The sequence below is a fragment of the Anabrus simplex genome, chromosome 1 (genome assembly GCF_040414725.1).
Source record: "Anabrus simplex isolate iqAnaSimp1 chromosome 1, ASM4041472v1, whole genome shotgun sequence".
NCBI classification, from domain to species: domain Eukaryota; kingdom Metazoa; phylum Arthropoda; class Insecta; order Orthoptera; family Tettigoniidae; genus Anabrus; species Anabrus simplex.
The window spans coordinates 1447638569-1447782747 of record NC_090265.1 but is presented as its reverse complement, the minus strand read 5'-3'; positions in this window follow the sequence as shown (position 1 = coordinate 1447782747).

Below are 144179 nucleotides of genomic sequence, written 5' to 3'. Positions count from 1 at the left end.
TTTTTTAAACTACAATTGCATAACTGTGATAGACTGGACTTCTAAAAGGTAATCCAAATGATTAGGCCAAGTGCCTCATGTTTACATTTCAAATGACAGCGATCCTTGTACATTAATATTTTACTGAATTTGCCGCTAACTGCATTTCATTATCAACTCATTATTTGTGGTATCAACACTAGATGGAGGCAGATGCCATCTTATTTACCTCATTCATTGCGGCAGTTTTTATACAATTGGTTTATTAAAGATCGCTTCATTTCTTAAATAAAATGTAGTGGATTTTAAAAGGTTTGGTAATTACTGAATGTCTGGTATGAGCATACCACTACTATGGTTTTGACTGTGACCTAATCGATGATCCTTTAACCTAACATCTGAAATCTTATTTACATAAATAACTCTGTTAACGGAGAACACTGCTCCAACAAAGAAAAATACAGAAATCAAAACTAGCCTATCTACACCTATCTATTTACATCAAATCAAATATAAATAATTCACATACGATCACATCCTACAAATAAGCGGTAATAAAGGTACGCTCAAAAAAAATAACAAATAAACAACACTAGATCCCAACATCGCGGCCTACTGTAAATTAATAAGGATGGAATGCGCAAAATAAAATCGGAGTCTCCAGAAAATATACCCCGCTGCGAGTAGCAAAATACTGCGAATTTGACGGCAATCTCTAACCTCAGACGACAAATGTTTGGCCATGATACTACTCAACCTTTATGGACAATAATTACTGTTATTTCATGTCATCCATGACTTTACATGACTATCAAAATACACATTGACTCGTCGCTCTGCTCACATTTACAATGGCTAGCATATTTTACCGAGCATCTACTTTCCCTGGAATTATTTAAAAACAAATACCGGCTTCTGCCTACACTCATAACCCATGTCGTAACGTATTTAACACTCTTGGTTAAATTATTCTTCTCTCAATTCTATTTTACTCATCATTAATCTTGACGTAGTACTTCATAATACGGCCTCGCTCGTATCCGGCGGGCGAAATATCTGTCGTGCACATCACTATTTCTTACGACAGTTCATGACATGGTCCAAATATCACATTTCCATTATCAACGTAGATCATCAGGGATATTACTCATTTAGCTCGATCTCTCGATCATTCTCTGCTTCACATATCGCAAAAATACCAGAGCTGACTCATCAATGGCTTCCTGGCACTCACTGTTTCAAAAAAAACGAGATTGCCTCTCAAATCACAGATATAGAAAGATGTGTACCGCAACTACACAGAAATAAATACTCGCGTCTACCAAAAAAATCGTCGCAAAAATACACGGGATAAGAACTACCAGAAACGGTCATCTGAAGGATGATTCCACAACATCAAACAAGCTGAATGCGCAAAATAGCAAAATAAACATAAAAATCAACAAGGCGGCGCCCACAAAATCACAACTCCAACAGAAAAATGACTCAAAACCAAAGTTAAAATAACATGATGATCATTATAATTATTACAAATCGGCATTACACTCATTGAGATCAAATAATATAGCTTCCTAAACTGTCAAAGTGACATACTACAGAATAAACCATAACAAATACGCAAACACATCTACATAAAGGAAGTGCGGAAATAACCCTAGCTGAAAGTGCAACATTATTATTATTATTATTATTATTATTATTATTATTATTATTATTATTATTATTATTATTATTATTATTATTATTATTATTATAGTTATCAGAACGTGAATTATTTACAATCCTACCTAACAGTCTAAGCTACATTTGAACATCGATTAGTCACGGTCCTACATATTTATTTACATTATTCTATTGATGCTCATACCTGGGTGATGGAGGCATGCTGGCTCAACCTCCGGGCTCGGTCATGGTGAATTAGAATTCCATCTTGAAGCTGATGTGGTATTCCAAATTTTCACACACGCAAACTTGATACATTTTAATTATGCCGTTACACACGCTTACATTAACATAAAACACTCGCATTTTCTCGCACTCCAGTGATGGTTAGACGATAGCACTGCAGACTCCCGTCGTGAAGTTGGAAGTTCCTCTCCGCTACCTGCCTGAAAAATCACCTGCTGATCTGCACACCGCTCTCTCAGCTTTTGTTTACATACAGCTTACCGATCATTCACCCCTACGGACCATAACAGTTTGCTCAAGGTCTACCACTGCGGCCTTCATTAAAGAAAAGTCATTCTCCTCCCTGTCTGCCTTTGCTAGTTTCTCCCAGCAAACATTTCGCTTGCCCAAAATAGTTTGTTAAGTGGTAAAAGCAAGCTAAAATACAGTTTCCAATGTTGTGGAGAAATTTTATGCTGATCGTCCTCCAAAATGAAGCATAAAATAGCTTTCCAACAAATGTCTAAACTACCCGTGGACTAGAGAGGTTTTATGCAGCTATGCTGAAAACATGGACTTGTCCCTCTCGACTCGTAATGTGAGTTCATTTAAGCCAAATGTTGAAAGTGTAGCTCTTGCCTGTTATCTCTGCATAAATAGTAAAAGTTTGTTAAAGTGTTCATTACTGAAATGTTACTCTCCCAAGTAAAATAATACATGGCTCTCTCAAATGCCAACAAGTGTGTCTAATCGCTTTCTTACCAGCCAAAAGTAAAGTTTAAGCTGACTAACTGAATTAGCTGACACACTCTAAAACACACTGAAGATTCAACTAACCCACGAACACAGAATACAGTGAAATACACAGTCACACCGTCACACTGTACCGCTGTCACTCTATCACTCCGTCACTCTGACAATCCAGATTCACTGAGGATTCAACACCCTGGTCGCTGGGGTTTTGTAATGAGTTCTCCCCCACCTTGAAAATAGTTCTGTGGAAGGGATGTGGCGTAGTGATCTATCCCTCGGGAGCGCTTTATCGTACATCCGTAGGTTAAAGTTTCAAAATTTATGTACAAAAACTTCCTAATTTCGGTCTGACTTACTTGTTATATCGCGCCGTGGGAAACGATCACAGGATAATCCACACGACGGCGCGCGTCACCGGCGTTATTTTCTTCCAGCGAATGGCTCCTTCCCGCCATGACAGTTCATCTCTTGGGCAATCCTACTATTCCGTGTAGAGTTAAAATTCTATTAATTAGGCACTAATTAACCACAGATTTGCACTGATAAATTTCCAAATATTATAAAGAAGTCAGGACACCGTTTTTCACCACTACACCGGGCTTCAGATAGCGAAATACTGACTGTAGATTCCCGCTATGACAGTTCATTCAAATTTAGAATTTTGTGATTGGCTGAGACTTTCGCGCTCTTCGTAGCGTGGATGCTTGCATTTCCTCCCAAGGGTTGGTGGGTATTGTCGTTGTCTCTTTGTCCTTGCTAAGTAGGTCAGGCCTCAACGCGTGATTTTCTCGTGAGAACCAAATAGAAAGTTGTCACTCCTAGGCGGTACCATAAAATGTATTGGATGGAGTACTTAGGGCGGTTTACAAGTTGGTCGTGCTCTAAGAAGAGTTTCGTGGATTTTACTTGCCGTCAGACTGGCGCCAGAAAGTTCCTTTGTGACTGCTAGATTCACAGCCTACTGTAGTATCCCATATGCGAAATATTCAAGTTTTAATTTGTAAATTAATTACGTAAATTCGCTTATGGGTGCATTATGTTAAATATTTCAATATTGTGATATACAGGGACAGATTACATACATTATTTTCGAAAACTCATGCTATTAAAACCTGAATTATGAAACTATGTTTGTTATTTTAATGTTTATCAACGCAATGAATGAAGTGTACTGCACAAATCAATGTGAATCATAACCTCTTACACCGAACGCAACGCACGGCTCAAAGATAACGTGGTGAAGTCTCCTCTGCATGACAGATGATAACATTCGTCAGTAATTGGTAAACGTTGCAATTTAAGCGACTCTGACTGGGCAGATAATGTGGTACCAGTGTCTTGACAGTATCCACAGTATCGAGAGTATAGGAATCGTGGACAGACGTCCAGCCAGTGGTGACTGATATGCGAGGCGCACGTCGGCTGTCACAACTGATATCACAGCACAGACGTTCAAGAGTAAAAACATTTGTTCCACCAGTGCAACAGCGGGCAGGTACGTCCGGTTTCCGCAATGACCATCTGACGTACCTTACGTAGACTCGGGTTCTGGAGCTGTTCTGTAGCCCAAGAAGGACACCCCGGTTGACCGTACATCATTCTCAAGAACGCCTCGCGTAGGCCCAAGAAAGGTGTCAGTGGTCCTTGGATGCATGGAAGGGGGTATTCTGGAGTGACGAGTCCCATGACAGCATGAGGCGTCCTTTCCCGCCTGTACTGTGGACGCCCAACAGACCAGTATGCAAATGTCATGCTCTGGGAAGTATTCTCCTGGAATTATTCAGGGTCATTGGTCATATCACCACACACTTTGAGTAGTAAAGACTACAGTCTCGGCGCACTGAAAAACCTAACAGTTACAAATTCCGTGTGTTAGTGACATCGTAAATGAGTGGTATGCAACGATGAATATGTTCTGCTAGTTTTCAATAATAATGATGTTATTGGCTTTAGGTCCCACTTAGTACAGTATTTATTTACGGTTTTCGGAGACGCCGAGGTGCCGGGATTTAGTCCCACAGGAGTTACTTTATATGCCATTAAATCTACTGACACGAGGCTGACGTATTTGAGCACCTTCAAATACTACCGGACTGAACCAGGATCGAACCTGCCAAGTTGGGCTCAGAGGGTCAGCTCCTAAACCGCCTGAGCCACTTGGCCCGGCTGTTAGTTTTTCTGTAAGGTTATAACTGCTGGCTAAATCATTTCGCCCAGAGCATTTAATTCAACATCTCTACGTAATTGAAGTTGATCTTAATACTAGTTATTCTTACAGTAAACTAACAGTATTCAAGCCTGAGTTTTAGAATTGTATTCATCCTTTTTCCCACACTGAACTCTCTGCCGTACAACAGATTGATGCATTCCAGGTTAAATAAAACAATAAAGGAAGATAAGTGTTAGTTACTATCAAAATATCATATTTTTAAAGTAGGGTGGGAGTTAACAAACTGATCAATAAATCATCAACCAGTTGGCAGAGGTTTTCGACTTGGCATAATCAAAACACTCTCACCTTGAGTACGTGTAAATGTTATGGGTTCAAATAATAAACAAGTTCTTGTAGTGGCTCTGTACCTGCTGCCGGCCTGCCGACAGCTTATGAGTCGGTAACGCTGCGAGGCCAAGTTCTTAATAATAATTTCTTCAATTGCTAAGGATCTTAATAGATGCCCAGCGTTTGGAATTGTGTCTCCCAGAATTTATTTATTATTTATTTATGCCAACGACATTCAGTAGTCGCATGTAAATACTGACAAGTATCACCTACCTTACCCCAGCCACGATCGAACCCAGTATCTGGAGAATACGAAGATAACGACTAAGCGACTGCGCCACTCGGATGGCAGCATCTTGAGTATCTCTTGACTCTTCGCCTTACAGTATACGCCATTACATCCCGTGTTCTCTTAACATATGCGTCACCGAGCTCGATAGCTGCAGTCGCGTAAGTGCGACCAGTATCCGGGAGATAGTGGGTTCGAGTCCCACTGTCGGCAGCGCTGGAGATGGTTTTACGTCGTTTCCCATTTTCACACCAGGCAAATATTTACTTAACCTTACTTAAGCCCACGGGCGCTTCCTTCCCACTCCTAGCCCTTTCCTGTCCCATCGTCGCCGTAAGACCTATCTGTGTCGGTCCCATGTAAAAAAAAATTGCGTCTTTGAAAACTTTATATGAAAATACCATACGGTTTTTGCGTCAATTAGTCATTAAGTTACTTATATTACTTTGTATCAGGATGCAAATTTAAATCGTACTGATTTTCAACATTTGAATTATATCTCATTCCAATTAAGTTTGTCCGTGCCGATTCACTTCCGTATCATTCTTCGGAACGAACATTTCACATGTTTTCCGCTAGATGACACTAGTTTTCAACATTTTTCATCACTGATGAATTTCCGACACCGGTAGTACTTTGTGTTGTCCCAAACCACTAACAATTATTTATATTTGTAACGATATGAATCTTCAATTCATTCGCTGATTCTAAGGAGTTTATGGGGGCTGCCCGACAAACGAGTAAGTGCTCCGTTCGCCCGGAAGGACGTGGGTCCGATACTCCGTAAGGATGTCGAAAAGTTAGAAATGTGAATTTCATTTCCATTATTCCCCTGTAATATTTATTCCTCCATTCCCCTCACATGACTCCACCACCAAAGGTGGTTCAAACGCTCGGCTCCAACCATTGAGTAAATTCGTAACTTAGCCTTTATTTCCACATTGTATGTTACTAAATAAATAAATAAATAAATAAATAAATAAATAAATAAATAAATAAATAAATAAATAAATAAGAAACCAAGTGCAAACCTTTCTTCCTGGATAATCTCTGTCTAGTCGGTAGTACGGAGTGATATGCTTTGATGTGCATTAAATGGCAAGTTAAAGAACCAAATTCTGATATCTCATAAGATCATCTGTTGTTAAAGAAATATTAGAGCACAGCATCAATATGATTCTCATTGTAATTGATTATTACATAACTATCACTGTTTTTTATCTCCAAATACTTCAAGAAAATGGTACTAAAAGGACTTCTAGCGTATTGAGATAGTGACACTGAAAATATACAGCAAACGAGAGAGAAGAAAAACGAAAAAATGCGTGTTCCAAAGTAGTCAGATTCACGCTAATGTTAGCATTGGAGCTTCCCACCCCGTTGATCCGTGTTTCGATTCCCAACTATGTTACGAATTTGTTTAATGGACAGGGACGATGTAGGTCTACACGTACCTTCAGATAAAACAGCAGAGGTCTGACACCATGCTCGAATGGTCAAAGTAGTCTTTAGACCGAGATTTTCGGAGTTCGATTCATAGCCTACTGAAGGGATTCTAACCACGTGTGATACATATGGCTTTGGAACTGGGGTTTTATTCTGTTCGTAAGACTACCGTGACTTCGATACCATATTCTTCATAACATAACAATGAAATACAGTTCACTGCGTGCAATATAAGCCCCATTTTCGTCGTAGAGTCAGCCCTGCAAGAGATGTGACCGGCTGTAATAGCTTCAGTAAATAATAAGAAGAAAAATAAAAGTATTAAACTCTTTCTCTCTTTTTTTTTCCTGTGAATTTTCACTTCAACTCCACCCGAATATCGCCTTGATACCTACCAGGATACTCGCTTCTCAAACGTACGTTAGTCTCAATTTATAACATATACGAAAACTACTTAAGAGTCCAAAGTTACACAGATTAGAGAGATTACACAATCACACGAGTCTAATAATTGCGATATTCAAACAACTGCCACTACCTCGGTCACCAGTGTTGCCAGCTGGTAATTTGTTTCCCCATTTATCTAAAGCTTTTGATAGTGTAGATAATGTGAGATTACTGATGAAAATGAGGGCTACTGGACTAGACAAAAGAGTGGTTGAATGGGAGGCTACATTTCCAGAAAATAGCACTCAGAGAATTAGAGTAGGTGAAGTGTTATTGATCCTGTAATGGTTAAGAGGGGGATCCCGCAGGACAATATTATAGGATCTTTATGTTTTATTATATATTTGAAAATGATATGAGTAAATATCTAGAAACAGACAGAAGGCTATTTGCGGGTGATGATATACTGTATACCAGGGCCTCTCAGGGTGCATGCACCTGTTGCATGCACTGTGCACGTTGCAAAAGACGACTTCGCTTGATTGACCAGAGAGCAGATCCCCCACTCCTCGATTTGGAACAATAGAGCTCTCTCTCTCTCTTTCGCCACGATTGTCTCACTCGCTCCCCCCTGTCTCCCTCTTCCACACTTGCTCCGAGCTGAGTTGAGCCGAGTAGAGCCGAGTTGAACCGAGCTTAGCCGAGTAGCCCAGAGACGAAGCGTTGGTCCGAACCGAGCCGAGCAGTACCGATGCACAGTGCACAGGAACTCTGTACTACTGTTTGCGCGCGAGCGATTTTGGGCGTATAAGAGGCTCTGCTGTATAGAGCAGTAAGTGAGTTGCAGGATTTTAAGCGACTGCAAAGGGACCTAGACAATATTATAAGATGGACAGCAGACAATGGTATGATGTTAAATGGGACGAAAAGTCAAGTTGTAAGTTTCACCAAGGGGGAAGTTCTTTCAGTTTTAATTACTTTGCTGATGGGGTGACAGTACCTCATGGGGAACACTGTAAGTACCAAGGTGTTAATATAACGAATTTTCTTTTTTTCTTTGGGGGGGGGGGGGAGTAATCATATTAATGAGGTTGTTAAGAAAAATTACAGATCTCTTCGCATGGTTATGAGAGTATTTAGAGGTTGTGGTAAAGATGTAAAGGTTACGGCGTATAGGTCACTAGAGTATGATTCCAGTGTATGGGACACACACTAGCACTATTTGATACGAGAATTAGAAGAGATCCAGAGGAGAGCAGCACCATTTGTTCTGGGTGATTTCCGACAAAGGAGTAGTGTTACGAAAATGTTGCAAAGTTTGGGCTGGGAAGACTTTTTTTTTTTTTTTTTTTTTTTTTTTGCTATTTGTTTTACGTCGCACCGACACAGATAGGTCTTATGGCGACGGTGGTATAGGAAAGGCCTAGGAATATGAAGGAAGTGGTCGTGGCCTTAATTAAGGCACAGTCCCAGCTTTTGCCTGGTGTGAAAATGGGAAACCACGGAAAACCATCTTTAGGGCTGCCAACAGTCGGGTTTGAACCCACTACCTCCCGAATACTGGATACTGGCCGCACTTAAGCGACTGCAGCTATCGAGCTCGGTCTGGGAAGACTTGGAGGTAAGGAGGCGAGATGGTCGACTATGTGAAATGTTCGGAGCTGTCAGCATGGAATGACATAAGTAGAAGGATAAGCTTGACCGGAGCTTTTGAAAGTAGGACAAATCATAATATGAAGATAAAGTCGGAATTCAAGAGGACAGATTGGGGCAAATATTAATTTATAGGACGAGGAGCAAGGGAATGGAATAAATTATCAAGGGAGATGTTCGATCAGTTTTCGCTTGAGGAAAAGGTAATCAATTGATAGGGAATCTGCCATCTGGGCGACGGGCCTAAATGCAGATCATGATTGATTGATTGATTGATTGATTGATTGATTGATTGATTGATTGATTGATTGATTGATTGATTGATCATAACAATAGCCAACAATTTGTAACAATGATAAATCCTGCCCTACCCGGCATTTCTACATGAAAAGGAGATGTAAAACATTACTACTTATCGATGTCCACTAAATCATCATCATCTGCCTTTAGTTCCAGAGTGCAGGTGATGGGTGCGCTGCCGTCGTGCCAATTAGCTTGAGAACATTTTCTGGCAGTGTAAAATCATGGCTACTCAATGTTCTCGCTCCATTCCAGAAGGGGGCTGCGGGCCTGCTAGACGATAACGCCGTCCCTCAGGCCAGGGAGACTTCATTTCGGTAAACAAAAAGAAGATGTTGAAGGGGATGGTGGCCGTGGCCTGTACTAGGAACTGTCGCAGCATTCGATTTTGTGCAGGAGAATGGAAAACCACGTGAAGGCCATTCTCAGGACAGCCGAATATAGAGACGTAGAGCTACGGTAGAGCGTTAGCCACCCCTCCTCTGTTCGGTTCGTGGGACAGAATGCAGAGCTGTCGGACCACAGCCTCGGCCACTTGTCGGACAAAACCTACTCTGCATCCACCGACGAATATTTCCTCACTCGGCTAAGACCTCGCAGAGTAAAGACTGAATACACCATGTTGGTTTTAAGTCTATTTCTGGCGGAGGTTGTCACATCGTTGAGCATACTAAGGGCGATGTAACTGGTAATCATTTTCGCCAGAAAACCCGTCATCCGCTACGTTGAAATATCGTCTATTTTGACGAAAATTCTGTCAATTTGGCAATGCTGTATCCCGCCCTAATGTTAAACGTCGAGCTTCCCCTGTGTGCCAACAGATGGCAAGGGTGGCTGGCTGGTGGGTGCTCGCAGTGATGAAGGTCTTCTACCAGAGACATCTTTTGGGGAGCGTAATAACTACGCACTACACACGACAATGTATGTACTATGAACTGGAGTTAATATTCGACTGAATCCAACCACCTAATTTAAGTAGTTTCCCTTTGTAGTTACGAGCTGCTTACTTGCTTCTCCACAGCAAGAAAAATTACTGATACAAGAAAGACTAGATACAAACTGAATATGCTGAATAGAGTACGTACGCCATGTCTTAACATCGCGTATACCAGTGATTCTTTTAGAAACTGCGACTCGGTAAATGCTTTTTCTGTAAGTCGAGAGCGCGGTCTCCACAAACTGACATAAATGCAGTATGGTCCCAGTTTGTTTAAAATTTATACATTTAACTTTTTTTTTTGCTGGGGGCTTTACATCGCACCGACACAGATAGGTCTTATGGCGACGATGGGACAAGAAAAGCCTAGGAGTTGGAAGTTGGCCTTAATTAAGGTACAGCCCCAGCATTTGCCTGGTGTGAAAATGGGAAACCAAGGAAAACCATATTCAGGGCTGCCGACAGTGGGATTCGAACCCACGATCTCCCGGACGCAAGCTCACAGCCGCGCGCCTTTCCGCGCACGGCCAGATACATTTAACTAATGTGAGACACACTTAGAGCGCACTATGTTTTCTGGTATGGGCTATTTCAAATTTCTTACTTTCGCTGATCTGTTTGTTTCACCCTTGGCTTAAAAAATCAAACTAAAATTACTGATGTATGAGTGGTGCTAGTAATACATTTTCAACTAGCCTCCGCATTGAGTATGAATGGCCTGAAAATATCGCTTATTCAATAATAATAATAATAATAATAATAATAATAATAATAATAATAATAATAATAATAATAATAATAATAATAATAATATTTTAGGCTCTTGCCTCTACATGTACATGTGCTAGATCTGCTGTTCTGTCCTCAATGAAAACGCTAGTGGGTGTATACCAATGGGCTGAGTAGACTGATATGCCTAACGACTTCTTGCTCGATAAGGAAGGGAACGGAGAGCTACCTCACTCCTCATTTCTGTTGCATGCCTCTTCAGTGACGTCTAAGCCAAGTACGACAGCCGATCGGGAATCCAACTAGCCTCCACGCTGAGTATATACATACATACAAGATTCCTCACAAGGGAAGTGGTAGTACTCGTCGATCAGCTGGAATAACCTACGTATATCGGCACTCATGGCATTATCACAGTAATTCCACATGAGATTATATTAATTACGAGTAAATGGATCAGATGAATATGATGATATGGCGCCTACTGTACTGTAGCTCTACAAGTGAGAAAAAAAGTTATTTTGTCTTGAAAGACTTCCAATTATTTTTTTAAATAAATTAAAAAGAATGAATAAAAGGTGTGAAGAGCAACGAATCTCGTAATACAATAGTAACAAAGGGATTTTTCGTTACCTAAGATTGCATTGCTGATTGGTCCTTACATCTCATCAACAATGGACAAATTCTTTTGGCTATATAACAATAGCATTAGCACTCTCAGCAAGGTACCTTGCATTCCACAACGGTTATGGCTTAATATCATCATTGGCTGACGGACTTAAAAATGAACACCGCATCTGTTCCGCAAATATGGTAAGAAAACAAGTACATAAATATAACGTCGCGGATAAAACCCTCGCAGAAATCAACATACACATCAACAGAGACACGTCATAATATTCCTCACATTTAGTCACAACAAATGAATAACCTTGGAAAAATTTAAATTTACATATTCATAACCTCACACGTAGTGAAATTGTCCTTATTTTCTTATTATAATTCAGATATTGAATATATTTGCGTATTCACGGTCTTGAAGTATAAAGAAATTAAATAGTAAGAATCTAGTTTTAATTTGAAGGAAAAATACCAACCAAAATATAAATAACGATGCCGGTGAGCTGTAACATAAAACAACACCGCTAAAAAAACACAACAAGCAAAAGGCAAAGTTGTTGCAGCCATCAGGAACTCACTTAGAAAAGGCCTAGGAGTTAGAAGGAAACGACCGTGGCCTTTATTGTGGTACATCACCAGCATTTGCCTGGTGTGAAAATGGGAAACCACGGAAAACCATGTTCAGGGCTGCCGACAGTGGGATTCGAACCCACTATCTCCCGGATGCAAGCTCACAGCCACGCGCCCCTAACCGCTGAGCTGAAAACAAGCATGCAAAGAACAGAATATTGATATTAATAAAATATAGAATAGTGGAAAAGAAAATATGGATACCAGAGTATAGCTCCTGATAACACCGGGCATGTTGGCCGTGCGGTTAGGGACGCGCAGCTGTGGAGATATTGGGTTCGAATCCCAGTGTTGGCATCTCTGAAGATGGCTTCTCATTTTTACATCAGTTAAGTGCTGGGGCAGTACCTTAATTAAGGCCACGGCAGCTTCCATCCCATTCCTAGGCCTTTCCCAACCCGTTGTCACCATAAGGCTGATCTGTACCGGTGCGCCGTAAAGTAAAATGTAAAAGAAAAGGAAGAGAAATACATAAAACCATATGCTATCACTCGACATCCAGTAATTCTGCACTTCATGATGATCATCATCCCATTAATATCCTCAGGTTGTGGCTAAAGGAAGAATGAATAACAATTCTATGGCCATTTATAACGATGATCCCTGTCAATGAATTCTCAAGTCACGTAGTTGTGTTCAATATACGAAGATTTTACGCTCTTTTCTCTGCATGTATGCATGCTAAATGTAAATATTCTCCTTCGAAGACTTGCTCGTACTGTTCCATCCTCAAGCATCCAAAATGCATACAAGACAATCATGCCGAACTGAATGTAGTGTAACATATCAACGTGAGGTAGGCTGAGAATGTGGGGTGCTCAAAAATATTCGCAAATACACCCACGCAAATATGGTAAGAAAACAAGTACAGATATATAACGTCGCGGATAAAACCCTCGTAGAAATCAACATACATATCAACAGAGACACGTCATAATATACCACACATTTAGTTATATTTAAGATGTTAAACTTCATCCTATTATACATATACCGTATCATTCTATCCTTCCTAGTCTCATCGATTAACCTAATTTTAATCCATTCGAAAACATTAATGGGAGTTTGAAAGTCCTATTCGGTCGATATTAAATACGCGAAGTTTATGTTCCTTTGTCTTTAGGACCAATGAAGATAAGACTCCGACATTTTTACAGCTGACTTTTGCATATTATGTATGTGTGATGAAGCAGAATTAAGAAATAAGGCACAAAAGAACCAAACATATTTTTAAGATGCAACTTTTTTACACAGCACATTTGTAAAGTCAAACCCCTATCTTAATGTATATACAAATATGTGCTATAATTATGCTTAATTATGGGTAGTAAGATACAATAAAGCAGCTCACAATGTTTCATGTAGCTATCACAAGCAGTTTTTCAGTTACAGGGACATTAAGTGTTAAAAAAATGGTCACTTAGAGAAAATCAAGTTTAAAATTTAAAATGACAATAATTCACTCATACTTTATATAAAGACTCAAAATCACCGAGCAGCACAGACGGGATCCTCACTCTTGTATTCCTCCTTCTCCAAAATCATTATCCTCCGGGGCGACCTTGCATCTTTGGTGTTTAATTTAGTTGCACTATGTGCTTTGGCAATTCTTAATTTGTCTGAATACTGCAGTTCCTTAACGATATGACAGCCAGGGTTGATGATGAAATACATTGTAATTCTTATTCCCATATTCCCATTATAAAATGTAAACACAGCGTCATTGACTCCCCATTTGAAAGCTTCAAGCCACACAAATAAATCTTCAGGCACTCGAGTCCAGATAATATTGTTAGACTCATTACGATTTTGAGTATTGCGCCCATGTAGACTAATTCTGAGGTCTGGATGAGCAAAATCCATGTACAGTGGCTTTATGGCCTCTATAACAGCTTCAATAATATAATTCTTATGTTCAAAATGCTCTACTCTATTCATAGTCTAAAACTAGTGACTTCCCACGCGGAGTTGTTACAGAGATATCCATATACAGCGAAGGTATGTCCAAAATTATGTAGCTTGACAGATACGCAAGTAACGTTATAAAATTAAATACTCCTAAATATCTCACAGAGATAAATGATATACCATTTTACTCAGGAAATACTTAATAATATACTAAGACATATTTTGTAAAATGTCAAAAAATTCACATTTTTGCCTTTCAAACTCCCCTTTAATTCATGATAACAACTGCAACATATATAGGCCTCCAATCCCATAACGTAAACCTATTATAATCATAGTCGCACACGAGAACCTATGATCTGAAGAATCCACATCTTGTCCCATATGTCATTCATTCACACACATAAAACCTACCATAGCCTGAGTATTAATTATCGGTATGCTTTTCGGAGAATCTTATAAGTACAACAGCTTCTTTGGTAATAAAAGATCTCTGGTACAATCATCTAACCCGTATAACCTTGAAAAATACACGCACAATATAACACATTAAATATAAATAAAGGATTGTTATTTAAAACACGGGCTTTCATATTCAAATGCAGCTATAATGTGACAGAATTTAGCTTCATAATCGCTTTACGAAGATTCTAATTTATTTCCATTCCCATGAGTAATTGGGTACTATAGTGCAAGCTCGTCACAACATACACGAAATATATCACGTTAACACCTTTTGATGAACTTACTGAGGCCTTCAAATAAGTTCATGCAGCGATAGTTCTGCCTATCTTAATGCATGAACAGAAATTTAACTAAGCATAATATTAACGATATTACAACTTATCCTAACGCATCACAGACTTTACAAAATCATATTTAAGGAAAGTATTAATAATCCATTTGTCTTGTGTCGTCTTGATCTGGCCTTCGGATGCTGAAGATGTGGCTCAGCCTCCGTCCATTGTTACCTTATGCCCCAATGGCATGCTTAGCTACACATCGTAGACGTCATATTAATATCCTTGTCGTTTACACATTTCATCACTCCGGAATTCAACCGATACTTACAAAAAGAGTCAGAAATATAACACACGTGGATTAAATACACTTACGTCTAATATTCACGACACTCGCCTTAATAACACGCGTCACCAACGCCGTTGCGCGCAATAAATTTCTTTTGAGAATAACATAAAAGTTCCATAATCATTGCACCAAGTTTATACATATTCAGATATACTTCTACTAGGAATTATGCTGACAACGCTTTCATTTCTGCAAGCCAATACATTATTTTCTCGCCGTAGCAACGTAGGGTGTGGTAATAATAGTAGTAGAAAAAATGCTTCCATTCGGGTCCTCATATCGAAAGCTGTCCTCAATTCCATAACGCCATAGGAGCCTTTGTGTTTAGAGACTTCACTTATAAACCAAGACACGCCATATGTACACTGATAGTATTGCACTGGTTTAGACAGAACTTATAAACGTTCAATTCACAGACTAGCACTTTTGAAACAGTTCATTTTCAGTGAAATGGAGCTTCCTATTTGGTATATCCTAAGGCCTCTGGACGGATACCGCTGAATCATTTCACATTTTTGTTAAAACTAAACCCCATGGCGCAACAGCCCCGAAGGGCCATGGCCTACCAAGTGACCGCTGCTCAGCCCGAAGGCCTGCAGATTACAATTTGTGGTGTAGTCAGCACGACGAATCCTCTCGGCCGTTATTCTTGGCTTCTTAGACCGGGGCCGCCAACTCTCCCTCAGATGGCTCCTCAATTGTAACCACGTATGCTGAGTGGACCTCAAACCAGCCCTCAGACCCAGGTAAAAATCCTTGACCTGGCTGGGAATGGAAACCGGAGTCTCCGGGTAAGAGGCAGGCACGTTACCCCTACACCATGGGGCCGACTTATCATTTCACATTATTACACAATAATATTGATATAAGGGGCGATCAAAAAGTTTCCATTCGACAGCCGTCCAGTCCTAAATCGGGATGCCAATCAGGCAAAATCACCGTGAGCATTGAGGTAGTCATGCCACCGACGCACCAGTTTGAAAATCCCCGTGTGGTAAAACACCGTGTCCTGCTGCGCGAAGAAGTCCGTAACAGCCTGCTGCACATTCTCGTCCGGTAGGAAGCGTCGATTCTTCAAGGCCTTTTTGAGGGGAGCGAAGACATGATAGTGGCATGGGGAGAGATTAGGACTATAGGGTGGGTGCTCGAGTGTCTCCCACATGAGTTGGCGTACATTCGGCGCGCCTTCCGGATCGACCGGCGTCTTGTATCGAAACGTGAAGCGCATGGAACTTGGTGCACCATTCCACAATGGTGGTTTTCAACAGACATGCTGCCCCATACACAGTCTTTAGACTCCCATTGATGTCCACCGGCGTTTGTCCTTCGGCAGCCAAGAAAAGAATAAGAGCACGTTGGTCCTGTTTGGACGCATTCGATAATAACATGATCATGCTTATACACCCACATCGAAGTCGCGCTACGTTTGTATATCCGCTGCAGAAACGCTCTCAAACCGAAACGTTTTGATCACGCCATAGTTTCCACAAGTAATAACATGCGTTTGACATATATTAAAAGTTATGTCGTTAACTATGCACTTGGTTGAATGTTACAATTCTCCTCTCCATTCCAGTAGATTTGCAAGCTTGCATATCAATTAACGTGGATTTGATTTGAATATTCTTGCAAGATGTGGGGTCTCAGAATAATTGAGACTTTATTATTTAACTCTTTGACAAATTCTCCCTCCCATGCAGTGTAATCTATACTAATATAATGAAGAGAGAGTGCGAATTTTTTGAGTTTGTATATATCTCGAGAGTAAATCTCAGAAACTGCAGGACCGATCCTAAAAATTATTTCACTAATAGAAAGATACATTATCCCTGAGTGCTATAGGCTATATTTTATTTTCAAAAAAATTCGAGGGTGGTGGGGGAGATATAAAAATAATAGGCTGATATAAGCGAAATATCGAATTTGTCCTATAAGGATGAGACGAAGTTCATTTTAAGCCGCTTGACGCAAAGAACTCAACTCGGTACTCCATACGGTCCCAAAAACCCTATCTTAAGGCCCTAGAACCAACCGTTGTGGAGATATTGGCACCACACTAGCCCTGCTCTAGGAATCGGATATAGAAATGTACTTGCTTAACCATGGCAACGTCAGCTCCAGGATTACAGCAGCGAGTTTATGCATGTACATTTGGGCATAGCTACCAACCAAAATTGGTACGCATAATCTCTGAGCATGTATACAGTATATCTCGAAAACTTAACAGGTTACAGACGTGAAGTGGTATTTATAATCTCTTTTAAAAATAAAGAAAATGTATTATTTCGTTTTCGAAAAAATACAATTTGGGGGGTGGGGGGGTGGGGGCATGAAAAGGTCTGAAAAGTGGGTTGGCGTGAATTTGTAAGATGAGCATGTCTAGAGTATATCTCAAAACTTAACATTTTACAGATGTGAAAATTGGTATTTTAATACTTTACAAATAAAAAAGAGGTATTGTTTGTTTTTGGAGGAAACACAACGTGGCAGTAAAAGGGACTGAAATGAGGGTTGAATTATTTTTATTAGGACACTGATATCTCAAAAACTGAAGATGTTACATACATAAAAATTGGTATTTGGAGTCTCCCTTAAAAAAAAGAAGGAAATACTCATTCTTTTGTTCTCAGGAAATCCACATAAGGGGGATGAAAGGATTGAAACATTATTTGAATTATTTGTATGAGGATAGTTATATCTAAAATAGTAAAGATGTTTCAGACGTAAAAATAGGTATTAGGAATCTCCTTTAAAATTAAAAATACGCGTTCTTTGGGGGGAAAATCAATTTGGAGGGTGGGGGTGAGAAATAGGCGTTGAATTATTTTCATGAGGATACAAATATCTCATAAACTGAAGATGTTACAGCCGTGATAATTGGTATTTGGAAGCTTCTTTATAAATAAACACGTATTTTTTGTTTACGGAACATTTACTTAAGGTGGAGGGGGTGGAGAGAAGTGACGAAGAACTTGAACTTTTTATGAGCATACTTATATCTCAAAAACTGATGATGTTACAGAAGTGAAAACTGGTATTTTAAATCTCCTTTAACAGTAAAGAAACGCGTATTTTTTTTTCATAAAACCACTTAAGGGGCTGAAAAGAATTGAAAATGCGGGTGAATTTTTAAAATGAGTATCGGAATATCTACAGTGTATGTCAAAAGCTTAACATGTTACATGCATGAAACTTGGTACGTGGATAGTCCTTTAATAATAAAGAAATATGTCTTTTTTTGTTTTCGGAAAATCCACACAGGTGAGGGCGGAGGAAGGGCTGATGAAGGGGTTGGATTCTTTTTATGGGGTTACTTGTATATCAAGACCTGTAGATGTTACAGATGGAGAAATAGGTTTTTGGAATCTCCTTTAAAAATAAAAAACTTTTTTTACTTGAGTAAAGACGTTCTCACGTGTACAGTTCTATGTCGCCTGGTCATCTTAGCCCCAAAAGGCAATACCACAAACGTGGTTTACGAAGTGTTTCTGGGGTGAATGAAACTGAATTTTTCGGTGAGTTTTTATACTTTAGGGATTTGCAAATAATTCTCAGTACAATGCCGAGGAACGATTACTTTTATCAAATTACGAAGTCCACGCAGGAGAAGCCGCGGGTAACTGCTAGTCCATTAATAAAATAACGTGCGCCATTTCTAATCTAATCAAGTGAAAGGGTGCAATACATGCTTAGAAATATCAGTTCTTTCTTATGGCGTAATCTTTACCAGTGATGTGACGTTGAAGAATAATCTACCAATCACTGGATTAATGAAATTATGCAGCATGTTGTAGTTTCCTAAAGCCAACATCATTCATTAAGTTATGCTGATATGCATTAAGGTATTATCATATTCTGACCAACAAAACCTAGAAGTGAAACATTAAAGGATCCTTATGGCTAAATCAAAAAATGTTTTGTTCTGAGATGTCGAAACATTCGCGTTGGCTTCATATCTTAATCACCATCAACAGTGGCACAAGTACGAGTCAACGCAGATATTTCTTCTGTGTGCTGGCACTTTTCCCTACTCCTGCTTCTCCTGGAGATCGCTCTGTGGACTTGAGGTGGTTGCATCACTAGCTTATGCATCAAAAACACATCTGGTACGAAATTTCTTAAACGGAAAATGATGCAAAGCCCAATTTCTTGTATTCATATTAACAGTTATATCTGTACGTTCTTTAAAAAAATCACGACAGTCGAGTTTCAAAACAAATAAGCACACATTACAATGAGAACAGACGGTAATTTCTATGTCAATTGAGTGTCGAGAACAGGATACAGACTGCCTTAGTATTCAATTCAACTGAAAATATTTTGTTTATATTTCCCAGGTAATCGGTCACTGTTCTCTGCAATACGAGGGCTATTTACTTCTGGTATGAAAATAGAGGATGTACCACCCGTCGCTATAATCGGCTTGCAGACCATTTGTATGGCCCGTATAAACAGCAGTACGCTTGTTCGCTTTCCTGAACGTTGAAAGGTTTCTGTGTCTGAAAATTCCCCGTCGTCGACAATAGGTGGCTTTGTCACTGACATTTTTATACAGGCGCAATTTAGATTTTAGAGTTTATAGAGTCGACTCTGTACTTTTTGACATAATCGCGAAAAAATAATTACCCTAAGAATACTTCCATCTTAAAATAGTAATCCTTCACTGCGAACCATGTGACTTTGCCGTGATGGGGAGGCTTGCGTGTCCCAATGAAGCAGACAGCCGAGCCGAAGGTGCAACCATATCGGATCCGTATCTGTCGAAAGACGAGACCTGGGGCCTGTTCCACGAACGAACTTTGCAACTTTTCAACTTTGCACTTTTCACTTTTCACTTTTCAATTCTTGCAAAGTGCAAAGTCTTTCTGTTCCACCATGATCTAGGTTGTACTTTTCAATTTCTTCGCAAAGTGAAAAGTCTTTGCGAATGAGTGATCCGATCGAGTTTATTCCATGAGCAAACTGTATAGGCCCAATACTCTATGATTTTAATGCTTTACTTTTCGCGGCGAACTTGACGGTATAATTGTGGTACCGTTAAAGTTTTTATAATGGAAAGAAAGGTTTTTACAAGAAGCTGGCTGTGCTGGAAGTTGTCGTGGTGACATCCTTTTTGACAACTTTAAAGATAACCTCTCAAATTATGACACACATCAATGTTAACGAGAGTACCATCAAAACATCCACACACAGAAGGGAATTCACCCTTCATTAGAAATCCCGTCGCTATATTATGTGGATTATCAGGCCAACGTACTGTTAGGAATATTACATTTACTATAACATCTACGACTTTGGTACAGTTCTGCAAATAATTGATTTTGATGTCCCATGCATTGGTGCTACACCGTGCAGCTGGGCACCATTTATTGACCAATGCATATAAGCATATATGGAATTGTTCTTTTTGGGAAAGGAATTGCCTTCTTTCTGTTGCATGTTTCGTTAAATGACCGATCATTTCAAGAATATAGTCAGCCTGTGTTGGGTTAGTACAGAATCACTTGCGAAAGTCCGACGAAGTGAGGTTATGAAAATTAATCTCGACTTGGTACGTTCTCTTATTGGATTTTTCATCACTGTCCTCACTTGATGCTAACAAAAGTTCATGTCGTAACGTGTTTATATCACTAAATACAATTCTACGCCGAGAAACTAGTGTACATACTTGTTAATTAACAGATGAAAAGGGAATCATCTCTTTGCAAGATTTATGAAAACTTTTCATTTCATTTCTTTTCACTTTGCATTTCTGTACCAATGAAGGAACATAACAGGCTTGACAAGTGAAAAGATTCCTAACTTTTCATTTTTCACTTTGCAAGCTAAATCTGAAAAGTCATGGTGGAACAAAATCTGAACTGAAAAGTGCAAAGTGCAAAGTGAAAAGTGAAAAGTTGCAAAGTTCATTCGTGGTACAGGCCCCTGGATGATTGATTGTTATGGCCTTGTAATAATGCTCAAAATGGCTTAGCTGTGTTGATACTGCTACGTGGCTGAAAGCAACGGGAAAATACGGCTGTAACTAACTCTCGAGAACATGTAGCTCACTCCGTATGAATGATGTACTGATGATGGACTTCTCCCGGGTAAAATATTCCGGCGGTAAACTAGCCCCCATTCGGATCACCGAGTGGGGACTACACGAAAGGGGGCAATCATCACGAATATGTATACAGTATTGACATTTTGTGATTCGAAGCGTGGAATGTTAGAAGTTTGAATCGTTGTGGTAGGTTAGAGAATCTGAAAAGGGAGATGGATAGACAAAAGTTAGATGTAGTTGGTATAAATGAAGTACGTTGGCAGGAAGAGCAGGGTTTTTGGTCAGGCGACTACAGATTTATCAACGCAAAATCAAACGGGGGACACTCTGGATTTGGTTTAATAATGAATAAGAAAATAGGGCAGCGGATAAGTTACTATGAACAGCATAGTGAAGGAATTGTTGTTGTCAAGATTGACACCGTACCAATGCCCACTACAATAGTGCAGGTCTATGTGCCTACTAGTTCAGCTGATGATGAAAAAGCGAATGAATATATGAATAATTGGAAGATTTAATGCAACATGTAAATGGTGCCGACAATCTAATTGTGTAGGAGAATTCGGATTGGACCAAAGGAATGAAGGAGGAAGTCGTCTGGTTTAATTCAGCATCGATCATCATTTAGTCTTTGCTAATACTTGGCTTTGTTAGGCCCTTTTAATCGACAATCATCATCATCATCATCAACACTTGGTCGAAACACCACAAAATACGGCTGTATACGTGGACGAGACCTGGAGACACTGGAAGGTATCAAACAGACTTAATTATGACTAGCAAATGTACCCGTGCTTCGCTACGTATTCTACATTATATACGGATATCGAAGTAAATATTGTACGTGCAGTAAATAAGATTGTTTACAAATTGCTTGTCTCATAGCGTTATCCGAGAAATGGCATGGGGAGGTCCCCATACGTTGTTTTCAATGTAAAGTGTGGGTTGCGGTGTTGTGATGATAACGTCAAGCTCACTTGCCTACTGCCATTCACAATCGAGTTGGGACGTTTACATTATCATTGCAGGCCCCATTGCCTACTGCGCGGTCACAATCGATTTGGGGAGTTTTCGTTACAATGGCAGGTCCCCTTTCATACTACCAGACAGATTACAGTTGAGGAGTTTTTATCATAATGGCAGCAACTTCTTTACTACCATTCAAAATTGAGTTGCGCAGTTATCATTATAATGACAGGCCCTTTTTACTTCTGCCAGCCAGCTTACTACCAGTCAAACAAAGTTGGTGAGTTTCCATTAAAATAGCAGTCCATTATGCCTAGTGCTAGTCACATTTTAGATGAGTACATTTGTTTATAATGGCGGGCACCCTGGTCTATAGCCAAACACAATCGGGTAAGGGAGTTTTGAACAAAATTGCATGCTCCCTTGCCTTCTGCAAGTCAAATCGAGAAGTGAATTATTCATTACAATGGTACGCCCTCCTTACTAATGCCAGTTACACAGGAGTTGGAGAAGGACCCCATTCCTACTGCCAGTTAAAATCGGTGTGGGGAGTACTGTTTACAATAAGAGACACGCCATTTCTCGATAGCTACAAATCGACATCAATGAATATATATAGATCGACATACGAAAGAAGAATATATCTGATGAGAGGCTGAACAGACTCTCAGTTGAACAAAGTTTGTTACTACCGATTTGTCATGCCAACGGCAGACTGCAATATCGAAAGTGCTATAGAATTTCACGTCAAATGAACCTCTGTTTTTTTCTTTAGATTTTGGATACTTTTCAAGGAATAATCCTCTATATGTTTGTTGCGCATTTATATATTATAATATAGTGGATGTGTAAAATTTCTTACCACCACTTTTTTGACATCCCTCAACAGTTGCTTTAAACTCATATCATAGGCTGTTCACACTTTTATTTACCATCTTCCACCCATCATAATTACTATTTAAAAACTCCCTAATGCCTCTCTTTATATGAACCAAGTTAATCTATTTCGCTTTCTGTCTTTCTTCTTAATTGTTTATGGATCGGATTTTACAATATGCTCTGTACAAGCAATCTTTGAATGTTCATGGAGACACGTGTGACAGCAAGCCTCCACTCACTAGTCTCACTACGATAACCTGCGCAACTGCTTCGAGCATCTTCAAGAAAATTCAAGAAGTCTCCTTTCTCCGATGCGCATCTCCGCCCTAGGACATATTACGTCACCATCCGCGTGACGTTACGCCGCTCTCCACGTTGTCTAGTTCTATGGAGTATCCGACGGAGAGACGCAAATACTTTGGACGCTCTCGTAACCGGCTGACCAGGTAGAAATGCAGAATTGGTGTCCCACGGTCGCAAGCGTTAAGTTCTGCCTCTAACCCCGCCTCGGAGCATGTTTCACATTGCTTATTACTTGGCTTATGGCTAAATGGTTAGCGTGCTGGCCTTTGGTAACAGGGGACCCGAGTTCTATTCCCGGCAGGGTCGGGAATTTTAACCATAATTGGTTAATTTCGCTAGCACGGGGGCTGGGTGTATGTGTCGTCTTCGTCATCATTTCATCCTCATCACGACGCGCATGTCGCCTACGGGAGTCAAATCAAGAGACCTGCACCTGGCGAGCCGAACTTGTCCTCGGACACTCCGGGCACTAAAAGCCATACGCCATTTCATTTCACTGACAATAGTGATTGTCTTTTTTTAAACCAGTTTGCTGATATACTCAGTGCCGTAAGCAAGTGCACTGTTTTGTGAAATGAGTGTCAGGAAAATGGACCTCTTTTAACAACCCACACGAAGCTTAGTGTGTTAGACTGTTGAATCAATGCAGTTAATTTGTAATGAATTAGGAGCATAGAAAAGTATGTTATTAGTACGATAAATTGCTGTACACTACCTTTATTATAATATTGCCATTCTAACCTGCCATTTCGTTACCCGAACAAGGGTCTGGTCTGAGTAGGCCGGTTAAAAGGGTATCCACACCTCGTATCCTCGGGACTAAGTAGGATAGAGCTAAGTAAGTTCGTTCATTGCCCCCAAAACCTGATTTTATTTTTATTGTAGGCTCAATGAATGCCAGGGCCATGTGCCTCTCCAGAAGTGGTAGTCATATTTCTAAATGTTTTTCGACTTCCTAACAAGCAATCGAACCTATGTTTCCTGGATTGACTAAGCGTACGCCTGCTCAGATCCACATAAAATCCACATATTCAATTTAGGACAGTTTAAAAAGAATAAGTTTCAGTCACTTCATTGTGATACGGACACCTAACCTTGGAGCTAACGTGTTTCCTTTTGCTGTACAAGCAGGTGCATGGTGCACTTTAGAAACTATTGCTTTGATGCTGGCATACATTGAAAAGCGAATTTCAGGTTCCTTAACCTTAACATTATTTTAAGTATACCATTAAAAATAACTGTATAAAATAGATTAGGATTATCTGTTCAAAAGGCGCTATCTCCACCCTAAGAAAGTTGCGGAAAAACGCAATAAAACATATAACAAAAGGAACATGGAACGTACCCATGATCGGGTATGGCACTACTTTTAAGGAATTATATCTTTTTGATCTAGATTACCCATAGCATTCGATGGCCGTGTCCTTAATTAAGGTACATCCCCAGCATTTGCCAGGTGTGAATATGGGAATCCACATAAAACCATCCTCTGGGCTGCCGACAGTGGGGTTTAAACCCATTATTTCCCGAATGCAAGCTCACAGCTGCGTGACCCTAACCGCATGGCCAACTCGCTCGTCCAGATGAGATAATCAGACGTGATTAAAATCCTCGCCCCTGACGGGAATCAAACCCGGGGCAGTCTGAGCCGAAGGCCTCAACGCTGACCATTCAGCCAAGGAGTCGGGCCGTGATGAAAATTAAAGCAAAAATTATAAATATACAATAGTTTGATGCACGTTACTCTCCACTGTCCCCACTGAAAGGTTCAGTGGAGGAAACTCGTCGAACAAACGCAATATTACCGTAATTAGGGCACCAGATGCCTTTGCTGGCAGGACCTACTGTTTACAGTGCACTATGTCTTTTGGTATGGGCTAGAGAAATTTTGTTACTTTCATTGATCTGTCTCTGTCTTATCCTTGGCTTTGACAATATGAAAGTGACTGAGGTATGAACGATGCTAGTAATGCCATTCCTTATGCAGCCAGTCCCTGCTATGAATGGTATGAAAATGTTACTCATAGGGTCGGTCGGTGCAGGCATTTCAGTGGGCTTGGCAGACTGATATGTAATAGCAACTTCTGGCTCGGTGAGGAAAGCAACGGGAACTACCTCACTCCTCATTTCCCTAGTACGCCTCTTCAGTGATGCCTAGGCCATCTATGACAGCTGATGGCAGAGCTGTTGAGGATCCAACCAGCCTTAGGGCTGAAGACTGAACATACATACATAGGGCACCAGAGGTGTGAAATGGAGTTGTTACGATTAAGAGTGAAGGGTAGGAATGCACGTATTAACAAGAGCTACTCAGTGTAATTACTAAACCCGTGCGTTTTTTAAGCTCTGAAGGTCAGTGAGCATAAGTGGAGTTGAAAATTAGGTATCATTAGCCCGAGGTAGGGAGATTATGAACCCTCCCACAATAAGTTACTGAACACTATGCTAATATTTAAATGGTATGCAGAGAACAATTATAATTGCCCTATCGAATCGCAGATTTTTAAACTGGGCCCATTATTTTCTGGAAAGTACAACGGAGATACACGTATTATATAGATTGGAACTTACGAGTAAAAGCACAATGGGACTTTTAGCGCCGATTACCATTGTTTCGAGGCGACCTAATGAATAGCCAAGCTAAAAGCGAGAATACAGATAGAGAGATAACCTCGCCTTGAGATTATTCTGTTTGTTTTTCCTACATTTATTTTCAATCTAATTTTGCAAACCTGATCAGCAAGATAGATGGAAGAAATTTAACTCCTCGTTCTTTACTGCGCACGAAAAATGTGACCTTCGATTACTGATAGATTTGGCTTTATTTTTTTGCTACAAAAATGTGTTACAGCACTTTCAGCGTGGGAATTACAGTCTATCCTGTAGATCAGTAAAACTGATGTCCCTCCTGGTGAGCAGCGACGTGCACCAACGGTCAGATATCCCATTTCTGATCCAAGGGACTCACAACTGTTGACGATTGGCCGATATCTGATCTCATCGCTGTTAGCCTTCTCCTCTTAATCCTCTTCAGTTCGGGCTTCCTGGATGAATTATCTTCAACATCACCACCATCATGAGCCGATACATACAGCGTTAAGCGTGGGGCCTCATTTCTTTGCTCGTTTAATATCGCATTCCAGACGAGATGTCACCACCAAGAGCGGTCTTCAGCAGGTAATGTTTGCTTAATATCCACCTCCGTAACTGTTAGCGCTATTAGCTGACATACTCGGAGTCCCAGGTTCTATTCCTGGTATTACCAGACATTTAAGATTAGCAGAAGGGCTGGTAAGCACATGCAGCTCACTTCCATTTAGGGTGAGCCTAAATAATTCTGCACTATTTCGATGACAGAACGGGTTAGCTCAGGGCATTGCGGCATGGCCATTTATGGTTGATAGTTCTGTACTCGTGAGACATGTGAGTTCAAATCCCACGACGGCCAACTTTGAAAAGGTTTTCCGTGGTTTCCCGTTTCAAATCTATGCAAATGCCAAGACGGTACCACAACCAAATCTACGGCCGTTTTCTTCGCATTTCTTTCCCGTACAATAACACCTACACCCACAGACAGAACCCTGACACAGTGGTACGTCCCACGGGGTGTACTGGGAAGATCAGAAAATTCTGGGACACTCCCTGCACTAAAAGCCATACACTAAAAAATCTTCTTCGAGGAATACGAGGACACAAGTTTACTTCTTTTCCTTGATCGAACCATCTACTTTCTGTTCCTTCTCGACGTTTTCCGCCTTCCACGTAGTTTGCCCAATAAAACAGTCTCCTAAATTCTGCCCTTCCCTTCTTAAAATATGCACGAGGAAATGAAGCTAGTTCCAATCACAGTGGAAGATACCCGTTTCGTCTTATTTAATTCTTCTACAACGGGTACTTTCGCTTTTCCCTCCGTCCTCCACCAATATCACATCGCGACGTGACTTATGTTTTAAGTCTCAGCGGTTCAGTTCGTACAGCTGTACTCAGAGATTTTTCATTCATTTCTTTAATTTTTCTTTTGTTGCGACATCCTCATTCTTGCACAGAACCCATTTACGTGGTGAAGCGTATTAACTCACGTTCCAAGTCAGAGCTAGGAAGGAGCACCAGACTGAGAACCGACATTCGAGTTCAACGACTTGCATTGTCCTGTGAATAGTCTTTTTGAGTCTTCAATCCACAGGTTGGTTTTATCCTCAAAAATCGCCACGAAAGGTTATGCGGTTATAGCGAAACTGAAAAAGCCTGTGATGGTGCCGAAATAAGGCGTACAAGGCACGATGAGAAGTAAGGTAGTTAGTCATTTCTTTCCTCACTATAATTGAAAGTGCCATTTCAGCGTGACCAACCATATGAATAGCACCTTTCATACCATCCAGATGCTGTATTCATGGTCCGAATGTCATTACTCAGCACCATGACCCATGCCTGAACAACGTTCATACAGTCGCAGTCATATATGAGATTTCGGTGTCCGCCTCCGTAGTGTAACGATTAGTGTTATTAGCTGCTGTCCTCGGGGCCCCGGATTCGATTCCCGGTACTGCCAGATATTTAAGAATGGCAGGAGGGCTGGTATGTGGTTGAAATGGTACATGCAGCTTATCTCCATCGGAGGCGTGCCCGAAAATATCTGCACCACCTCGGGATGAGGACACGAGTTTCTTTTATGAGATTTCGATGGAAATTATTTATGTTCTGGGCTATGCCAAGGGACAGATGTAAAAGTATTGCATCCATAGGAAGGCTACGAGTAGATTTCCACACTCACTAAAATAAGAGATCGAAGTTTAAAATAATAACTTGAGATTTCAGTCGCACAACACATATTTGCTAGATAGAAAAGAAAGCAAATCATAACAAAATTAATCATTTAAGTACAGTCCGCCTCTGTGGTGTAGTGGTTAGTGTGATTAGCTGCCATCCCCGAAGGTCCGGGTTCGATTCCCGGCCCTGCCACGAAATTTGAAAAGTGGTACGAGGGCTGGAACGGGGTCCACTTCTCCTCCAGGCGATTGCCAGGATGGTACCTAACTTAAGGCCACGGCCGCTTCCTTCCCTCTTCCTTGTCTATCCCTTCCAATCTTTCCATCCTTCCACAAGGCCCCTGTTCAGCATAGCAGGTGAGGCCGCCTGGGCGAGGTACTGGTCATTCCCCCAGTCGTATCCCCGACCAAGAGTCTGAAGCTCCAGGACACTGCTCTTGAGGAGGCAGAGGTGGGATCCCTCGCTGAGTCCGAGGGAAAAGCCGAACCTGGAGGGTAAACAGATGATGATGATGATGATGATGATGATGATGATGATGATGAATCATTTAAGTAACTAAGAGTAAAGTTACAAGACAGTGTACAAAAATAAAATAATGACACAACAGTTGATCGTTCAGGCGATAACATATTCCGACTGTCATCTTCAGACCTGAGGAATTTAATTTTAACATTAGCTACAAAATAGCATACCAGACTATTATTTACAACTGTATACGGTGTATTTAGGAAAGCAAAGATGTCTCTGAACATGTCATGAAGGCCCTTGGAAGAGTGGAAGTTAGACTTCCAGTATCAGTAACCTCAGCGTGGAACACCCACGTGGGAAGCGTAATTACTAAAGCGTACAAGTCTTTACACTTCGTGATGAGGATGCTAAAGAGCAGTAGCTCCCAGGTGAACGCGCAGGGATATATATCACTCGTTAGGCCTGTCCTGGAATATGGAGCAGCCGTATGGGGTCCATACCAAACAGGAATCGTTAAGGAACTTGACACGGTACTGCGAAATTCTGCAAGATTCGTGCTTAACGATTTCAATCCTAGAAGCAGCGTGACAACTGCGATAGAAAAACTTGGGTAGGAGATACTTGCGACTAAAAGGAGAGGAACACGGTTATGTGCCATGTATAACGCTTGCACGAATAAGCCAGCTCGGGGAGAGTTCAACAGTTGACCAGAAAAGCCCTGTTACATAAACAGGACAGATGATCCGCATAAAGTAAAAGGTATATTGCAGAAAACTAACTATGGTAAATATTCGTTTGTAAATCGGGGAATTGATTATTAGAATGCATTGCCTGCATCTGTCTTAGAGCCTTTTACAAAAATGTACGATGCTTCAAGAATATACTCCAGCATTCTGTAAGAAAATCCACAGCCTGTTTCCAGTCATTCGACCAGGTCAGGAATGGAATGGATGAAGCTCCCATCTAGCGGCGAGGATAGGAATTTATTGTGCCGCCTGCCGAAGCCTGTCGCACTCCTCTGGGGCAATGATTAGTGAATGACAGATGAAATTAAATGATATTGGAGAGTGTTTCTGGAATGAAAGATGACAGGAAAAACCGGTGTACCCGGAGAAAAACCTGCCCAGCCTCCGCTTTGTCTAGCACAAATCTCACATGGAGTGCCCGGGATTTGAACTACGGAACCCAGCGGTGAGTGGCCGGCGCGCTGCCACCTCAGCCACGGAGGCAACCACCGCATTCTGTAAATAGTCCGTAAATTTCTATGTGATGGGTCATATTTAATGCAGTGCTCAACCTACTGTAAATTGTAGTATTAAGACATATGAATGATTTAACGTATGTGTGAATCTGTGTATGACGGTTTTGTGATGTTAAGTTAGTAGTAAGCTCAACCTATATTGTTGTAAGCCGTAGTGATAAGCATTGGAAATATTTAGGCTAAGTTGTGTGTGAATTTGTATATGGTGATGCTGGATTTAGAATGTTAAACAAGTAGTGAAAATGAAAACCTACAACCTGTTTTCCAGCCATTGACCGGGTCAGGGATGTAATGAATGAAGCATATATAGGCTATTAGTACGATGGGGTCGCCACTCCCAAAGTGATATATTAATGACTGATAGATGCTATGAAATGAGAATGGAGAGTGTTGCTGGAATGAAAGATGACAGGGAAAACCGGAGTACCCGGAGAAAAACCTGTCCTGCCTCCACTTTGTCCAGCACAAATCTCACATGGAGTGACCGGGATTTGAACGACGGTATCCAGCGGTGAGAGGCCAACGCGCTGTCGTCTGAGTCACGGAGGCTCAGTTAAACAAGTAGTACCTCTTGTAATATTTTCTTTCCATGGAATTGCTTGTTGTACTTTTGTTGTAAATGTAGTTGTTGTTGCTGTTGTTGATGGGCAATTATGTCTTAACTTCACTTTATTATTATCACACAACTGTAAGAGTTCATTGCCACCGGGATATTTCTCAATCGCGATGTATTTGTTAACAGAAATAATAATAATAAAGTGTGTTAGAGTGGTGAGCTCAACGTCCAACCAGCTTTACCCCCAGGAATTAACCTGGTGCGCATTTCTCATGTAGTATGAGTAATTCTCAGGGCCATGAGCCTCTTTGGAAATGGAAATTTCCTTTACAGTATATTTAAGAATGGCTCTATCGTTTTGTAGATTAAGTTGTCTAAATTGCCGAAATAATTTCAAACTACTGTATAATAAATAAAAACCAACAACAATAAACTTGTTTTGTACTAGTAAGAAAGCCTGTCTTTGACAGTCGAAAATGTTATTTGAGAAGTAAGTGAACATTTGAAAATGGACATGTTAATTTATCTTCTGAGCAAAAGTTGCACTTCGTCAATTGTATACAATTAGAATAAGTATTATAACATTTCCTTATAAATCATTTAGAGTATAATATTGTAATTGGGAGAAGCTATAATTTAACTTTCCCAAGAGTATGTACTCTAGATGAAAATAATTTCTGTATTAACGATATTTTTGTCAAGGTAACGTGAATATTTTCTGGGGAGTGCTTGGGTTTCACCTCCAATCATTTCAATTTTCGCCCTCTTGAAACCTTAAAATTTTTCTATTCATTTTTCACCCGTGTGGCCGTCTAGTGTGTTCCTTCTGTTCCTGTTAACGATGGATATGTAGATCCTACCTTCTTGTATCGGGTGAATAACGAGTATACGGCTGCCTTTCAAGCAACTGGATCTTGCTTTACATATTAAAATGTAATCTTCTGGCCCATTTGTGAGCATCTTAGTAAACTTGGCTAAATGAACTCCTGGGTTCGAAACCCTTGCTTGTTGTGAATTATAAATCTGGTTTCAAGACAATTGTAGTATTTTGTAAATAGCACTGTTGGGTACGAGACCCGTTCTGCAAAATTGTATCAGTAGCTACGGCTTCTTTTTCGAGTGGTATTTAACATACCTCTTTTCTTTTTTTCTTTTTTTGCTTTACGTCGCACCGACACAGATAGATCATATGGCGACAGTTGGGTAGGAAAGGGCTAGGAGTGGGAAGGAAGCAGCCGTGGCTTTTACAGACCCAGCATTTGCTCGGTGTGAAAATCGGAAACAACGGAAAACCATCTTCAGGGCTGCCGACAGTGGGGTTCGAACCCACTATTTACCCCGGATGCAAGCTCACAGCTATGCTTCTCTATCCGCACGACCAGCTCGCCCGGTAACATACCTTTTCTAAACTGTACCGGTTAGTCTAACCTCTAATGTATTGGCATGGAAGAATCAAATTCTCTTAATGTAATTTTTAGGTGCGTGAGCTTCTGCCGGCCCCGCGGTGTAAATATAGCGTGCCTACCCGGTTGCCCCGGGTTCGATTCTTGGCCAGGCAAGGGAATTTTAAATCTGAGGTCTGGCTCGGGGTCCATTCATCATACGTAATTACAATTGAGGAGCCATCTGACGGTGAGAAGGCGTCCCTGGTCTAGAAAGCCAAGAATAACGGCTAAGACGATTCGTCTTGCTGACCACGCGACACCTCATAGTCTGCAGGCCATCGGGATGAGCGGCGGTGGCTTGGAAGGTCATGGTTCTTCGGGTCTGTTGCGCCATGGGGTTTGGTTAGGTATATGCGAGCTTCTGAGCTGTTGAGCTCTTTCTTTTAAGTGATCTCTGAGCTTCTGGGCTCCCTGCATTTAAGACCGTACTCGTTCGCTTTTGGATGTTAAACGTCCCAATTTTGTGATTAAAATTTTAAAAAGTGAACTGTTAATAGGTTTTGCTTTGTCCATCCATTTACTCCTCATGCTTCTTTCCCTCTCTGCTCCACGCGAATCACCGTAATACCAAACCCCATGGCGCAACAGCCCCATAGAGCCATGGCCTACCGAACGACCGCTGCTCAGTCCCATGGCCTGCAGATTATGAGATGTCGTGTGGTCAGCTCGACGGATCCTCTCGGCCGTTAATCTTGGCTTTCTAGGCCAGAGCCCCCATCTCACGGTCAAATAGCCTCTCGACTGTAATCACGTAGGCTGAGTGGACCTCGAAGCATCTCTCAGATGCAGGTAAAAATCCCTGACTTGGGAGGGAATCGAACCCAGGGCCTCGGGGTAAGAGGCAGGCAGGATACCCTTACAGGACGGGGACGGCACAGGAATCACCGTAATAATAATAATAATAATAATAATAATAATAATAATAATAATAATAAATTGAATGTCAGATTGGTGATACAAAGCTAGAACAGGTCCATAATTTCAAGTATTTAGGTTGTGTGTTCTCCCAAGATGGTAATATAGTAAGTGAGATTGAATCAAGGTGTAGTAAAGCTAATGCAGTGAGCTCGCAGTTGCGATCAGCAGTATTCTGTAAGAAGGAAGTCAGCTCCCAGACGAAACTATCTTCACATCGGTCTGTTTTCAGACCAACTTTGCTTTATGGGAGCGAAAGCTGGGTGGACTCAGGATATCTTATTCATAAGTTAGAAGTAACAGACATGAAAGTAGCAAGAATGATTGTTGGTACAAACCGGTGGGAACAATGGCAGGAGGGTACTCGGAATGATGAGATAAAGGCTAATTTAGGTATGAACTCGATGGATGAAGCTGTGAGCATAAACCGGCTTCGGTGGTGGGGTCATGTGGGGCAAATGGAGGAGGATAGGTTACCTAAGAGAATAATGGACTCTGCTATGGAGGGTAAGAGAAGTAGAGGGAGACCAAGACGGCGATGGTTAGACTCAGTTTCTAACGATTTAAAGATAAGAGGTATAGAACTAAATGAGGCCACAACACTAGTTGCAAATCGAGGATTGTGGCGACGTTTAGTAAATTCTCATAGGCTTGCAGACTGAACGCTGAATGGCATAACAGTCTATAATGATAATGTATGTATGTAATGTAATGTATAATAATAATAATAATAATAATAATAATAATAATAATAATAATAATAATAATGTCCGCCTATGTGGTGTGATTAACCGCCACCCCCGAAGGCCCGGGTTCGATTCCAGGCTCTGCCACGAAATTTGAAAAGTGGTACGAGGATCGGAACGGGGTTCACTCAGCCTCGGGAGGTCAACTGAGTAGAGGAAATTCGATTGCCTCTTCAGCCATCCTGGAAGTGGTTTTCCGTGGTTTCCCACTTCTCCTCCAGGCAAATGCCGGGATGGTACCTAACTTAAGGTCACGGCCGCTTCCTTGCCTCTTCCTTGTTTATCCCTCCCAATCTTCCCATCCCCCCGCAAGGTCCCTGTTCAACATAGCAGGTGAGGCCACCTGGGCGAGGTACTGGTCATCCTCCCCGGTTGTATCACCCGACTGAGAGTCTGAAGCTCCAGGACACTGCCCTTGAGGCGGTATAGGTGGGATCCCTCGCTGAGTCCGGGGGAAAAACGACCCTGGATAGTAAACAGACGATGATGATGATGATGATGATGATAATAATAATAATAATAATAATAATAATAATAATAATAATAATAATAATAATAATAATAATAGTAATAATAATTGCCGGGCTGAGTTGCTCAGACGGTTGAGGCGCTGGCCTTCTGACCCCAATTTGGCAGGTTCGATCCTGGCACAGTCCGGTGGTATTTGAAGGTGCTCAAATACGTCAACTTCATGTCGGTACATTTATTGGCACGAAAAAGAACTCCTGCGGGACTAAATTCCGACACCTCGGCGTCTCCCAAAAGCGTAAAAGTTAAGTTATTGGGACGTGAAGCCAATAACATTAAATTAATAATAATAACAACAATAATAATAATAATAATAATAATAATAATAATAATAATAATAATAATAATAATAAAATAATAATAATAATAATAATAATAATAATAATAATAATGAGGAGTTTTAGTAATTACTGTTATAAGTAATAGTGTGAGGGATCAAGATAACTGTCTATAACAAGTACTGGATCTCCTCCGGGCAACAAGGACGTGATATCATCAATTTCTCGTTATAGAGAGCGAAATGGCACGTATCCGAGTGTTTCGTAAGCCAAGCTAAAGCTATTAAAATAGTTGGACGATATATACGTTGGAGAAACTTGAAGGCCAGCCACACAAGTCTCACGCCACAAGAAAACAATACCCCACCTTGACCTGCCCCCCTAGTCTTGAGATGGTAGGAGATCCATCGTGAGCTGTGAGCGCGCTACAGGTTGGCGTGGTGAGGAAGGATTTTGGAAGGTTCACTGTGACTAGCCCGTTCTCCGTTCGCTTACTAATAGACCACACTAGTAACCGCGGCTATCACCGAACGGATTAACTAGTGCATTTCGGCACAGCCATTTGTGGTTGCTAGCTTTGTACGCGAAAGACAGGTGAGAACAAATCCCCCGTCGGCCATCCTCGAAATGGTTTCCCGTGGTTTCCCATTTCAAATATAAGCAAACGTCGGGATGTTACCATTACCAAGGCCACGGCCGTTTTCTTCCCATTCCTTCCCCGTACAATTACACCTACATCCTCACACAGTGGTACGTCCCATGGGGTGTACTGGGAAGATCATCCTCTGAACTGGCGAGCGAAACATGTCCTCGGACGCTCCCGGCTATAAAAGGCATACGCTATAAACTTACTTGTATTGTTGGCCGACTTTTTCATCGGTGATCTTCACCAGAAATGTATCAGCATGTGAAGAATTATGAACAAACAAGCAAGCTTGATTTCCAGTATTAGATGAGCTTTAAAATGTCTGACTCGTTGGCTGAATGGTCAGCGTACTGATCGGGGATTTTAATCGCTTCTGATTTATTCTTCTGGCTCTGGGACTTGGTGTATGTGTCCGTCCCAACACTCTCCTGATCATATTTTAACAACATACCACACTACCAACCGCCACAGAAACACGCAATAGTGATTACATCCCTCCATATAGGGTTGGCGTCAGAAAGGGCATCCGGCCGTAAAACAGGGCCAAATCAACATGTGCGACGCCACAGGTGTGGGAAAGGCGCTAGGAAAAGAATAATAATATGATGATGATCTTTAAATTATTGCCACATGTGTTGAATGGAATTCAAACCACATATATCATGGTGAAAGACCGGCTACTACATCCTTATGGTGGAAACAGGAGAGGCTATTGCTATCTGCACCTACCACAAAATGCACTTATACAGTACACACATCTATTTCGGAGTGGGCCGTGATGTAGAAGCAGTTATTTGTCTCTATAGCGGTAAGTACCTGTGACTGAGACAGACAATAGAGCTATTGTAGCGGTGCTGAGAAGCTGAGACGGCAGAGCGCAGCTTGACTGAGGCAGACAATAGAGATATTGTAACGGGGCTGAGAAGCTGAGACGGCAGAGCGCAGGTTGATTGAGACAGACATTAGAGCTATTGTAACGGGGCTGAGAAGCTGAGACGGCTGAGCCCAGGTTGATTGAGACAGACAATAGAGCTATTGTAACGGGGCTGAGAAGCTGAGACGGTAGAGCGCAGGTTGATTGAGACAGACAATAGAGCTATTGTAACGGGACTGAGAAGCTGAGACTGTAGAGCGCGGGTTGGATTCGATCCCCGCTGTGCTCCAGTATATCAGGCTCGTATCGATAGATGTACCGACACGTAATAAAAATCCTAGGGACGAAATTCCCACACCTCATTTTCTCTGAGCACTATCAAGTATGTTGGGTTATGTCTATCCGAGGTGGTAGAGGAGTGCTTTGTTGACATGGAAGGACGTGGTTTCGTTTCCCATTCAGGAAGTCGAGGAATTTAGAAATGAGACATCCACTTCTGGAGAGACACATGACCCTTCACTCATCCTTCGTTATAAATGAGTTTCCGCTAGGGCACGTTAATGGTATACAGTGGATTAGAGGCCTTTGAAATACGTAATGTTACATAGGAAAATGCTCAGAGTACCCTAGACAGATTTTGTAACCAATAATGTAGTGTTAAGGAGATCCAGAGCAGCCAAACATCATCAAAGTCAGGAAAAAAGCTTTTTTAGGCCATGTAATAAGAGGTGGAAATTACGGTCTCCTACGCCTCATATTGCAAGGGAAGATAGAAGGCAAGCGAGGAGGTGGTAGACCACCGATGGCATGGCTCATAAACATCAAAGACTGGACCTGCATAAATAACACCGAACAACTCTTCAAGTTAGCTAAAGAAAGGAGTGTTTTGACCAGGGTGATCCCAAACGTCTGGGGGGAGTGGATATGGCACTTGAAGGAGAAGGAGAAGAAGAAGAAGGAGGGGTTGTTTCTTTGGAGAAAAGTTTCCAGATATTGAGTTCCACTCTATCCTCTGCCGAGGCTACGAATAGTGGAAGCGTGCACTTTCCATTCTTCCAGGGTCATTCATGGCCTGTATAGAAATGGCTTTGATTTTATAGAAAGAAATCCTGATTGGTGAAAAGGCTTCAGAGTACAGAAATAAGACAGAAGTACGGTGAAATTCTCCAAAGAGTATACAGGACGCGGTGAAGATGTTCAATTGCATTGAGTGATAAACAGGTATACTGTGCTACAAGCAGAAATAATACCGGGCTAATTAGTAGCAACCTGCAAGAAATTGAATGCCTCTTAGTTTTATCTTAAGCGTCATCTTACAACAATTTTGTGTGCGTATATCTTGATAAGGGCTTCCCCGTATAATGTAAAATTGGTACAAGAGGCCCATCTGCACCCTTTTATATAGAGTGGAGTCGACTTCTCTAATATATTTTCAAATGAAATCTTTCTGTACTGTACCCACCCCTATAGCTGTCACTGGAGAATTGCGTACCGCATTCGTTTCAGTTATGGTGTAAACTATGAGACGTAAATGGTATGTGGTAGGTTACGCTTAAAACCGGGCCACAAGGCAACAGATGAACAGTTTTTCGAACTTACAACTTCGGTCTCTCGGTGAATACAAAATCTTATCATGCATAAACATGGATACTTCAGATAGGTGAGTGGAGTGTAAGGGTAGATACCTGGCGTCGCGGAGTAGTAAAGGCTCATATTCACCTGGACTCATGCTTCGTTTCCATTCAGTAGTCGGTCACCTGTCATTTCTTTTTTTTTTCTAGTTGCTTTACGTCGCACCGACACAGATAGGTCTTATGGCAACGATGGGACAGGGAAGGGCTAGGAGTGGGAAGGAAGCGGCCGTGCCCTTAATTAAGGTACAGCCCCGGCATTTGCCTGCTATGAAAATGGGAAACCACGGAAAACCATTTTCAGGGCTGCCGACAGTGGGGTTCGAACCTACTATCTCCCGAATACTGGATACTGTCCGCACTTAAGCGACTACAGCTATCGAGTGTCATTTCTTAACCCTCAGATACACTTATAACGAAGTTATAATGTATAATATATATGTAATAACTATCAACTAAGGACAAACGGGCTATGTATACCACTGTCAGTAATACTGTGGACCCACAAAATCAAGTAAGACGTACTGTACATACTCCACTCATTAGGAATGGATACAACTACCGGGGACTACAAGTTGTGGTCGCTGCGGCAAGCAAAACCTTTCTAAGCATTGTAGTTTACTTTTCCTAATTTTAATTCGTGTGGCTATTTCTAGCCGCGTGCAGCCATTGTATGGTGGCAGACCCTCCGATGAGGGTGGGCGGCATCTGCCTTGTGTAGGTAACTGCGTGTTATTGTGGTGGAGGATAGTGGTATGTGTGGTTTGTGAGTTGCAGGGATGTTGGGGACAGCAAAAACACCCAGCCACTGGAATTAACCAATGAAGATTCGGACCTGCCCTCGGGCTGAATACACCCTTACCTTACTACAGTTTGAACACTATATCCCTAGGATCCTTATTTGTTCTTAATTTACACATCTATCTAACAAAGGGTATCAAAATATACTGCTAGAATAAGATAGGTGGAAATATTATGGGAAGTACGATCAAGAACTGGGAAAATGGTTTACTTATACGGTAATAATTTCTATTCAAGTTATCAGTTTGCCTTTCGTTGTGACCGATTCTATTAAATCACGAATAATATACTTTTTCATTTATTTATTTATGTATTTATTTATTTATTTATTTATTTATTTATTTATTTATTTATTTATTTATTTATTTATTTATTTATTTATTTATTTCTGAATTACATTTGTGGCGAAGTTAGGGCTCACGGCCCTCTCTTACACTTAACCACTATCAACATAAAATTTTAAAATGTAAACATAAAAGTAAGGTTAGAAATTCACAAAGAAATTATATTACGGACATCTAATTCTAGGACAAATTTACATATCAGTACGACAATTAGTGTGACAATACTAATAATAATAATAATATTATAAATAAGAAATATAGTAATAAGAATAATGACTGAAGTACATAATAGATGAGCAAAAGCCATTCACACAACATACACAGAATGACTCACACAAGTCAGTTATATGTTCCCAGGAAAAACTTTCGGCAGGCAGATTTGAATTTATGAGAAGTAAGGTGCGGAATGTCCATTCGGGGCGTATTCCAGAGTCTCTATGCAGTAACTAAAAAGGAATGACTGTAGGAATTCGTTCGATTTAGTGGAATTTCGAGTAGGGAACGAGAACGGGTACTAATTTCATGGCATGAGGAAAGGAAACGAAAATTAGAAGATAGGTAAGTAGGAGTGTTCGTCGAGAGCATTTGGTAAACAAGTGTCATTAGATGGGGTAAGAAGTAAAATTACCGGACGAGTTGGCCGTGTGGTTAAGAGCCTGCGGCTGTGAGCTTGTATCCGAGAGATAGTGGGTTCGAATTCCACTGTCGGCAGCCTCGGGGATGGTTTTCCGTGGTTTACCATTTTCACACCAGGTAAATGCTGGAGCTGCACCTTAATTAAGGCCACGGCCGCTTCCTTCCAACTCAGGCGTTTCCTATCCCATCGTCGCCGTGAGACCTATCTGTGTCGGTGCGACGTAAAGCCACTAGGAAAAAAAAGAAAATTTATATTACTCAAGTTCTCATTCACTGGAAAAATATATAACGAAATGGCTAAGTCTCGATTGCTGTCCATAAATGTTCTTCAAAGTTCCTTCCACTCGTTAGCAAGTTCGTTTGAGCTTGGGAATAGCACAGGGAATACTTAATATTACATTGGATTTAAGTGTAAAATTGAGAGTTATTTGTAAAATTAAAAGTCACTTGGGAAATTGATAGTTACTTGAGAAAATGAAAGTGACTTGTGAATTTTCAAGTTAAATTGGAAGTCACAGTTCATAAATTTCGAACTGACTGTTCTTTAAACAACACAGATGCATATCACCTTTAAGTCGTTCTGGATCTTGAAGTTGCTGGCTCCGTCTGACTGCGCCCTCGCAGCCCCATAGTACCACGTATCCACCGTCGACCAGGAACACCATTACCATATGTTCCCCGACGATCCGGTACACTATCACCACGTATCAATCAATCAATAAATCAATCAATCAATCAATCAATCAATCAATCAATCAATCAATCAATCAATCAATCAATCAATCAATCAATCAATCAATCAATCAATCAATCAATCAATCAATACTGATCTGCATTTAGGGCAGTCGCCCAGGTGGCAGATTCCCTATCTGTTGTTTTCCTAGCCTTTTCCTAAACGATTTCAAAGAAATTGGAAATTTATTGAACGTCTCCCTTGGTAGGTTATTCCAATCCCTAACTCCACTTCCTATAAATGAATATTTGCCCCAGTTTGTTCGGTTTTTTCGCTAGCTGCTTTACGTCGCACCGACAAAGATACGTCTTATGGCGACGAAGGGACAGGAAAGGGCTAGGAGTGGGAAGGAAGCGGCCGTGGCCTTAATTAAGGTACAGCCCCAGCATTTGCCTGGTGTGAAAATGGGAAACCACGGAAAACCATTTTCAGGGCTGCCGACAATGGGGTTCGAACCTACTATCTCCCGAATACTGGATACTGGCCGCACTTAAGCGACTGCAGTTATCGAGCTCGGTCCAGTTTGTTCTCTTGAATTCCAAATTTATCTTCGTATTGTGATCTTTCCTACTTTTATAAACGCCACTCAAGCTTATCCGTCTACTGATGTCCTCCCACGCCATCTCTTCACTAACAGCTCGGAACATACCACTTAGTCGAGCAGCTCTTCTTCTTTCTCTCAATTCTTCCCAACCCAAACTTTGCAACATTTTTGTAACACTACTCGGAAATCACCCAGAACGAATCGAGCTGCTTTTCTTTGGATTTTTTTCCAGTTCTTGAATCAGGTAATCCTGGTGAGGGTCCCATACACTGGAACCATACTCTAATTGGGGTCTTACCAGGGACTTCCTCTCCTTTACATTCTTACTGCAACCCCTAAATACTCTCATAACCATGTGCAGAGATCTGTACCCTTTATTTACAATCCCATTTATGTGATTATCCCAATGAAGATCTTTCCTTATATTAACACCTAGATACTTACAATGATCCCCAAAAGGAACTTTCACTCCATACGCAGTAATGTCCGACTCGTTGGCTGAATGGTAAACGTACTGACCTTCGCTTGAGAGGGTCCCGGGTTCGATTCCAGGCTGGGACGGGGATTTTAACCTTCATTGGTTAACTCCAATGGCCCGGGGGCTGGGTGTTTGTGATGTCCCTAACATCCCGGCAACTCACACACCACACATAACACTGTTCTCCACCACAATAACACACAGTTACCTACACATGGCAGATGCCTCCCACCCACATCGGAAGGTCTGCCTTACAAGGGCTGCACTCGGCTAGAAATAGCCACACGAAATTATATTATAACGCAGTAATTAAAACTGAGAGGACTTTTCCCACTTGTGAAACTCACAACCTGACTTTTAACCCCGTTTATCAACATACCATTGCCTGCTGTCCATCTCACAACATTTTCGAGGTCACGCTGCAGTTGCTCACAGTCTTGTAACTTATTTATCACTCTATAGAGAATAACATCATCCGCAAAACTCCTTACCTCCAATTCCACTCCTTTACTCATATCATTTATATATATATAAGAAAACATAAAGATCCGATAATACTGCCTTGAGGAATTCCCCTCTTATCTCCCAAAGCTACCACATTCCCACGATGGTAGTTCACATGCTGACCAGGGTGGTGAAGTCTATGCATGTGGCGTCAAATTGCTCACGCTATATAACACTGTCGGTTCAAAATTAACAAGTGTAACGTTCGTAGGGATATTTCACTTATGATATTTGAACCAAGGTACCACTTAATAATGCGATCGAAAACGTCACTGCTCAACTGCACAAGTTCGATACGCTGAATGCACTGTGTTCCCGACTGTAAATTTGAATACAATTCATGAATTCTAAACAGAGTCTGTACGTTCTAACTCGCACACATTAATATCATAACGTTCAATTACAGTCTATATTCTCTCAGATAAAATAATGGACACGTAATATTCAAGAAACAGTCTGTACTGCCTATCTTGCACGCCCTAAAGTATTAATGCTCAGTTCCGTAGTCTATGTTCCCTTACGTGAAATAATGGCAACGTAATTTTTAGAAACAGAGTCCTAAATAGCTGGTCACTTGCAGAAGATCAAATACGTAAACCTGTCTCATCAAATTTTAAGTTATGTTGTTTACTGACACAAAAATAATATGCCCCATTGAACAAAGCGCAGCACTTTTGTTTTCAAGCAAGCAGCGCAAATTGTTAAAATGTCTGAATGCTATAACTTTGAAATAAGTCCTTTAGAAGTGGACGAAAAGCTTAGAGTATAAAGTAACACTGCTGTCACAGTCAAAGTTCTCACCTAGACCGTGCCTCGTACACCGGCGCCCCTTTAATTGCTGCACAGGCCGTGTAGTGGTGATCACCCCTACAACGGTTGCACTTCACTAAGAGCCCACACCTGTCCTGCCGGTGGCCCCATCTCAAACAGCGCAAACACTGCAAGAGCTGTAAAGGGGGACGTTTGTATCTCACCTGATTGCCGCTACCCGGTGAGGTCCTCTCCTGATTGGCTCCTCGGTCAACTGCTGTCCTGTGAGCAGTCCTGGGTTGCGGCTTGGCGGCCCGGTCCTAGTGGGCCTGCGTCATCTTCCTTTTCCTGGTCCGGGGGCGGCGTCTTCTTCCCGGGGATCTCTTCTCGGCAGGGGAAGAGGCCTCGTCCCGATAACACTCCTCCAGTCTTGGTGGCAACGGGGTAGCTGGTGGTCCCGCTGTGTCGCCGTCTTCTCCCTCCTCCCGCTGGCGGTGGTGGCGTCGGTCGGTGCTGAAACCCAACTGCGCGCCCTGTCCTGTGGGGCGCACGTCGATGTCTGCAGCTCGACAGATACGCTGGCAGGCTGGGCCTGGGTAGTAGCCTCCGAACGCCAGGGGTCGTCCTCCTCTACTGCCGTGCTGCTGTCCGCCGTCTGGAGCACCTTCCTGGATTGCGCCCGGGTGATAGGCCCTTCCTGATAGGCGTTGGTCTGCGTTCACTTCGAAAAGGTGGTCCATGGAGGAGCCGTCTGTGCCCACTTCGCAGTATCGAGTCTCTCAGCCTGGGTCGCACAGTCGTGGCGCCAGGGTGCGGCATGCTCCCCCTCCGTGGTGGCGCCGCTGGTTTCCGGCTGGGTGGCTTGGACTAGGTTGGTGTTAACCACCCTATGCCTTAGCCTCCTCGGCGTCTGGGTGAAGGCCTCCCTGGTCTCCATCTCGGCCCTTCTCCTGGCACGCCATCCCTCCCTGGTAGACGGATGACCTGGAACAGAGTAGAGAGCTCCTTCTCCGCGTCGCGCATCCGCTCCTGGTCGTGATGCCTGATGATGAGGCCTCCTGGTAGGAAGCTCTCGACGGACATGGTCGGGTGCTGGCGTCTCCGGCTCCGGTTGCTCTCCGCCGCCGGTGGCACTCGGCTGAAAAAGCTTCGGTCCATCAGCCCGAACTCCCTCGCAACTTCTTGGGGCGTCTTCTGCTCCATCTGGCTGCCCTCTCTGTTGTCCGCCATGGTCCTCCTGAAATAAATCTCCTGAAATAGAAGGTGAGCACTGAGAAGTGCTCAGCTCAGACAAAAGCTCTTTCGGAAGTGTACCAACAAGGAAAGCTGCCTGACTAGTACTGGGGAAGTACAGATCGCCTGGCGAGGAGAGGTGAGTCAGCGGGAAGCATGTACGTTTTTTCGCTATGACAGTCAAGCTCGTCCACTGTGTCGTTAATTCGTCGTCGTAAAAGTATTCATTCCCCACCCTGAAGGGAATTGGTGTTGTGGAAATGAGAGGAGATAAGATTGAGGGGCCTCTTGGCTAAGATTTATATGCTTTATTGGTTGATTAGGGCATAATTACATAACAGATTATACAGACATACAGAGTAAAGAAAGATAGATGTGCAAGGGAAAAGGTGAAGAGCAATGAGGTGATAAAAGGAGGAGAAGTGAACAAGTGAGGTAAGTAGAAGGTGAAGATTGTCGGAGGAAAGCGGATGTGGTGAAAAAGAACTAGGTGGGGTTGGGTTAAAATGGAAATTGGAAGTATGAGGTCGGGGAGGAGGGGCTGACCGGGGACGCCGACGAGGATAGGTAGGTTGGTTCAAGGGTTGTTGAGGAGAGCGGGAAGGTTCAACGCGATGATGGCGTGATCCTAGGTTGATGGGGCGTTGTGCGGACTCAGGCGTCAGTAGATGGAGGCGCAGCAGGTATGTAGGTCCATCGGCGTTGAAGATCCGGGTGGCGCGTTGTAACGGAAGTCCTGATCGGCGAAGGTCATGGATGATGAGGTCAGAAGGGAGACTGGGATCTACCCCTCGTACGACGCAGCCATAAGTTGCCGTTGTTCTGACTGTGGTGGAGGCGACGATAGGCGATGTGCTGGAGTGGCGTTAGTTTCTTCAGGAGACGGCTGAAGCTGTGCAGGTTGTTGAAGAGGGATACGAGAAGGAGGGGGAGAAAACGTCATTAAGGGAAAAGGATGGGACATTACGGTAGTTGTGATAGGAATGTTAGAGGAGTTGTGTGCAGAAGTGGTGGTGGCGGCGGTGGCATTAGTGGTGGTGATGACTGGGGAGGAGGAGGAAGAAGTCGAAGTAGGGGTGGTTGGCGGTATGGAGGAGGCGTCGGTACTGCAGGCGAAGTAACGAGTGCAGGCGTTTCTTGAATGTTGGTGGGGAGCTGTGCCATGATGTGTTGGGGCGTAGCTATCACTCGATGAAGACAATGGCGGATCAGTGCTCCGTGATGAACGAGGTGGTCGCGGTCAGCTGAAGAGGGCAAATATAGCAGGATGTCTTCCGTAGGTTCTGATCCGTCGAGGAACCTGGAGGCATAATGAACACCAGATGGGCGAAGGTCATGGAGGATGTCCTCTTCCAGGATGACTAGGTTGACGTCACAAACTATACAAGTGAACATGGTGGGAAGGCCGACCTCCAACTCGGTGCCCGCCTATTTGCATTATTACGGTCGGCAGGGTGTGAAGTAGAGATGAAGCGTCACCCGGCCAAAAAAGAAGGCGAGAGCGTGTCGTTGAGTCTCCAGGTTGGCCTTTTATACAAAAATTTTACCCTGAGCGTGAACGTCATGGATTTCAACCGATATTTTAACATCTTAATATCCGCGTATATAATGTAGCTATCAACTTGAGAGTTGAGCACGAGCTATTTGTTATTGCTAGCTACACGATCCCGTTGTCCATTTGCCGTTATCTCATCAGGAAGCGAAGATAGAAGAAAGCTTCTAGATCATTCCTTCTGGCGTGCAGGCCACGGGTTCGGTGACGTCGCGGTCGTGCCTTGGCAAGCTGTAGCCGAGCTTGCTAGCAGCATTTGTTGCGTCACCGCCACAATGCACACAATTTAAACTTATGAAACAGGCCGTTTAGTCTCCAGTTCGATTACGGGCAATTGAAGGCGTAACCGGATGGTTCATGTTTCAGTATGTATATATATATATACTTCGCTATTTATTTTACGTCGCACCAACACAGACTGGTTTTAGGGTAACGATGGGATAGGAAAAAGCTAGGACTGGAAATGAAGTGACCGCGGCCAAATTAATGTGAAAATGCGAAACACAGAAACCATATTTAGGGGTACCAACTGTAGAGTTTAAATCCGCCATCTCCCGAATGTATGCACGCATTCATCCTAAACTTTTTTTCACTTGAGTCCTGTAATGAATGCACGTAATTCTGAAATGATTGCTGATACAAACGTAGGCAGGAAATATGTGTCATGGAAAGATAAGTTAGTTGCCATCACTTCAGGCAAATTTTATTCAAATGAACTGGTTTGGAATGGTGGAGTCAGCTTGTTACATCCGTTACACACGGCGAGGTTTTATAATTTAAATAAAGTCATACTCCAAGGCAAGCATTGTGTATTAATAAATTAATGGGTGTGGGTAACTTCGTAGTTCAGTATTTATTTTGCAAAACATATCTTCCTTTGACCTATCGCCGTAAATTGTACGAGGTCATCGGTAGAGACTACCGGGAGAGGCTAGTTGTTCGCTGCTATTGAACTGTCACTTAAACATAACGCTAACCAAGTCCCAAGGACCTAGCATACCGCGAATACTCGAAGTTGGAGAAGCTGTTTCAGTAGAATGAAGTACTAGACCAGTTTAGCCAATTACGGAGATAGCAGTAGGATCCAAGATTTCCGTAGAGAGTTGTCACGATCTGAGACAAGTGAGTTGTTTTTTAAGAACGGAAAGTTAATCTAAATAGAGCTCGAATTCTAACCAAAGTTTGTTGAAGATAACGATTTCTCACAGCTGGAAGTTCTTACCAGTTTTAACATTGCAGGGGCTTCTTCTTCTTCTTCTTCTTCTTCTTCTTCTTCTTCTTCTTCCAGTGCCTTCTCCCCACAGAAGTTTGTCGACCATTGTGAAGTATGCTTTTCCTTTGCTTGCGTTTCCCGTATCAGAGCTGTCGTATTGTGGATGTTGAACTTATATGAAATTTAGTGAAATATAGAAGGCTATATACAGGCACTTTAAAGCAGAAACAGTTTCCAGGAAGGACATTTCAGGAATCATTAATGAACAAGATGATTGATTGTATATGCTAGTTTACAGAAGGGAGAAGTATTTTCAGCAGTATGTAAAGATTATTGGATACAAGGATAATGCCCAGGTGGAGGAGGTGACTAATGCTAACGAAGTACAGAAATTTACAATAAAAAAGTTGAAAACTCGAAAAGCAGCTGAAAGTGATAAGATTTTTGAGGATATTGTAAAGGCAATGGGTTGAGATATGATATGTCTGAAGCACTTATTTGATTGAAGGAGTTATACCAAATGAATGGAGAGTTGATATAGTAGCCCCAGCGTACAACGGGATGGTTGACAAACATAAATCCGATAATTAGAGGCAGATCAGGTTCACAGTTGTTGAATGTAAGTTGTGGGAAAGCATTCTTTCTGATTATATTAGGCATCTTTGCGAAATTAGCAACTGGTTTGATAGTAGAAAGTTCGGGTTTAGGAAAAGTTATTCCACTGAGGTTCGACTTTTAAGATTCCAGCAACATGTAGAAGATATGTTAGATTCAGGAGGTTAAATGAACTGTATCGTTATTGACCTATCAAGACTTTTGGTATAGTAGATCATAGAAGACTACTGACACAAATGAAGACAGTTGGACAATACAAAGGAGTTATTGAATGAGTGGCTACATTTCTAGAAAATAAATCTCAGAATTAGAGTTGGTGAAGCATTATCTGATCCTGTAGTGATGAAGGGAGTTCCTCAAGGCAGTATTACTGGACCTTTATATTTTTTTTATACCGGGTGGTTCATCCACCCCTTGTAATCTAGATCTATGCAACCCGCCGTGTTGTTTCTACAATTCTGAAATACATTGGTCCCTCTCCGTAAATCTGTGTAATGTAATGAGATGCGTGGTTACAGGCTGTAAAAGGAAACGTGAGCGCCACTATTTGTTCATTATGAGTAGATCCTTAAAATTAGCAAGATACAAAAGACATGTACCTTACAACAGGAGGTGCACGCACAGATCTGGAACAGATATGGTATAGCCTGGAAACCGCCCGCTGCATGTCAAGCCTCACTGTAGCTTACTTGGCAGGGGCGCATTCGTAGATCTGAAAGTGATCGAATATTGTTCGAGGGTTAGGAGGTTAGAATCATACCCAAGTTTTTCAGCCAGTAGCCTGGGATGTGGCAAGGTTGCATACTTAACACATTCACGCCCTATCCAAGTTATTGCCTATAGCGCGTGTCCATGTTCTGGAACATATCCGAGTTAGTCCGGATGAGAGCAACCTTCAATTGTAGTCAATTGTAACAATTGTACGCAGCTGTGGTTTATTTTTGTCACAAATATGTGTGACAGAGATGAGGTATTACCGTACCCTTGTGAATAACTTCTACCTGCTTCTACTCGCCAGAAAAAAGATAGCCTTGGGGATTTTCCCTTCCAATGCATATCTCATTCCGTTTCTGAACGAAGGCTATTGCTGGCCGTGCTAGCTGCGTAGTTGGTTTGTAATTGCACACGTGTGTGTATAGTCATGTTATAAAGCGTAACCAAGGAACTTAGGTACAATATACGTGTTGACGAAATTGCCAACATCCTATTCAATGAAGATTCAGGCGATGAACTAATTCCTGAGCTAAGTGAAAATGACAGTAATGACAGTGAAGATTTTCCTGGACACATGACAGAAAGCACAGTACCTGAAGGTGTAACATTAGCTACCACATCTTCCAGATATATTAGAGGACTTCTTTCAGGTATGTACAATATTTCCTTTCCATATCTTGTTTAGTTTATAACTTATTATGAAAACAATTCGTTGTTGTTTGCTGTGCCACTAATAACTGGAATAGATGGGCCAGCCATTTAAATAGCCCGCTCAGGTGATGGAAATTAATCTGTTAATAGCTTCCAGAGACAGATTTGTTTGCTTTTTGGCCCTGAAACGGGCCGTTGGTAAAGTGGCATATAATATGGGGCTGGCTTGCAAGAGGATAGGAAACATATAACAGAATTGCAATTACTTAAGTCGACCTAAGTCGTGTAACGCAGCACCTCCTCGAACTGACGACGTCCGTGGTCGATACTGTACCCTCTTACAGCTTAATATAATGGGTGTAATACAGAGCTGCGCGCGATGTTGTAAGGATCGTCTGGCACGATGTCTCGGTGATGAGCTGTCTGAGGTGGTCAGCATTGGCCGGCTCCTGAGCATACACCAATTATTTTCCATGCCCCCACAGAAAAATTCCAGGGGCGTAAGATCGGGCGATCTGGTGTGCCAGCGAACAGATCCTCCTCTTCCTCTCCATTTGTGTGGATGGTTTGCCATCCATGGCTCGCTTCTCCATGGGAGTAAGATATCCACATAGTCGTCGCTGGAATACATCACGAGGCAGTGAATTAGCTGTGTGCTGTGTTGAGACTTGCCTCGGAGGAGGGGAGTTCGCACAGCTACATACCTACCTACCATCGCATGTTGTTATCGTTAAAATGGGACACCCTTTACTCTACCTGTGGTCTACGAAGCTTGGAACATTTACGACGTAGCTGACTGGCTACCTGTGTCCTAGCCACAGACCTTCATCTCCTCATTCTCGTGCACCCAAGCTTCATACCTTATATCAAATAAACAAATCAGTCTGTGGAAGCTAACGAGTATGCAAACTTACCACATCCCAGGCAGTTGGCGATTAAAAAATATTTGCGTGAGGTTCGAACTTTCGAGCACTGTCCCCTTGCTATGTGAGCTACTGCGAGGTTTGACATGCATCGCGCAGTCTCCATATTCGCTCCTGGTCTGGGTGTGCACCTCTTGCACGTCTTCTTCGTATCTACGCTCGTTGTACATGTTCATTCGAGGAACTAATAATGAATTAGTACTGGCACTCGCGATATCTGTTGTCTTCTAGCACGTAGCCTCACATCTCGTTACATGATTCCAGTTTGGAGAGAGGAAACTTGTAGTAAAAGCAGCGGGATGCACAAGACTTGATCGCAAGTGACTGGCGGACCCCCCGGTATATATAGATTATATGAGTAAAGAACTGAAATCAGACAAAAGGCTATTTTAGGATGATGTTGTACTGTACAGAGTAATACATAAGTCGCAGGATTGTGAGCGAGTTCAAAAAGACTTCAAGAATGTTGTAAGATGGACAGCAGATAATCGTATGATGGTAAACGGAATGAAAAGTCAGGGTGTGAGCTTCACCAAGAGGAAGAGTCCTTTCACTTTGAATTACTGTGTTGATGAGGATGAAAGTACTTCATGGAAATCACTGTAAATACATAGGTGTTAATATAAAGAAAGATCTTGATTGTGGTATTCTCATAAACGAGGTTGTAAATAAAGGTTACAGACCCTTTCGTAATGTTATGGGGGTATATGGGAGTTGCAGTAAGGATGTAAAGGAGAGGGCGTGTAAGACACTGATAAGACCCCAATTAGAGTATGGTTCCATTGTAAGGGATTAGTTGATCAGAGAATTGAAAAACTCAAATTCGATTTGTATGCGATTTCCGAGAAAATATTAGAGTTACGAAAATGTTGCAAATTTTGGGGTGGAGGTTACTAGAAACGGAAGCGGGCGCGTCATGAGATTTTCCCTCAGCCATAAAATAAATGAAGAAAAATCATCTTTATACAGTATTACAGTTCTAGATTGAATTGGTAAAACAAAGTTTTTTTTTTGATAGGGGCTTTACGTCGCACCGACACAGATAGGTCTTATGGCGACGATGGGATAGGAAAGGCCTAGGAGTTGGAAGGAAGCGGCCGTGGCCTTAATTAAGGTACAGCCCCAGCATTTGCCTGGTGTGAAAATGGGAAACCACGGAAAACCATCTTCAGGGCTGCCGATAGTGGGATTCGAACCTACTATCTCCCGGATGCAAGCTCACAGCCACACGCCTCTACGCGCACGGCCAACTCGCCCGGTGTAAAACAAAGTGTTCTATATTTATTTTAAGAATTAATGTAGCTTTATGTACATTATTTATTTGTGTCTTTATTAAGTGCCGAACTTAGGACTCTTGGCTCTCTCTTACACTTAACCACATGCAATTTTTAGATTTTTACACCACGCATTCAAAATATCATGGTAATCAATTACTGTTTATAGGATAAGAGGAGTAAATCAGATAAGGAGTAACAATAGTACAATTAACTAAGATTACTACTGATGAAAAAATGATGGGATGAATAGAGAGTAGACAATAACAGAAATATATCATACTAATAACTAAAGAATGAAAATGAAAATCCACTGCCTGCTTCCAGTCATTCGACCGGGTCAGGAATGGAATGAATGAAGCTCCCATCTAGCGGCGATGATAGGAATTGTGCCGGCTGCCGCAGCCTGACGCACTCCTCTGGGGCAATGATAAATGATTGACAGATGAAATGAAATGATACTGGAGCGCGTTGCTGGAATGAAAGTTGACAGGGAAAACCGGAGTACCCGGAGAAAAACCTGTCCCGCCTCCGCTTTGTCCAGCACATATCTCACATGGAGTGACCGGGATTTGAACCACGGTATCCAGCGGCGAGAGGCCGGCGCGCTGCCGTCTGAGCCACGGAGGCTCCAATAACTAAATAATATTATCTACAAACTAGCTTAAAGGAAAACTTATTCTAATATGAGGCAAAGTGAAATTAACTGAATATTACTAATGTTAGAATCTAAGTTCACAAAAAATCATGTTACTATGTTACCTATTTCTAGAAACAATGCATAGTCTTAAGAGTAAAAGCACAGATTGCATGTCTAAGATACTTAAATGTAATACGTAACTTTTGGTTCCATTCACACGTCATTTACTTTTACTTTCATTCGAGTATATACTCTGTAGGAATTTACGGTAGGCTGTTTAAATAATTTGGTTACAAATGTACTGCTTTACGCATTTGCCAGTTTAAGATTGGTAAAATGCACAGTTTGTTCTATAGTGTCTTCAGGCAAAAATAAATGCCATACTTCCAATGACGAATTTACATTTCCTGCTTGCCCTTTGGTACCTGGTAGATGTCTCACGAGATTCCTGTGCCTCGTCTTAAGTGTCGTGTTTCTGCAGTGTACTTCCCACGTGGTAACTCTATCTTTTCCTGTGTGCATGGGTCTATTTTTACCGCTTCATTAGAATTTGCAACAACAGGTTCCATTTCAAGTACCGAAAGCTCGCTTTCGCTATTTTATTCAATTCGTTCAACATTGTGTACTTCATTATCACTACGACTGTCAATTATATAATCTGAATCTTCGCCTCCTTCTTCCTTCCTGTTCATTACCTTTCCATTGTAACAATTTGCGTGCAGTCTCTTCATCACCCATAGTACAATATATTAGCATATAGTCAATATATTTACCGTATTCCACAATGTTAGAAATACTAACTTAACAAGGCGCAAGGTGAGGGGAAAACTCACTGAACTGAAGGATTACAACAATGCACTGCAAACGAAAACAACGAACCTTCACCAATAAGCAACAATTTCAGACTGATGCGGAAAATATTGAATGTGTTATACCTAGGATAAACACGTGCACAACGCCATTGCGCAGTGGTACATGATGAAATCAAGGAATGAGGGATTCCCTCACCATGCATGTGGTGCTGGGTTCAGAAGAGCTGCTCGACTAAGCGGCAGAGAAGATATGGCGTGGAATGACGTTAATAGACGATGGGGCTGTGCCTTTTATTAAGGCGCAGACCGCGTTCTTCCCACTCCTAGCCCTTTCCTATCCCATCGCTGCTATTTAAAATGTGGGAAAGATCACAATATGAAGTTAAAGTTGAAATTCAGGAGGAAAAATTGTGGCAAATATTAATTTATAGGAAGATCAGTTTGGGCTCGGAGTAATTTACCAGGGGTGATATTCGAAAAATTTCCAACATCCTTGAAATTATGTAATGAAATACTAGATGAACAACTGACGGAATCTACCACCACGGTGACTGACTTAAATGCAGATTAGTGGTGATTGATTGATTGATTGATTGATTGATTGATTGATTGATTGATTGATTGATTGATTGATTGATTGATTGATTGATTGTCGGACGCTCCATGCTCATATCCTTTTTTCTCTTCTACCTTGCTTTCCATGATCATATTCCATCAATATCAAGTGTAGTTAAAAGATATTGGATATAATATAACATTTCACTGGATTTGGAACAAGCATGGTTACAGATATTTTATTCGGGAATCCATATTTGTTGGAGACAACAGTTTTAGGAACTGAATTTATCTATATATTGTAACAGGAACGCCCGTACTTCAGTTTATCGGAGAGCATGAGGAACGACAAGGCGTGTACGGCCCATGCTAAGAGAGTAAGAGAGAAGGGTAGTGAAAGAAAAATTCATGATTAAGTGGATCCTTCAGTTTATTCAATAAACAGGCAAATAATTACGTCACCTTTTATAGCTGAATTGTAGATTTGTCCCTGAGGGCGTGAAGAGGACGTTGTCCCGCGGCGGCTGCGTCGTCTTGCGGTCGGCGTCGGCGTTGTCTTCCGTCGATGACTCGAACCAGAGGCAGGAACGGGGAAATGTGGAGTTTCCACATTTGACGTCGTGGGGTACTGGTGTGACACTTCCCTATGGCGAAGCACGCCGAAATAGTTCCCACAGTAGCAAGGATAAAGTTAGAGTCACAGTTCGTATTTGGAATAATACGCAAATGAAACAATCTAGAACCTTCCGAGGTGCGGTGATCAAGCACTTCATAAAGAAAATTAAATTTATCGAGTACAGTCTCTGCACTGTACTCCACCAGCATAATACATTTGTTGAAATAAATGACAGTCCAAATTCCCGTACGTCGTGATTTTCAGATTAACACTGGCACTTAAGATCATAATGCAACACAGTTCAACGGTTAGACATAGTCTTTAAAGGAAATTGAGGCTGACTAGAAATACTACCGCTGCTTTCACACAGTCTTTGAACGAAATCAATGCTGGCACAGTTAATGCAAGAACACAGTCTTTAAATGAAATAAAGCTGACACAATTAATGCGAGAACACAGTTTTTAAACGAATTCAAAGCTGACACCGTTTATGTGAGAACACAGTCTTTAAATGAATTCAAGCTGGCGAGAACACAGTCTTTAAACGAATTCAAAGCTGACACAATTAATGCAGGAACACAGTCTTTAAACGAATTCAAAGCGGGCACAGTTTATGTGAGAACACAGTCTTTAAATGAATTCAAGCTGGCGAGAACACAGTCTTTAAACGAATTCAAAGCTGACACAATTAATGCAAGAACACAGTCTTTAAACGAATTCAAAGCGGGCACAGTTTATGTGAGAACACAGTCTTTAAATGAATTCAAGCTGGCGAGAACACAGTCTTTAAACGAATTCAAAGCTGACACAATTAATGCAAGAACACAGTTTTTAAACGAATTCAAAGCGGGCACAGTTTATGTGAGAACACAGTCTTTAAATGAATTCAAGCTGGCGAGAACACAGTCTTTAAACGAATTCAAAGCTGACACAATTAATGCAAGAACACAGTTTTTAAACGAATTCAAAGCTGACACAATTAATGCAGGAACACAGTCTTTAAACGAATTCAAAGCGGGCACAGTTTATGTGAGAACACAGTCTTTAAATGAATTCAAGCTGGCGAGAACACAGTCTTTAAACGAATTCAAAGCTGACACAATTAATGCAAGAACACAGTCTTTAAACGAATTCAAAGCGGGCACAGTTTATGTGAGAACACAGTCTTTAAATGAATTCAAGCTGGCGAGAACACAGTCTTTAAACGAATTCAAATATACAACCGGACCGAGAGACGAATTATGTCGCGACGACTTACTTGCACACACTCGCTGACTCACGGCTTACTGCCGACTCACTCCACTCTCTGCCTTCAGCACACTGCCGTCGCATACCGCGCACTCCCTCTGCTTTACTGCAGGCTTTCTGCTTACATTCTGCCTTACCCCAGGCTGGCGACTCGCTTATATTTCGTTCATGCAGCAATGGAACACGAAGGAACCTTCTGCGTGACGTCGCTTGTCCTTGGCCGGTGTTCTGGAACGTCGCGAACTTGCTCGCAGTTCCCATTATGCCTGTGCGCTCGGCGCAAGTTTTAAAGGCTTACGGCCGGGTGTTAGCGAGCTTCTCTTAATAAAAGAATGAAACGTGAATGCTCGTAGGGTGTTACCGTTTCAATATATAAAGTAGCTTGTCCTGACTGACTGACTGACTGACTGACTGACTGACTGACTGACTGACTGATTCATCATCGCCGAGCCAAAACTACTGGACATAAAGAAATGAAATTTTGGAGAAATATTTATATTAAGATGTAGGTGCTCGCTAAGAGAGGATTTTTGGATATTCCGTCGCTAAGGGGGTGAAAAGGGGGGGGGTGAAAATTTAAAATTAGTGTGTCTATATCTCAAAACTTTAAAAGTTTACAGATGTGAAAATTTGTATTTAGAACTTTAAAAATAAGGAAACATGTATTTTTTTGTTTTGAGACAATCCCAATAGGAGGGGTTAAAAAGGGTGAAAAAGGGGTTGAATGCCTTTAATCAGGATACCGGTATTTATATCTCAGAAACTGAAGATATTACAGACCTCAAAATTGGTACTTTTGATCGCTTTCAAAAATAAAGAAACACGTATTTTTTTTGTTTTTGGAAAATCCAATTAATGCGAGGGTGAAAAGGGGGGTGAATTTTTAAAATGAGTGCATCTATATCTCAAAAGTTTTTAAGTTTAGAGATGTAAAAATAGGTATTTAGAATCTTCATTAAAAATAAAGGAACACGTATTTTTTTGTTTTCGGAAAATCCCAACAGGAGGGGTGAAAAGGGGTGAAGAAGGGGTTGAATGCCTTTAAAGAGAATACTTATATCTTAGAAACTGAAGATATTACAGACCTGAAAATTGGTGTTTGGGATCTCCTTTAAAAATAAAGAAACGCGTATTTTTTTGTTTTTAGAAAATCCAATTAATGGTGGGGGGTAAAAGGGGTGATTTTTTAATACGAGTGTATCTATACATCAAAACGTTTCAAGTTTATAGATGTATAAATTCTTATTTAGAATGTCCTTTAAAAATAAAGAAACACGTATTTTTTGTTTTCGGAAAATCCTAATACGAAGTGTGGAAAAGGGTGAAAAACAGGTTGAATGCCTCTAATGTGGCTACTTATATTTCAGAACCTGAAGATATCACAGACCTGAAAACTGGTATTTGGGATCTACTTTAAAAATAAAGAAACAGGTATTTTTTCGTTTTGGGAAAATCCAAATAATGGGGGGTGAAAAGTTGGACGAAGTTTTTAAAATGAGTGTATCTATATCTCAAAACTTCTAAAGTTTATAGATGTAATAATTTGTATTTAGAATCTCCTTTAAAAATAAACAAACATGTACTTTTGTTTTCGGAAATACCACTTGGGTGTAGGGGGTAGTTAATAATGACTGAAAATGGTGTTGAATTATTTTAATTAGGCTACTTATATCTAAAAAATGAAATGTAATATTTGGAATCTGCTTTAAAAGTAAAGAAATACGTATTCCCGGAAAATCCAATGAAAGGGGGGGGCGGTTAAAGAATAGAAAAATTAATTGACTTATTTGTATGAGAATATATAAGCTAATAAAAACTAAAGTTGTTACAGACGTGAAAATTGGTATTTGGATCTCCTTTAAAAACAAAGGAAAACGCGTTTTTGGGGGGAAACCATCTTGGAGTGTGGGGGGGGGGGGGGAGTGATAAGGAGTTGAATTCCTTTCGTGAGGACACATAAATCTAAAACTGAAGAAGTTAGAGTCGTGATATTTGGTATTTAGAAGACCCTTTACTATTAAAGAAACAAGTATTTTTTGCCGGAAAATTCACTTAGGGGGGAGGGGGAGGAGTTTGAAAGGAAGTGAAAAAAGTGAATTATTTTTATGGGTATACTTATATCTCAAAACTGAAGGTAATAGACGTGACCACATTGGTGTTTGGAATCTCCTTTAAACATAAAGAAGCACGCCATCTTTTCATTCTTTTTGGGGGGGGGGGGTAAATGGTGGTGGTTTGTAAAAGGAGGGGAGACCAATTGATTTTACTGTTCGCAATGTACTTACAAGGAGCCTCCGTTGCTCAGGCGGCAGCGCGCCGGGCTCTCACAGCTGGGTTCCGTGGTTTAAATCCCGGTCACTCCATGTGACATTCGTGCTGAACAAAAAGGAGGCGGGACAGGTTTTTCTCCGGATACTCCGGTTTTCCCTGTCATCATTCATTCCAGCAACACTGTCCAATATCAATTCATTTCATTCGTAATTTATTAATCACTGCCCCAGAGAAGTGCGACAGGCTTCGGCAGCCGGAACAATTCCTATTGTCGCCGTTAGACGGGGGCTTTATTCATTCCATTCCTGATCCTGTCGAATGACTGGAAACAGGCTGTAGATTTTCGATGTACTTATTCTGATCATAAACATATCATTTCTAATATTTCCTGGGTTCGTTTTCATGAACCATCTTTTCCTTCGGAGAACGTTCTTAGATTACAGTAGATTCTCCTGGCATATAAATAAAAATTTAAACTAATTTGAAGTAAACGATAGGAAAGAGATTGACCGTCCGTTCACCTCTATAATAAGGTCAATAATGCACGGAAGTATGTCATTCGTATCGCCAGAAATCCCGCACATTTGCCTACGCGCGACAATGGTGCTGGTCACATTGTCAACAATGACATCTTGCATCTTGCTGTGGGGTCCAGAATATCTATAATATTAATAATAATAATAATAATAATAATAATAATAATAATAATAATAATAATAATAATAATAATAATAATAATTTTTCTGGACCGTCGTCAAATGTGCGGATCCCGCTGGAAACGGGTCCTGGACGGGTAATGACTAAGAATACAGTCCGGCCGCGGGTTCAGTACCGCCAAGGCACTCAAGAAGACACCACGCCGGTTCTCCTGAAGGATTTGATCCATATTAAAAATGCTTATAGGAAAAGATGGCAAAGATTTAGGGACCCAAATGACCGGGTGGAATACTTGGACCTAGCCCGGGAAGTACGAAATCGATTGCTGGAAAGAAAGATTGAAAAATGGGAGGAAACTTGCCGTAATGTATTAGAAAACGAGTCTGATCGCGAATTTTGGCGGATTCTCGCAGTAAACGAGTCAGATCGCGAATTTCGGTGGATTATATATCTACAACAATAAGCATTCAATTATAAATTTCAGTATAATACCGTAGCGAAGCACGGGTATCTTGCTAGTCTATATATATAAAATAACTTCTCCTGACTGACTGACTGACTGACTGACTGACTGACTGACTGATTCATCATCGCCGAGCCAAAACTACTGGACATAAAGAAATGAAATTTTGGACATAGATTCATACTAAGATGTAGGTGCTCGCTAAGAGCGGATTTTTGGATATTCCTTCGCTAAGGGGGTGAAAAGGGGGGTTGAATTTTTAAAATGAGTGTATCAATATCTCAAAACTTTAAAAGTTTACAGATGTAAAAATTGGTATTTAGAATCTTCTTTAAGAATAAGGAAACACGTATTTTTCTGTTTTCAGAAAATCCCAATAGGAGGGGTGAAAAGGGGTGAAAAAGGGGTTGGATGCCTTTAATCAGGATACTTATATCTCAGAAACTGAAGATATTACAGACCTGAAAATTGGTACTTTTTATCTCTTTTAAAAATAAAGAAACACGTATTTTTTGTTTTTGGAAAATCCACTTAATGGGAGGGTGAAAAGGGGGGTGAATTTTTAAAATGAGTGCATCTATATCTCAAAACTTTTAAAGTTTATAGATGTAAAAATTGGTGTTTAGAATCTTCTTTAAAAATAAACAAACACGTATTTTTGTTTTAGAAAAATCCCAATAGGAGGGGTGAAAAGGGGGTGAAAAATGGGTTGAATGCCTTTAATAAGTATACTTATATCTCAGAAACTGAAGATATTACAGACCTGAAAATTGGTGTTTGGGATCTCCTTTAAAAATAAAGAAACGCGTATTTTTTGTTTTTGGAAAATTCAATTAATGTGGAGGGGGGTGTAAAGGGGGTGAATTTTTTTATATGAGTGTATCTATATCCCAAAACTTTTAAGTTTGTAGATGTAAAAATTGGTATTTAGAATCTCTTTTAAAAATAAAGAAACACGTCTTTTTTGTTTTCGGAAAATATCAATAGGAAGGGCGGAAAAGGGTGAAAAAGGGGTTGAATGCCTTTAATGAGGCTACTTATATTTCAGAACCTGAAGATATTACAGACCTGAAAATTGGTGTTTGGGATCTCCTTTAAAAATAAAGAAACATGTACTTTTTGTTTTTGGAAAATCCAATTAATGGGAGTGAAAAGGGTGTGAATTTTTAAAATGAGTGTATCTAAATCTCAAATTTTTTTAAGTTGATAGATGTAAAAATTTGTATTTTAGAATCTCGTTTAAAAATAAAGAAACACGTATTTTTTGTTTTCGGAAAATATCAATGGGAAGGGTGGAAGAGGGGGGGGGGAAGGGGGTTGAATGCCTTTAATGAGGATACTTATATTTCAGAACCTGAAGATATTACAGACCTGAAAATTGGTATTTGGGATCTACTTTCGAAATAAAGAAGCAGGTAATTTTTCGTTTTTGGAAAATTCAAATAATGGGGGTGAAAAAAGGGGGTGAATTATTTAAATGAGTGTGTCTACATCTTAAAACTTTAAAAGATTACAGATGTAAAAATTTGTATTTAGAATCTCCTTTAAAAATAAAGGAAAACGTATTTTTGTTTTTTGTAAATCCCAATAGGAGGGATGTAAAAGGGTGAATAATGGGTTGAATGCATTTAATGAGGATACATATATCGCAGAAACTGAAGATATTACAGAACTGAAAATTTGTATACGGGATCTCCTTTAAAAATAAAGAAACACGTAATTTTGTTTTTGTTTAATGGCGGTTAAACAGGAGTGACAAATTGGGGTGAATTCTTCGAAAGACTATATCTACAGAATATCTGAGAAACGTAAAATGTTACAGACGTAAAAAGTGGGTATTTGGAATTTCCTGTAAATGTAAAGAAACATAGGTGATTTGTTTTTGGAAACTCCCCTTAAGGGGAAGTAAAAAGTGGTGAAATTTTAAAATGAGAATTTCTACAGTATATCTCAAAAAACTTAACATGTTACAAAAGTGAAAAATGGTATTTTTTACCTCTATTGAAAATAGAGAAACGTGTATTTTTAGTTTTCGGAAATACCACCTGGGTGGAGGCGGGATAAAAGTGACTGAAAATGGTGTCGTTTAATTAGGCTACTGATATCTCAAAAATGAAGATGTTACAGACGTGAAATTTGATATTTGGAATCTGCTTTAAAAGTAAAGAGACACGTATTTTCGGAAAATCGAATGAAGGGGGGGGGGCGGGGTTGAATGAATTGAAAAATAAATTGTCTTAATTGTATGAGAATACATACATCTAACAAAATCTATAGTTGTTGCAGACGAGAAAATTGGTATTTGGATCTGCTTTAAAAAAAACGCGTTTTGGGGGGAACCATATTGGGGGGCGGGAATGAAAAGGAGTTGAATTCCTTTCACGAGGACACATAAATCAAAAACTTAAGAAGTTAGAGTCGTGATAGTTGGTATTTAGAAGATCCGTTACTATTAAAGAAACAAGTAATTTTTTGCCGGAAAATTCACTTGGGGGGGGGGGAGCAGTGTGAAAGGAAATGAAAAAAGTGAATAATTTTTATGGGGATACTTATATCTCAAAACTGAAGGTAACAGGCGTGAACATTTGTGTTTTGAATCTCCTTTAAACATAAAGAAACACGCCTGCTTTTAAATTTTTTGGGGGTAAATAAACTTAACGGCGGTGGGGTGTAAAAGGAGGTGAGACAAATTGATTTTACTTTTCATAATGTACTTATAAGGAGCCTCCGTTGCTCATGCGGCAGCGCGCCGGCCTCTCACAGCCAGGTACCGTGGTTCAAATCCCGGTCACTCCATGTGACATTCGTGCTGGACAAAACGGAAGCGGGACAGTTTTTGCTCCGGTTACTCCGGTTTTCCCTATCATCATTCATTCCAGCAACACTGTCCAGTAATTCATTTCATTTGCCATTCATCGATCGTTGCCCCAGAGGAGTGCTTCGGCAGCCGGCACAATTCCTATTGTCGCCGCTAGACGGGGCTTTATTCATTCCATTCCTGACCCTGTCGAATGACTGGAAACAGGCTGTAGATTTTCGATGTACTTATTCTGTTCATAAACCGATCGTTTTTAATCTTTCCTTAGTTTGATTTCAACAGCTATCTTTTCCTTCGGAGAACGTTCTTAGATTACAGTAGACTCTCCTGGCATATAAAGGAAAATTTAAACACATTTGAAATAAGCAATAGGAATGAGATTGGCCGTCAAATTGTTCACCTCTATAATAAGGTCAATAATGCACGGAAGTATGTCATTCGTATCGCCAGAAATCCCGCACACTTGCCTACGCGCGACAATGATGCTGGTCACATTGTCATGAATGACAATGGCCGCAGATGTAATTTACCGCCAAGTAACGGTCTTGCATCTTGCTGTGAGGTCCAGAACATCTAATAATAATAATAATAATAATAATAATAATAATAATAATAATAATAATAATAATAATAATAATGTTCTGGACCGTCGTCAAATTGTGCGGACCGCGCTGGAAACGGGTCCTGGCCTGGTAATGTCTACGAATACAGTCCGGCCGCGGGTTCAGTACCGCCAAGGCACCCTAGACGGCACCACGCCGGCCGGATCTCCTTCAGGATTTGATCCATACTAAAAATGCTTATAGGAAAAGATGGCAAAGATTTAGGGACCCAACTGACCGCGTGGAATACCTGGACCTAGCCCGGGAAGTACGAAATCGATTGCTGGAAAGAAAGATTGAAAAATGTGAGGAACTATGCCGTAATCTCTCAGAAAACGAGTCAGATCGCGAATTTTGGAGGATTCTCTCAGAAAACAAGTCAGATCGTGAATTTCGGAGGATTATATATAAAACGTTAAGCATTCGATTATAAATTTCAGTATAATACCGTAGCGAAGCACGGGTATCTTGCTAGTAATAAATAAGACATTGGGGAAAATGTCTGCTACTCAGAGATATCCTGTCGTTGTTAAACTAGGACAAATTCCCGAAGAGCCGCATTGTGCATTTCATCTTGTAAACCTCAGGTAGAACAACTACGGTGAACTGCAGAAGATAGCAGCTTCTGAAACCTGCAGGATTTTGAGGAAAGTGCTTCATAGGACCCATAACGAGAGAAAATCATATGAAGCATAATATTTCACTCGGCTTGGATATTAATCCGGTGTAATATCATTGATCACCGAGGAAATATGAGAAAACCTGGATGATGATGATGATGATAATAATAATATCGTCATGATCATCATCATCAGTAGCATCATCATCGTCATTATACATATAATCATAAGGCTCATGTGTCTGCACATTCATTACATGAGCAACATTTCCTTGTGTTGATTTGTTTCATACATGATACTGATCATCTAAAGGACTTTTCCCTTCAGTGTCAATCTCTCTGCCTGGTTATCTATCCGTTTATTTTCCTGAAACTTGAAAACTGCTGGACACATTTCAACAAAACGATGTACTGTATTTGTAATACTCATTGAGGATTGTTTTATCAGGTGCATATGGCTTCTAGGTCATCACATGAAGTTAAGAGTTTGATGATGATGATGATGATGATGCTCGTTGTTTTAAGGGGCCTAACATTGAAGGTCATCGGCCCCAAGTTAAGAGTTTATAGGAAGATTATTCTCAAATATCTTCGTTAATTCTAGATCTATCAAAAGACTATACAACAAACGTTTAAGAATCTATGTTATTTCCTTTCTTTTTTGCCATATAATACAATAATTTCGTGTGGCTATTTCTAGCCGAGTGCAGCGCTTGTAAGGCAGACTCTCCGATGAGGGTGGGCGGCATCTGCCATGTGTAGGTAACTGCGTGTTATTGTGGTGGAGGATAGTGTTATGTGTGTTGTGTGAGTTGCAGGAATGTTGGGGACAGCACAAACACACAGCTCCCGGGCCATTGGAATTAACCAATGAAAGTTAAAATCCCCGACCCGGCCGGGAATCGAACCCGGGACCCTCTGAACCGAAGCCCAGTACGCTGACCATTCAGCCAACGAGCCGCACCGTTTATGCCATATAGGTATGTATTTATCATTTGACGGAGAGTAACGAAGATGCTTACGAAAATTTGGATATTTAGTCGAAGTCCTGTAGTACACTAGGTGCATAGCAATTCGGGAAGTACTAAAGAGCCATTTAACTCTTTTCGACAGGGCAGATAATAAGGGAGGTACCATCAGCCATGGGTTTCACGAGTGTTCAGTCACAGCGCCAAGCCGGTGGTCAGACAAACAACTATGTGTAACTGAGAATCAGGGATAATTTCACACAACTTCTTTTTTTTTTTTTGCAAGCTGCTTTTCGTCGCATCGACACAGATAGGTCTTATGGCGAAGATGGGATAGGAAAGGGCTAGGAGTGGGAAAGAAGCGTCCGTGGCCTTAATTAAGGTACAGCCCCAGCATTTGCCTGGCGTGAAAATGGGAAACCACGGAACTATCTTCAGGGCTGCCAACAGTGGGGTTCGAATCCACTATCTCCCGAATACTGGATACTGGCCGCACTTAAGCGACTGCAGCTATCGAGCTCGGTCACACAACTTCTGACCAAGGACTGTACTGTACTATAAATTCGGAAATCATCCTCATTCGGTCTCGACATTGTTCAGCTTTATCGTAATTCACGCTACGGCCACGTGCTCTCAGAGAGCCATGTTAGTTCGAATACATTTCTGACGGAAACATGTACTCCATTGCAAATTTCCGTGAGAAGAACGGGTACAAATGCTAGTCTACCATACGTACAACAAGACTGTAAAGAAAAGTGCAACTGCACTGAGAACATTATGTATCACCATAGATACGCCCGGGATGAATTTAATTTCGCTACAAGTTGCTTGATTTGTGCTAAACCTTTCAACTCCCTCCCCGCTCGTTACTTCCTGTAGTCCTTGGTGGCATTTCAATTAATATACCGGTAAAACACTAGCTGTACCCACCAGTATTGGCGCATTATTCGGAATGAAGATACAGTTACACTAAGTGGAATATTAAAAAAAAAGAATGTTATCCTATCATTACACTAGCCAGCATGATTTTTGCGGCAAAGGATCTGATCGTGGTTTTAACTAAATAAGGTCTCCTGATTTCAGAAATGTCATTGGTTCTATTGTATCACATCTAGTTTTCGTGTTATTTGCCATTTATTGTCTGAAAATGTGTCATTGCAGCACAGTGCTGCTTTGTGATAACAGCGAATCGGCTGTTTGTGGATTCCTAATAGTGAAGCTTAAAGGCTGTACTACTTCATAACGGAAACCTTCTAGCTTCGATTCCTGTGGCACATTCGATTTCACTAAAAGAAAAGTACAATATATCACAATGCAAACTGTTTTAGATAAAATCAAGTATCATGAGCACCGGTGGGATGTGTGTAGTGACTTTTGTGGTATTGTATTAGGACAACAAGCAGGCTACACTAAATTCCCTTGTTATTTATGTGAATGGGACAGCAGAGCTAGGAACAAACACTGGTCTACACCTTCCTGGCCCAAGAGACAATTTTTGACAGTTGGTGTGAAAAATGTTACAAATGTTACGAATGCTTCATAAGTTGGCCCACAAAAAATTATTTTGCCACCGCTACACATCAAACTGGGAATCATGAAGCAGTTCGTTAAGGCCTTGGACAAAAGTAGCCCCTGTTTCAAGTACATTGCAAGCAAATTTCCACATTTATCTGATGCAAAAGTCAAGGAAGGCATTTTTAATGGACCACAAATTAGAAAGCTTCTGAAAGACAGAAACTTTGAACGGACGATGAATGCCGTGGAACTTGATGCCTGAAATTCAGTAAGAGACGTCATAATGAAGTTACTAGGAAGTGTAAAGGATGAACAATACAAAACAATAGTGAAAACGATGTTGGATGATATGAAAGAGTTGGGGTGTAGAATGAGTCTGAAACTGCATTTCCTTCACTCTCATCTCGATCACTTTCCGGAAAATCTTGGGGCTGTTAGTGAAGAGATGAGAGAGAGGTTCCACCAGGACATCAAGGGGAGGTGGGATGAACCAATGATGGCCGACTACTGTTTGTGTTTGAAAAGAGAAGACAAACTTGATGCAGTCAGACGCTGGGCAGCCAAGGGGACATCTAGGACTGTTAAAGTTTATTTTGTTCACATTTATGAATTTATAAAGATACTGAATAAAAATTACATTGTTTGCTTGTAAATCACGTTTAATTGTCAAACGAAAATGCGCTCATTGCCTCAGAGTTGTTTGTTTATGTGTTTTTGTGTAAATCAGTATTATATTACAATAAATGCTAAATATTTCATTTTAATTTTATACTCAATAATTATTCACTGTATATAATAATTCAAGACAATCTTCAACTATTTCAAAATATATAATAATACAAAGAAATACAAATATATCCAAAATTATCAACATTTTTCAGTACTTTTTAAATGCAGTATTCAGGTCTATCTCCTATTTTGATATACTTATTGCGAGAAAACGTGACGTGACACGTAGAAACGGACAACGGATTCGTGTTCAGCGACCAGAAATTAGTTAAGATTACCTATCACACCTCTTGCCGCAAGAAAAAAGTTTGAAAATGCTGGGTTGTGTTATTATTTGCACTTCACGGCCCCAAGCAATTTACCGTAAGATATTGATCCACACAAAGGGGTACGTAACTTCTTCATTGCTGATATACTGAATTTTAGGCGCCTGCGTGTGAGACTAATTCTATATTAGAGACACTTGAAGCCCATCATTTAATCTGAAGCTTATGTGTACACCACATTCGTAGCTCTGTTACCGTGATGACAGACGAACTGCGATTTAATGGTACGAACACGGGAGTGTGCAACGTAGAATTTCCTGGTGAGAAGCAGCTCGACCTGAGGTCACATCGTGCAAATCTCAGAGTCAGGCCCTTTGTCTTGTTGATAGTCATCGCCAAGCACGGACTGACGGGCAACTGCATACGGAAACTGGTAGGCAACCTGTGTTATTGCTGTATGTGTGGAAGAGTGCGCTGCTGTTGCTGTTACTGAGTGTAGAATAGTTGCTGTGGTACTCGAAATGAGGTGCTACCTAAGCATTTGCCTGTAATATGGGAGAACCACAGGTAATTACCACACTCCGGTGTAGGCGTCCAGATTTGAAAACCAGGCCTTCGAATAGTACGGTAAATAAATGCCTTAACAAAAGAAGAAAGAAAAGTACTGAGTGTTTTCCAGTTATAACATACGTTATAGCGTATAGCTACATATGGTTCTAACGTACCCAGTGCTAGGTTATGTCCGCTAGGACTTAGACTGTAAATCATTCTCCCTAACTACTTTTTAGTTATACGAAATCAGCACTACGCACACCCCCTGCTGGGCTAGGACATACCCTGTAAGACATTTCGTAATAACATCTGCCTTATTAGTCCTCGAGTCGAAAAAGTGAACATGAGAAAATGATTCAGAAATAGATTTCCATTAATGTGGATTTACATGAATGCTGGAAGATTTCCATTAAAGTTGATTTGGGATACTTTCTAGAGAATAAAATCCCTGTTTCGGTCTTCCTATATATATATATATATCCCCAGTCCATTCACGGAGCTTGAAAAGTTACGTATCCTAAATAATAAATAATTTCGTGTGACTACTTCTAGCCGAGTGCAGCCCTTGTAAGGCAGACCCTCCGATGAGGGTGGGCGGCATCTGCCATGTGGAGGTAATTGCGTGTTATTGTGGTGGAGGATAGTGGTATGCGTGGTGTGTGAGTTGCATGGATGTTGGGACAGCACAAACACCCAGCCCCCCGAGCCATTGGAATTAGCCAATGAAGGTTAAAATCCCCGACCCGGCTGGAATCGAACCCGGGACCCTCTAGACCAAAGGCCAGCACGCTAACCATTTAGCCATGGAGCCGGGCGTTACAGACCCTAGAAACCTATCTTTGGACAAGTGGATACTAAATAATTATGAAGATTGGTTACAATGTTAAAATGGCGTATGACTTTTAGTGCCAGGAGTGTCCGAGGACAAATTCGGCTTGCCAGGTGCAGGTCGTTTGAATTGACTCCCGTAGGCGACCTGCGCGTCGTAATAAACATGAAATTATGATGAAGACGACACATATACCAAGCCCCCCCCCCCCATGCCAACGGAATTAACCAAATATGGTTAAAATTCCCGACCCTGTCGGGAATCAAACTCGGGACCCCTGTGACCAAAGGCCAGTACGCTAACCACTTAGCCATGGAGCCGGACAATGTTTCTAGTAGTTTACCAGTTATAAGAAATCAGCTCTACGAGCACTCACTTTTGGGCTCTGTCCACTAGGACTTAGACTGTAAAACACGCCGTTAATAATATATCCCTTATTAATACTCCCATCGAAAAAATGTATACGAGAAAAGCGTTGGTCATGTATATTGTGTTGGAGAGTAAAATAACTGTTGTCCGGCCCCGCGTCTGGCTGTCACCCGGCGAACCCGGGTTCGATTTCCGGCTGGGTCAGGGTTTCTTAATTGTAAATGATTAATATCCCTGGCCTGAGGACTGGGTGTTTGTGTCGTTCCTTTCCTCACATTCAACACTCTACACTTCCTCCATTCCAATTACACGCAGGTTCTTATCATATGGTGCAAGTAGGGGCAAAATATCTATATAGGTCGACGCCCCGAACAAATAGCATATTTTTTTAAATCACTGTTTCGGTCTTGCTATAAACTCCCAGTACATTGATGGATTTTGAAATGGTATTAACCATAAAATCGTACCCATGGATAGGAGAAATCTAAATAGGAAGTCTGGTTGAAATATATCCAGAAGGTTTTCGGTTATAAGAACTCAAAGAGACAAACAGACAACAAAGCTAGAAAAAAATATGTACAGTAGATGGTCATTATTACACCTGAAACAGATAAATATAAGATTTTTTCGTCTAAATAATCAACGTACAAACACACGGTCGTTACTATTTGATGTATACAAATAAACAATAACAATGCCATGAAAATTGATATACTTAATTTTGTGCACACATTATAGGATATTTGTATTGTTTTCCCACACGTCCCTGATATGTTGCAGAATTTTTCTTCGTTTCGTAGTGATGCGGTTGGGCCCCATCAGCGCGTTCAAGCTTATACCACGTTCTAGTGTACCGATTATGGTTTGCAAATTGGCACGAATGTTTCTTGAGCTAACGACTAGTATATGATTTGTCCGATTTAACTCCAGGGCAGTTTTCAATATCTTACCCGGCTATAGGCTATGTCTGGTTCCTGGGCTATATTGTCAGCCTAATAACCTTCGGTTCAGAGGGCTCTGGGTCCGATTCCCGCCCGAGATGTTAACTCTGTGTGGTTTTTTCCTCTAGCTCGGGGACTGGTTGTTTTTGTTTGCCTTAATACACAACTTCATTTACATACGACGTACAACACTACCAACCACCACAGAAACACGCAACATTGAATACCTCCCTTTACATAGGGTTACTGTCAGAAAGGGTAGCCGCCCACAAAACTGGGTCAGATCCTCACCAAGTGCCGATCCCAAGAAATTTTTAAGATGCTGGAAAGAAGAAGACGATCCGGCTATATCCTTTCCCACTAATAGCTATCAAGGATGGGTTGTTTTTTCTTTACTAGCCGAACTGTTAACTCAGTCAAGATAAATACCTATGAAGATAAAGATGAGTGGGTCCACGTAAATCCTCTGTGGACGAATAATTAAACTCCAGGAAGAAATATATTGATGTCTAATTCACGCAAAGACTAATTTGATACATTGGAACCAGTACCAGAAGTTGTTCGAGCACAGTCAAATGAACTGGTGGTGGTTATGAAATGTAATTCCTAAGTCACACAATCATGATTTGTTGTAACACTTTTTGAGGAAGGCATATTATTTTAAGAGATTTCTCTGTAAATTCGCTTAGCAATTGAGTTTTCAGCTACAGTAATAGTAGATGACTCGCTCCTTGTGAATGTTGTAGAATTGCCTTATAAATAGCACCTCCATTGTTCTCACGTAGGCTGATTGGACCTCGACCAAGCCCTCATTACACGTAAATATTACTCAATTGACTAGGAATAGAACATTTTTTTCGCAAATTTTGATACATAGTGAACCCATGAACTTTGTGCCCTAAGAATATTATGTATTAAATTGTCAATTGGATAAGAAGTTCGATTCTTGATAGCACGGAATTGACACGTGACGAGGGGGTGGCTGCCTTCTGTCCCACGCTCTGGGATACGTGACGTCATTCGCACGTGTCAATGGCGGAAGAATCTTAAGTCATTTTGTGAACTATTTCAGAAGAGCGCGTGTGTAGGGCGTGCCCAAGCCAAGTCGAAAAAACAGTGCCTATCAAATGAGGTAATTTATCCAGCTAATTGAACATGTATAGATTTTAAATGTCCATGAACACTACTGCCGGAAATGTAGCAAGTGTGTAGTCACCTTCAAAACTCTTCTAATTACAGTTTAATTAAGTCAGAAAAGTTACAGAAATTCCTTTGGCGGCAAGGGGAGATGCCCGGAGAGAGGGGGTGGTGTCTATAAATATGAAGGGACGCCATGACGAAGTCCCTGCATTTTGTATCACGAGGCTGAAGACACAGGGTTGTGCTGCTCTGTAAAATCGAACGACAAAAGTAGACGAAGTCCAACCCACAGATTTTAGTCGTTGTGGCTGGGGTCTTGACTCCATGTGGAGATAGTTTCTTCAGTGGAAATAATTGTACCAAATAGGACGGTCAAGGGACCGAATAAAATTTGTAGTGGATAAAGAAAGTAATTCGTGTGCGGAAATAATTACAGTCCATCGTGTGCGCTCAACAAGAACAAGTGAAGGGCATTTTCTTTTTTTTATGCTTTATTACCAGGAAACCGGAAGAATAAAATGATCTGTACAGCCAAAAATGTAAAAATGGCTAAATAAAAATGCCAGGGTCATAGGTGAGCCCAATGATGAACGCTGACGTGACCTAAGGTATGTGACTTACCATCTTACCACCTCTTATATCTTGTTTCATGATGTCTAAAATATGTGTATTTGAATGGGGTATATACGACGCAGTTGGTCGCCCCTTTGTGGTTTTTGTAAATATCAGAATACGACGAAAAAGGGTCATTTCTTTTATTTTCCACTTGGATAAAATTTTTGAAGTCTTGCGAGTGCCGTATGATGTTGTAAAAAAGTTATTAAATAGGGTTTCGAAGTGATATTACGTCCAATGTAGATCGTCATTTCCGTGTGTTTAGTGCCCATATTTTGTGACGTCAAATTAAGATGTTCATTCGACGTAAAAATTTCTGTCTGAGATTTTGACGTAAATAATATAAGAAATCCATGGTTACTCATTTTCAATCGAGTGGAAGAGCGCTGTCGGGTGAGAGTGTAGAGTGATGAATTTGGTCACGGAGTGAAACGTTTTTCTAGGCCCATTTAAACTGTGTCTGACTGACAGTAAAAAAAAGATTCAGTAGAATTTTACAGTCATTTGCGTGAAAATCCAGTTATTAAAATACGATATCATTTTATGCGAAGTTATTCATTATTAAAGCACTGTGCGTTGTTAGACGTCGTGGATTCTAGTAAGGTTTTTATTCCAGTTCTTTTGTCGGTGTTAGTCGTGAGTTGGGAAGCAGAGGTTAGTTTTGTCGTGTGAGTCGAGATGAGATTTATGAATCAGGTTGGAGACCTGTCAATGAAGCCGGGACTTGTGGAAGCCCGAGGAAGATTTTATAATGTTGGGAATGAAAAGCAGTATACAAGGATCCGCGCCGGTATTAATTTGCGACGTGTATAATTATTGTGGGCATTTTGAAGTATAATCTATGTGCATGTTGTTGGTTAGAAATATCGTATTTGTTTAATTATGTCGGCAGAGTTTAAAGGTTGCATTCTGAGAAACCAGTTAGGTAGAACGACCAGATGTCACATATCACTGCCAAGCGGGCTTGGGACGAAATGCCGTCAGCTGATAGGGGTTCGCCGCTGGGATAACGGGACATGCAGAGTGTGTTACGCGTGGAATTGAGATTGTATTTCTCGACAGTGGGCAACGTTAAATGTTGGATTTAGTTGAAATTTTCATCCGGGAATAACGTGTGTGTTATTAGACACTGTAAATTTGTTTAATTTGGAACGTAATGTGCATTTGATACCACGGACTTAGAGTATAATGAACAAGATTAGCCAAATTCAGGGTTGTCCAAAATATAGAGCGATGGTAGTGATGATTGTTTGTCTGTGAGGGGTGCGCAAACTTCATAAAGTGTTATGACGAGATATGACATCGTAATTATTTGGCTAGTTGCTTTTAGTTTGTACGTAATTGTTAGGGTTATCCAAGTGTTAATAATGGCTAGGATTAGATTAGACTTAAAGTGTGAGGTCATGAAACAAGATATAAACTGGACATGAATGATGTAATAGTTCTTTTCCAGCTATCGGAATCAACAGATAAACATCACAGGATTAAAAAATTTACGTCACAACTGCGTAGGAATTTGTGAAGAAACCATTAGTCCGCGGAGATAGAATTTGTTGTTCATTAATATTTCAATAAATCATTTAAATTTATTTAATTATTAAATTCAGTGAAAACCGCATTTTGAAATAACTTTAAATCAAGCGAATAACTTGGAGATGCATTCTGGAAATCTTAGTTTGTTTTCTGGGGAATGTGTAAATGTTAACGTAACGATTAAGGGGACATAACCGAAGGTAATGGATTTTACTGCCAAGAAGTATTGTGAGCATTGCTATTGTTGTATTATTTAACTTTGATTGATTGAGCAGTGAATGTGCTGGGGATAGTAAAGTGGAAACTTTGGTCATCAACAGATGTAACTTAACTGTGTTTAGCCTTCAGCTTAGAAACTTGGATGGTCTGGGGGTCATCAACCTCAGTGCCTTAGATTAGGGCCATATGCCACTGTAGCATCATTTCCCTTGCGGTCATCATCCACAATGACTTTAAAGTAACTTAGAAGTTTAGATGTCTGTCCATGACATAGTCGCAGGTCACATCGATTCAATTAAGGGTCCATGCCGTATAACCACTGTGTGGCACACACCGATTTGATTGCCTTAATTATACTCAGAGTCCAGAGTTCGTGTTACGAGGTCTGGACCGTAAAGAATCACTATGATTGTACATGTAGTCTCACATGGAAGCCGAATTTAAGGATTTCCGGGCTTTCCTTTCTTTAATTAATAATTGAGACAATGGTTTCTAGTAAGGATGCCCATCAGGCAGTTACGTCAAAGGCTCACACCATTGTTCTGACCCTCTATGTAAAACAATTGAATTAAATGATACCGTTGATAAAGCAGAAATGCTACATGAAACACTTGAATAAATAGGAACATTTTTAAATCAAACCTTTCATTTGAGTAGATAGATTAGAATTACTGAACCCTACCTTTACCTCAGCAAGTGACGAAGAACCCGATACGACCCAAGAGACAGATGTCATGAACTTTGCTGATAGGTAAGAAAGGTAGGTATCCTTCAGTACGGACCTAAAGGGTTCAATAGATATATTTAATAATGAACGATATCGGTCCACTTCCCTACCCATAAGAAAAAAGCAGAAGTAAAAAATGTATTTCGGAAAACATCGTACTAATATTCCGTATGTCACTGATTGCTGCTGATACTACTACTAAATGTTTTCATTCATCCCCTGAAGGGGGAGGCGGGCCTCCTAGACGGTGACGCCTTTTCTCAGGCCAGGAGATTTGTATCGGATAATGAGATGTGCGGACAAGGTGAGAGGTTCAGGACAGCCGACGGTGGGGACCAGCTCCGCTCCGTCTTCCGAATACAGCGGCGTAGAGGCACTGTAGAGACGTGACCACCCCTCCTCTGCTCGGTTAACCGGTCGGAGTGCAGAGCTGTCGGACCACAGACCAGATGTGGCTGCCGGGGCCCACTCTGCATCTGCCGATGTTGCCCAATAATGTACGGTTTAAATGTCGTGAAATATGTACTAATATATTGAAATACTAGCTGATGTACCCGTGCTTCGCTACGGGATTCTCAGAAAGACCGACTTTGTGGTTTTCCTTACTGAAGTCAATATAAGTCATTACAAAAACGTCAGTAGGAATGTAGCGATTAAAAGCAATATTATCATATAAAATGCTCAATCAAATGAAAAACTGCACATTTTCTCACTTTTAACGAACAGTACTGCGGGTTCGATCTAACAGTCCAAATTTCCAGAGCTGGAATGACCAGGCCGCAGACAGCCGTGAACACTTCTCTGCCATTTTCCGTTAAATATGCACACTTTTCATTCCAATCAGTGCCTCAGAGTAGGGCTTGAATAGCTCGAACGCTACGATGAACCTGTGACTTACGTACCAGTAGTATCAGAAAATTTATGAAACAGAGGAATGGCATGCTAAAGAAGAAAGTTACCTAACTCCCCAGCTACTTCCCGCCAATATTTAGGCAGACTGTTACACTCGTACGACTGGGCGAGTTGGCCGTGTGGTTAGGGGCGCGCAGCTGTGAGCTTGCATCCAGGAGATAGTGGATTCGAATCCCACTGTCAGCAGCCTTGAAGATGTTATTCCGTGGATTCCTATTTTCATACCAGGCAAATGCTAGGGCTATACCTTAATTAAGGTCAAGGCCATCCGTCCCCGCGGTGTAGGGGGCAACGCGTCCGCCTGTCACCCGGCGGCCCCGGGTTCGATTCCCGGCCGGGTCAGGGGTTTTTAATTGTAAATGATTAATATCCCTGACCTGGGGACTGGTTGTTTGTGCCGTCCTTAACGTTCCATTCCTCACATTCAACACTCTACACTTCCGCAATCTCAATTACACGCAGGTTCATAACATATGGTACAAGTAGGGGCAAAAGATCTCTATAGGTCAACGCCCCGAAAAAAATAGCATTAAAAAAAGGCCAAGGCCACTTCCTTCACATGCACAGCCCTTTCCTATCCCATCGTCGCCATAAGACCTAACTGTGTCGGTGCGACGTAAGGAAAATTAAAAGAAATACTCGGTACGCAGCAGTACTCCAATCTATCGGAGATGATTGGCAACAGAAGAAAAATCACAACACAACAAACAATGGTCAATGTAATGTTATTGTTGATCAATTTTATGAGCTTTCTATATTGTAGGCCTTCATATTTAGTTTTCTTCCGACTCTGTGATCTTAGGGCATCTTATAAAATTATTTACAGCGAAGACTGTAGTTCCTTATTCTCCGACTTTACATACCGATTTTCATCAAATCCTGTCTACCCATTTTCTCGTGACTCGGCGCTGATAAGGACTTAGTAACAAAAATACAAATTCATGAATATCTCTGATCATAGCCGGTATGGTAACAATGTATAAGACATAAATGATCGTAAATATAATTCTATGTAAATTTAGTTATGTAGTATTTATCTCTACGACCACTAATAACATAATTATTTGGGAATTACTTTTTAGGTCTACCCCTAAACTATCATTTCATTCAGTGTAAATAAAATTATGTATGGCCTAGATTATAGCGATTTATTCCCCGACTTTCCATACCGATTTTCATTAAGATAGGACCACTAATAACATAAATATTTTAGAATTCCATTGTAGGCCTTCCCCTAAACTACAACTTTTTTCAGCGTGAATACAATTATTTATAATCTAGATTGTAGCGACTTATTCCTCGACTTTCCCTACCGATTTTCGTTAAGATACGACGATTAATAACAATATTTGAGAATTAAATTTTAGGCCTTCCCCTAAACTACCATTTCACTCAGCTTGAGTAAAATTATTTATGGCCTAGATTGTAGCGACTTATTACCCGACTTTTTTAAATCCCGATTTTCATTAAATTCTCTTCAGCCGTTTTCTCGTGATGCGTGGACAGACAGACAGACAGACAGACAGACAGACAGACAGACAGACAGACAGACAGACAGACAGACAGACAGACAGACAGACAGACAGACAGACAGACAGAAATTACGGAAAAGTAAAAAGTGCATTTCCTTGTTACTGTGGGCACAACTGATGCAGAAATACTATCCTTTTTAAATTCTGAGCAATGTACTGACAAAACTCTTATTTTATATATATATATATATATATATATATAGATGATGTATGAATGTTGTATGTAGGCCTACTGATAATTGCATATTTAAGATTACGTATTAAACCCTTAGATTAGGGCAATAAGAATTATAGGCAACAGTGAAGTGAAAACAATATACGTATTACGATGGTCATCCACAGCCTGTTTCCAGGTTCAACCGGATCAGGAATGGACTGAATGAAGCCCCATCTAGCAGTAAGGGTAGGAACTGTGCCAGCTGCCGAAGTCTGCCGCACCCCTTTTCCTTTTCTGATTTTTGTTCAGTTTCATAATATTTTACCAATACAAAAGTATAGTTCCACTAACACAACGCGCGAGGGTAGGATGTGCAAGGTGTTCTTTGTCTTCAATGTACTTTATCAAACCCCATAACAAAATGAAGGTACGACGTCACACGGAGTGTAGTTCTGCTGTCCACTCGGAGCTTCCATCTAAGATGCAGGCTTACTACCCCTAGACAGCGGGGCCAGATTCAGAAGAAATAGGCAAAATGAAAATAACCAAGAAGTGCTTTGGTCGAGCCATTGGCAAAGTATGCAGACGAGTATGCTCATTATGGAGGAACATGGAGGATACGACTCGTACTAGAATATTTAGGAAGAATTAAGCGTTGTACTCCTCACAGGCTCACAGATAAAATGAGCTTGAAGTAGCCACCACTGATTCCATTATACATTTTTTTATAGTTAAATATTTTGCTATATGTTGCACCGACACAGGGATAGGAAAGGCTTAGGAGTGGGAAGTAAGCGGCCGTGGCCTTAATTAAAATACAGCACCAGCTTTGGCCTGGTGTGAAAATGAGAAAACACGGAAAACAATCTTCAGAGGCTGCAGATGGTGCGGTTCGACCCCACTATCTCCCAGATGGAAGCTCACAGCTGCGCTCCCCTAACCGCACGGCCAACTCACCCGGTGATTCCATTATCACTTTAATTTACTTGTGCCTGGAGTCTCTCTTTTATCTTTCACCGGACTGCGTCGCACAGATGACAGAGCGCTCTCCTCCGAGCAGAAGTTAACAGATTCGGTCCTGACTCAATCCGTGGTAGTTGAAGGTGCTGAAATACACTATTTTTGTGTCGGTAGATATAAAAATCTACTCCAAAGAACTCCTGCGGGACCAAATTTGTCTGCACCTCGGCGTCTCTAAAGTGTAGTTATAGTGGGACCAAAATAAACACCCCGTTCGTTTTTAGCGTTCAAATTCCAAAAGGAAACTCTATCTGTGGTTCTTAATTCCGTTCAGACTGCCACCGTAGCTTAGCGATTATCAGAGTATCTTCCCTCCAAGCCACGAACTTCGGACGTTTGAGAGGTCGGAATAGCGTGTAAGTAAGTTTAAATATTTCCCCATTTCCACTCCTGGTGCAAATTGGGGCAGTAGTGAATATGGGCTATCAGCCAAGGCAACTTCCTTTGTACAGTACAGAAACCCCAATTACTTACAAATACATACAAGCGTCATTCTGGTTATCAGAGGAAATGATAATGCTGTTACCGGGCGAGTTCGCCGTGCGGTTAGGGGCGCGCAGCTGTGAGCTTGCATCAGGAAGATAGTGAGTTCGAAGCCCACTGTCGGCAGCCCTGAAGATCGGTTTCCGTGCTTTCCCATTTTCACGCCAGGAAAAGTTGGGGCTATACCTTAATTAAGCCACGGCCGCTTCCTTTTCACTTGTAGGCCTTTCCTATCCCATCGTCGCCATTAGACCTATCTGTGTCGGTGCGACGTAAAGCAAGTTGTAAAAATAATGCTAATGCTGTTTACTTCATTTGTTATAGGAACTTTTGCGGCAAGAGTTATCTATAATATCGAAAGACATCAAATGAAGCTCCCAAAATACCACCAACCTCGTCCGATATCGTACCTGCTATTGTTGGAAAAAGAAGACAACGGCCGTGTCACTGGGGGCGGCAGTATCGCAGACTCTTCGTACTCTCACGATATCAAAATCCTTACATGACGTAATAAGAACGACCTTCAGGAAATATTTTCCTCAGTAACCATCGTCTGGTTATAGGAGGTCGTATTCATCGTCCTTGTTAGTGACGTTGGATCAAATATTTCTGACGCAGACCCCCATGCCACCGTGTTCTGTGCAATCTCTTCATCTTAACATACCTATTACCGCCTTTTCAACTCTAATATGTTTATCATATTCATGTCTTGTTCTTGTATCACTTTTATCTCCGGCACGTTCCTCAAGAAACAACTGAACAATACTGAAGTGTCTCAAGATGAGTGTCTCTTCTGGTTCAAATTTGTCAAATTGTTATCCTCTCAAAAATTGATTCTCTATCTCCTTTGTGGTCCAATCTACCTGTCTCCGACTTTCTCATGTAACACCACATTTCAATGGCTCCTATTTTATTCCTTTCTGCACAGTTATTGTCCATGTTTCACTTTCATGCATTGTCACGCTCCATATTCGTCTTGAACTAAAAATCGTCCTATGACAGCGTAAAATTGGAATAGCTGTTTTACCATGGCTATTCTTCCATCCGGCAAATGTTTGAGCTTATCATTTTTCAGTAAGAAGACAATGGCATACCATCACGTAACCGTTCAAGAATGTACCCAAGTAGGATGTTGGGCAGTTTACACCCAAACTCCACATAAGGATATCAGAAGCACCACATATGCGGAGCCTATCATGATGTGCATGCATGAGGCCGTTCCGCCCACTTGCTACCTTCTGAATAGGAACCTGCCACCACTACATCATTATTTACACATCACATGATATTTATGACTTGTTCCATAGTTAAATTCATTCCTATTATGTAGATAAACAAGTAGATACCGCCCCATAACAGCGCATTGTGTATACAATGATCTTTGATACAAGGCACTTCACTATACAAATGAATCACATGCTCTCACATAATAGCGACTAAAAGGGCATCTGATCTGAAATATTGCCATGAAGAAGAGACGCACCGTAATAAAGATGGTAGTTCAGTTCCTTATAAAGAGTACTCAAAGACATTTATTTGACACTCGCAACCTCGGCAAAAATATATAGATTCCTTGTCCATCACAATGGTGTAATGTAGGATGCATCTTCTATCATCGTATGCACATACTTTGAACATAGCCTCTTTATCTTAATGTGTGTCCGGCTTCATGACTGAATGGTTAGCGTGCTGGCCTTTGGTCACAGGAGTCCCGGGTTCGATTCCCGTTAGGGTCGGGAATTTTAACCATACTTGGTTAATTTCACTGACACGGGGGCTGGGTATGTGTGTCGTCTCCTTCATCATTTCATCTTCATCAGGACGCGCAGGTCGCCTACGGAAGTGAAATCAAAAGACCTGCATCTGTTGAGCCGAACTTGTCCTCGGACACTCCAGGCACTAAAAGCCATACGCCATTTCATTTCATCTTAATGTATACAATTGTCTCTTTTTTTCTATATTTCGCGTTTACTGATACGAGTGGGGATCAAATATAAATGGGATTTTATTTTTTATTTAAATTCATTTATTGAAAAACACAAAGCAATTACAAATGTACTTTCCATATAGTTTCCTGCTTTGGAAATGCATTGTCCCAGCTTGAGGGCAGCTTTTTAATGCCCTCGTCGTAAAAAGAACAGGATCGTGTCACCAGTCACCTGCGCACGAAGTCTTCCACACTTTCGTCATCTTCAAATCGTTGCCCGACTACAGCTTCTTTAAGCGGTCCGAACAAGTGGAAATCGGAGGGCGATAAGTCAGGGCTGTAAGGAGGATGATCAAGTGTAGTCCAGTGCATTTCCTGTAGCTTGGAGACAGTTAGAGGTGCAGTATGGGACCGCGCATTGTCCAATCGATTGGTCTCGTCTTTTGTGCAAAAAATCAATCAGTAAAATGCCTCGCCGACCGAAAGAATGGTTGCAAGAACCTTGCAAGCTCACAGTCGAGTCTTGGCTTTCACTGGTGCTGCCTCCTATTTCCTCCGCCACTCCTTTTTTCTTTTCTTTCTTTTTTGTTTTTGTTTTGTTTTGAAAATGCTATTTGTTCTGGGCGTCTACCTAGAAAGATCTTTGCCCCTACTTGCACCATATGTTAGGAACCTGCGTGTATTTGAAAATTGCGGAAGTGTAAAGTGTTTAATGTGAGGAAAGGAACGTTAAGGACGACACAAACACCCAGTCTCCAGGCCAGGGATATTAATCATTTACAAACAAAAGCCCCTGACCTGGCCAGGAATTAAACTCGAGGCCGCCGGGTGACAGGCGGACGCGTTGGCCCCCACACCGTGGGGCCGGACTCCGCCACTTCTTACACACACGCGTCCTGGACAATGTTTGATAACCAAACTGTGCAATCAATCTCTGGCAAAATTTCCGCCGCTGTAACGCCTTCAAGAGCAAGAAATTTTATAGTTGTGCGTTGCGCAGTGGAAGTGTGCACCTGTTGCTCCGACATCGTGAGTATTACTGACGAAACGGCAGGGAATATCTAACAGCACACTCTTGCCACTCCTAACGGTCCTGCCTAAGCATGTCCTCACAACTGTTGATGTTCAGGAACAAAATTCCCGTTGATATTTAATCGACCTTCGTACTTCTTTCATATAATAATAATGTTATTTGTTTTACGTCCCACTAACTACTTTTTACGGTCTTCGGAGACCGTACTTCTTTCAAATTAGGAAGAGATGTATATTCAGTAATTTCAGCCTCAGTTTCATTTTTGTCTGCTTGGTATGTTTGTGTAAGTATCTGCAGGGGAAGTTAGAGTAAAAGTTGGTATTTGAGTGTAGATATGCTGAAAGAAAGGCTACAAATTATTACAAAAGTCTGACGTAGAAAAGGGCATTTAGAGAGATACGGCAAGTGATTTTTGCACCTATTTCAAAAATGTTTTTAAGAAATGTATACAAAAATGCACGGAAAATATTTCTAACACTTTTCTGTTTAGCTCATTTTCTTTCTGTACGAGTCATAACTAATATATCCGTAGAAAACTGATCCCTTTTTCACACTGATAACTTATAATAAATATAATAACAATGATAATGATAATAACAACGTATCAATGAGTCACAACCAAACTAATATTATATTGACAGACAAGGAGTCGAAGGTAGGATATTTTAAAATGTCATTTTACAAGTTGCTTTACGTGGCACCGATACAGATAGATCTTATGGTGACGATGGGATAGGAAAGCGCTAGGAATAGGAAGGAAGCGGCCATTGCCTTAATTAAGGTACAGACCCAACATTTCCCTGGAGCAAAAATGGGAAACCACGGAAAACCATCTTCAGGTCTGCCGACAGTGGGGTTCGAACTCACTACCTCCCGAATGTAAACTACCACCTGCGCGCCCCTAACCGCACGGCAAACTCGCTCGGTCGTTAATGGAGAAAACGGGTCTGAATATTTTTATGATATCCTATATTGGCTATCTTTGAGATAAACTGGCCTATCTTAGGCGAATGCTTCCCAACGTAGCATATACCTTTAACACATTTTTGGTCTGTATTGAAGGTTGAAACTCTCTCTCTTTTCATCGATAATAATATACTGTACTTCCGCCTCATTAGTTTGTTTTTAAAAAACACGCATTTCCATTAAACGAGCAAGCATCTCACAGTAAGGAAGAGAGTGACCATTCGTGTGAGGAAGGTGTGAGAGCTGAGTGTTAACCGCACTGGCTTCCTACCATGGTGACCATGTGTAATGTCCCAGCAAGTGCATATGGGAGTTTTGAAATAAACAAGTCACGTCCCTGTACAGCAGCTCGAATCCCACCTAAGACTGAAGGTCGCATAGATGTTATCCGATACAATGGTCTTATGAAGTATAATTTTCCTTACTTTACTTGATGAGCAAATCTTTATCAAACAGCTATTTTCAAAACTGTAGAGAAAGAGATGACAAAGGGAACCACAAGAAAATACAAACGAAGCACATACTCATTTGTTGCATCAAATTTTTCTTTTAATTGTATCGGTATAAAAAACCTTCTAGCAATGACTGTCATTAATCGAGCCTAAGAAATAGTAGGCTAAATATAAGCTTTCTTCTTAAAACCAGGAAATTCAATTTTCATAAACACTTAAGTCAGAAAGCTAACTATGAGTGCAATGATACATGGCGCCAACCGTGGACGTAGGAAAAAACCTCACTCAAGTAACTCAAGGGATGTCAGACTCAAATTTTTCCCTATGATACCATCTCGTATCTCATAATTTGCAAGCCACTTGAATAACCTTTAACAATGCTTATGCTCCAATTTCAGCTACTTCGGCGTTCTTAGATACAAGAAAATGCGAAAATAATATTTCGGTGAATTCCATGTTATTTCAGTAAAATGAATTACTAGAATTTCACAATTTGGTGAGCTCGAGCTCAATTGAATATAATGTATTATCAGACCTTGCAATACATTTGAGTAGAACTTGGTACATCAGTACTTGAAGGTCAAAGTATGGCCTTAGTGAAAGGCACTTCCCTTGTTATGTTTGACTCATACAGAACCGAAGGGTCATGGCTGGACGACTTGAATCAGAGATATCTAGACATGATAATTATATTGAGAGTTCAGTTTCTAAAGAACATGAACTTCTCAGGACCCTAGAAATTCCATGGCAGTTGGAGGTATGTGTTGTTCAGAATGAATAGTCCGTTCTGAATGCGATTTTGTGCACGTGCATACCATCGATGGATGTGTTCCAATGATATGTAATGTCTAGAATGGCCATCAGAATGTATGAATGGTACTAACCACGCTTATAATAGCGTTATCAGTTACTGTTTAATACAGTAATACGTATCAAGCATCATCTTCCCAGAGTTACAGTTTTGCTGTGAGATTTGTAGAGATATTTCAGGTACGACCTCTTATGACCCTTTCTATTTATCCTCATCTCTCTCTCTATAACCATAGACTAGCCACGCGGATACTTGATACTCGATTGGGTACCAACCTGTACTACATGTAAATTGTAGCCCTAGTTGTCAGGGATATCCGGAATGTCAAACAGTCGGACAACGCACCAAGAAAAGGTCACCGAAGACGGAATATGACTCGTAGACCCATCAGGTATCAACACCAGTACTCGATGGAGTTCCATGTGGGCGCCTTATGGCTCACTATGAGACCAGGTGATCGCGTTGTGAAACTAAAAGCATGTGGGCATTCAAATGCAATAATAGATTGGTATTGGAACCAGTGGGTTCCTGGTGGCATCCACACACGTCGGGAGAGTTCTGACCGACCAAGATAGACCACATCGACGCAGGATCGGTGGATTATATTTCAAGCTTTATGCAACCCTGTGTCCTGTGCACCTGCCATCCGAACACTGTACAACATCCTGTGCCACACCGCAATGTCACGTACTACAAGTTCACTGTCCTATGTGCAGGCTGCTGTTAACATCAGAACAGAGACGACTCAGTTTGGAGTGGTGCTGTAACCAGGAATTATGGACTGATGACAATGACTGATGGCGATGACCTCGTTTCTGCATTACTACGGATGAGCATCAAGAGCGAGTCTGGGAGCACCGTGGGGAGAGTATTCTTCTTCTTCGTAAAGTTTGCTTTCCACTTCCATCTGCCATTCATGTCGGAGGACTTCAGATCTGCTGTTCTCATGTCTCTTTGAATAGTGTACATCAATCGCTGCTTTGGCCTTCCAAAAGGGTCTTTGTCCACTTTCTTCCAGATTATCTACGACACAACTCGAATGAACTCCTTTAACGTACCCATTGCGGCAAAGTTTCACCTCTAGCATCTGTTCCTTAATACAGTCCACTTCCATTATCGCTCACATCTTTATATTTCGTATTTTATCCACCAGATATCCGGTGGCAGTTACAACATGTTTGGTCCAACTTGCCTCAGAAAAACATGCCATATTGTACAACTTCCTCTGAGCCAAATCAATACATGTATCCGAACCCGAGTGAGTACTACATCCTACTGACTTGGGACCAGCAATTTGTCGATGTTTCCACCCCCTTTTCTGCGTGATCTGATATTGTAATCATTGCATCACAGTCGCATGATCTACCTATAAGTGGTGATTCACTTTATTTCCACACATTTTTTGTCGGGTGTATTGTAGAGGAAAGTCGTATTTGCGTAAGGTTCAAAATATTTTACGCAACGGGCCTAGTTCCGGAAGTAACCGAAGGTAAAGTTCCCAGTTCAAATTATGTGCTAGATAAGTTGCGCAGCTAAACATGGTTCGCATCTAGACACGTTCTTTATTTTTAAATTGTAAATATTATGTGTAACTGTTAGTAAGCCGTATAATAAAATTTATATCCATCATTTGCCGTTTCTATGGTTGGTTTCCTCAAATGAACGTGTTCTTTTTAACAGAAGAGCCACCACCGATACAGACGTAAGGAGGACACAGCCTGCAAATGTGGCAGTTTGGAAGAATAGAGAAAAAGACATATATAAGAAGCAATGTATAGACACACTTATGCAACGTCATGAAGGCAGGGAACCTACAGGAATGACAGGATGGAGAGCAGACCGTTCCAAAAAAGCATACCCTGCCATGTGAGGACGGTAAACATAATACTAAGAAGGAGAAGAATAAGGATATTTTAATGGAAACGTGTTGAATCTCTTCTTTCACATATTTTTTAAAATGAAGACCTCCTCCTCGTGTACTACAAGACAGGATGGCCTCTGAAATGTTTAAAAAGATTGATTGATTGATTGATTGATTGATTGATTGATTGATTGATTGATTGATTGATTGATTGATTGATTGATTGATTGATTGATTGATTGATTGATTGATTGATTGATTGATTGATTGATTGATTGATTGATTGATTGATTTTGCTGAGGAGGATGAATATGATTATTGAGAAGACCAAAAGAAAGTCTAGTAGTAGTAATAGTAGTAGTAGTAGGTTTTCCGGCTCCACAGCTAAATGGCTAGCGTACTGACATTTGATCCAGGGCTCCCGAGGTTTGATAAACGGCCGGGTCGGGGTTTTTAACCTTCATTGGTTTATTCCGATTGCTCGGAGACTGGGTGTGTGGGCAAATCAGCATTAAGTTTTGTTATAGATACCGTCTCATCACCACAGACGTGCAGGTCGCCTATAAGGCGTCAACTCGAGGATCTAGGCTCCGAGAATAAAATTGGTAGTCCACACAGGCTCGAATGGAATGTAAAAAAAATGGAATCCTTTAATGTTCATTCTAACAGCTAATTTTAATGTGCATTTTAACTGCTAGAAATCTTAACAGACGCCAAGATACCGGAAGATTGGCGGATCTAAACACTCTCAAATGCCATCGATCTCAGTCGCTAGTTTAAGAACAAAATTAGAACGACTAACCGACTGTGCCACTGACTTCGGCGCTTGCACTAAAATTTGGTTCCTCCGTTTATTTTTGCTTTCATCGTTCTATAACAAAACTACAGAAGATAGCTTGCTTATTTACAATCGTAATTTGACTGAAAAAAGATAACCCGTGGGCCGTTATTGAAAAAGGGGGCGGAGAAATTTATGGCATTCATTATCTGGAATTGGCAACTATGTCAAAAGTAAAAACGTTCTCATGAGTATATATTTCCACGTCACACAAAATGTTATTGAAATTTGAAGAACCACAATTATATACAGATTGATGGTTTTTACCTGCCAAAGTTAGGGACACTTGTCCCCCACCTTACATTTAACCAGTACTGTTTTCACACTAGTAATACAAAATCTAAACCTGTTTTCTAAACTACATAACACACAAAAATTAAAATGGTGTACTGCTTCGTAAGTATAATAATGACATATTTCTTTACAAGCTGCTTTACTTCGCACCGACACAGATAGGTCTTATGGCGACGATGGGATAGGAAAGGGATAGGAGTGGGAAGGAAGCGGCCGTGGCCTTAATTAAGGTACAGCCCAAGCATTCGCATGGTGTGAAAATGGGAAACCACCGAAAACCACCTTCAGGGCTGCCGACAGTGGGGTTCGAACCCACTATCTCCCGGGTGCAAGCTCACAGCAGCGTGCCCCTAAGCGTACGGCCAACTCGCCCAGTGATGATATACTACCTATGTAGAAAACAACATAAATAACAATATTGTTAATATTAGTAAGGATAATACTAATCGATATTAAACAATTAATAATAGGTCTGATATTAAATAGTAGTAATAATGACAAATTTCGTAACAGTACTATAGTATCTAACTTCATTTTAAAAACTTTTTATAAAGATTTAATTGGGGAATCTTTCTTTCTTTCTTAATCTGTTTACCCTACAGGGTTGGTTGTTCCCCCGGACTCAGCGAGGGATCCCATCTCTCCCGCTTCAAGGGCAGTGGCCTGGAACGTGAGACATTGGGTTGGGGGATTCAACTGGGAAGAATGACCAGTACCTCGCCCAGGCGGCCTCACCTGCTATGCTGAACAGGGGCCTTGCGGGGGAATGGGAAGATTGGACGGGATAGACAAGGAAGAGGGAAGGAAGCGGCCGTGGCCTTAAGTCAGGTACCATCCCAGCATTTTCCTGGAGGAGAAGTGGGAAACCACGGAAAACCACTTCGAGGATGGATGAGGTGGGAATCGAACCCACCACTAGTCAGTTGACTTCCCGAGGCTGAGTGGACCCCGTTCCAGCCCTCGTACCACTTTTCAAATTTTGTGGCAGAGCCGGGAATCGAACCCGGCCCTCCGAGGGTGGCAGCTAATCACACTAACCACTACACTTCAGAGGCGGACTAATTGGGGAATCAAAGCTGAGTAATACTGCTACGGTTTACTTCAATGTGGTTGGATTGCGAAGTATTATCTATTCATGTAGATATATAGGATTTTTGGGCTTATGCCGTGTCAGGAAAATAAGGTGCAATTCCTTACGTTTTGCAGAGAATTTTACTCCGCGTCTTCAGAAGAAAATCTCGACTGTTGACGAGGAGGACTTCTGCGAGAATGAAAGTTTGAATTTAGACGTTAGTAATAGAACTGTAAATGGTACGTTCATTTGTCACCAGATGGCTCACCGTACGCAGTACAGCGCTAGTATTCGAAGCGGAAGCTGACGGCACCATCAGAATCAGTCTGGGAGGGGTCACTAAAAGGTGTAAACACATTATGAAAGTGTGACACTGACACAAGCCTGGAATGAAACATCTGGTGATGAGGGGCGTGCGAATTGCCAAGGTCCTCAGCAAGCACAATATAAAAAAATCCGTGTTTGACCCCGTCACTAGTATTGCTCAAAATTTAGGTAAATCCAAGGACAAATTGTCCCCACATTTACATCCTGGGGCATACAAGGTATACAGTAGGAAGGTATACATTGGCCTAACATGCTGGTCCGCTGGTACTCGTATCAAGGAGCACGAACGAAATATTCTTCTCAACCAGCCAGACAAATCAGCAATAGCTGAACACGCCTTATCGTCGGTTCATGATGTCGTGTTCCAAGATGCTCGAGCTCTTTCCCAAACTAGACACTACAGGTCCAGGATTATACGGAAAGTTGTGGAAATACGTAGAAATCCTAAAAATTGCAACAGATATACTGGCTAACTTTGCCAGCCATTAAGGATTTACATAGGATTCAGGATTTACATAGGTAGTTCTTTTACCTGTCCTTTCGCTATTGTTATTTCGTTCCGATATTTTCCATATTCGTACGTTCCTCATCACCAGATGATTCTTTCCAGGCTTGTGTCAGTGTCATACCTTCATTGTGTGTGTACACCTGTTATGTGACTCCCTCCCAGACTGATTCTAGTGGTGCCGTCAGCTTCCGCTTCGAATGCTAGCGCTGTACCGCGTACGGTGAGCCATCTGGTGACGTATGAACGTACCACTTAAACTTATATTACTAACGTGTAACTTCAAACTTCATTCTGCGAGAAGTCTTCGTGAACAGTCGAGATTTTCTTCTGAAGACCCGGAGCAAAGTTCTCTACGAAACGTAGAGAATTGCACCTTATTTTCTTGATACGGCGTAAGCCCAAAAAACCTATATCATGTGTATTAGTACGGGCCGTGAGAGCATCAATGGTAACATTCTCTATCCTTGCTTAGGTGCGGTAGTGGCCGTTGAGTGACCATGCCAGCCCCGTTGCCGTCCCTTCGGAAAAGGAGAACAGATCCCTTTTCAGTGCAAGTTTCCATCCTCCTTGAGTTTCATCAAAAAATAAAGCTATATATTAAGGAAACTTAAAACTATAGGTGTAATAATAATAATAATAATAATAATAATAATAATAATAATAATAATAATAATAATAATAATAATAATAATAATAATAATAATAATAATAATAATAATAATAATAATAATCTTTCTCCAAGAAAGCTTAGCTTCCAGTAAATAATGCTGATAAATTGTATTGTACAACTTCAATCAACGTGTGATGTGGCTAGACTAGACTATTCTGGAAGATTACTAATGCCTGTCTGATAATATTTAGATCATTTTCAAATTAAGGAATAATTATTGAATAACATACATCAAAATGGATTGAAATGTTGCTCTGATTACATCAGACAAAGCCTATTAATAGTTATCACATCCTAAGAGATCAATGAGAATACGCAAAAATGCATAGGTAAATTCTAATCAACACTGAATTTATGTTTTGAAAAATGGTGAAAAAGTTGCAGAGGTGCGTTGAACATCGTCATTTGTAGAATTCTACATTGTTGAATGGTCTAACTGCCGTTTTCTTTCATTTTAATCGGAACTGTTTAGGAGATGACGATTCAGAAGGAATATAGTGAACATGGCTGCCAAATTACTTCCTTGATCCAGAAGATAATATCTCAGTAACTTTCCTGTACACTTAAAATAACTAACAGGTGCGGCTGTAATAATCGTTAAGAAAAGTGATGTAACAGAGATTAATATTTAGTTTACTGATGCGTAGATAAACAAATGGATGGGAGCAGAATGAGAGAGGCAGTTTGCCAAAGGAAGGTCGCCGTCCCTGAACTCTAGTGGGTGTGTGTTTGTGGAGAAACCCAGAAGAAGGAACATGTACTATACCCTCACAGCTCACTTTTCACACCGTCCATGGTCACATTCCTGGTCGTTGTAGACGATCTGCTTGGTCTTCCTCTACGCTGGATGTTGTTCATACCTCTTGCTGCGTAAAGTTATATCCCTAATGTGCACGGGGATGTTTAAGTTTCTTTAGAATTTTGACAACCGAGTGAGTGCTTCCAGTCCTAGCCTGTTCCCATGCCACCGTCGTAGAACACTTGTATGTGATATATACAGTACGATGTTAAATCAGTGGCAAAAGTTATAAAGAAATTTGGATTGCACTGAAAATAAATGGAAAAAGGAAATAGGTAATAAAATATCAAAAAAAGACGCTCACCTAGCCCTCTAGAGGTCTTTGGTTACTGGGACGACCGTTGTCCTGTCTGAAGGCCTGTAGATATTGGAGTTACACGCGTCAGACACCCTGAGGCTGATTGCTTGATTTTCGTAGTCGTATCCGCTGTCTCCCTTGTCAGACAGCGCCTCAGTTGGTCTCACGAGGCTGAGTGAACTCAGTTACTGCTTTCAGTTCAAAAGTAATATAATTTATCCGATCACGAATTGAGCCCGTGACCTCCGAGTAAGAGACAGGCATGCAGCAATGTTATTTATTAAAATATCATATTGGATACGATGCTTCGTTTAGTATAAGTAGAGGCATTGGCATGTATTTATCCATATTCAGGGGTATGTGGCTCTTTAAAACGAACAGTGCACAGTCAGAGCAGGAAAGAAACGCTGCCTAAATTGTCTGAAGTCATACGATATAGTAGTGAGACATGGGTCCTAATCCGAAAAGATTACCGATCAATAACAGCTACACAAATTGTGTACGTGAGATCAGTAAAGGAATGTGCAAAAATTGATCATCTTCGCAATGCTGAAGACACGATATAGGAATTAACCCAGTCTCCGAATGCGCTTAAAGCTGTTGACAGAAATGATGAGAATGTGTTCTCCAAACGGAGCCTTCAAGACTACCTGGGGTATAAGCCCAAAGGAGAAAAGAATGTAGGACGCCCAAGAAAGAAGTGGGAAACGTAAAGCCGGAACAGGCTTTGAAAGCCTAAACCGGTTAGATGATAACGATAATGAATTATTAAAGGAAAATATATTATTATTATTATTATTATTATTATTATTATTATTATTATTATTATTATCATCATCATTCCGGGGTTTGTGTGGAACGCAGAGATGGCGAAAGAAGTTGCGGGCTTGAATGGGTCTAATTACAATATCAAGAATTGAATTAAAATTGTAAAGAAGTTCAAACGTAACAATTTTTCACTGAATAAACATAACAATGAAACATCAGGTACGATGACAATTTCAAAAATTGGAAAATTCAAGATTTAGACCTCAATAATTCTGAGCTACTAGCCCCTAATATACAAATTTACAATTAACGATGGTATTGTTTAGTTAAGGGCAGAAACCCCTAACCCAAGAGCACTTGCTTCCAAAATGCAATATCTAGCCTTCCAGAGGCACACTTTACTTTTACAAACTTTGAAAAAAAGCTAACAGCCCCTCAGTTTCCTCCAGCCTACTCAAGGCAACATCAAAACTTACAATCTCTGGCCTCACCAGGCACAACTTACAAATTGAAAATAATTTACTACAGGGATATCTAGTACCCAACCTACAGGGCCTTTGTGGAGAAGAACAGGTTAAATAAACGGCCCGAACACAAACTGAATGGAGGCGAAAACTGCGCTCCGAGATAATCAGATATTAAAACCTATAGGGCTCTCGGCCGATGAAGCAGGTGCTATTCCCAAACTACTGAGGTGGCTCGCATGGAATTTACTTTCACACATTACAGGAGAACCCCGTTACAAAACGTAGTCACCTCAAACCAAGATGAAGGGGAGCTCGAGAGGGTAACTCACTCTCTATCCCCGATTTACAGATTTTATGAAGTTTTTACATTAGCCAAAAGAGAAGTTACATTTTAGAAAAGTACTGTTACATAATTAAAGATTCGGGCCTTCCCCTCGAATGAAGCTGCGGAGGTAGCAAGAAAGAATGAAGTTATGTGGCCATTACCTTATAGATGTTCTGCTGACCGAAGAAAGAGGCGGCCTCGCCTCCTGCCTTAACACACACACTTATAAAGCCACAGTTTATATACCCTCAGGGAAGGTTCGAGATCATTCAAGACAAATCAGGACACACCCTCTTAATTTTTAGTGGCAGATTCAAAGTGAACAAGAAATGCGGGATTTGTGGAAAATTAATTACCAAAATTTATGATTGGTCCGATTCAAAACTGGCGGAAAGGAAAGGAAGTGTTGCCAATCCAAAAATAAATGAACATAAATTCAGTTATGGACAACCTAGAAATACAAAACTTCTTTAAATTATAATTTCTTTCACTTTGCACCAGAGTGCATGATCATAGTTCTTAGCAGTGTCATCTGTAGAAAAATGTCCAAACTTCTTGATGTATAGCAAAACAAAACAAGGAGAAATTCAGTCAGTTTAGGAAACTTCACAACAAAACAATTACTTAATATTTCAGTGGTGACATCTTCTGATTAAAGTATTAAGTTCGTGTAGTATCAGTTTCACCTATTGATCAATAGAGAGGTTTATTAAGGCGCTTAATTTGAATGCGCGGCGTTGAGGTGTACCTCCCGGTACAATTATCATGATTATTATTCTTATCATTTACTCATTTGTGTTCAATTAATTGATGATATCTACCTCTTTGGCTGAAAAGCCAGCGTACTGGTCTCCTGTTCGGTGGGCCACGGGTTCGATTCCGGATCTGGCCGGGGATTTAAACTGCGTGTAGTTAATTCCTCTGGATTGGAAGCCGGCTGTTTGTATTCGTCTTAAGACACTCATCTTGATGATGGCGATGACGATCATGATGATGATGATGACAAATATAGTGTTAGACAGAAAAACCATAATTTGGTTTCTTTAAATGTCCATACCACAGCCATTTCTGGTACTTGCTCGAGGTATTATTGTCTGTACTGATATATTTGCATTTGAGCCTGCCATTGGAAAATAACCTGGACGGGAGCGTTCAAATGATACAGTAATGATTTTCGTACAAGGTTGTCTATACAGACGAATGCAATAAGCAAAATAAACAGCCACCGAGTTGTCTAATTTGTGGAAGAGGCAGGTATCCTAGCCACAATATTTGAAAAATGGCCTTCTACAATATCCCCCAGACCAGAAATATGATAATCTGCCATCAAAGAATAATTATTGGCAAGTACATTTTGTTACAGACGTTTTCCTCCAATGAGATTGTCATAAGACGAACAACTAGGATGCAAGTAAGAACAACAGAAGTGGTGTGAATAAAAAAAAAAGGGAGTTGAAGTATTTGAATATGATCACTTAAGGACGTCAGAAGTGATTGTTATAAAATAATGCCTTAGATAATTCTGTGGCTTGGTTCTAAAAGGGCCAATGTCAAAATACCTCTTTTTGAGCTATGAGCATTTGAAGTTTTGCTTATAGTTTTCCAATTATTTCTTTCAACAACTAACTTTAAATAACTTTATACTTTCATTGTGGAAGTCACCTTATTAAAAGCTATTTTTTTTCTAACGTATTCTTTAAAAATTGCCAGATCTCTAATCTTTATCGATAAGGGCTTATTTAATTAAACGTTAACTGTTCGTTTAGTACTTAAAAGAGACATTGGCCCTTTTAACATGTTGCAAGCCAGGATAAAACGCCTTTGTATCAGTTAATATCTCAATTTCGATTTTAAAAAATGACATTGGCCCTTTTAGAACCAAGCCACGGAATTGTTCCAGATATCTTTCCACATGAGTAGTTGATGTATATCCCACTGCATGTAGAAGTACAAGGGACAAAACTACGATGAACAATAATTGAAATCGTAAATGATTCTGGCGAAAGCTCTTGGCCTCTAGATTTTGCAGTGTGTCTTTAAATTATTAAAAGAAAATGTAGCATTCTGATTGGCCAATGCGCTCGCCAGTACTTTAAAGTCGCGTGAACCGTGAGAGCGTTGAGGCATGTAGCGCTATAAAGGAGGCCGAAGGGAGTAAGCACGAATTCGCAGTCAGACATCTTCGGGTTAGCTGTACTTCTGCATCTTTCAGCCTGTGTTTTAGCAATTCGCTATTCAGCGCAATTTTACTGTCTATTACGGTGGTTCTCCCCATATTTGCTAGCTTAAAGTGATCTTGGATGTCATGTCTCCATGTCATCTCTCCCCATATTTGTTAACTTGAGTGATTTCAGAGAAATTTTTACTTGTTATCGTATCTCACTACTGCAAACTTCCTCCAGCCTGACAGTTAGCGAAGTGAGTCGATCCTCCATGTCAAACTGATGCGCTAATTTTCAATTTTGATTTGGCCGACATGGTACACATAACAATTCAAGAACACCGTCAAAGCCCAAACACAATGTACGAAATAATTTTATGAATTTTCTTTCAGATTATGTTAGGTATATTACGAAAAACAATACAAAACTAAAAACTACAGGAAACGTGTTCCACAAACAAAATACAGAGGTGTCACCTGTAGGTGACATTGGTCAGTATAGTTACAGTTTGCACCTTGCTGGTAGTTTCCTTGAAAGTGCGAGGACAACTGCTGCCCCTAACGCATATTCGTACTTTCCAGGATGCTGAGTCCATTTAGGTCCTTGGTAAGACTTGAAGGCTCTGAAGTAATCAATTCGCGTAGCAATTGTCCACAGTTTATGGTCGAACCGCGGAGGTTTTTCAGTAGATATGTTGCTTAGTACTGAACGACAGTAATAGGGAACCATAGCTTCATCCACTGCAAGATCAATTGAACAGATTTCTTCAAATTACTGACCAAAGTTTTGATTTAGAAAATTTAACTATTCCCATACCTTGCAAAGTTTGTCATAGAGGGATGGGGGTGGGGTGGGCGGAGGAATATTCATATTATCTGAAGGATGCTAATACTGAGGAATTTCTGGATATGTATTTATTCTCATGCTGTTGGAAGATATCTGATTTTAATTCTCAAAACATTCCTATAGTTTTGCAAATTCATTTAGCCGGTCAACAGTAGTACAACGATATAAACACTTATATCATCTGAATTTATGTCTAACACGTGGTTTCTGAGCGGAACATAGAGCTTGGACATTTTCACAATGAGATTCTCCTTCAATGAACAGCAACTCAAAACACAGAACTGGAGACAGTTGCGGTGTGTCATATTCAGAAGGTTCCTCATGCACGTCTCCTCACCCAGTTGGAAAATAAAATTCCCCTCTGTAGCTGCCCACAATATACTGCATTCCTTCTTAGAAGATGCTGGTTTATTTGTCCTAGAAATACCAGCTGCCTCCTGCATTTCATTATAAGATATCGACGTACCATCATCTGCTAATATCGCATTTATTTTCACTGTCAACCTCAATATTCTACCAGAAAGGGGATTGACATCGACAGAAAAAGTTGCTTCATCACCACCTTCCTCATCTGTAAAATGTCCTTCATTTGGAGGAAACATACTGACATCTATAGATGGTGCATTATTATTGCCATTTACCAACAGTTCTAGTACATCATCCAGTGTAAGACTGAAAAGGGGGAGAAAACACGAAGTGAATATCGGATACTATTCTTAACTGAAGCTGGACAAAAAGGCCTAATTCATGTGACCAATGTCACCTATAGGTGACACCATGCCTTTTAATGACAATAACATATCCTTAAGTTATAATATTGTGCTTAAGAATGTGTTACTTCCATTACCGAACATTTTAGCAATTTATGTGTATAAAATGCAAAATAAATTTACCTTTTATCGCATGCTTTCCATGCCATAATGACTTGCAGTTGCTTCTCCACTTCAATTCAATCTGTTTCCTCTTTTATCTGAGCGAGAACTGACTGACCAGTGCAGGCTGCGAGTTCTAAAATGGTCCATTTCAAATTACAAGACCTTTCTGTAAATATTTCTAACAGGAAGTGAAGTTCAAGCAGCCTGATGAGTAGGAAATTTTGTTAATATTAAATGCACCAGGCGAGTTGGCCGTGCGCGTAGAGACGCGCGGCTGTGAGCTTGCATTCGGAAGATAGGGGGTTCGAATCCCACTGTCGGCAGCCCTGAAGATGGTTTTCGGTGGTTTCCCATTTTCACACCAGGCAAATGCTGGGGCTGTACCTTAATTAAGGCCACGGCCGCTTCCTTCCAACTCCTAGGCCATAAGACCTATCTGTGTCGGTGCCACGTAAAGCCGCTAGCAAAAAAAAAAAAAATATTAAGTGCCTCCTGTAGGTGACATTGGGCTTTGATGGGTTCTAATGAAATCATTGAGGTGCTCCAACAAAACAACACAAATATCAAGAATGCATTTTAATCGATGGTCTTTTCCGGCTCCATGGCTAAATTGTTAGCGTACTGCCCTTTGGTCACAGGGGTTCCGGGTTCGATTCCCGGCAGGGTCGGGAATTTTAACCTTAATTGGTTAATTTCGCTGGCACTGGGGATGGGTGTATGTGTCGTCTTCATCACCATTTCATCCTCATCACGACGCGCATGCCGCCTACGGGAGTCAAATAAAAAGACCTGCATCTGGCGAGCCGAGCTTGTCCTCGGACACTCCCGGCACTAAAAGCCATACGCCATTTTTTTTTCATCGATGGTCCCGGGGACACTAGAAAAACATTTTAGGTTATATAATACCAAAGCGCTTCGAACTAGGGCTTCACGTTATTTCAGAAACGTGGGCATGAATAGCCACTGTTTTGCAGCCCAGCAGTTGACCAGTGCACATTACATTCAAAATACCTCTCAGTTTAAATAATAGTTCGGTGTCTGGATTAAAATTCAATTCCAAAACAGCTGACGATATTCAATTAGAACGGCTCAATATGGAACAAGGCCCCAATGGGAACTAGTCATTCACTAATGTGTGCGAATCGTCTTCTAAAATATATCATAGGTAATGACATTCCATTCCTGTTCGTGGAAAAGTCATCGTCCTTTGAGGAGATTTCATAAAAAGATTGCCTGTTTTGCCACATGCTTATCGCCAAACAATTATTTATTTATAACTGTATTAAATACTCTCCTCTTCGACCATGCTTTAAAATACGCCGCTTACATAAAAATATGCGGAAAAAACACAGAAAGTGGAATTCGCCTATACCTTGCAGGAAACCGGTATTGGCGACTACCCCGCTGTACACGCTAACGAATCAAATGTTACTGAACTACCAGCCAGAGTTTTAGCATATGATGATGTGATTGAAATGTGTAGCAAAATGTCCACTTCTGCGAACCACAGCAAAATCACGAGAAAATTCTTTATGTAACTCGTTAATGTTGTTAATGTCAAGATCTCTCTACATACCACTGTACCTGTTCTTGAAAGACACGCCTTCCGTAAGGCTAGATAATTGAACAGCTCCAACATTGTTTGCAATTAGAGATATGACGATAAGCAGATTTAGGGTCATCATCCCTGAACCGCCTCGAACAATGCAGAGCAAATAGCGAGGACGTGGTATTACATCATTAGGTAGCTCGCCTCCTAAATTAGAACCATCGAGACCAAGTGCTTACAGCAGCCGAGCCGACCACAGTAGTGCAGTCAGTAAGTCGCTGTCCCTCTGTTCCCAAAGTAGCGGGCTCGATATTGGCTGGAGTCGGCAGCATTTGAGGAAGATTAAGTGCGGCAAGTCGGTGTTCTTCGTTTCTAATACTTTAACGCCTTCGGGACGGCGTTTATTAGTACTTCTTTCCTCTCCCTGCCATAAGAGGCGTTTACCATTTCTTGTTCTGGTAGATAATCCAAAAATACGTTATTTGAACACCTTTAGCAAGATAATGGTTATGACGATGACGCCGACGACTATGACGTTCATGACGTTGTTGTTGTTGTTGTTGATGATGATGATGACACTCTTGTTTTTTTGGCTAGGGGCTTTACATCACGCCGACACAGATAGGTCTTATGGCGACGATGGGATAGGAAAGGCGTAGGAGTTGGAGGGAAGCGGCCGTGGCCTTAATTAAGGTACAGCCCCAGCATTTGCCTGGTGTGAAAATGGGAAACCGCGGAAAACCATTTTCAGGGCTGCCGATATTGGGATTCGAACCTACTATCTCCCGGATGCAAGCTCACAGCCGCGCGCCTCTACGCGCACGGCCAACTCGCCCGGTGACACTCTTGTTGAAAGGGCCAAACATCTAGGTAATTGACCTCTAAATTGATACTATTTTTGTCTTTGTACACTTATTTCTTTGTATGTCACCCACAGAAAACAACGGTCCAGGAATGCACCACGCGCAATCTGCCTGATTTCTTTCTCAAGGCTACCAAGGCTGCAAGACTGTCTTTAGGAACAATATTCATCTGATAATCACAAACACTGTTGGAAAAACTTCAGAGATTTTAATCTTTGTCGAATATTCCCACCATTATTGATGATTTCAGGAGTTATTCCTCTCGCGGTACGTACCGTTATTGCCACCGACGCGACTGACAGTCACTACAGACTGTGACGATTCCTGCAGCAGTACGAGAATCTGCTGAGAAGGTAGAGAGATATGACTCAGTATGAAAGCGTGTACCACCAGTGGTACATGACGGTCTCGCAGACTCAGGTGTGTGTACCACCAGTAGTCCATGACGGCCCCTCAAACCGACGTGTGTATGTACTACTTGCGGTACATGGCGGCCTCTCAGAATGAAGCGTGTGTACCACCAGTAGTCCATGACGGCCTCTCTGAACAACGTGTGTGTACTACTTGCGGTACATGGCGGCCTCTTAGAATGAGGCGTGTGTACCACCAGTAGTCCATGACGACCCCGCAGACCGACGTGTGTATGTACTACTTGCGGTACATGGCGGCCTCTCAGAATGAAGCGTGTGTACCACCAGTAGTACATGGCGGCCTCTTAGAATGAAGCGTGTGTACCACCAGTAGTCCATGACGGCCCCTCAGACCGACGTGTGTATGTACTACTTGCGGTACATGGCGGCCTCTTAGAATGAAGCGTGCACCACCAGTAGTCCATGACGGCCCCTCAGACCGACGTGTGTGTACTACTTGCGGTACATGGCGGCCTCTTGAAATGAAGCGTGTGTACCACCAGTAGTACATGACGGCCTCTTAGAATGAAGCGTGTGTACCACCAGTAGTCCATGACGGCCTCTTAGAATGAAGCGTGTGTACCAGCAGTAGTCCATGACGGCCTCTCTGAACAACGTGTGTGTACTACTTGCGGTACATGGCGGCCTCTTAGAATGAAGCGTGTGTACCACCAGTAGTCCATGACGGCCTCTCAGAATGAAGCGTGTGTACCACCAGTAGTCCATGACGGCCTCTCAGAATGAAGCGCGTGTACCACCAGTAGTCCATGACGGCCTCTCAGACCGACCTGTATGTACTACTTGCGGTACATGGCGGCCTCTTAGAATGAAGCGTGTGTACCACCAGTAGTCCATGACGGCCTCTTAGAATGAAGCGTGTGTACCACCAGTAGTCCATGACGGCGTCTCTGACCGACGTGTGTGTACTACTTGCGGTACATGGCGGCCTCTTGAAATGAAGCGTGTGTACCACCAGTAGTACATGACGGCCTCTTAGAATGAAGCGTGTGTACCACCAGTAGTCCATGACGGCCTCTTAGAATGAAGCGTGTGTACCAGCAGTAGTCCATGACGGCCTCTCTGAACAACGTGTGTGTACTACTTGCGGTACATGGCGGCCTCTTAGAATGAAGCGTGTGTACCACCAGTAGTCCATGACGGCCTCTCAGAATGAAGCGTGTGTACCACCAGTAGTCCATGACGGCCTCTCAGAATGAAGCGTGTGTACCACCAGTAGTCCATGACGGCCTCTCAGAATGAAGCGCGTGTACCACCAGTAGTCCATGACGGCCTCTCAGACCGACCTGTATGTACTACTTGCGGTACATGGCGGCCTCTTAGAATGAAGCGTGTGTACCACCAGTAGTCCATGACGGCCTCTTAGAATGAAGCGTGTGTACCACCAGTAGTCCATGACGGCGTCTCTGACCGACGTGTGTGTACTGCCTGTGGTACGTGGCGGCCTCTCAGAATGAAGCGTGTGTACCACCAGTAGTCCATGACGGCCCCTCAGACCGACGTGTATGTACTACTTGCGGTACATGGCGGCCTCTCAGAATGAAGCGTGTGTACCACCAGTAGTCCATGACGGCCCCTCAGACCGACGTGTATGTACTACTTGCGGTACATGGCGGCCTCTCAGAATGAAGCGTGTGTACCACCAGTAGTCCATGACGGCCCCTCAGACCGACGTGTATGTACTACTTGCGGTACATGGCGGCCTCTCAGAATGAAGCGTGTGTACCACCAGTAGTCCATGACGGCCCCTCAGACCGACGTGTATGTACTACTTGCGGTACATGGCGGCCTCTCAGAATGAAGCGTGTGTACCACCAGTAGTCCATGACGGCGTCTCTGAACGACGTGTATGTACTACTTGCGGTACGTGGCGCCCTCTCAGAATGAAGCGTGTGTACCACCAGTAGTCCATGACGGCCCCTCAGACCGACGTGTGTGTACTACTTGTGGTACATGGCGGCCTCTCAGAATGAAGCGTGTGTACCACCAGTAGTCCATGACGGCGTCTCTGAACGACGTGTATGTACTACTTGCGGTACGTGGCGCCCTCTCAGAATGAAGCGTGTGTACCACCAGTAGTCCATGACGGCCCCTCAGACCGACGTGTGTGTACTGCCTGTGGTACGTGGCGGCCTCTCAGAATGAAGCGTGTGTACCACCAGTAGTCCATGACGGCCCCTCAGACCGACGTGTGTGTACTACTTGTGGTACATGGCGGCCTCTCAGAATGAAGCGTGTGTACCACCAGTAGTCCATGACGGCCCCTCAGACCGACGTGTATGTACTACTTGCGGTACATGGCGGCCTCTCAGAATGAAGCGTGTGTACCACCAGTAGTCCATGACGGCCCCTCAGACCGACGTGTATGTACTACTTGCGGTACATGGCGGCCTCTCAGAATGAAGCGTGTGTACCACCAGTAGTCCATGACGGCCCCTCAGACCGACGTGTATGTACTACTTGCGGTACATGGCGGCCTCTCAGAATGAAGCGTGTGTACCACCAGTAGTCCATGACGGCCCCTCAGACCGACGTGTGTGTACTGCCTGTGGTACGTGGCGCCCTCTCAGAATGAAGCGTGTGTACCACCAGTAGTCCATGACGGCGTCTCTGAACGACGTGTGTGTACCACCAGTAGTCCATGACGGCCTCTCAGAATGAAGCGTGTGTACCACCAGTAGTCCATGACGGCCCCTCAGACCGACGTGTATGTACTACTTGCGGTACATGGCGGCCTCTCAGAATGAAGCGTGTGTACCACCAGTAGTCCATGACGGCCCCTCAGACCGACGTGTATGTACTACTTGCGGTACATGGCGGCCTCTCAGAATGAAGCGTGTGTACCACCAGTAGTCCATGACGGCCCCTCAGACCGACGTGTGTGTACTGCCTGTGGTACGTGGCGCCCTCTCAGAATGAAGCGTGTGTACCACCAGTAGTCCATGACGGCGTCTCTGAACGACGTGTGTGTACTGCCTGTGGTACATGGCGGCCTCTTAGAATGAGGCGCGTGTACCACCAGTAGTCCATGACGGCCTCTCTGAACGACGTGTGTGTACTAACTGTAGTCCATGACGGCCTCTTAGTGTACTAACTGTAGTCCATGACGGCCTCTCAGTAAAGAGTGTGTACCACCAGTAGTCCATGACGGCCTCTCAGACCGACGTGTGTGTACTATCTGTGGTAAAAGACTGTCTCTTAGAAAGAAGTGTATTGCCACCAGTGGTACACGCCGTTGGCAACGTGTTAAAGAACTCCTGTGGGAAAAAAATTCTGACTGTCTGGCATCTCCTAAAATCCATGACAGTCTATATAAAGTTAAAGAAGTATTATTGTTATTATTATTATTATTATTATTATTATTATTATTATTATTATTATTATTATTATTAAACTTGTTTAGTAGTAATCGCACTAGATTTAATATTAGCATTCATAGTAACAGTAGTTCCACAGCGGTCCAGACAGAAGTGACTTTTCACAACTAAATTCCGGCTTGAAGTCACCTTCGTGTTAACATACTCTGAACCTAGTCGGTTGCGGTTTGCATTCTAGGATTAATGAAATTCAAAGCCAAGTTCCTATCGTAAAATTAAAGGTCTAATGTCTGTAATCACAATGTCAACAAATAAATCTGCAGACTTGCTCTCTTCCAAATTGTCGATCCACTCCATGTTGTCTAGTCAACAAGTAGTAAAAAATGCATGCTTTTTTACATTAAGGTACTTTTACAAACTTATGGTGAAAGTGTACAATTGGATGACTCGAAAGACATATCTACTAAATTTACAACCCCCACAGATATCCGCTGACGCAGCCTCTTTCATTCTGGCACAAAAATGGTTATCATTCTACAAATAAGGTCCTAATCATTTCGTCCATAGAGTAAATACTTTCTATCAAACAGCTTTGTACTCCTAATGCGTATTTTCGTGCTTATTCTATTCATTTTTCTATATTTTTTTCTCAAATGACACGGTTTTATTTTCCGAATATCACTAAACATTCAATTTTATACCTTTTTAAATGGTGATAAAACAAAATTACTTGATTGCTACAATAAAAAGGCAGTGGAGTTGACTGACAGTCACTTCTACTTTCCTTATTAGAAGACGTTAAAACATGCGAAAGAATTGCAACGATACGCGGTTCTTCCTTCTGTCGAGTTTTTTTTTTTGCTAGTTGTTTTACGTCGCACCGACACAGATAGGTCTTACGGCGACGATGGGACAGGACAGGGCTAGGAGTGGGAAGGAAGCGGCCGTGGCCTTAATTAAGGTACAGCCCCAGCATTTGCCTGGTGTGAAAATGGGAAACCACGGAAAACCATTTTCAGGGCTGCCGACAGTGGGGTCCGAACCTACTATCTCCCGAATACTGGAGACTGGCCGCACTTAAGCGACTGCAGCTATCGAGCTCGGTCGAGTTATTTTCCCTTCACCGTTAAGGTTTCGAAAGGCATCACAGACCCTCCAAAATGCAGTACTTCTCTATATTTAATATGGCACGGACATAACTTGCCATAGCATAATAAATAATTATGTCACGATGAGTTCGGAGTGAAAGTATTCTATTTGCGAAGAAAATGTACCTGGAAGTGATACTTGGGCTGTGAAAGAGATAGGATCGAATACTCTTCGAGCTATTAACGTAAAGAGAAGTGATAATGCTTTTTTTAAGGACTGACATCCATAGACATCCAACGCGTGTCGTAAACCAAATACAAATGAAAAGCAGGAAGTTGCTGCTAGTATTCAGTCACCTTCACTGAGATGAAGTGAAGCTTCATTTAATTTCACAAAATCTTTCTTGTGTGCGGAAAAAAATAAGAATGTTTAAAGCAGCAAAAGAAAGCCAGACAAAAATAACGCGATATTGCGTACGGCTTTAAAGACAGTATTAAAATTGGCCGAAAAGCGCATTGTTGTATGAGTTGGTAAAATTATTGAAGTTTACTCCCGAGCTGGTTGCAGCAAATACAAAATATCACAATACCTGCATGCAAATACTATCTAGATCGCCTTAAACTTGTTAAGGGAAATATTGTCTACTAGCTACAAATTTAAATGAAGCAATGCGAGATACAGCATAACTGCATGTGTTCCAGAAGGAAATAGTTCATCTATTAACAGCTTATGGATGAAAGCAGAGTATATCTAAAAGAAATATTGTTGCTGAAATATACTGAGGAGACTGGAAAGCAGCAAAATTTGTTCTGCGTGATTTCCGTCAAACGAGTAGTGTTACAAAAATGTTGCCAAATTTTACCTGGGAAGACTTGGAGGTAAGGAAAAGATCAGCTCGTCTAAGCGGTATGTTCCGGGCCGTCAGTGGAGAGATAGATTGGAATGATATTAGTAGACGAATAAGCTTGTGTGAAGCTTTTGCAAGTAGGGTAGGTCATAATATGAAGATAAAGCTGAAATTCAAGAGGACAAATTGGGGAAAATACTTTCACTGGGAGAGAAAGTAAGGAATGTTCGATAATTTTCCAACTTCTTTCATATAATTTAAGAAAAGAGTGGGTAAACAAAAGATAAGGAATGTGCAATGTGGGCTGATCAGTTTTGTTTGTTTCAACAAGTCTTCGGTTGTTTGCTTTCTCAGTACGGTGCGAGCATGAGGAAACAATGCGAACGAAGAGCATCAGGGGATTGTTGAGCCGTGATTGTCCTGGGGGATAAACAATGCAACGTGTAAGAAATAACCACTTATCCTCTTCCTGATAATTTTGTGCATGATGTAGAAAGCGATATTCATTAATCATTGATATATTCTTAAGGTGACTTATTTTAATAAGGAAACGCGGAATTTTTGGAGAAAGGGAAGACAAAATCTTCGTCTTTGGCACACGTGATTATCACCGCAGAGAGACCTGTCTCAATTCTATCATCATCGCAAACTGGTTTCACTATATGAGATTACCCGCATCCAACAACAAGACTATGCATCCATCACTTAAAATTAAACAAGATAATATTTCTCAGTTCATATTTATAATGTGTCGAATTTCGAAAATGCTCTCTGCAAAAGTAGTAGCGCCATTTAAATCCGTTCAGTTAAAAATATTTCAACAGTGCCAGGAACATGGGTTAAAAGAATGATGGTCAATTTAAAAGATATAAATACGGCCCACAGTGTTAAGAAGCAGTAACCTCCCGATCTTCTCTGGGCCGGGATTCCTGAGGGACTGAGTGATATGTAGAAAATAAAGACAGCGCCACGTGATGAGAAAATGAAAATAATAACTGAAGTACGAAAAAATGCATTATTATAGCATGAAGATATAGTTTATATCTTTTATTGGACATTCTCATCGAAACTCTCAGCCCGCCTGGTGGTCGTGATCTTTAAGGGGTCAAGTCTTTAAGGTGTGAGTTCCGGTGGCGGAAAAAAATCTTCGCCATCAGAATGTTGGCCAGCAAGATAGGAGAGATGGCGGTGTTAAATCACTAGATTGCGTGTCAAAAGCTTGGGTTCAGTTCCAAACACCTCCGCAGTTTTTATATGGAGTGAGGCCACATGACGCTGTTCATGGTGATTCGTCCGTCGAACAATGACGTCAGCAGACCTCTTGGTGTTATTCGACAGGGAGAGGCTATGTGCTGACGCTGGGGTTCACTCTCTTCCTTCCTCATTATTATCATCAACACAACACAACCAGAAATCAATCAATCAATCAATCAATCAATCAATCAATCAATCAATCAATCAATCAATCAATCAATCAATCAATCAATCAGTGAATCGGAACTATTTTTTCTAGTGGCTTTACGTCGCACCGACACAGATAGGTCTTATGGCGACGATGGGACAGGAAAGGCCTACGAGTTGGAAGGAAGCGGCCGTGGCCTTAATTTAAAATCAGTGAAATAATTCGGAGGTGAGATAGGTCTCCTCCGTAATCCCGGAATTTCTTCCTTCCGTGGTCAATGTCATTGCAGTAACACTCTATGTTTTGAGGTGCTAGACAAAAGTGGCTAGCCGATAGATATTTTCAGGTTTATTTCATTTAAATCAACAGTTTCCAAGAAAACTTGATAATAATTGTAGGAGTATATTAATATGCTCTACTTTGAGGAGATATCATCTTGTAAATTATTTTCCCACATAAAGATATGTCTTATTTTTGATATCAAATAATGTGTAACAGTTCAACACAATCTGTAAACGATACCTTGGTAACTGGATTTGTATACCATCTTGCCCACGATCTCGTTATCGGTCAAGAGACTGAAGAGTTCGAATAGTTTAGTTCTTTTCCCATGCTTACTTAATACTGCCAAGGAAAAAGTATGAATTTTGCTAACAACGCCAAGTAGTTTGAAAGTTCTCAATGCTCTTTCGCTGAAAGCGCCCACAGGCCTTGGCGAGCCTCGAGGATGTCTTTGAAACATCAGGAACATATAACCAAAAATATGGCTTACGACTGAGATAGCTAAATAAAGTTCAGGAAACTCAATCGTAAAAAATTACCAGTGTTTCGCCCCAGTGCGGCATGGGCTCATCAGTTGGATACCGCACCTTCCCAAGACACTGGCCGGCTAGCAGCCGGTAGCGACACCACAGCACAAGCATTCCGCACTGGGGCGAAACATTGGTAACATTTGACGATTGAGTTTCCTGTACTTTATTTATCTGGAACTAATCTCTCGCTCGGCGGTTAGATGGATAATTTATGTTACTGTTCTATGACTTGGAGGTCCTGTGTTTCATGGTTTGACCTTCACCTCCCGATATATAATTTTTGTGTAAATGGGCATCCAGTGATTGCTTATTTTGAAGCTTTCCTCAAAATTCACGTTGCTTCGGTGTTTTCTTATTTCCGTAGTCACTCGGATTTCTTTTTTGTGGACATCGCTCCTAGAATCTTAGTTTTGTTTCATGGTTTGTTTCGGAGGAATTACTAGCTACAGCTGTTTCAGTTTTAACTCTGTAATGTTTGTGTTACGTGAGAAGGTAGAGAATAAGACAAACTTAATGAATGTTTTTTCCAACAACATAGGGAACATATTCGTTACATTTCTTCAGAATCAATTTCCCTGCGTCCCATACTTTTGTGGCACCTTCTCACGCCTTCTGCTGCCTTCGATCAAATTAGACAACACGATTCTTCACAATATACTGTGCTTTTATCATGAATGGAGATTATTCCATTTCTCTGTCCCTTAAAACAACAAACACTGCCATCGCCAGCACGCTTCACAGTGCCGCAGCATCCAATTTTATCTTTTATAGAATATCTCAGCATGAAACAAACCAGCTCGTACTGAGTATATTTGTATACCTGTGGCAGCGTCAAAACTTACCAGGACGGATCTTCAACAGGGATTTCTAAATGATTAGTTCTCGTTAATATGTTCGTTCCACAGCAGCCTTCATATTTCTGTCCGACTCGTTGGCAGAATGGTCAGCGTACTGGCCTTCGGTTCAGAGGGTCCCGGGTTCGATTCCCGGCCGGGTTGGGGATTTTAACGTTCATTGGTTAATTCCAATGGCTTGGGGCTGGGTGTTTGTGCTGTCCCCAACATCCCTGCAACTTACACACAACACATAACACTATGCTCCCCCTCAAAAACACGCAGTCACCTACACATGACAAATGTCGCCCACCCTCATCGGCGGGTCTGCCTTAAAAGGGCTGCACTTGGCTGGAGACAGCCACGCGAATTATATAATTATTATTTATATTTCTGAAACTCGTTCATGTTACAGTGACCTCTCGAAAACTGTATGTGAGTAAACTCTTTCTATCTTGAATATTACTGCTGTGATCGCATTGTGAATCTTTACACGTGCTATGAATATTAACTCATTTCTTCCCACAATTGCTCTTATCTCAATAGGTTCAACGACTGCATCGATTTGACTCTGCTATAATAATAATAATAATAATAATAATAATAATAATAATAATAATAATAATAATAATAATAATAATAATAATAATAATTGTGACAGTAGTTCAACTAAGTTTTAACTTCCTCTATACCGAGTGACAGCAGTGAAATCTAACAAAGAATAATCAAACTCTACCAAATCCAAGAAGTTCAATGTATCTTAACTAGATGTCTCTACTAGTGATTCTAAGTGCCACCAAGTGTACTGAAGTGTAATTAACTTGATTGTCCGGCTCCATGGCTAAATGGTTGGCGTGCTGCCCTTTGGTCCCAGGGGTCCCGGGTTCGATTCCCGACAGGGTCGGGAATTTTAACAATAATTGGTTAATTTCGTTGGCACGGGGGATGAGTGTATGTGACGTCTTCATCATCTTTTCATCATCACGACGCGCAGGTCGCCCACATGAGTCAAATCAAAAAAGACCTGCTTTTGGTGAGCCGAACTTGTCCTCGCACACTCGCGGCATTAAAAGCCATACGCCATTCCATTAACTTGATTAAGAATGCTCGTGTTTAAGGTTGGAGTTACCACTACTGTCTGCAACTTTGATCAACTATTCAAATTTCTGCCTAATAACTTCAGATTCCACCAATTAAACAGTACATTAAATCATTGCTCCAGAGCAGTCAGCCAGACCTATATATATATATCCGTAAATTTTGAACCTAAAGTGTCAATTTTCATCAAGACAGACAGTGCTACGTCAACTGAGGAGGTCTCCTTCGGGAGATGCAGAGGCTGGGGCTGGCGTTAATTTGTGGCAATATAACGTAATGCAGAACATTTATCTAATTATGTGAACTTCAACTACGTGTAACAAAGGGAAGATTCCATCATTTCTCTTTGCATGTAACCACTAGGTTGATCTGTGTTTCCTCAAAATTTAATATAGGGTTTCTCTTTTCTGTTAGAATTTAAAACGTGGGTTCTATAGCAATTCTACGGATTTAATGCAATCGCTCCTCACGGGGTCCTTGTGTAAAGTAAGGATGCGCGAGTATGTACTCTTGTTTCCCTTATTCACTTTGTTTTCTGGTGACTATGTTTTTAAATTTTCTACCCTGGTTTCGGACTTAAACACCTCTTCCTTAGTCACCAAAAAGCGTGGCTTATCATTTGTGTCATAGGGGATTAAGCCCTATTAGGTATTATCATGTCTTGATCTAGGAGTGCTTGAATGGATTCAGCCTCCATTTTCCTTTGTTCTCTGCCTTTCCATTCTTACTTCATTTTCCTTTTCTCGGCCGTGTAGTATGGGCTTCAGTTCCTGTATTTTCTGGATCTTTCGATCCATATTTCGGATGTGGCTCCCCTATGAATTAAGGGTAATAAGTGTGAAAACACTTCAAGCTTTTTAAAGCAGTAAGTGTGTTCTGCTGAAAGTAACTAGAGGTGTTTGACTTGAAGTCATTTTGGTAAATGCATTTATCTAATGTAAATTAGAGGCCCGCTACACTATTTAATCTCTAAATTATGGCTCGGGGTTCGAGACCTTTCTGATATGATGTAACTTTAAATTTAAGGGCTCTATTTCCCTCTGGATATCTTTATTATAGAAGATGCAGCTTCGTCTTTTGAACAGTGTAAAATTATCTATTCCCCATGCCAGGAGACTTAATTTTGTAAAGGCTAGTGCCTAACTAGGTGATGCCAAATATTTGCATATTATTTCGACTGAAGTCTTCTGTAATGGGAATGGGAGCTTTCACATCTCCCCGAATGTGAATAAATCAAGGTTATAAGCTTGTTTGTTGTCAACTCTCTCTTGTTGAATCAAGTTTTTATCGTTGTTTTGGAAAAGATTATCCTTACATATAGAAAACAAAAGTTTTTGCTAAATAAATTTCTCAGAATTTAATTTTTGGTTCATGCTGTGCCCATCCATTTACCCCTCACAATTGTTTCCCTGTCTGGACGAATAATAATAATAATAATAATAATAATAATAATAATAATAATAATAATAATAATAATAATAATAAAGGGTCTATAATAAGTTAGTGGCATTGAAGATAGCTTTCCGTCCGTGAGAAAGAACATCTGGACTTGTATATAGGATGGTTGCCTAGTTGTACTTCATCTTACAATAATAATCACCACCACCACCACCACCACCACCACCACCACCACCACCACCTGGCCTTATACACCGGCCAAAATTCAAAAATGACCCAGAGTGGCTCCAAGTATATCTGGGATAAGTTTAGGAGCATTGTTAGTGTTGGTGGAAAGGAGGTCTCATTGGCGAAATGGTCTAGCCACTTGACTTCTAACTGAACTATATCGGGTTCGAAATCTAGTACGTTTGGTTGGGCTTTTCATTATAACCGGCTTGTGGTGGTAGGAAGGTAAGCCGATCTATGAATGCTGACCAAGTCTTAAATTAGTTTGAGTGCTCAGTTAACGTTATAGTTAATAATAATAACAATAATAATAATAATAATAATAATAATAATAATAATAAAATCTGCCATGCCGGTCCTAAGCCCGGGGCCTCATCTTGCTAGTAATGGGGAAGGAGCAGGGGGAGGAGTATCAACCTCGTTAAAAAACCAGGGACCATCTGGCTCCGGATGGTAGCACCCTGTTAAAGGGCCCCTGTCTAGGGTTACAGGAGGAGGAATCTCGGTTCCCAACGGCAGACAGAGCGGAAGAACCTAGTGGAGTAAACCACGGAAAAAATAATCGTTTCGGACTAACAATTCGATCTTAACTTGGAATTTCGGATCCCACCCTGTACAATGTACAATTTCAGTTGCAGAATGGAAAGGCCGCTTCAAAATAGCACTACCCCAGGTGGCAGCTCGAATGAGAAATCCACCATTGCGCTATGCAATGCAACGGGACCTAGGGTTCTGGGGAGGCCCAACATCTGCAATGAGGATGAGTCGGAGCATCCTTGAAATCCTTCTAGACTTAAATATCAGAGAAAATTGTTTCCAGGAACCCTGAATGTAAATTCTTCGCTAAAAACTGGCAAACAAAAAGAATTGGAAAAATTGTTAAATAAACCTGAAATCCAAATTCTAGCAGTTCAAAAGGCAAGATTTGTGGAAGAGAATGTCACTGAAACGGAGAAATATAGAAACTTTAAGGGTAAACCAGCAATCAAAATTATGAAAGTAACAATAGTTGACAATGTATTATATTTCAAATCAAGTTCACACAATTAAGTGTAAGAACAAAACGTACACATTTGTCAACTGTCATGAACCAATAAACGGCGATAATAAGAAGAATACTAGTAAAAGTGAAGAATTCTGGGATCTAATAGACAATGAAATATCTAAAATCTCAAAATCAAATATTATCATACTACTAGGTGATTTTAATGCTCAAATAGGCAGAGAAGAGATCTTCAGAAAAAACTGTAGGCAGCACACAAAAGAACCAACACGAATGGTATACGGCTTATTAATCTGTGTAAATCATTCCAGCTGAAGTTAATGTCGACTTTCTTCAACAAACTTCCGAGAAAAGCTACAACCTGGAGATCTCCAAATACGATGTAAGGCGAAATCCAATTAGATTATGTAGCGATTTCTCAAAAGAATATTATAGAAGTCATGATTGTTAAAGTAATCAGAAGTGGGGATTTTGACTCTGATCACTATCCTTCGAAAAATTAAGCTGAAACTGTTACCAAATAAAACACAAAAGAAACCGAAAAGCCTAATGAAATATAATAAAGATAAACTCAACATTTCTCAAGAAGCAATTAAGAACTTTCTGAAATAAATTAAAATAACTCAACATGGTAATTGACAAGAAGTGTCAAAACAAATTAACAATGCAGTATTACATGTATTACATTCCAAATCAAGTACCGAAAGATTATCTTTTCTCACAATTAAGTGTAAGAAAAAAGTACACATTTGTAAACTGTCATGCAACAATAAACGAAGATAATGTAATACATTTTCCGCATCTGGTTGGGTCAGCTAAAACAAAAAAAGAAGCTCTGGTGGAATGACATTTGCGAAGAAGCACTAACGGCAAGAACGAAAACATGGAGAATATGGAAATGTTCTAGAAAGAACGAACATTATGAGTTATTTAAATTACAAATTAAAGAAACAGCAAGAATTATAAGGAGTGTCAAAAGATCCTGTGAAAAATCACAGCTACTGAAAATACAGAAAAATTTCATACGAAATATTTCACGAAACTTCTATCAAACCTTGAAGAATAACTTGAAGGGCTATCAAGCTCCGAATATTTGTTTCAGAGATTAAAATGGTAAAACTGACCTTAACAATGCCGAAAAATGTAAAATGCTTGCAAAACACTTTAAAAATATTCTGAACTGTTCGGAACCAAGCCACAAATTACAGTTCCCAGAGAGGTTCAGGAAAACCTAAAATCTGATTTGCCGCCAACTGTCGAAGAACTTAAAGGTGCAATTAAATCTCTAAAACATAATAAAGCGAGTGGGGAAGATTCCATAACAGCTGAACTTTTGAAATGGTCAACCAAAAATCAATGAAGATTTACAAATCATTTTTGGAAAAAACGTTGGAAAATAAAAAAGATACCAGAAGAAAGGGAAGTGGCTCTAATACACCTATCACATAAGAAGGGCAACAAGCAATATGTTGACAATTATAGAGGTATTTCTCTTATACCAATTGCTTATAAAGTATTCACAACAATTTTACTCAAAGTAGGGCCTACAATCAACACTTGACAGTCAACTTGGTGAATATCAAGCTGGATTTAGAATGGGCAGATATTCAACTTGAAGTCAGTAATTCGTCACAGACAAATGAACTCGAAAGACATAGTCGTTACATTCATCGATTTAAAAAAAAAAAGCTTTTGACTATGTTGATAGAGAAATCTTAAACCATACGTGAGTTTGGAGTTAAAACCAAATTGGCAAACCTGATCCGCGAAACCCTTACAGACAGTCTCAAAAGTTAAATTTATGGGTGAGATATCACGAACTCTTAAAATAAAAACAGGTGTCAGACAAGGCCATGGCTTATCTCCACTCCTTTTCAACTGTATCTTGGAAAAAGTTGTGAGAATTTGGAACGAAAAACTGAAGCGCCATAATATTTTACCACTTATCCTGGGGAGAAAGAACAAGGGTGTTGCAATAAATTGCCTATTATTTGCAGATGTTTTTGCCATATTCCCTGAAAGCCTTACTAATGCAGCTATATAAGTAAATCTTCTGAAAGAGAAGGCCAACATGGTAGGCTTAAGAATTTCGGCAGAGAAAACAAAATTCATGACGAATACAAAAAAACTCTCCAAAATTGCTAGGAATAGATGTTGGTTCAATCGAAAGGGTAAAACAATTCATATATTTGGGGGAAGCAATCCAAGAAAATGATTTGGAAAAAGTCTGCTAGAGAGGCAAGGAGACACAAAATGGAAAGAGCATATGGTATAACAAAAAATACATACAACAAAAAATGTTTATCTAAAAATATTAACATAAAGCACCACAGCACAGTTTTGAAACCAGAATACTTATATGCCAGTGAATGCTTAGTACTCAATTATAAACTTGAAAGATTGGAAGTACTATAAAGAAGAATTATAAGAAAAAATTACGCCCTCTAAAAACTACAGAATTTTGGAAATTAAAAGTAATAAGAAATTTATCAGAACATAGAAAACATATCTATCACAGTACGGAAGAGAAGACTGCTATTTTTTGGACATATTTACAGAATGGATAACAGTAGACTAACCAAAAGATTTGGAAGAAAAAGCCAACAACGACCCGGATTCAAGAGATCAAAAAGTCTTGGCAAGAAACAACATCAGAGAAGAAGTAATGGAAAGTTAAATTTTCAGGAAGAAAGTTTTAATGATGGAAGGATTCCAAAGGAGGAAGGCAAAGAAAACTGGCACAAAGTGGTCTGAAGGAAGAAAAAAGAAACAGAGTGAAACAATGAAGGAATATTGGAAGAAAAAGAAGGAACAACAACAAAGGATGAAGAATTGGAACATGGTCCCTAGTAGGCCCTAACGCAAGATTAATAATAATAATAATAATAATAATAATAATAATAATAATAATAATAATAATAATAATAACGCTATAATTGCATTTAAAGGAGACCAAAAACATGTACGGATTCCTCATTTGCGCTAAAATGATTGAATTAATGTCATTGGTAAACTGAAATAAATCGTAAATTCAGATGAACGAACAATAATGATTACCCTTTACTGTAGATTAATTGAGGAGTGCCTGATCAAAAGTGCTATTTCCACTTTACGAAAGTTATGGAAAAAGCGCAAGAAGCGTAAAATGAAAGGTAAATGGGACGTACCCATGATTGGGTCCTGTGCACTTTTTAAGGAATTATATCGTTCTGGTCTGGTTTTCTTATATCAATAGATAACATTGAACCACTGAAATGCATGTCAACGAAATACTAATATACTTTTGGAAGTGGAAACACACAGTGATAAACATTCATTTTCTCTCCTTATTATCATAACCTACTAAGCTGCCACATTGATATAGTGGTTATAATAATACTCATCTGATTGACCTGAGTTCAAATCTCGTCTCTTTTACAAATGTGAGGCCGGTTTGAGGGCCTGAAAGAGCAACATGAGGACTTGGTAAAGATAATATGGAACAGAAATTATTCCAAATTTACTCTTGTTCCCCTTGAAGTTGTTTTCATCACCTCCGCACGAATACTTGGACGGTAGCCAGTGAAGATGGTATAGGCTCACTTATTCCTATTTAATCGCTGATGTATGCATACAGGTTATGAGCCACACGAAGCTAATGACTGCATTGTAACGTACGTATCCTAGTATAGGATAGAACAGATATGAAATGTTCACCGACCTGTCTCAATGTCTATTCGCCTTTGACGGTGTGGAAGAGGCAGAGGTGTGAGCAATGCTAAAGTCATCGCTGTCACCAGAACCTCTCTCTCAGTGAGGAATGTAATCAGTGACTAGCTGATTCACCATTTTTCTCGTATGTCTCTTCAGTGATGTTCAGGCTTTTCCTTTTGTTTTTCACTTCACGGAGCTGTTGGGAATGAAACCAGCCATTGGTTATCTTTTGATAACCATGATGTAAAACCTTGCCCTCACCCTCTGTAAAAGACATGAATTGCAGGAAGGGCATTGGAATGTGAAACTTTCGTAGCCTCTGCCAGAGTGAGAAAACTACAGACAGCAGGAATCCTCGAGTAACCCGAAGGACCGTCACTTCGACTAAAAGCTTGTCGTACTTGATTATTTTAAGAAGAGAACGAACAAAGTTCTCCTCTAAAGTCGATCTCATGGACATTTCCAGTGCTCCACCCTGGATGATTCGCGGGCCACAGAGTGACGTAATTCGTTCTTGACCTTTCATCTCGTGTAATTAAGGTAAATGTGTAATAACCCAAGGAAGGAGAATGATCCACTTGTGACACAGTTAATATTCCACGGTCCAGTCGCGATTACTCTCGACATTAATACCTATCATCCGACTCGTTGGCTGAACGGTCAGCGTACTGGCCTTCGGTTCAGAGGGTCCCGGGTTCGATTCCCGGCCGGGTCGGGGATTTTAACCTTAATTGGTTAATTCCAATGGCACGGGGACTGGGTGTATGTGTCGTCTTCATCATCATTTCATCCTCATCACGACGCGCAGGTCACCTACAGGTGTCAAATAGAAAGACCTGCACCTGGCGAGCCGAACCCGTCCTGGGATATCCCGGCACTAAAAGCCATACGACATTTCATTTCATCACACTATAAATCAAGTCGTATCTTTTTTGTTTTAGTTCGTGACGCGAAGAACCACACTTCCTCATACTTGTAACTTGAACTCCCAGGTTTCCTCACTAACGGTAACACAATTGTCACACCTCAATAGTTCTGTAGCTCGTCGTCTAACATGAACAAAGAGAAAACAACTTAGCCCAAGAATCTCTGGTCCAGAGTCCTACATGACCCACGAATGCCGCGCAGGATTCTTACCAGTAGCAGTAATATAGACTACAGGGTGAATCATCTAAAGCTACCACAAGGAATATTTCCTTAACCTGATGTGCTGTTTCTACAGAATGGAAGTACTGTACAGTCGCTCACAAAGAGAATGTGCGTATCGTCGCGGGTACACATTCATCAGGAACAATTGATCCTATAGGTACCATGTTTGTACAGGGGTTGTGTCTACTGGCAGGTCAACTATATTTTGATAATAATTAAAATTTCTACCGAGTTTGTTGGCCGTGCTGTTAGGATTGTTCAACTGTGAGCTTGTATCTAGGAGCTAGTGTGTCCGACCCTCATTGTCTGCAGCCCTGAAGATGGTTTCCCGTGGTCTCCCATTTTCAAACCAGGTAAAAGTTTAGGCTAGATCTTCATTAAGGCTACGGCCGATTCTTTTCCACTCCTAGTCCTTTCCTATCCCATCGTCGCCATAAGAACTATCTGTGTCGGTGCGACAAATTATTTGAAAGAATTACCTAGTGGTGACGGGAAAGCGATAGGACTGAACAGAAAGCAGCCGTGGCCTTAATTAAGGTTAAACCTGGTGTGAAAGCGGAAAATCACAGTAAACGTTCAGGGCTACCGACGATGAGATTCGAATTCACCATCTCCCGTATGCAAGGACACAGCTACGCGACACTAACCGCGCAGCAAACTCACTCCGTTAAGATTGATCAAATATTAACTGCAAAAGTGGTACACTACCATGCGCTCATTCTTTTTCTGAGTGACTGTACATACAGGGACTCACAAATGTAGCCCATGCAACGAGTCCAATAATGTTCGGAAACTGAGTTTCGAGCACTAACTTGCAACAATGTCTATTAGCACAAAGTATATAAAAGCAGAGACGAATAGAATTACGATGTTTTTGTTGCAGGGTCCTAGTGCAAATATTTAATGAAATATCGTCATTTGAATCTGGGTGTTCTGTCTACTCCAATATTGCCCGGCGTCTTCGGCCGTACCAGCGTGCACGTTAATGTTTACTCTGCGACTGCTTAGTCAGTACTTCGTGGTATTGTCCAGAAGGAATTCGTGCAGGATACGCTAGTGACGAGAGTGTTCACAAATAGGGAAAAATTGCAAACATGATCCCAGAACGCCGTGCTTTCGCGCAAAGTGCGCGTGAGGGATATCCTGATAGACGTCACTCACCTCGTAAATCTCTTTGATTAACTGCGTGAACCTACAAATGTAACACATCTTAAATATGACTGGAGTAGAGGGTGATAATGTTCTAGCAGCTGTTGTTAGCTCCCTGACTACGGTGAGGCATTAGCCAGGAAAGTGTACTACGTATTTTCCTCCGTCATAGATTACATTCGTATCATCCACATTTTCATAAACGGGTCGGTGAATGCAAACGTACGTCACCTTCTCGACAGGAACTTCCACCACATCCCAACGCAGACGAGAAGGAAAATGTGGTATCAATGATGATGATAATAATGCTAACTGCTTTACGTCCCACTAACTACTTTTACGGTCTTCGGAGACGCCGAGGTGCCGGAATTTAGTCCCGCAGGAGTTATTTTTACCTGCCAGTAAATCTACCGACACGAGGCTGTCGTGTTTGAGCACCTTCAAATACCACCGGACTGAGCCAGGATCGAACCTGCCAAGTTGGGGTTAGAAGGCCAGCGCCTTAACCGTCTGAGCCACTCAGCCCGGTATCATCACGATGATTGCCCAGCTCACAATGCAAGACGTAGTACAGCTTGTCTTGAACAAATGTTTCCCTATCGCTCAATTGGGAAAAGAGATTGGCTTGTTCCCTCTATTTGACACCACTAGACTTTTTCTGTGAAGAAATCTAAATAATGTTATTTACAACGACATACGACTAGAGCCGTTCATGACCGGAAAAGACCATAGATTGAATGAAATAGTTTGTCGCCCGACAGTATCGGCAAAACGCCGAACGTTTCTGTGAAGTTGTATGGTATACAATAACTGAGTATGAAAGATCAGGCCGAGTATGTTAATGTTCGGTCTTTCCTGTCTGTATCAAATCAGCCCTTTCAAGTAATTCATTTGTTTATCATAGAATCGTACCAAAACCAAACCAAACTAAACCAAACCCCATGGCACTACAGCCCTTTAAGGGCCTTGGCCTACCAAGCGACCACTGCTCAGCTCGTAGGCCTGCAGATTACGAGGTGTCGTGTGGTCAGCACGACGAATCCTCTCGGCCGTTATTCTTGGCTTTCTAGACCGGGGCCGATATCTCACCGCCAGATAGCTCCTCAATTCTAATCACGTAGGCTGAGTGGACCTCGAACCAGCCCTCAGGTCCAGGTAAAAATTTCTGACCTGGCCGGGAATCGAACCCGGGACCTCCGGGTAAGAGGCAGGAACGCTACCCCTACACTACGGGGCCGGCTAGAATCGTACTACCACCACCAAATTAGTCGTACAGTATAATAATAATAATAATAATAATAATAATCATAATTTTTACGTCACAGTAACTGCTTTTACGGTTTTTCGAAGACGCAGAGGTGCCGGAATTTGTCCTATAGGAGTTCTTTAATGTGCCAGTAAATCTACCGTCATGAGGCTGACGTATTTGAACACTTTTAACTACCAGCGGACTAAGCTAGGATGGAACCTATCAAGTTAGGCTCAGAACTCCAGCGCTCCTCGCCCGAGGTACTCCGCCCGACAGTCATACGATGATATTTTGTCTTACGTTCAATGCTTATGTACTGGTATTTGATTAACGTAATTAATTTAATTTAACACAATGAGAATACAAGAAGTGCATTATTTAAGTAATTTAGAACAAAAATAGATCTCCCCAAGAATAACATTACTTTCAGAGTAACAGAATAGGAATAGGAAATTTCTGTCGACGTAATCTACCGATCATCGCTTAAGGACCAGTAGCACGTAAGGGGAAAATTTTACACAAGAAGGAAATAAATACGTATAAAACTGCAAATGATGCAACAGTCTTAGAAATTGGTCTCTTGAAATGGAATAGTTCAGCTAATTTGTACGTAAGAAAAATACATCATTTGTGTACGTATTTGTACATGTTAGTTACACGATATAGAACCGCTCCATCCAGTTGTTTTTCTTTTAGCTACACGGTGTTGTTTCTTAAGCGACGGTATACTCAGGGGCAGACCGGTCCGCTATGAAATGTTTGGCCGAGTGCACCCGTCGCGTTATGTCGAAGTACAACCGAGTGTGAACGAATTTATTCACGCCTCTAATACCGACTACATCAGACGACATGAAACGCTGTGTTGGAACAGCCTGAACGGACGTTTTATTCTGAAGTGCTACGTCATGTGCATCGATCTGTGAAAAACTAGAAGTATGTATTATACCTACTGGCCATGATTTTTAGCACAGCTAGTAAGCGTACAACCGAGCTCGATAGCTACAGTCGCTTAAGTGAGGCCGGTGTCCAGTATTCGGGAATAGTAGGTTCGAACCCCACTGTCGGCAGCCCTGAAGATGGTTTTCCGTGGTTTCCCATTTTCACACCACGCAAATGCTGCGGCTGTACCTTAATTACGGCCACGGCCGCTTCCTTCCCAGTCCTAGCCCTTTCCTGTCCCATCGTCGCCATAAGACATATCTGTGTCGGTGCGACGTTAAGCCAATAGCAAAAAAAAAAAAAAAAAAAGGAAGCGTACACATACCCCAGTAGTGGCCGATCAAATAGAGCGGGTAGAACTCTGATATGAAAATGACTATATGTAACAATTTGCACTGAAAAAATGAAATGGCGTATGGGTTTTAGTGTCTGGAGTGTCGGAGGACAAGTTCGGCTCGCCAGATGCAGGTCTGTTGATTTGACACCCGTGGGTACCTGCGCGTCGTGATGATGAATACGAGACATGCAGTACACCCAGTCCCCGTGCCAGCGGAATTAACCGATTATGGTTCAAATTCCTGACCATGGGACTCTGCAACAAAATCCATTATGATTCTCATCGTCTCTACTTTTATTTTCTGTGTGTTGATAGGCAAGATTCCATTAGAAATCGTAGTCGTCAAAGACTACTTTCGGTTTTCGGTGGTTTCCCATTTTCACACCAGGCAAATGCTGGAGCTGTATCTTAATTAAGGCCACGGCCGCTTCCTATTCCATCGTTGCCTTAAGACCTATCTGTACCGGTGCGACGTAAAGCAAATTGTGACAACAACAAATCGACCATATTGCGAGCATTGTTAGAATTATTGCAGTAGGAGCTTCGTTTGTGAGCCCTTATACGTATTTCAACTGTGGAAACAGCGTAGCCTATCAATTGCACTTCCCTTTTCAAAAATACTTGTAGTGATAGTTTTAGGTGATTCATCCTGTTATATCTCCACGACATCGAAAAGCTCTATGTTCCTTAACTTCTCAATAAAAACACTGCTACTTTTACAAGAAGAAGCCGATCATGAATGAAAGGATCAAAATATGACGACAAAGTCGTATAAGGGTTTTACAGCCTACAATATAATCTCCGAATGGTTTACTGACAGTCGACATGGTTACTAATTGAATGCATGAGATAGATGCACATACATTTCAAAGATTCTACCTTGGATGGCAGCGGCTACAGATTGTCCCACTCTGTGCCGAACCCGGAATTTCTTCAATAATTCTAACACCAATGAAGATATTACAACGAAATTGTAACAAGAATAAGTTCAGCGAGACAGAAATGTGACTAGTACCTAATCATAATGAGAACAGTGTAGCGCCTTATTGTAGCCTGCATCTTTGTTTTCTGTCTGTGATTTGGCTGAGGTGATTACACAATCGAATCAATCAACCAATAATCTGCATTTCCGGCTGTCGTCCAAATGGCAGATTCCCTATCATTTGCTTACCTAGCATTCTCTTGATCGTTTCCAAAGAATTTTGATATGTATTGTTCATTTTTCTTGATAAATTATTCCAATCCCTTACTCATCGTCCTATAAATTAATATTTGGCCAAATTTGTCCCCTTGAATTCCAACTTTATTTTCATACTGTGATCGTTCCTACTTTTAAAACCTCCGCTCAAGCTTATTCGTCAACTAATGTCATTCCATGCCATCTCTCCACACCACTGACAGCTGGAAACATACCACATGGTCGAGCATCTCGTTTCCTTACTCCCAAGTCGTCCCAGCTCAAAGTTTGCAACATTTTCGTAACACTAGTCCTTTGTCGGAACTCACCCAGAACAAATGGTGCTGCTTTCCTTTCGAACTTTTCCAATTCTCGCATCAAGTAGTCCTTGTGTGTGTCCACACACTGGAACCATACTCTAACTGGGGTCTCACCAGATAATTATACGCCCTATCCTTTACATCCTTACTACAACCCCTAAATACTCTCAAAACCATGTGAAGAGATCTGTAAACTTTCTTAACTACCTTATTAATATGATTACCCCTATGAATATCATTCCTTATATTAACACCTGGGTACTTACAGTGTTCACCATGAGGTACTATCACACCATCAACAAAGTAATTAAAACTGAGAGGACTTCCCCTTGGTGAAACTTACAACTTGACATTTCGTCCCGTTTAACACAATAACATTGTCCACCGTCCATCTCATAATATTGTCTAGGTACCCTGCAGTCGCTTAAAATCCTGCAACACATTTACTCCTCCATACAGTAAAACATCAGCTGCAAATAGCCTTATGTCTGTTTCTAGATATTTTCTCATACCATTTTTATATATGTAACAAAACATAAAGATCCTCTAATATTGTCCTGCGGGATCCCCCTCTTAATCATTACAGGGTCAATATCACGTCACCTACTCTAATTCTCTGAGTTATATTTTCTGAGAAAGTAGCCACCCACTCAAACACGCTTTCATCTAGTCGAAAAGCCTTCATTTGCATCAGTAATCTCTCATGATCTACCCTATCAAAAGCCTTGGATAGATCAATTGCGATACAGTCCATTTGACCTCCTGAATATAAAGTATCTACTATATCTTGCAGGAATCCTACAAGTTGAGCTTCACTGGAGTAAACTTTCCTAAACCAGAAACCGTATATTTACAGCTGTGTGTGAGTGTTAGGGCGGTGCGGTGCATGTGAGTTCACACAGCACAGCTGCCAAATGAAACGGTTTAATCTGGAAGAACGAATGTTCTACTGTCCATAGTTGTTGAAAAACAGAGACGGTGGTGGCAGTCATGTTTCTGGGAAGGTTTGGACACCGACATCTGCGGAGCAAACACACCATTTGGGTCTTGTCGAAGAAACTAGAAATCAAACAGACTTTATTGGATGACCATGAAAGCGGTCATCTAAACATGAAGAAATTTAGGCAGTGACAGCGGACGTACTGGCAAGGACTTTCTAGAATAAGACACGCCGGGTTCAATCCTGTCTGGTTGCAAAAAGGCGGTCAATTCGAACACATGTTATGAAGTCACCACATGCCTTACAAAATAAGGTGAGTTCTGTCACTATATCTTCATTGGTATTGGAATTACTGAGGGAATACCAGGTTTGGTATCGAGTGCGACACACTGAACGCAGTCTACTAATTAGTAAAATCAACAGAATTGGACTCATTTCAAACGGATGATTTTTGGTAAAAACTGAAACAATAAACTGTAGTTCTCTGGGTGATCCAGTACGTACACAAGCGTTAAATGTCACTGTTGCAAAACCGAACTATGTGGATGTTGCTTATACACGATTATTCAATTGAATGCAGACTCGCCCGCCAAGCCAATTCATGGCAGTCATCGAATGTCTCCTGGAATACATCATATTTTAGATCACATTACTCTGATTATTTAATCATTCGAAGGCTTTTGCAGTGGAGTGTGATAGTCGCTATAGAGGGGTGGTCGTGACTATTGTTTTGTGGGGAAGTACAAAGAAGAAACTATCCAAGGAGATTTCTTATGAGAAGGAAAAATGAGGTCTGACCCCTCGGAAAATAAAGGAATCGTCAAAAGAAATGGAAGGGTCACGATTGCAGGAATGGAGGACTCCCTAGGCCTCGCAACCAAATATCGTCGGGGTTAGAAGAGAACAAAAGTTGACTAAAGCATGTAGGATACGAAAGAAGAAATTGAGGAGCCTGACACAACTAAATGTAAACAACGTCAGCCTAAGCAAGACGCTACCCCGGCCTCCCAAGCGTAGAGTCTCCGGAGGTTGCCCATTTAATCGACTCTTAGATGTTTTCTATACCCGCTAGCACAGAGGATGGAGCGGTTGTCGCAATACATAACCTAAAATATATAGCAAAAGGGGCTTAAATAAATAACGTTAGTAGTACTACACATTCTTCATCGTCATGGATTGTTGATGTGCTTAGTGGTTCTATAATCGTGTTAAACGCCACTGAGATCCTCCATTTTCTGTGGGAACATATGACTTTGCGTGTTTTGCCTTGAATTCATCAGGTGTGGAACCTAACAGCAGTCACTTGTCTCTCATTAATATTCCGTTTTTCTAGCTGTATAATATCGAACTAATTCCTGTAGGAGGCTACAGGTTTTCGGAGACGCTAAGACTGGAAAGGTAGTACAGTGATCTTCATTAATATGGAGCCCCGGTATTTGCCTGATGTGTAAATGCGAAACCATGAGTACTACCAGTCGGACTGCCAACAGAATATTCATAAGACATGCGATGTTTAAAGAAATTATGTTTGTTAAAATTACATGCATGGCATACATGGAGAGAAGCAGTGTGTAAAGAATGAATTCTTAGAGATAAAGTTGTAATAAGAGTTGGATGATTATTGGGAAGATTAAAGATTCAAACTCCAGTCCTGTAGCTCCAGAGGTAGCTCCAAGATCCATATTCTGCTTGCACAAAAACAAGCAATGGGTCTGCCTCCAAGGCACTGTAACGCACTGTCTAAAGGTCATAGCGATGCCATTCTAGCACCAACAGGTCTGACGAATTTAATATTGTGTGAAACCAGAAAAACATGTTTGGAGTGGAGTGTGTTTGTCGCTATAGAGTGATAGTGGTGACTATTATTTTAGGGCGAAGTCTCTGATTAATATTCCGGAAAGTGGAGTCACCCTGATTTTTCACCGGATCCTTCAGTTGTTAGTCATGTTTGTTTTGCGAAAAAGGTAAGTATAGAGTGCAAACATTACATAAAATCAGCTTTTAGGGTAAACACTTTCAGAGATTTCCATAACTTTAACGGCAGTGTACTGCATGCTTGCGAGATCAAAATTACTCAAGTTGCATCGATACGGCGTTTTAAAGCGCGCCATGGTGAAAATGGGTGCTCTAGTCAAACTCAGAAGGAACTGTCTATTTCTAATACATTACGGAGCTGTGTCTTTGGGTCACCAGTTGATTGGCTGGTTTGGTGCAGCTCTCTAAGCCACCCTACCCTGCACAAACCTCCTCAACTCGCATAATGAACTAATCCTTTTTGGTGGTGTTTTAACGTCTCACTAACTCAGGTTTTCAGCGACGACAGGTTAGGAAAGGGAAAAGGCTGGGCCTTGGAAGGAAACGACCATGGACTTTATTGAGGTAGAGCCCCAATGTTTGCCTGGTGGGATGATGAGAAACCACGGCAAGACATCTTCAGGTATGTCGATATCGGGGTTCAAACCCACCATTTTCCGAATGCAAGCTAACAGTTACGTGGCCCGAGCTGCGCAGCTAACTCGCTCTATCAGTCTACACCTATTTTTTTCTGTTTTCCATATTCATTTTCTAACCCCACCCCAATCCTACCATTCTTACCCCCTGAAATTCCCTTCGAAAACGATCTGTTGAACAACTCTGAGGTGTCTCAAAATGTGTCATATCAGTCTATCCGTTTTTCTGGTCAAACATAGCCACAGAATCCTCCTCCCACAAACTTCAACTATTACCTCTTCTTTGCTGATCTCATCTTGAGCATTCTTCTGCAAAACCAAATTTTATATTTTTCTATTCTCTTTCCCCCAATGCCCTTTACTGCCCATGTTTCATTTCCGTGCAGGGCCACGCTTCATACCAAAACGATGGGAGTGAAATTTGGCACAGAAATGCCCCTTAGGTCAAAAGTAACCGATGAAAAATCTTTTTTGAAAAATTAAACTCCTCAGGGGTAAAGAATTAGAAGACAATAACGCTGGAAATGAACGATCTCCTTAACTTCCTTAAGAATAGAAACTTATGAAATTGCAACATTCCTTAAAGAACATGTATCAGCAAATATATGTACATTTCGACGTATTTTGCTTGTTGGCGTATGGCTTTTAGTGCCGAGAGTGTCCGAGGACATGATCGGCTCGCCAGGTGCAGGTCTTTAGATTTGATTCCCGTAGGCGACCTGCGCGTCATGATGAGGATGAAATGATGATGAAAACGACACATACACCCATCCCCTGTGTCGGAGAAATTAACCAATGATGGTTAAAATTCCCGACCCTGCCATAAATCGAACCCGAGACTCCTGTGACCAAAGGCCATTTAGCCATGGAGCCCGACATTTTGCTTGTTTATATTTATCAGTTCAAATTGAGTTCACTACATATGTCATAGAATGTGTTATTTAAATACATGCAATATATATTCCGGTCACAAAAGCCAAGCAATATGGGTGAGGATGTTGGCACGCTGACCATGTGATACAATGTCTGCAGGTCACTTGGCTGGGCAGTAGTCGTCTTGGCAATATAAGTCCCAAAATTGGCTACAATTTTCAAAAGTCAAGAGATATTTGAGGTGTTGTTCATTAATTAGAAAATCAGTTTATCGGATCTGCACTGAGATGTAACTGAAGTTTTACTACTGAAACCGGATAGGAGACACATTGAACCATCTCATACATCTTGATTTTAATCTAGAATACATATAGATCTAGAATACGATACGTATATATTTCAAATTTTCGTTCTCATTTAATTTACTTGGAGCTCTTTGTCTTCCTGGTAACACAGAAATACAATTCCACTGTTCGATTCAAAACTATACAAATTCCAAAGATCGGCTTCGGGTGCAGTGTAGAATTCAACCAAGAGGTTCTGAATCCAACCAAATCCACTTACTCATGATAAATGACGTTCAAAGCTTTCATATTTTTAAAATTATTGCATACAAGGAATTGAATTCCGTTTTCCTGACATATCAGCACTAGGGCGACAACTAGTCTGATATCTCCCATCCTTGAGATGCGTAGCCTCGCGATCCAGCGGACTAGAACAACCAACGTGCCATCAGCGCTGGAAATGTCACGGCCGAACAGAGCAGGTTGTAGCTAATTTATTTTAGAAACAAGAGCAACAAAGTCAAGTGGAGTAACACCAATGTTAAGATGTATGGAGCAAGGTGTGGTAATGGTGGCGGTGTCCCGGCCTGTGGAATTATCGTTTCGTTAGAGTTGGTCGCATACTTCAGTTCTACAACGTAATATCAACACTACCATAATAGTAAGATACAATAAGACACATTTTATCGTTACAAGTATACAGACATTTTTCACAAGGGTTCATGACCAAATTGTCCCCACGTCCAAATGAAAACGACAATAGCTTCATTGAATGTCTTTAACGGTTCAGCATAAACTTCTCAATTGTGCTTTCAAGTTATCTGCTTTTAAATCTCGTGATTTTAACTTCCCTACAATGCTAGGAATATATCATCTATCATTTCCTGGTTCTGTGTATCAGAGTTAAAAGACTATATAATTTTTTTACGAAATTGATTTTACATACGTATATTTCATTCTGTTGCGTTCTTTTCCAGCCCGCGAAAATCTGTCTGAACTGCATCATAATAAATTAGTTAGCCAGTTGGAAATGATGCTATGTGCCGTCGTGGTATCGAGATAAATTATACTAAGTGGACAACTATTAGATGTATATGAAGAATCACTGGACTTATAACAGTGCGTCACCTTCAAATAAAATAGGAAAACACTGGTAGTCTTTCTTTAAATTAATTTTGAATATGATTATTCCCAGAAATAAATTTAAGGAGAATAGGCACCAAGCTGTTACATTTCCACAAAATCTGTGTGTAAGTTCCGAAGAATACAGAACTATGTATTTCATACGATGAGTATTTCTTTTTAGATTTGCTGTTTTGGAAAATTTGTAGTAATATTACTTTGTAAGGTACATGATGTTATTTATTCTTTTATAACTTCATGTTCTTCGAGTGTTTTATTTATTTGTCCACTTTATCAATGCTTCTCAGTCCAAATACCGTTTCTGTATCTATTTACATGCATTTGAACAAATCACCGATCTTTGCCAGTAATCCAAGGAAATAATCTTGTTCTAAAATAACAGCAACAAACGCAATTGAATATTGCAAACTTTTATACTTAGAAATGTATTTCGTTTCAATAAAATGTTATACACTGGATTTCAGGCATCGACTACTGATATATTTATGATTTGCACTGTCAAATAAAGACAAAATGCTTTGCTAATGTGATATCTACCTTTTATATTACGTGTAAGAGGTACCAAGTCCAGTATATTTCCGAGATGAACGACAAAATCAAAATTTTAGAAGTTGGTTTAAAAGAGCGTAGGCCAAAAATATTTGTGTTATTATGAAAAATAAATTTTCGAAGCATTTCATTAAACATGTGCAAGTGAATCAATCAAAGAAAATAAATTATTTCATCTCTTCTGTAAAATAAATTATCTGTGATCCTTTACCTCCAAGGTACCTAGTTGTATTCCTACTTTCCTTATTGCACCTCACAGTTTTCTATGGAACACATTCGATCGCTTACATGGATTCATCATCTAAAATGTTCTCAATCAAAGTGTTTCACCCAAAATGTTCATTCCTATCTTGAGCTTTCGCTTTATAAAGAAATGCACACATTTTTCATTGCAGATATCTGTGTATTTCAATATTAATTATCGGGTCTTCCAGGACTTTAACAAAAAAGCTTGCACAAACATACTTCACGTCATTTCATATAGCTTTTACCCTTGGACAATACAGTTGGCCTGAACATTGAATGATGTAAGGGACGGTATGGTATAACTAAATTCTGTATTGAAAATATAACTCACTACATGAGCTGTGCTGCATATTAACATAATGTTCTCACTACGCTAAGACATGGATATAAGTCACAGAAGGGCCAATGGACTCAATGTTCGACTCCTTAAACTAGCAATCTTCATCATAAGTCATTCCTCACGTTCTTGATATATCGCACTTGCTCCTCGAATCGCCCATATGTTGATAATGTTTGTCCAGTGCTGATTATTTGCATGGTTTGACACATTTTGCTTAATCTTGGACGAAAATTCGTGAAGTTGAACAGTAAAATAAGATTTGTAACTGCAAGACCTTCATCATTTCCTGAAACTTGAATCTCAGCATTCATTTAATATCATTCAATAAACAGTCAAATAACACAGTATTCAGTATTGTAATACTCTCGCAACTGAATTCCAGAACCATCAGCTCTCAATGCAAACTTAATAAAAGTAAAAATATCCAAGGCTCATTATGATAACCACCTTTTTGTTACTGGTTTAACGTTGCACGAACACACAGAAGGGTTTCGGTGACGCTAGGACGGGAAAAGTTTAGGACTGGAAAGTAAGCGGCCGTGGCCTTAATTAATGATAACTGTTAAATTTAATTTTACACATCCCACTGTGATCGAAAAGAATATAACATAAATACAAAAACAAAATGAAATTAAAATAAGCACACTGGAAGTTAATATGTACTGTAGGTACATGAGATTATGCCAGATGGTTCAGGAATCCAAATCAGATGGAAGGCCTTAACTCAACCACACCTGAAAACATGATTTTAAGGATAGGTAAATTGGTTATAGAGCAAGTAAAAACAAAGGTTGGTGGCTTGGAACACCATCGTACCGAGCGAATGGCTACGTAGTTTGGATCACGCAGCTGCCAGCTTGCACTCGGCAGATGGTAAGTTCGAACCCCACTGTCGGCAGCTCTGAAGATGGTTTACCGCGGTTTCCCCCATTTTCACACCAGGCAAATGCTGGTACTGTACCTTAAGGCCACGGTCGCTTCATTCCCACTTCTAACCCTTTCCTATCCCACCATCGCCATGAGACCTATTCGTGTGTTAGTGCGACGTAAAGCAAATTGTTGGTTGGTACACCATAGGTAGTAGCCCTGAAAATGACATTCCGTGGTTTGCCATTTCCGTACCATATAAATTATGGGGCTGTATCAGAAGTCCTTGACTGCTTCCTTCCTCCCATCGACGGAAACGTTTCTGTGTTAGTGCGTCGTTAAACCTCTAGCAAAAATCTCTTCACGAATATACCACTTGTGGCTTGATAATGTTTAAAACTTGTTCACAGTTAATGATTTAAATTTGTATTAACGCAAACATAATTGCCTCCTATTAATAGGCAATCTCCTTTGTAATTCTTGAAGATAATACGAAGAGTTACAACAGAGGAGTAGATTGATATGAAGCGTGTCTTTCTTCTTCCACTTGGCAACTTTTTCTCTTGTATATTCTATAACTCATCTGAATGGTGACTGTTTCTATCCACGGAAGGTTATGCGGTTATACCTCAACTGCAATAACCCATGGTGGCACGAAAACGAGGCATATATGGCATGAAGAGGAGTGGCGTAGTTTCCCTTTGCTTTCCTCACGGGACAAGAAATTGCTATTGCAGCATGACCGGTCCTATGTATAAGCACCTTTCATAATATCAGGACGCACTAGTCATGCTCCAAATCTTATTCCTCAACATCACCATACCTCAACAGCTTCCATACTCTCGTAGCCATAAATAGACCCGCACCTCTGTGTGAGGTGTAGTTTGATCTGGCTTGTGCCAAAAGAGAGATGCAAAAATACTGCACCCTTCAAGAAATAACAAAAGGTGCCGACTTTTTCTCTTGGAGATGGTGAATTGTACGTGCAACACACATACCTATTGAACATGGACAACTTACAGATGGACGAAATTGTGTTCTTTAATACAACCACATCAGACGTTTTAATAAACTAAACGTGACTTTAACTACTGTCGTGCATTTCAAACTAAGCACGGAAATAGTCGTTCTCTCAACAGAAAACCTGATGTCCTACTTATTAATAATGTTATTGGCTTTATGTCCCACTAACTACTTTTACTGTTTTCGGAGACGCTGAGGTGCCGGAATTTAGCCCCTCAGGAGTTATTTTACGTGTCAGTAAATCTACCAAGAGGAGGCTGATGTACAACCTGTGGCAATAAAGTTCGGTGAATAGTCCTGTACTATCAACATAGATGAACAATGCACGGCAGTGACATTACTGTCCTTCGAAATAGTCCCCTCCCATAACTATGCACTGCTGTGAACGGCGAAATATTTGTCCTGGAAACTTTGCAAGAAAGTTTCCTTTGGGATAGTGTTGAAAAGACTCGTCACGTTTCGTTGGATGTCAGAAATATCGTCAAATCTCTTTCCTTTCAAAGCGAGTTTGAGTCGTTTTGATGCGTGACCTTTCGGCTCTGACCTTTTTCCGACGGGGGGATCCCGGAGAACGCTATTCCATGCTTTGACGTTTCGTTTCAGGGTCGTACCTGAGACACCAGGTTTCATCTTCAATGACAATACAATTCCAGAAATTTGGTGTCGCATCCGCAGTTTCGACAAAATCCTGTGAAGCCTCTAAACGTGCCTGCTTCTGACCGTCCGTCAAGTGATGTGGCACAAGACGAGAACACGTTTTCCTCTTCCCTAACTTCTGGGTATCGATTTGTCACACGGATTCACAGTTAATCTTCAGTTCAACCGCTATTATGGGCACAGTTAATCGCCGATCGTTCGTGTTTAATGTCCTCACCTTGTCAATGTTTTCGTCACTGACGGCGGTCGTCGGTCTTCCGATATGGGAGTTGTCAGAAACACTTTCCCGGCCTCCTCGAAAACGACCGAACCACTCGTACACACACTTCAAGGACAGTGCTCGATCTTCATAAACACGTACGAGCATCGCATGCGTTTCTTTGGGTGTCTTGCCAAGTTTAAAACAAAACTGTACATTGATCTTTTGGTCTTTCATGTTCCTGTTCGCAGTTCAAAACCAAAGCACTAAACACGCACTGAGTCAAACAAGTCTTACATGGCACACACACGATGCTCAACTGACCAACGTTAGGAGCAGGTGGTCAAAACCTGCTGCTACGCAGGTGCAGCGTTTTGTCTCGCCAGTGTTTCCGGATCGACCGTTCTGACTTCATTCACCGAACTTTATTGTCACAGGTTGTATTTGAGCACCTTCAAATACAGCACCACCGGACCGAGCCAGGATCGAACCTGCCAAGTTGGGGTCAGAAGGCCAGTGCCTCAACCAAATGAGCCACTCATCCCGGCTCCTAGTTATTTATTTGTAATCTTATTGTGGATCCAAATCCAGTTACAGGGCTGTACTCCAGTCAAGTAACTACGACAACGTTCTTCAGGTTGTTCTCACATGGACATAATGAGGACGTGACTGGGGCAGATCGGCCTCACGGCAGCTCTTTATAAAACATGAAAATTAACGCTCCTACTACATTTTTGTGTAAACTTCCCACTGAAGGGGTATATAATTTGAGGTGTGACATCGAAGCTCGATACAAGCACACAGATTCATGAAATTCCGATTTAATCCATTTCATCAGAAGATACGATATTACCGCATTCCACCTCCCTTTAACTCATTACTTTCAACACTCGTAGGTCATTAACAAAACATTTCCCTTATTCAACATGCATAGCCCTTGTTTCCTACTATACACTAGGCTACTAATAATTACTATCTGGTAAATTACAATTGTTCATACAAAAGTACACAGATACAAAGCACATTAACAAATTACTCTATGTCACAGTTCATGTTTCAACAATTCATGTAGACCAAACCAGGTAACTGGAGCCTGAAAGCGGGTACAGCTGTGAGTCAGCAACGTGGCGAGGTACAAGCCGACTGAGGGAAAGAGTCTCTCCCCCGGGTGCACAGGTATTTCTAGTACGGGCGCTGCACTTACGGAGGGCAAGGTTTGACACCCGTGCTCTAGTGAAACACGTCGAATTAGTCGAAATGACTCTAATAGAGCAATATGCATCCGATTGCGTATAATTTGTGGAGATACTCGGAACCCAGTTGCCCTAAAGAAGTCACCACGTAATTGTTTGCCATCTCTGCGCTGTTACGCGTCGACTCTGACGTGGCGTTGTCGCCATCGACTGACCTATCCTTGACCTGTCAGTCTTAACATTGGTCTAACGCAGGGTCTCTCAGGGTGCATGCACTGTGCACGGTGCAAAAGACGGCTTAGCTTGGTTGACCAGAGTGCAGACCCCCACCCCTCGATTTGAAGCAATAGCGCTGTCTCTCTCTTTACCCACGCCTCTCTCGCTCGCTCCTCCTGTCTCCCCACTTGCTCCGTAGCGCTCCAAATCCGAGCCGAGTTGAGCCGAGCTTAGCCGAGTAGCCCAGAGACGAAGCGTTGGTCCGAGCCGAACCTAGCCGAGCGGGACCGATGCACTGTGCACAGGAACTGTGCGCCGCCTGCACGCGTGAGATTTTGGGCGTTTGAGAGGCCCTGGTCTAACGGTACCTTTTCCATGTTTTTGCCAGTGCGCTTTGGATAACCGCTAAGATGTGTGATACCGCTGCTTGAATCAATGCCGTGATTCTGGCTAGGTCAAACTGAGAAATACGTAAACACTAGCTGAAGCCCGTACTGTACTGTATATACTACCACCAGTCTTCAGCTGAAGTGGTATAGTTCATCGCAAGCTCAACACAGACCGTAGACAACATTTGCTGTATTGTACACAAGCAATGGAATTACATGTGTTTATGCACTGCTCTCTGCCTTTTAAAAGAGACTACACACCTCGCTACATCTTAACGTGCCTAATTCCACTATATTGCAAACATTTGTTTGTGCCAGGCACCACTTATCATTTTTCCCTGACTTCATTTCCCTGATTTCATTTCCCATATCGACGGTATTGGGTTTCCGCAGCCATTGTATTTTTTCTTTCACGTCCAACGGGCTGCGTAGAATAGCTGGTTAGATGCGCACGTTCGACGCTCAAGATTAAGGTGTCGAATTTCACTCCAGAAAGATGGCATTTGAGATTACTCAGTGTTATATGTTTTACATCCCACTAGCTACATTTACGGTGTTTCGAGAGTCAAGATATAGGAAATGTTTATCCTATAGGAGTTATTTTACCAGTCAATAAATCTACCAACAAGAGGCTGGCGCTATGAGCACCTCTAAATACAACTGGACGGAACCAGGATAGAACCCGTAATTTTTGAAACAGAAAGCCAACTCTCTATAATTTGAGCTGTTTAACTTTCTTTGGGAGTTTACCGGATCTCTAGATTTCCCTAAGGTCCATAGTTATCAATGGTAGGCCTACGTTAACTACATATTATTATTATTATTATTATTATTATTATTATTATTATTATTATTATTATTATTATTATTATTATTATTATTATTATTATCTGGAGGAGTATCGAGCGAGTTGGTCGTGCGGTTAGGTACGCGCAGCTGTGAGCTTGCATCCGAGAGATAGTGGGTTTGAACCACACTGTTGGCAGCCCTGGAGATGAGTTTCCGTGGTTTCCCACTTTTACACCAGGCAAATGCTGGGACTGTGCGTTAATTAAGGCCGCGGCCACTTCCTTCCCACTCCTACGCCCTTCCTATCCCATTGTCGCTATAAGACCTATCTGTGCCGTAGGCACGACGTAAAGCACATTGTAAATATATACATACATATACATCTAGCGGAGTTGCCTCGCATGTTACCATGTGCTAAGATACTGTAGGTCTAAATTCGGGAGAAGAGTGGGTATGAACCCCATCGTCGGCTATCCTGAGGATGCTTTTCTATAGTTTCTCACTATCACTTCCACGCAATTGCTGGGACAGCTCCGTTTCATAGGTTACAATCGCTTTCTTCCACATCCTTATTCAGTTTCATTTACCATCATTCTTTTCATATTCATTTACTCCTCAACTACGTTTGGCGTCAGGAAGGGCATCCGTTCGTAGACATTCATCTCACTTTATCCCCAACCCAGTACGGGAATAAGAGGTAGGAAACAGCATTATTATTATTATTATTATTATTATTATTATTATTATTATTATTATTATTATTATTATTATTATTATTATTATTATTAGCGTATTGACCCTGTTGGATCACGCATTCCACTTATGATTCGTCTTTCTAACAGACCATATTGCTTTCATTCTTCCACTGTGTGCCTGTTTCCTTTCCTCTGACCACTTAGTCCCCGATCTTTTAGGAACTTCATTCTCTGGCTTTACTACCCATTTATTTATCTTCTGACAGTAAATGTTTCTGTCCAGTATTTCTGATATTTCTATTTAGGCCTTTTCCAGATCATTTTTAACATATTGTATCCATGGTACGTTTTTCAGTTTTTCAGTACATGTCAAAATCTTGTGGGTTAGCCTTGAAGACGATAGTCTGTGAACGTGTCCATAGAATTTCAGTCATCGTTTCCTGATGTCTGCGGCAAGGTTGGACAGTCTTTCCGTAGCTTTGCGTGATTTGAGTCTATACCCTTCTTCTTTTCCTCTGGGCCCAGAATTTTTCTCTAGATATTTATTTCCTCCGTCAAGATGTTTTCCGGAACACCTTCATTATTAAATACCAAGATTTCACTTGCATAGAGCACTTCAGGTTTAATCACCGTATTATAATGTTCGATTTTTGTATGTCTGGGCATGCATTTCTAGTTGTAAATGTGATGGGTTCTGCAATAGGCTCTTTTGAGTTTTTGTAATCGGACTTTCTGTGTTTCCTTTTCTAACCCTGTTGGTTCTAGGATCACACCGGGATATTTAAAGTATGGAACTCGGTTGATCTGCCCATATTTTGTTTGTAATTCCTGAATGTATAATTTAGTGCAAATAAACTTGGTCTTCTCGAATGAGATTTGTAGTCCAGTTTTCTCAGCGCATTCCTTGAGGACTTTCATCTTTTTGATCGCTGAAATATCACTGTCTGTTAGTATCGCTAGGTCGTCTGCGAAATCTAAACAACTGACCTTATGTCATCATTCTTTCGTCCAAGTTGAATGGGTTTCCAGTGCCTCTGAGCTTTCAATTCCTTTTCCCATTCTCGAATGACTTTATCTAGAACAAGGTTGAAAAGCAGTGGTGACAATCCGTCACCCTGTCGCACGCCGGTCTTATTAGTAAAGGGCTCTGATATTTCACCCGTGAATTTCACTTGTGACTTCGTGTCCATGTATCCTAGATGAGTCTCAATGTCTTTGGATAAAGTCCTTGTTCTTCTAGGATGCTAAAGAGAAACTGTCGTTCGACCGAATCCTGCGCTTTCTTGAAGTCTACGAAATTACAAATAACCGGAGAGCTTCGAATTGCTCTGTATTTCAATATCGTCTTCAAGTTAAAAATTTGTTCAACACAGGAACGTCCAGGTCGGAAACCGGCTTCATATTCTCCAATTTTATTTCAAGCTTATCTTGTACTCTTTAAAGAAGACACGTGGAGAGAATCTTGTAGGTGACTTGAACGAGATCCTCTGTAGTTATTTTAGCATCCGTTCTGTCGCCTTTCTTGTGTAACGGATGGATAAGTGCAAATTTCCATTCTTCAGGTAGCGGTTTTTTTTTTCTTTTTTTTTTAGCTGTCCATGATTATTAGTGTGAGCTCCTCAAGTGTATTTGGGCCTATGTTCTTTAAGATTTCTGCAACTATGCCATCTTCTCCAGATGCCCTTTTATTTTTGAGTCAGAAATGTGTCTCTAGATTTCTTCTTTGGTAGGTGGTGGAGATTCAGGGTTTACGTGTACAGGAGTTTCTTTGGGCCATCGTAATGTCGGCTCTTGGCAATTGAGTAATTCAGATAAATACCGAGCCAACTCCTTACAATTATCCTTGTTAAACAGCGCGAGTTTTCCGTCTTGTTTTCGGAAGCGTAAGTTCTGTGGGGCGTATTCTCAGATTCTTCCCGCGAAAGTCCTATAGAAGTCGCGCATATTGTGATCTCGGAAATATATTTTATTCGAATTTATACTTCATGTATCTCCTCTTAATTTGTCCGATTACTTTTTACATTTCCTTCCTTGTCTGAAGATAGTGTTGTTGAGTGTCGAGTGACTTCTTACAGTAATATTTCTGAAAAGCACTCTTTCGCTTTTCCAGTTTTTCTTCACGTGCAGTGTCCCACCATGGGTGTTTCGTATCCTTCAGTGTAATCGTCTCTTTAGCTCTCGTAATGATCTTGTCATGGAAATGTTGCCAGGTGTCCGCCTTTTCCTCTTCCCATTCTTCTTTTATGTTAGTCTCATTTATCTTTTTCGTGTCAAATTTCTGAAGATGAGATTTCTCGTAGTGGATACTTTTCGCGGTAAATTTCATTTCGATACGCTCTAAATAGTGGTCAGAATCAATATTAGCTCCCCTTCGAACTTGAACATCATGAATTTCTTTCTGTAAAGGATGTGTGTTGGCCACATGGTCTATCTGATATTATCCAAGAGATTGTAAAGGTGTTCTGCAAGTCTTCTGTTTTCGAGAATACTTCCTCAGAGATGTGAACACTATCTTATGGTTGCTCTGTTGACACAGTTCAGTAAGTCGCAAGCCATTCTTGTTGGTGAATTTATGAGCTGGGTATTTGCCTACGGTATTTTGGTATTCCTCTTCCCTATCAATATGTGCATTGAAATCACCTTGTAATATCTTTGTGTCTTCTCTGGGGACTGTTGCCAAGATTTTTTCGAGTTTAGACCAGAATTGTTCTACGTTCTGCAAGTCGTTCTTATTTTTAATGTTCGTGGGGGCATGTACGTTAATTAGTGTGTATTTTTAGTTAGCACATTGTACGCGCATCGTCATTACTCTATTACTTATGGCAGTGACTTATTTTATCGAATTGGCTAGTTGCTTTACGTCGCACCGACACAGATACGTCTTATGGCGACAATGAGACAGGGAAGGCCTAGGAATGGGAAGGAAGCCGCCGTCGCCTTAATTAAGGTACAGCCCCAGCATTTGCCTGGTATTAAAATAGGAAACCACGGAAAACCATCTTCACGGCTGCCGACAGTGGGATTTGAGCCCACTATCTCCCGATTGCAAGTTCACAGCCGCACGGTCAACTCGCCCGGTTTTTATCGAATCAACTATGCTTTTGTGGACTACAAAAGCCGTACCCAGGAGAGGGGTTCCTCCTCTTCCTATTCGTTTGTCCGTTTTACTTTTGAAAATACGGTAATTACTTTAGTCCAAGGTACTTTCATTTGTAAGGCGTGTTTCCTGAAGAACTAGTATCTGTATTCTTTGTGGATCTAATTGTGATGGGTAGTTCGCCTGGTTATAGCAATGTGTTAATGTTGTAGGTCGTTGTTGTTGTTGTTGTTGCTGTCGTCATCCCTGCTGCTGCTGTTTTTGTTGAAATACAACATTTTTGCTTTGTATAACCCGTTCTGATTTCTACTTCAAGCCCTTGATCTTAGTAACGAGTCATCGCAACTATATTCCAGTTTATGTTACGCGTGGCCAACAATCTCGTTATTTCTCGGTTTAAAGAAATATCACTGCCTCATTTTGCATTCCTGACGTATCCACAGTATAAGACCGTTGCTGTGCATCATCAGCAGAAAGAAGCTCAAGGAATATTTCCCGCTGTATACCATATTCTCTATGCTGATATTACGGTTAGCGCCATTCTAAAGCACACGATATAAATGCAATGAAGAGAGACTCGAGGAAAACATCACTTTTGATGGCCTCCACCAGTTCCTAAGTAGACTTTACAGCGACATATGCCTCGTATAGTGTGATATAAATTTCTTAGGGTAGATACGAGGTAAAACTCTTATTCAGAATAAATCTAGGACAATGACTCCACAGTCCTAAAATTGTAGATTTCATAGTAACTGTCATTTAAAACATATTTTATGTACACAGTTGTTCAAACGTTGTCCCATTTTTCTACGCGGTCGGATGTGAAGTGAAATGTATCTTCGTAGTGATGTTTATGACCGGGTGCCCTTCCTGTCGTCAACCTCATCAGACGAGTTAATGAGATAAAACGAATGACGTGATCTATGATAGTAGGTAGGGAGGGAGGGAGTGAAACCCCGTGGCGGCACTTTGACTACTTCTGCGATGAGCGTCAAGGGGCCTGCTCAAGGCTTAACGTCGCCATCTGACGGACGGATCACGATCAACAGCGTCATATGTCCTGACTCCACATGAACGTTGCGGGGAGCTTTAGTATTAAATACAGACTTTTGGCACGCAATCTAGTGATTAGAACTTGTATATCACCATCTCTGCTACCCTCCCGGCCAACATTCCGACGGTGAAATTGTTTCGACCAACGGGACTCGAACCGACTAATCACGGTTTCAAACCATATAGACTTGACGCCTTAACGATCATGACCACCAGGCGGGCTAATAATCATAATAATAATAATAATAATAATAATAATAATAATAATAATAATAATAATAATAATAATAATAGATTCTTGCTCATCGCAAGCTACGTGACTCAGATGTAGCAAGTTATTTAAGAAGTTGCAATAAGTTTTTTAATAACACACAATGTATATAGCGTAAACATCTACAGTATATTATAACAAACCGTCCGATGAACTGCTGCCTCATCAAATACAGTCAGGGACTACCCAAAAGTATTAATGAACCCTTTGTCAAATGATAAGTATGCATATGGTGATCAGAAGGCAGGTTAAGGAAACAATGGAGCAAGTCACTTGGCAACATTCCATTTGCACCACACGCTGCTCTGGACACAGCCCGTATATGGCTCAAATTATACAGTTATCAAGTCAGTGCGAGGAGTGTCCTTCATAACAAGTTTAAATCTTCCGCACCAGGTATCCACCATCGTCCACTCTTCCCACGGAATTACCTCAACCCCTGTCATGGCATTGCGGAGTACTGCTCTGTATTTCTGGTGCGGTGAAAGCATCTTGCGTCCAAAATACCAAATTTGTAGTTTTAGATGATGTTGATTCCATGGATATATGCAAGAAAAATGAACCATAATATCCAGGTAGAGATTAAATAGATTGTTTCATGGAAAATCGTGATTATGACATTTATAAAGAAAGTTGTCTAGATATTTTGTTGTGTGGAACTACTACGTCTGTCAGCGAGGAATATTTTTTTTTTTTTGCTATTTGCTTTACTTCACACCGACACAGATAGGTCTTATGGCGATGATTGGATAGGAAAGGCCTAGGAATGTGAAGTAAGCGGCCGTGGTCTTAATTAAGGAACAACCCCAGCATTTGCCTGGTGTGAAAATGGGAAACCACGGAAAACCATCTTCAGGGCTGCCAACAGTGGGGTTCGAACCCACTATCTCCCGGATGCAAGCTCTCAGCTGCGCACTTCTAACCGCACGGTCAACTCGCCCGATGAGGAATATTTTACACAATACACCTTCAGTGAATTCCTCTTCAATTCAGTTTTTCAAGAGGCAGCATTTTGCTTATTTGATAAATTACTTATATATTATTTTATACCAAATTTACTGTAGAACGTTTATTAATTAATTACTGACAACTGTCCTTTGACAGGAAAGGGACACATAATTAATTTGATACAACAGTCTCAGGTAAAATACTCATTAATGAATTAAAAATTTAAAATATGCATTTCCCTCGGAAATATTTATTTATATGCACTATGAAATGCCTACTGAATTGTCTTCGAAAATGTGAGTTACAAAGGATTGAACCTGTTTTGTCTTGTCGAATAGTGACATGCAGCACAGTAATTATTGTGTTATAAGTTTTTCTGTCCTGAACACGATAGGAAATGACTAATAGTCAATATGTTTTGTCTTGTCGGATGAAGACATACATCATTAGCTCGTCAGTTCTATATTTTTGCTAGTTTGCATTCTGTAACTGGATTGAACATGTTTTGTCTTGTCGGATGGAGACATGCAGCATTTGCTTATCCTACTTTCAATTCTATCTTTTTGTGTGCGTACAATCGAAAAGGAGAAACAGTATTACCTTCTCCTTCCCGCATCCTCCTCCTACCGCTCCCTCCTGAGTAAAAAGGGTAGGTAAAAAACTTATGCGACGAGGTAGAAAGGACAAGAGGACAACGCTACACCATGCTTTCCAGTTTAATAACGTAAGTATATCAGGTAATATTTTACTAATCCTCTCTTTGCAATCATGAGTTAGCTCTTTTAATGTCGAGAAGGGCACCTTGCTTAATCTTCTCTCCAATATGGTGTCGGGAAGGGACCATGTTGAGAAGAGCAGCTTGCTTTAAAGCTATGTCGGGGAAGGGTCTTGTCAAGTAGGGCAGCTTGCATGAAAACTACAACAGGAAGGGTCTTGTCGAGAAGGGCAGCTTGCATTAAACTATAGTCCTTAGGCCCCTTCCAAGATAGTATCATGTCGTGAAGGGCAGCTAGCGTGAGGTTAGGCACCCTAGCCTTAGGATCGTTCAAAAAAATCGCAGTCCAGCCAAGTTCATTTAAATTCCGCGTTCCCTACATAGTTAAGATGGTAGCAGTGAGGTTTGGCGCTGTCAAGATGGCAGCAGTGAAGTTAGCCACGCTCAAAACAAGTGCACTTGGTTAAGACCTGTTAGCTGTCAAAAAGCACGTGGATTTTAAATTCCGAGCCCTCCACGTGGTTAAGATGTTAACAGTGATGCTAGAACCTGTTAAGATTGCAGCACCGAGGTTAGCCACGTTTAGTTGTTTAAAATCCATGCCCATGTGGTTAGAACCTGACAGCTGTCTAAAGCACATGCCACATTCAAAATTCAGCGCCTGCACGTAGCTATGTCCTGTCACGATAACAGCAATGAGGTTAAGGTTCATTCAAAATGCCACGCCTGCACATGGCTAACTTACGTCAAGATAACAGCAGTTAGTATCGTTTTCTTTTTCAAAATTCCGCACCACATATCGGTTAAAAGCATGTGATGTGTGGCTAAGATCTGTTCAGAGTAGCAAACATATGAGATGAGCTTACATTATCTTTTACTAGAGTACGCAACTACTGTTAATCGATGCATCCACGTCGACAATCGAAAAATTTCAAAATGAGTTTATATTTTTATTTACGAGATTGCGCAACAATTGTCAGTTGATGTGCATGCATCGACAATCGAAAGTATCGAGATGAGTTTCAACTTTCTTTTACCAGAGTGCGCAACAATCGTCAGTAGATGTGCATGCATCGACAATCGCAAATTTCGAGATGAGTTTATATTTTGTTTTGCAGAGTGCGCAACAACCTCCTCATAATGCGCGCGCACTGCATGCTGATCTATGCATCCCCTCACCCACTCAACGTAGGTATAAATACAACTGCAAGTTGCAGTTTCACTCGCATGCCTCGTAAGAAGCGACCGTGCCCTGCCATCTTAGGCGGGGCAATATTCTTTGTAGATGGCTCATCGCGACGGAGGTGGACTTCTAGAGAGAGAGAGCACATCTCTCATTCAGCCATCCCCTATTTTGGTAAGGGGAGCTCTGCCCTCTCCCCCGAATTGAATAGAGCATAAAAATTCTCTGAGGTTAGCCTTGCACTCTTGCGCGCCTCAGCTCGTGGTTAACTCCCGTCTATGAGGTTAGCCTTGCTCACTTTTTCAAATTCCGCATCCCTACGCAGTTAAGGTGACAGCAGTGAAGTTTGATCATGTTAAGATGGCAGCACTGAGGTTAGCGATGTTCACTTGTTTAAATTCCACGCCCATGTGATTAGGACCTGTCATCTTGACAGCTGTCAAAAGCACTTGGATTTTAAATTGCCCACCAAAACGTACATAAGGTAGCAACAGTGAGGTTTAGCCCCATCAAGATGGCAGCAATGAGGTTAGCGACGAACTGTTGTCCTCACAAGTGAGGTTAGGGTCCGTCAAAATGACGACTGTCGCCTTGACAGCTGTCAAAAGCATGTGGCCAAGCACGTGGCTTTGTTTGCAAACAAGAGCACGTGACCGTGACGTCATGGTCACGTGATCATGACGTCATGGTGTCAATGACCTTGGCCGGGTTCAATAACCTTGAGTGGTGACGCAGCAAAACAAATTGCTGACGAGGTGGCTTAGAACTCTCACTGCTCCTCTACTGACTGATTGTCTTTCGTAAGCTCTGGAGGATATTTTTAAAATGTTCTTTAAAATCGTTGACTTTACATCATATTTACAACAATCTTACAACTGTTACCTTTAAAAATAAAACAGTGGAGGCGAATGAAGAAGTATAAAACTTTAATTTTACTTAATATTGCCCATACGCCAGGATATTTCTATCAATAAACCGAGCAATAATTGCCACAGTACGAGTATGAGAGTACAATTATATAGACAAAGATTGTTCTCTTCTTGCTCTTCTATTCTTGCTCTCGTTTTCCGCCTCCATCCACTTCTTGTTCCCTTTCCTGTTTCCATTCTCGTTTTACTTCCTGATCTTGTCCTCGTTTTCATTTTCGTTCTACTTCTTGTTCTCGTTCGCTTTCCTGTGTTCCTTTTCGTCCTACTTCTTGATCACGTTCGCGTTCTACTTATTGTTCTCATTCCCGTTCTACTTCTTGTCCTCGCTCACGTTCTACTTCTTGTTCTCGTTCCCGTTCTACTTCTCGTCCTCGCTCACATTCTACTTCTTGTTCTCGTTCGCGTTCTACTTCTTGTCCTCGCTCACGTTCTACTTCTTGTTCTCGCTCACGTTCTACTTCTTGTTCTCGTTCCCGTTCTACTTCTTGTCCTCGCTCACGTTCTACTTCTTGTTCTCGTTCCCGTTCTACTTCTTGTCCTCGCTCACATTCTACTTCTTGTCCTCGCTCACGTTCTACTTCTAGTTCTCGCTCACGTTCTACTTCCTGTTCTCGTTCCCGTTCTACTTCTTGTTCTCTTTCCCGTTCTACTTCTTGTCCTCGCTCACGTTCTACTTCTTGTTCTCGCTCACGTTCTACTTCTTGTTCTCGATCCCGTTCTACTTCTTGTCCTCGCTCACATTCTACTTCTTGTTCTCGTTCGCGTTCTACTTCTTGTCCTCGCTCACGTTCTACTTCTTGTCCTGCTCACGTTCTACTTTTTGTTCTCGCTCACGTTCTACTTCTTGTTCTCGTTCCCGTTCTACTTGTCCTCGCTCACGTTCTACTTCTTGTTCTCGCTCACGTTCTACTTCTTGTTCTCGTTCCCGTTCTACTTCTTGTCCTCGCTCACATTCTACTTCTTGTCCTCGTTCGCGTTCTACTTCTTGTCCTCGCTCACGTTCTACTTCTTGTTCTCGCTCACGTTCTACTTCTTGTTCTCGTTCCCGTTCTACTTCTTGTCCTCGCTCACATTCTACTTCTTGTTCTCGTTCCCGTTCTACTTCTTCTCGTTCCCGTTCTACTTGTTCTCGTCCCCGTTCTACTTCTTGTCCTCGCTCCCGTTCTACTTCTTGTCCTCGCTCACGTTCTACTTCTTGTCCTCGCTCACGCTCTACTTCTTGTTCTCGTTCCCGTTCTACTTCTTGTCCTCGCTCACGTTCTACTTCTTGTTCTCGTTCCCGTTCTACTTCTTGTTCTCGTTCCCGTTCTACTTCTTGTCCTCGCTCACGTTCTACTTCTTGTTCTCGTTCCCGTTCTACTTCTTGTCCTCGCTCACGTTCTACTTCTTGTTCTCGTTCCCGTTCTACTTCTTGTCCTCGCTCACGTTCTACTTCTTGTCCTCGCTCACGCTCTACTTCTTGTTCTCGTTCCCGTTCTACTTCTTGTCCTCGGTCACGTTCTACTTCTTGTTCTCGTTCCCGTTCTACTTGTTCTCGTTCCCGTTCTACTTCTTGTCCTTGCTCACGTTCTACTTCTTGTCCTCGTTCCCGTTCTACTTCTTGTCCTCGCTCACGCTCTACTTCTTGTTCTCGTTCCCGTTCTACTTCTTGTCCTCGCTCACATTCTACTTCTTGTCCTCGCTCACGTTCTACTTCTTGTCCTCGCTCACATTCTACTTCTTGTTCTCGTTCCCGTTCTACTTCTTGTCCTCGCTCACATTCTACTTCTTGTCCTCGCTCACGTTCTACTTCTTGTCCTCGCTCACGTTCTACTTCTTGTTCTCGTTCCCGTTCTACTTCTTGTCCTCGCTCACATTCTACTTCTTGTTCTCGTTCGCGTTCTACTTCTTGTCCTCGCTCACGATCTACTTCTTGTCCTGCTCACGTTCTACTTCTTGTTCTCGCTCACGTTCTACTTCTTGTTCTCGTTCCCGTTCTACTTCTTGTCCTCGCTCACATTCTACTTCTTGTTCTCGTTCGCGTTCTACTTCTTGTCCTCGCTCACGTTCTACTTCTTGTCCTGCTCACGTTCTACTTCTAGTTCTCGCTCACGTTCTACTTCCTGTTCTCGTTCCCGTTCTACTTCTTGTTCTCTTTCCCGTTCTACTTCTTGTCCTCGCTCACGTTCTACTTCTTGTTCTCGCTCACGTTCTACTTCTTGTTCTCGTTCCCGCTCTACTTGTCCTCGCTCACGTTCTACTTCTTGTTCTCGCTCACGTTCTACTTCTTGTTCTCGTTCCCGTTCTACTTCTTGTCCTCGCTCACATTCTACTTCTTGTCCTCGTTCGCGTTCTACTTCTTGTCCTCGCTCACGTTCTACTTCTTGTCCTGCTCACGTTCTACTTCTTGTTCTCGCTCACGTTCTACTTCTTGTTCTCGTTCCCGTTCTACTTCTTGTCCTCGCTCACATTCTACTTCTTGTTCTCGTTCGCGTTCTACTTCTTGTCCTCGCTCACGTTCTACTTCTTGTTCTCGCTCACGTTCTACTTCTTGTTCTCGCTCACGTTCTACTTCTTGTCCTCGTTCCCGTTCTACTTCTTGTCCTCGCTCACGTTCTACTTCTTGTTCTCGCTCACGTTCTACTTCTTGTTCTCGCTCACGTTCTACTTCTTGTTCTCGTTCCCGTTCTACTTCTTGTCCTCGCTCACGTTCTACTTCTTGTTCTCGTTCGCGTTCTACTTCTTGTCCTCGTTCGCGTTCTACTTCTTGTTCTCGCTCACGTTCTACTTCTTGTTCTCGTTCCCGTTCTACTTCTTGTCCTCGCTCACATTCTACTTCTTGTTCTCGTTCCCGTTCTACTTGTTCTCGTTCCCGTTCTACTTCTTGTCCTCGCTCACATTCTACTTCTTGTCCTGCTCACGTTCTACTTCTTGTTCTCGTTCCCGTTCTACTTCTTGTCCTCGCTCACATTCTACTTCTTGTTCTCGTTCCCGTTCTACTTCTTGTCCTCGCTCACGTTCTACTTCTTGTCCTCGCTCACATTCTACTTCTTGTTCTCGTTCCCGTTCTACTTCTTGTCCTCGCTCACGTTCTACTTCTTGTCCTCGCTCACATTCTACTTCTTGTTCTCGTTCCCGTTCTACTTGTTCTCGTTCCCGTTCTACTTCTTGTCCTCGCTCACATTCTACTTCTTGTCCTCGCTCACATTCTACTTCTTGTCCTCGCTCACGTTCTACTTCTTGTCCTCGCTCACATTCTACTTCTTGTTCTCGTTCCCGTTCTACTTGTTCTCGTTCCCGTTCTACTTCTTGTCCTCGCTCACGTTCTACTTCTTGTCCTCGCTCACATTCTACTTCTTGTTCTCGTTCGCGTTCTACTTCTTGTCCTCTCTCACGTTCTACTTCTTGTTCTCGTTCCCGTTCTACTTGTTCTCGTTCCCGTTCTACTTGTTCTCGTTCCCGTTCTACTTCTTGTTCTCGTTCCCGTTCTACTTCTTGTCCTCGCTCACGTTCTACTTCTTGTCCTCGCTCACATTCTACTTCTTGTTCTCGTTCCCGTTCTACTTCTTGTCCTCGCTCACGTTCTACTTCTTGTTCTCGTTCCCGTTCTACTTGTTCTCGTTCCCGTTCTACTTCTTGTTCTCGTTCCCGTTCTACTTCTTGTCCTCGCTCACGTTCTACTTCTTGTCCTCGCTCACATTCTACTTCTTGTTCTCGTTCCCGTTCTACTTCTTGTCCTCGCTCACGTTCTACTTCTTGTCCTCGCTCACGTTCTACTTCTTGTTCTCGTTCCCGTTCTACTTCTTGCCCTCGCTCACATTCTACTTCTGGTTCTCGTTTCCGTTCTACTTCTTGTCCTCGCTCACATTCTACTTCTTGTCCTCGCTCACGTTCTACTTCTTGTCCTCGCTCACGTTCTACTTCTTGTTCTCGTTCCCGTTTTACTTCTTGTCCTCGCTCACATTCTACTTCTTGTTCTCGTTCCCGTTCTACTTCTTGTCCTCGCTCACATTCTACTTCTTGTTCTCGTTCCCGTTCTACTTGTTCTAGTTCCCGTTCTACTTCTTGTCATCGCTCACATTCTACTTGTTGTTCTCGTTCGCGTTCTACTTCTTGTCCTCGCTCACGTTCTACTTCTTGTTCTCGTTCCCGTTCTACTTCTTGTTCTCGTTCCCGTTCTACTTCTTGTCTTCGCTCACGTTCTACTTCTTGTTCTTGTTCCCGTTCTACTTCTTGTCCTCGCTCACATTCTACTTCTTGTCCTCGCTCACGTTCTACTTCTTGTCCTCGCTCACATTCTACTTCTTGTTCTCGTTCCCGTTCTACTTGTTCTCGTTCCCGTTCTACTTCTTGTCCTCGCTCACATTCTACTTCTTGTCCTCGCTCACGTTCTACTTCTTGTCCTCGCTCACATTCTACTTCTTGTTCTCGTTCCCGTTCTACTTCTTGTCCTCGCTCACGTTCTACTTCTTGTCCTCGCTCACGCTCTACTTCTTGTTCTCGTTCCCGTTCTACTTCTTGTCCTCGCTCACGCTCTACTTCTTGTTCTCGTTCCCGTTCTACTTCTTGTCCTCGCTCACGTTCTACTTCTTGTGCTCGCTCACGTTCTACTTCTTGTTCTCGTTCCCGTTCTACTTCTTGTCCTCGCTCACATTCTACTTCTTGTCCTCGCTCACATTCTACTTCTTGTCCTCGCTCACGTTCTACTTCTTGTGCTCGCTCACGCTCTACTTCTTGTTCTCGTTCCCGTTCTACTTCTTGTCCTCGCTCACGTTCTACTTC